This window comes from Pollicipes pollicipes, unplaced genomic scaffold, assembly GCF_011947565.3.
Source record: "Pollicipes pollicipes isolate AB1234 unplaced genomic scaffold, Ppol_2.1 Scaffold_7261;HRSCAF=8764_pilon_pilon_pilon, whole genome shotgun sequence".
In the NCBI taxonomy this organism is placed as follows: Eukaryota; Metazoa; Arthropoda; class Thecostraca; order Pollicipedomorpha; family Pollicipedidae; genus Pollicipes; species Pollicipes pollicipes.
The window spans coordinates 1,186,875-1,301,834 of record NW_023597054.1 but is presented as its reverse complement, the minus strand read 5'-3'; the positions used below and the strand labels follow the sequence as shown (position 1 = coordinate 1,301,834).

At 57.2% G+C, this 114,960-nt stretch overlaps 1 protein-coding gene across 1 annotated transcript; it reads left to right on the top strand.

The window, feature by feature from the left end:
• The first annotated feature begins 14,952 nt into the window (after positions 1–14,952).
• LOC119112373 (tyrosine-protein phosphatase Lar-like) lies at positions 14,953–80,472 on the top strand. Its single transcript, XM_037236533.1, is given in 35 exon segments — positions 14,953–15,035; positions 19,751–19,815; positions 27,285–27,323; positions 28,028–28,306; positions 31,613–31,804; positions 37,021–37,131; positions 39,189–39,313; positions 39,673–39,823; positions 46,960–47,099; positions 47,691–47,832; positions 50,129–50,223; positions 50,860–51,067; positions 52,422–52,555; positions 56,067–56,177; positions 58,024–58,174; positions 62,033–62,172; positions 63,860–63,964; positions 64,423–64,520; positions 64,900–65,075; positions 65,649–65,775; positions 67,610–67,644; positions 67,647–67,753; positions 68,085–68,303; positions 72,595–72,732; positions 73,238–73,616; positions 74,133–74,299; positions 74,557–74,751; positions 75,251–75,420; positions 76,142–76,379; positions 76,786–76,986; positions 77,561–77,779; positions 78,081–78,256; positions 78,547–78,667; positions 78,996–79,142; positions 79,869–80,472. Coding segments are annotated over 34 exon segments (5,313 nt in total). The 5' UTR covers positions 14,953–15,035; positions 19,751–19,757; the 3' UTR covers positions 80,088–80,472.
• Positions 80,473–114,960: the final 34,488 nt, after the last annotated feature.

Below are 114,960 nucleotides of genomic sequence, written 5' to 3'. Positions count from 1 at the left end.
GAGAGGAATATCGAGATCCAGGCAGGGCCGTGCCGGCCAAGCGGCGCAGTGTGACAGCGGACAAGGCGTGCAAGCGGGCTCACCTCATGAAACACTGACTGAGCTGAAAACTGTCCAGCCCGTCCAGACTCATACAGTCATACTGTCCAGACTGTCAGTCTCTCCGCGAATAGGACGTTCCGCCACCTGATCGTAGGTGTCCATCAAATCCCTTTTTTCCTTTGTTTCTTAGTGGTCTGGCTCATGCAAGGACGAAAAAAAAGTATATATCTACGAACAAGAACTCCTGCACTGAACACTGCCCCCTGACCCCATCCCTACCAACAACGAAAGTCCCGCGCGAAACCACCGCTCCGGTCCTTCCCTCCCACCGAAAGTTCTCGCTCCACAGGACACCTGTTTTGTTTTGTCGTTGTTGCAAGCACACTATATACCCCTGGCGATGGACATCCATTGACCGCTGCCGTCTGACCCATCTATCGACGAATCTCGGTCCGTGGAGCGGAGCCCGCGACCCCACCCTTCGCGCCAAGGCTCGTTTTAACAGCACGCGGCCACCTTCACACAGGAGCGGTTTGGGGGTAAGGCATGATGAACAGGGTTGAGCCGGTCATCACGTCTTACTCTACACGCTCTCTCTCTCTCTCTCTCTCTCTCTCTCTCTCTCTCTCTCTCTCTCTCTCTCTCTCTCTCTCTCTCTCTCTCTCTCTCTCTCTCTCTCTCTCTCTCTCTCTCTCTCTCTCTCTCTCTCTCTCTCTCTCTCTCTCTCTCTCTTTCTTTTTTTCTCTCTCTCTTTCTCTCTCTCTAGACTTTAGTTCATAACAGGAGCCCACTGGTTCATAACGGGGTGTCCTAGTTTGTAATGGGAAGCTCTGGCCATATTCACCGACATATTCACCAGGTCATGGAGAAGCCACCTATCATAGTGGTGGCTTCCCGAAACAGAAAAGGGCCTCCTTATCATAAAATTGGGCCCCCTGATCTGGATCATCGGAAACCTTATTCATAAAGGCAATGTCATGATCCAGAACACAGACCTATTGATGCGGGACAGTCTTCTGAGCATGATTTAGCATCCTGTAGCACAGCTATCGGGGCGTGCTGGCTCTAAATTTGGATAATCCGCGTGAGCTACAAAGCCTTTTTAGGCCCCTTTGGAGCAAAAAGGACCTCTCAAACTTTAATGAGAGGGCAAAAACAGAGCCTAGTCTCCCCTGCTTGCCGACTGGAGGCAACCACCCTCTCCGTCCCACCCTAGGATGGCTTGGGGTTAGAGTACCTACTAAGCCATAGGCGTAGGAACGTTTCAGAAAGTTGGGGGTGGGCAAAGCTCAGGGCGGGCTTTAGGAACTTTTTCTGGAAAGCAAGCCTGATAACGAGGGGGTCAGAGATGGAGGTTGTTATCGTTCTTTACTCAAATGGCATGACTGTTTTGCTAGATATGCACCTAGTTCCTAGTAGAGTTCCTCACTGGTGCATAATCTTGCCTGTTCGACTCGTCTATCTCATTGCTAAATTAGGCTGTCCGGCTCCCCAGAATTATTCGTCCACTTCAACATTGTCTTTCCTGAGGAGGCGAAATTCCACGCGGGTAGGCATTTTGGGTCATTTAGGAGGCATCTGCCTCCACGGGGTAAATGCCAAAATACGGCTGGACATAGGTTGGTAAGAAGTTTGAAAGTGAATCGATGGTTCGCAGTGCGACAAGTGTATGCGCCCTCATTTCGCTGGCTGATTTTCAAAAGATAAAACTGGGTACAGCATGTTAGACGGAAGCAAATTGGGAAGCTTGAATCTGTCAAAAACGATGTCACAAAAGCCATACATCTGGAAATTCTCCTTCAAAAGCCAAGTCACAAAACGAAGACCCTTCTGTCATATATCCCTTACCTGGGCCCTGCTACCGTCCGCCGACGGCGGCCACTGCCCTGGGCCGGCTGTCTCTCGCATGACTGACTGCGAAATGATCGTATGGGTGCTTTGTTGCATATTTCTGGATCAGCATTACCATTCCATTCCACTTATTGGTCGGTGAAACATATCTAAAACACCTGCAACAGCATCGTTTTCCGAATTATCTTCCACTACACCACACCATCGCCGAAATATCATTGGGGAATCTGCTTGTCTTAGGTATGAGTCGGCCAAACGGATATTTTGTTGCCCATCACTCGACGTGGACGCCCTGATCTGCTTTTGTGTGTAGGCAGTGGCGTAGCCGGAGCCTGGCCGGGGAGGAACGCGGTGTTGAAAAAAGTCCTTATTATATTATATCTTACCTCCTTCCTCCCCCTAAAATATCCCCGGATACAGCTCACTTCTTTACAAGGGACTCGGTTTTCTTCGTTGTATTGCTACTTATGCTTTGCAACCAGAACAAAAAACAGAAGCCACCGTGAGATCAATTCAGTTTGTATTTTGAAGTAAACTGCAAAAGTCAGACGTTAGTTTACAATGACTTTGTAGACTCTCTGAAACGATAAAATTCAGAAGCTTTGTCAGAAATTTTTATCTGGGCTCTACAGAGACTAAGAACATTGTGAAAGGACATTGTAGATCGATATGTGTGATCTAAATTTAAAAATGAAAATTCAGTTGTGGATTGAGTGGTAAACAAGGTGTATTAACATGACCCCAGCCATAATTGGATGGAAATGTTCAACATTCAGTCAGAATCGATTGGTGATGCAATTCATATAACGGGGTTTTTTAACATGCACGCTCGCAAATCTTAGCAACAAAAACCTCCACATCACGCGTTGCAGTCTCCATGGTCAGCGGAGCGTTAGCCCAGTGGCTAACTTTTAGCCGTGGCCCATCGGTGGACGAAAATGATGACAGTTCTGAAATAATTACCTTCAGACACTTGCATCGAAGAGTGATACGGGTTCTGTGACATAATTTTGAGCATGCGCACGCGCAAATTTTCGCAACAAAAACCTCGACGCCAGTCGTTGCAGTCCGCCGAGGCCGCGCAGCGTCGGCCCAACAGTCAATACCAAGCTGTGGCCAACGGGTATTCGAAAATGATGACGCCTCTGAAAGAAGTACCTTTGAACGCTTCAGGACATCAAATCTTATTTTTAGAAGACAGTCTGCGTTCATATTTCACGTGCACTATTTTTAGACTGATGATAAGAACGGATCGACCCTTAAAGCGCCGCAAAGTGACTCTGAAATCTTGTAGGGGAATTGGAAAAGTAAGGCTAGAGTCTCTCTTTGACGTGTTTCTGTAATTATCAATCTGTCCAGAAGACAGATTACCACGGCGCCCGCCGTCTGGTGACACTTGCAGTGGCCGACGCCGTTCGGTTTTACGATTGTAACATGGTTTGAACATGCGCGCTCGCAAATCATAGCAACAACATCCTCGATACCCGGTGTTGCAGTCTCCATAGGCTGCGCGGTGCCGACTCTGCGGCTGTAACACTTGGTGGTGGCTTTTGAGAACTGAAAAAGATGACGCATCTTGGGGAAGATGGCTGGTGGATTAGGTAAATCGGCACATATGTTTGATGTAGTGCAAAAGTAAGCCAAACAGCCTTAATCTGAAAAGTGGGGGAGGGGGCAGCTTACACTGCTGCCCCCCCCCCCCCCCCTGAGAGGTGGGGAACATGGGCCCCTGCCACCCCACCCCCTTTTTCCTACGCCCATGTGCTAAGCAAAGCCTGTGTGCCCTGAACTCACCACACAAGTCGTGCCGCCATTTCGACGAATAATTCTACTTCCGTGCTTGCGTCAGACTGGAATGCGGGCGTTTTTACGTGCCGCGCCATGCTGCGGCACGGCTGCCCGGACCTGGCTTGGCCCCCGTTGGTCAATTGCCAGCTTACCTTTCCATTCCAGTCAGGTCAGGCAATGTGCTCTGGGGCACGTACCCAGAACCACCGCATTACTAGTATTGGATCTCTCCCCCAGACCGCGGAGACGGCACTTGTCTCCTTCATATGGGCGGGAAGAAAGGCGTTGATGGAGCGTAGCCGAAGCGTGACAGAGGACAGGCGGCCTTGAGAGCAGTGCATCGTTACGCTCAGGTGTGATTGCAAATCATGCAAAAGTCTTTTAAAAAGTTGAAAATGCCATTGGCTTCCTCTCATGACAAGCCACACGCCCATCTTTCTTTCGCATCTCTTACCTTTGGGAAGCCAAAAGATGGCTTTCTTTTTGGGACGTTACGGTTAACACGGCGCAACCAAAGGTAGGAAGATCGTCTAGTGCGAAGAAATGCGATGCTAAGTTTTCTATACGAATAAATGCGATACGCAGCTAAGTACAGGAGCCGGACTACCCCATCTAAGGCATGAGCACGTGTTCCGGGCCCGTTCCTGAACGTCCGGTGCGGCAGCTGGGCTCCCTTGCAGCGCGCCGCCAGCCGCCTCACCTGAGCGACCGCTGCTGACACCTGCCGGCCACTTGAGGAGACTCGCTACCCAAACTACGGCGCTGAGAAGGCGAGCATGTGTCGGCGCTTCTGTGGCGAATCGGTCGACAACTTTGACTACCTGCGCAGTGGAGGAGTGTGGCGCGCGGATGTGACAGCGTCCGCACGCAGCGACGGGGAAACGTAAGGTTCGTTTCGGGCGCTGCCCTCCCGCTCCTTCCACAGCGCCTGTCGTCCATGGCCTGGCGTGCTCTCCTCGTGTGGACTATCCCAGCGGAGTCTGCACTGACCGCGGCCGACTCGGCCGGAGCGTCCATCTACACGAGAGTGGTGCGTGAGTCATGGAGTCCGTCTGCCGACCGGCAGTCGGTCGAGTCGCGTGACGCGGGGCGGCACCACGGGGGCGCGCCCCGACCGCCCCTCCCGGGATGATGTCAGGGGCGTACTTAAGAATCATACAACGCAGGAGGGGCTCAGTTGTGAGCTGCAGTCTTATTGCCTGCCGTATGTGCTCGCAGCGAGTACGAGGGACGTAGTGTTCGAAGAGGCCGCAGTCAGAGACGCGTCCAGGACGGGAGCCTGCGGTGCACCCAGCCGCAGTCAGAGGCGCGTCCAGGACAGGAGCCAGCGGTGCACCCAGCCGCCGTCGGAGCCGCTCCACATCCGCATGCAGCACAGGCGCTTCCGTAATCCGTATCATTTGGCACGGGTTGGGAACGGCGCATTATGGAAGTAAGGGATGTCTGGCGCGTGGTGTTCGCAATGTAATTGGAGAGTACGAAGCCAGGACCTGTGGTTCAGGAGCGTTGAGGCTGCAGCGACGCTGGTGGTCTCGTTTAGTGGCTAGCGAAGATAGGCGGAGAGGGGAGGGGCCTTTGGGGCGATGCCCCTACACCATGGAGATAACTAGACCTAAAGCCGAAAGGCCGGTCCAGGGTTGATGTGATGGTCCGTTCCGGCAATGCGACACCTGCAGGGCTTCTAAACGTTTAAGTAGGACCGGGGTATTGAATATGCGACGAAGAGGCCCTTGAATGGAAGTGCCTCCCTATGACATGAGTTGGCCCCCTAGTGCCTCCCCTATGACATGCGTTGGCCCCTTGCCCAGACCACCTGCCGCTCATTCAGGTCGTCCCGCTGCGGGGTTGGGACCGTTTTATCCGGAGCGCCTCGCCAGCTGGCATCCAGGGGTGCCGGGAGGTCCAGGAGGCTCGCTGTACAGCGTCCGTTAGTGCCGGGAGGTCCAGGAGGCTCGCTGTACAGCGTCCGTTAGTGCCGGGAGGTCCAGGAGGCTCGCTGTACAGCGTCCGTTAGTGCCGGGAGGTCCAGGAGGCTCGCTGTACAGCGTCCGTTAGTGCCGGGAGGTCCAGGAGGCTCGCTGTACAGCGTCCATTAGTGCCGGAGGTGGCGCTCACTGTACAGCGTCCGTTAGTGCCGGGAGGTGGCGCTCGCTGTACAGCGTCCATTAGTGCCAGGAGGTGGCGCTCGCTGTACAGCGTCCGTTTGACGTTCGTCAATCTAGCAGCAGACTGATATCCAGCTGCCAGTTAGACATTCCGGGGCGTCGTAATCGCCTCAAAATTTGGTATGCATGACCTTCTCGACACGCTGATTCGGAAAATCACTGTCTTTGGTATGGGATTTTACGTAACTTCCGAGTTATACGACGCCTAACACCCTAGTTGGATATGGCGAGGCGACTCGATTGCCTCCAAATTTGGTGTGCAGGGCCTTCTCAACACGCTGATGCGGAAAGTCACTTTTTGGGGTGGGATTTCGCGTAAGCTCCGAGTTACAAGGCGCGTAACATCGCCAGATTGACGATGCGAGGCGCCTCGTTTCCCTCCAAATTTGGTGTGCAGGGCGTTCGCGTCAGTTATAGCGCATCCTATCATGCAATGGTGCAGGTTTGGCAGCGGTCGGTTCAGTACGTCCTAATGAATCAGTTAGCTGCAAGCAGGGAGTTTGGAAGTCGGAAACTTAATGGCTTTTGACTTGACCTAGGGTCACCAACCTTTTTATTGAAAGAAATCAGGTATGGCACATTTAATGAGGAAAGTTTAGCAGCGATCGCTTCGGCTGTTTCTGAGAGCTGAGCTGATTGCAGGCAATGAGTTTCAAGCTGTGAAATTTGATGACTTTTGACCTGCTCTACGGTCACTCAATGTCAATTGAAAGTTGGAATGACGTACGGCGCATCCAATGGTGAAAGTTATGGAGCAATTGGTGCGGTAAGTTTTAGTTCTGAGTCGACTGCTTTGCATGTTAAGTTTTCTCTTCACGCTTTTGAGGTGCTTTTCTTCACGTCAGATGTTGACAGCCAACCCATGACTCGCCTAATTACATTAAATCGATTGGTGAAGGTTTCAAGGTGATCGGACTGGCCGTTTCGTAGAACGAGCGTGTCTGCTTCATATGTCCGTTTTTTAGACCCTGCCATTTGAAATTGCTCATCCGGCTATACTTTGTCGGTCGTTGTAAATGGACGGTGAGAGTGGCATTGGTTCCGGCAGGTAGGTGCTTGGTTCAGACAAATTAACTGATGGCAAATCATGCGAGTTTGACGCCGATCTAAGTTGTATTCCAGTTAAAGGCCGGATTTAACCTTCGCTCTGATGCGGGAGAAGTTAGTGAAGTTGAACCGTTAAGGTTATTGGAGTAATAGTCCGACGGTAGTCACCGCCGTTGTTTGTCCTGACTAAACACTGACCAGGTGTCGCTGGTGACCAGACCAATCGTGCTCCACCGCTAGAGCCTGAAGATTTGGATGACGAAACCGTCTGTCTTATCTCTCAATGACGCTGGTGACGCTGGTGGAGCAGCGCATGCTACTTGTTCATGCAATGCCCATGTTGCTGGCCGGCCACATCAGCCCGCTGCTGCTGACCGTGGTGGAGATGCCGCACTACGCGAGCCGGCCGGACGGCGGCGTCGACACACCGGTGGTCAGGGGGCCCGAACAGCTGATAGCCGGCCGGACGGCGGCATCGACGCACCGGTGGTCAGGGGGCCCGCCAGCTGATAGCCGGCCGTACGGCGGCGTCGACACACCGGTGGTCATGGGGCCCGCCAGCTGATAGCCGGCCGGACGGCGGCATCGACGCACCGGTGGTCAGGGGGCTCGAACAGCTGATAGCCGGCCGGACGGCGGCGTCGACACACCGGTGGTCAGGGGGCTCGAACAGCTGATAGCCGGCCGGACGGCGGCGTCGACGCACCGGTAGTCAGGGGGCTCGAACAGCTGATAGCCGACTGCTTGCCGAAGCATGAGACGGCACACGACGCGCGGCGCCGGGCGCTGATTGCCACTGACCCCGTCCTTACCCAGGTGCTGACGGTAACCAGCCTCGTCCCCACGCGTCATTGAGGGATTTTGTTGCCCGCATCCCGCACTGTTTCACACAGTGGATCAGACTGGGGATGGAAACGAACTGGGGCTGCGATCATGTACCGGTGATGAGTCTCTTCTTCCGTGAAGTGACGTTTTTACTGACATTGCCTGTCGCGTAGTCGTACTCCTGTGATGGCCGTCGTTCGAGATGGCTGGCTGACTGGCGGCGGAAGATGTGTGGCAGGATTAGCGTGCTACAGTGAAGCAAATGTTGACGGGAGCGTGGCGTGTGTGATCACAAGAATAACAAGAATGATTAGTGCAAAGAAAGCAGGTGATTGGTGATTGCCAAACTTGATTCAAATCTCAAATTATTCGGCTTTTCACGGACTCACGAATGGGCTCTAGTACTATCATAAGAATCCAAAGCAGCGGCAGCGAGAACAATCACTTTACATTGGTGTAAAAGCAGGGTGGTATCTGCAGGCCAGACGGTCTTCCGGAAAGGATTGTCCAAAGTCCAATGGAAAGCACATGGACGGATCCACTGTCCGTCCAAAAGTGTCCAAAAATCAGATTGTCCCAAAAAGTTCATGTATAAAACACAACTGCTCATTACAGTAATAGCTACAGATTCTCACTACTCACGTGACTGCACTTCCTCATCCAAACCAAACTTTGGAAGCAAAGCAGAATGATCGTGAGCAAGCAAGGATAATCACGGACTTTGGGAAAATCGATATCCGGCAGGTTTCACTGCCAATGAGGTTGCAATATGAAACTGGCGCACTGCACACCTTGAACTGGGACACTACGCAAAATTCTAACCCAATGATAATGATTTTCGGAATCAGCGTGTTAAGAAGGCCCTGCACTTACAGGCAATCGAGATGCCCCGCAATATCCAACTCGGGTTTTAGGCGTCGTATAACTCGGAAATGACACAAAATTCCACCCCAAAGACAGTGATTTTCGGAATCAGCGTGTTGGGGAGGCCCTGTACGCCAAATTTGGAGGCAATCGAGACGCCCCGCAACGTCGATCTGGCGATGTTACGCGCCTTGTATCTTCAAAGTTACGCAAAATCCCGCCCCAAAGACAGTGATTTTCCGAATCATTGCGTGGAACAGGTCATGCACACCCAATTTTGAGGCGATCGTGTCGCTCGGAAAATCCAACTAGCCGCTGGATATCACTCTGGTGCTAGATTGACGGGCGTGTCCGTTCGTTCGCGGCGGTGGGCGGCGCGGCTTCGGCGGCGCACGTCAGTTGGCGCCCGGATAGGGCGGTGTGGCGGGGTCGGCGGTCCCGGGAGTCGAACCAGAGACCAGAGAGAGTGAGTGGCAAGGTTACGCGTGATCGGGTGGCGCCCCCCGGCTTGCGCCCCGCCCCCGCCCCGGAGCCCCGTGATCCTGCCGGCCCGCTCATGACGGCCGTCGGAGATTTGAGTCGGCGGTCGGTAGCGGCTGCGATTTGAATCGCTCGCGGAGTTGGAGCCGTCGCCCTCAGCACAGGCAGGCAGCACGCGCTCTTGCAGCCCTCTCGGCTCAGCGCAGTCGGGCGCCTGTCATCGGTGTTGGGTAGGTGATTAGCGCTCAGCCAACCCGAAGCAGGTCTTCTTGACAATGGCTTTTAACGCCGGTAGGTTAACGATTTATCATCGATGATTGCTTTGCGCGGGTGGCCACTGTTGGCGGCACTGGAAATGTCCGAACTGGGCGTGAATCATGCGGGTAATGGCGCTGAATGCATATCCAGCCGCTGAAAGTCGGCTGCGGCTGTCCGCTGGGGGGGGGGGGGGGGGGCAACTGTCGTTGTCTTCAATTGATCAGACCGAACAGCACTGGAGGCTGTTTTAGGGGTTTTCCACATGGAAGTGAGTGCAAATGGTTTTTAAGTTGGGCAAGCCGCAAATTGTTAGTAGCAATAACAGAGAACACTGCAGGGTTCATTCCATCATTGACTTCATTGGTAACGATCACAGGAACTAGCCCGTTTTCAGAATTGTTGTGACTGAAACCAGTATTTCGGCAAAGATATTGCCCAAACTTTTCTCGACCTGACAAAGCCGGCCGCAGACCTGCTCAACCAACTACATTTAAAGAGCCATCAAAAGAGGATAGAATGCTGACTCATCTGGCAGCATTTGTTCGCTCGTCAAACTCAGACATTGCCGGCGTAAATCCGTCCGGGTTATTTTGAGTGCGTCTACGCTGTTCCGATGCTGCCGTGTGGAGGATACCGTTCCGTTGTCATCGGGCGAAGTAAACACCCCACTTCGTAAAAAGCCGACCGGGCAGCGCCGGGCTGCTTGAGCTAACCGTGGCCACACTACCAGCGCGGCACGTGCTGAGCGCGGACGCAGTGTTTCGATCGCGTGCCGCCGGCAGCTGACAGCGGACGGCCGCAGCCAGCCGGTCGCCAGCCTCCGCCCGTCTGGCCGCGGCCTGTGCTGCAAGCACGGCTGACGTGCGGCGGCCGGAGACACGGTGGCAGCGGCGTGACCGCCCCACAGCCGGCGTACGAGGAGCGTGCCGGTGCCGGCGGGGTGCTCCTGCCACAGGCGGTCCGAGGCCGCCACCCCCGCACCTCCTGAGGCGTGCGCCCCGGGCGGCCCGTCGGCCCCTCCCCTCCCCCGCGCCAGGATGCAGCGGTGCCGGCGGCCGGCGCGGGTCGTGCGCACAGCGTGCGCGGTGTCCGGTGTCCGGTGTCCGGTGGCGCTCCTTCCGGGCTGCTGTATCGTGGTGACGTCACGCGCCCAGCCGGCTCGGCGGCCCCTGGGGCTGGCAGGCGGCCGCTCCCAGGCGCTCGCCCATGGGTGGAGGACGCCGCCGTCGCTCTTCTATCTTCTGCTCCGAGGACGGGCATGGCACGGCTCGAGGGCGGAGTGTCTCCAGTTCTGCGACCGGCGGAGCGCAGGGGCCTGCCTTGTTCTGGCAGCGAGACATCCGCGGTCTCTGGGAGCGACCTCCGGCGTCGGCCGGCTCGGCCGATCCCGTCTGTCCCAGTCTGTCTCGCCGGCATTCATCCGTCATCCGCTGGCCGTCTGTCATCCGTAGTCGCAAATCAGTCATGCACCATCTAGCAGACGTCAAGCGACGACATCATCGGCGGATGTCATGTGTCATCAGAAGTTATCTGTCATCCGCCATGTGCCACATGACATGAAACAGACGTCATCATGCGGCATCAACTCGTACGTCTAGTTCCGATCTCCACTCGTTGGCGATAGTGGCAGAACCGAACCGCGTTCCCCGTTAGTGGTCTCCAGCCATCTGTCGTGTGGGCCGAAGGTCAGCTGTGCTGTGAATCGGCCTGCCCCCCAGGGCGACCTCGTCTCGTTGCGGGCCTCGTCGGTCAGTACGGTGCCGGCCAGTTAGCAGCAGTCATTCGGGGACACCACGTGACGTCACCAACCGATCGGCCCAGACTGATGACGTCAGCGCGGGCCGGCCTGGTGCGGCCTCAGTGTAGCGTTCACATAGCTCGGCTCCGGAGGACAGGGACCTCGGATAATCTGTGGAGGTCATGCGAGGGGCTTGGTGGCTTGCTCAAACGACGATCGTGCGCTGGCACAGAGCGCTGGCACAGTGGCGGTGATCGGGGCACGGCTGTGTCACCGACTGGCAGACGCCCTGAGCTGGTGACTCATGCTCCGATGATATCACCAAGTGTCGGCGCGGTTTAAAACTGAAGAGCATCTTCTGCTCTAAACCAGGCCACTGCTGGCCTCGCATGTCAAACCTGATCAAAATAAACGCCGTCCTCTTGGTGCTGGCAGCCTTGCGGGGCGGTCCGCGATGAAAGGGTTCATTTCGGCGCCGCCCACCGACCAGTCTCAAAAGCTCGCGCCGACAGGTGCCCTGCTTACCAGTCAGCATCTCGCCTCTTCCAGCCATCCTGTAACATTTCCCCGGAGCGACCAGAGACCATCTTGCGGGGCTGAGCGCTGGCCGCGGCCGAGAGCTTACACAAGGTCGACGCCGCCGCTCGGGGACTAGAGCGCCGGCTGCCGACGGCGCTCCTCGGCCCGCGGCCGGCGCCGCGTCCGGGCCGCGGCGGCTGACGGCCCCGCGGCCGTGGGAGCGTCCAGCGGCCGATGCACGTCATTATCGGCAGCGTGTGCCGGCCGCCGCTCGCCGCCGCTGGTGAGGCGCGCGCGCTCGTAACCGCGGCGCGTCATTGCCCGTCCCATCTGGCGACCGTCTGGGGTGGCCGTCTGGGTCTGGTCGAGGTGCCACGCCGGACTCGCAGACAGCCGGCCGTGTCCACCACTCAGGCCATGTGCTCCACTCCTCGGATTGCTGAAGCCGTCCGGCACACACCTCCGCCTCGAAGGCTCGTCGCCAGACTCGGCTAGTTGTGACGTCACGGCGGTCTGCTGGCCCGGGCTCGCCCGCCGGTACAGACGCGGACATGCTGCCGGACGATAGCTGGATATTCGCGAACAAATGCCGCTGCTCAAGGCGTATCTGCAGCCGTGAAAACAGGACTGCAGGCCGGCCGCAATTACAGGGCGTCCGGCCGTGAATAAGACACTGACGCGGGATCTGATGTGCGGGGCGCCGCCGCGGCCGGCGGCCGCTTCTACGTCTCGTCTATCCGTCTCCGCCGGCACGGCGCCAACTGCGCCGCCAACGAGCGGGAGCCCCGCCCATCCGGCGGAGGCGCGTCCACCGGGGCAGCGGCCCACGCTGGTCTAGAAGTCGGCAGTATCTGCCTCTGGGGAGCTCTCTCGTGGTTGCTCCACAGCTGCGCCTTCCATACGGGGACTGGCGTTGTGGTCCGTGTCAGTAGACAGGTCTGATGCGCCGGTTTGGCATTCTGTGGTACGTTTTTGCAACACGTGCTAGCACCAAGCACGCATCCATAGGACATGACATGCGCCACACGTGCTGTCTGTCAGGACCCCGTGCTCTGCGCGTGTTTGCGTGCACCCGTGCGCGTGGCGCAAGTTGCGTACGTCTCGTGTCGTGTTCCACGCGTCACGTGCGCGCGCGCGAGGCGGCGCGCCGGCGGCCCACCCGATTGGCCGGGGCTGGCGCAGCCTCAGGGGATCTTGGGCAGTGTGCTGGCCAACTGGGCAGCGGCGGCAGCAGCAGCCCGTCCAGGTGCATCCGCCATCGCCCGGCCGCGCCGGCCATCACCAACATACGCCCCGCCCCCCGGCCGTGACGTCACGCCGCCTGAATGGCCGAGCCGCCGCCGCTGCCGCCGCCACCGCCGCCGCCGGAGACGGAGACGGAGGACGACGGCGGGCGGACGCGGGGCGTGCCTGTGGCCGACCGACGCTGAGGCGTGCGCGTCACGTGGCCGACTGGGACCCCGTGTGCCGCGGTCGCTCGGTCACACGTGACCCCCGGCCACCGGCCCACTCTGCAGGGGCACTATGACCGCGTGCTTCCCGTCCCCGTCGGCCATGGTGGGAGACCACAGGGAGCGTCACGCCAGCAGCCACACGTCGCCGCCCAAGCTCGAGGTGATCCAGGACCTGGACCTCTACTACATCCATCAGCTGGCGCGCAACAGCAAGGTACTGGCGCCGCTGCGCTGTGGCGTGTTTGCATGTCGTGACACGCAGTCACGAGCGGCGTGTTCATCTATGGCGGCGGTTGTCCGCACGCCGTCGTAAGGAGTCATGAGGGGCAGGGACTTTCGAGTGTCAACCAGCGCCGGTGGCGAACAGCTGCTGGAATGACGGTGGAAGCACGCTTGTTGTGGTGGGAGGCAGTCGCATATTATTCATGCCGAACGACTGGGGGTGCGTCAGTCGGACTTGTGACTGATATCGGGGTGGCAGGCTTCGATTACGAAATGTACTGCAGGTTACTATAGCAAGGTAAAACGCCTACGTGGTGTTCTTTCACTCATTGCGGGTTATGTCCTGCGCTGAAACCCAGGACTTGCCTAAAACGGGGCCTAAACATGACAACGTGCCAAAAGATGAACACATCTTGGCCACGATGTTGCGTAGAAAGACCTGGCGCAAAAATGTTACTCACCTCATTTTTGAACAAATTTCGTTACTTCTCCCTCCTGCCACTCCGACAGGGCACATTGTCTATGGCACCAGTCAGTCATCACTTCATGGTGCCCCCGATGCAGACCAGGTCCAGTGAGGCCCGAACTGGCCTGGCGCTGTCCGCCACCTGCAGTGTGCCACACTTCTGTCCCCGTCTGTAACTATCTGGTTGGCTGGCTGTCCGGGCGCCGGCGGGCCTGTCTGGTTGGCTGTCCGGGCGCCGGCGGGCCTGTCTGGCTGGCTGTCCGGGCACCGGCGGGCCTGTCTGGATGACTGTCCGGGCGCCGGCAGGCCTGTCTGGCTGGCTGTCCGGGCGCCGGCGGGCCTGTCTGGCTGGCTGTCCGGGCACCGGCGGGCCTGTCTGGCCAACTCCCCGGACGCCTCATGTGGGTACATTTACATTGCTACATTACATGTCTATTCTCTCCTCATGTGGGTAGCATAAATACATTTACAAGAGTACATTTAGGTTACTATGTCTTGATGTTTTCCTTTAATACCTGAGGACTGTGTGGCAAAAGGGAATTAAAAATTGAGAATGAATTTCAAGATATTGCATCTTCCATGATCCTTCAAGGAGGCCTGCATTCCGCGGGATTTGCATAAGCATGACGTGCTATCTTGTAGGGATCCATGTCTTTACAGCAGAGTAAGATGGAGATGGAAGAAGGAGAAGGGGGGGGGGGGGGGGGGGGTCGTAAGCTTGTGGGCTCAGCTGCGGTTTGTCCGCGTTCCGAGAAATCGAGACCCTCAACGAAATGCGATCTTGAGGCCCTGGGCCTTGATCGATTTTATGACCATTGGACGGCTCTGTTGACGACCAAGCTACTTACAGAAAATGCATAGAAACAACAGAGAGAAGGAACCGCAAAATGTTTGTGGACGTTTCGCTTCATTTCCATCACTTTCATGCAATATCTGCTCGACGATGTATGTTTTAGTGGCCTGAGCTTTGCTGCTCCAAAACATTGTTTCTCCTTGTTCTTGAAAGGTAGTTGGAGAACTACAGAAACTATACATGTATATACAAAATTATATTATCAATCTATTTCTCATCATTCCTGATATTTTGTTCTATGAAATATTTTTGCCAGAATATCAATAGCTAGGTTATTTCGGTCAACAATATTACAAACACCGCTGACAGCGGTTGCTAGGCAACGCATGCGCAAAACAATATGCCGCCTGTTCACATTCGCTTTGTGCCGTTGCGCGGGGCTCTGCAGGGTTGACGAGCGTGCTATGTTTGTTGTCCGGTCACATTCCTCGGATTGATTTAGAAATATCCTCCAAGAACAACGGTGAGTTCGATTGAAGGTGCTGCATGTGATTTTGAATGGCAATGCGGCATCGCAAAGCAAAAATAATTTCAAAACCTATCAATACGGGCATACCAGTCCTGTTCTGCCCGTGTTCGGTGATTCGTCCCCTTTTAGTGTGATTGTGCATATACATGGGTGGTGCCACTGGTTGATGGTCAAGGATAGCAGAGTATGTTTGCAGGGAATGGATGATGCTGGGGTTGTGTGCATCATTAGTTATAATTTCGGCGAAGGAATGTTTTTTCTTCTTAACCTTGCCTGATATATCATCCTATAAGTTATATTTCATTTCAAAGAGTACAAAGCATGTGCCAAAAGTAGCCATTAACCCTGCTGTTATCTGCATAGATATTGAGATGTTTGGCTCCAGGGGCCTGCAACAGTGTATTGTTTTATTCTTTACCACATAATAAGAGTGCTCTCCCTCTTGTTTCGGACACTTTTCAGGCCATTTTTGAAGCAGCATTATTGAGAAAAGAAAAGGAAAACAGTGGCGTGAACTCCCATGAGAAACTTTGTGTTCAGGCTACATATACAATTCATGTCAAATCAGGATTGAGTATTGCATTATTTCAAAGAAATCTGACTAACCTAGGTAAACCTAGTGTTGTTTATCAGTTGCTGCTGCTGGTGAAGCTTGAGTAGTTTGGTTTTGTTTTGTTTGTGGGTTGCGAGCACGCCTGCATGCAATAGTGGCACTGGGCGGCGTTCCTTACCTTCCCGACGACAATGTTTGCGGAGGGAAGAGCGTCGGCTTAGGTCTGTAATGAGGACCGGCCAAGGCTATCTAACGAGGTAGAACCGTCCGGTCCGAAAAAGTGGCAAAATAGAGCTTGCTTGAGAAAAGAGGTAGTTTGGAAGCAAAACCTGCATGACGTCAAGTATACCATGTTTGATGACGTCAGTGGCACGGAGCCCTGTCACTTAGCCAGCTGACTGTTACACAACCCATTAATTTGAATAGTGGGCATGTCTCGGTGGCGTGCGGCTGGCGGTTACCCGTTGGACTGAGAAGAAATTATCCGTCATTTCGCTATTCGCACACATTTCTGGAATGAGCAGTGAGTCATGGAACAGTTAAGCCTCATCAGAATTTACGATTTTTGCATGTATGATGATATAACACGGGATTATATGCCATGCGGCGTTTGTGGCGCATTGCATTCCATGACCAGGCATGTCGTTAGATAGCCGTAGGCTTGTCCATGCCGTTTGTGCCTGGTGGCAGAGTTGAACAGCTCAGCTTGCATAATTTACTTCGCCCATAGGTATGGTTATATGAACATTTGCAATCTTGATTTGTAATAGCTCTCGCTCTTCTTATCAGTGATGTGAGTGCAGTAAGGTAAGTACAGTAAAACCCTATGATATTGGCTTTATGATGCTGCTGTCAAGTGTTTCCTTATATCAGGGTTTGTACACATATGCATAATAAAATGTTCACAGACTGATCATTTTAAATGCTACCAATTGTTCAAGACAAACTGCTCACGAGATCTCTCGTACAAGGCGTAGTCATGGCAACTGGCCACAACCCACTGATATAAGGCGCCAATCAACTGCGACACGCGATGCGCTACAAACGCCGCATGACGTTTTACCCTAGTTATGTACAACCCACGGAAGAATATAAAATTGTGATGAGGTCGAACTATTCCGAGATTCAATCTCCCTTCCAGAATTGTGTTTGCATGAAAAAACCGTGGACCACTCATTCAGAGTCCAACCGGGAAGCGCCAGCCGCACGCCCCCAAAACATACTCACCATTCAAACTAGTGGGTTGTGTAACAGTCAGCTGGCTAATTGGGAGGCTTCCGTGCCACTGACGTCATCAAATATGGTATACCTGACGTCATGCAGGCTTTGCTGCCAAACTACCTGTATTCTCACGCAAGCTCGATGTTGCCACTTTTTGATAGTGTTAACCGATACGGATGACACCCCCCTGGGACCGGCCGATCAGCCGACGAAACGTCGCTGCCAGGCTGGATAAATCATCCCAGTGACAAGTTTTGTGCCCCTCATGACGTCACTGGTAGAAATGTGAAACATGGATTTCTTTTACTTCTCACAGTATCACAAGGATTTACAAGCCACTTATGATGACAATATTGAAAAGCAAGCAGGTTTTCGTAATAACACGTGTCCTGCATCCCACTGATGACGTCACTGGACGAATGAATCGGTCATCAGTTGAAAAAGTTTCAGTGGGACACGTCTTTCGGGCTGTGTTTTGCCGCTGCTCACGACGTTCCGGGGGACTGTTACGGTGTACGTGCATGTACCTACGTGCTCGCGGTTTACATTCTCATGGTGATGCCGTTTGAGAAAATGAAGTTAAAAAGTGAACTGCAATTTACCTGCTGCTCGTAAGGTCCAAGTGATCCATGAACAAACCGCATTTAGACATGTCCACACTAAGTTGCCAGTGGGGCCGGAGAAAGGCGTGAACTGACTCAACGTTTTCGGCTACCGGCATCGTCTGTCTCTAACAAACATTCCAAAATAGTGTCCATCGGTGCAACCGTTGGCGGACACCATTTTCACACGATTTAGACGGCAATGGCTTCTCCTAGACTTGAAGCGCGAGTTCCGTAATTGTTATGGCACCCTCACCATTACACACTTTCTGAGAATGTGTGTAGAGCATTAACGTTATGACAATGGATGGGAAGAATCGACTACAATATGACTATGAGCTCCCTTATTTTCTGAGACGTTCCTCCGTCTACGTTTCGGGTGCCAACGCCAGACCTCGCATGACATTTGCAGCCCAACTCTTCAACTTACCTTCCGGCCGTCCGCCATGAACTGTCTAATTTCAATGCGTGACGTTGCTGTGCTGCGTTTGGAAACGACTGCAGGGTGTTTGAAATTATTCCTGAACAAAATGCCTCTTAGGTTAATCCACTTCGAGTCAATGATATGGCCGTTGATGCGCTAATCGTAATTATTATCTTTCGGCCGTCAGCGTTATACACCTATTTCAAACGTGCTAAATTACTTTCAATCGATGCAACTATCAACAACACCATTTTAAGAAAGTGTTTGATAAGGACAGGCCATGCTGTCGGCCAATACGTAAAGAGCTGTATTTTAAGCCTATCACCGGCCCTGTTGGTAACTCTTGTTCTTTTGTGTGCTTGCTGGGATAAGTATTGCTTTTCCACATGTCATATGCGATTGTTGGACTTGATTTTTCAGGTGAACATACCTTTGATGGTGTATACATTTAGCCACATCCATACCGTGTCTCACGCTCGAAGGCTCGTGTGGGTATTGCGTGGGCCTTAGCGCACGCTCTGGTTATGTGCCCTGGAGGCCGCGTTACTGCCCGTGACAGGCTAACCGGGGCTAGAATATTTCAGATGCTGTTTGAACAGCTTTAGAATTATGTCCACTAGTCGTCACTCCGATAGAAACCACATTAACACGTTTCAAATGGACAAATGATACTGGCGGCCGAAACGTAAAGAATCCGCCCATACCTGTCACCGGCCCTGCTGTCAACTCTGCTTCTCTGTTGCGCTCGTTGGGATGTATGCTGCTTTTCCGCGTGTCATATGTGAACGTTGGACTTGATTCTTCAGGTAAACGTACCTCTCATGGTATACACATTTAGCCGCCTGCACACCGTGTTTCGCTCGCAGGCGGGTGGGTATTGTTTGGGCCTTAACGCCAGGGACGTCATGTGAGGTCATGAGAAGCACAAAACTTGATGACCATTGCGACGCGGCAAAGTCATGTGTTTTTGTTAACCTCCCAGCGCGACACCGTCCACCTGGTAAGCGTCGTTCTAGTGAACGTTGGCCAAATAAGACCGGGTGTCAACACTTCAGAAGCTTTTCTAAGAAGACGATGCTTGCAGGACCTTGTCATCATCGCGGTAATAGCTCTTCGCCTCGTGTTCTGATGGCTTTTGTGGTTGGTTTTGCAGTTAGGCCAACAACGCATTGCAAGTTATGCGTGACAATTATTTTCTGCAGTCTCCTGTGTGTGGTAGAACGTGAGTAATCAAACTATTGGTGGGTCTGTCCGTCTAAGACGTTTTTCGGTTAGAGTTCACACATTTAATACGGAGTTCAAGGAAAAGATCCTGTGTGATTGTGAACAAGACGGTTTTCCATGGGTGCCACTTTAAGAGACCATCACGAAAGCCGTCTGCAACATTGTGCGAGACTGCTTGCCCCTGTTATTCCACCAAATCGTGCGTTTGTGGCGCACGCAAGAGTGAGTGAATATAGCTAATAAAATATCAACAGTATGAAAGCCCGTCATAACTGCAAACACGGCTATTCTAGTTGAAGTATGGCCTCCAGCACAAACGACCTGGCTTGTGGGTAATCGCGGAATAGGTTTTTCAAAGACCTTAGCAAATCCAATGCAATTATTTAAGGCCATGCTGGGATTGAAGTGGGCGTTACCGGCGGCGCGCGTCCGCATGGACGGCGGGGCGGCAGGGGCCCCGCCGCGCTCGCTGCCCGGCCGGCCGCCGCAACAGCCCGTTCGGCGACGGCGACGCTCCTGAAGCCGGCGCCGGCCGCGCCCGCCCGCGCGCGCGCTCCTGCTGCGGCCCGCTGTGGGGCCAGGCGGTAGAGTAACCCGCTTCCCCGCCCGCTCCGGCTCCCATTCCCAGCCGTGCGGTGCGCTCGGCTCGGTCGCCGTGGCTGACCGTGGCGCCTGTTGTCCGTAGGGAGAGGATGGCCTTGGCGGCTTACGTGCTTCTGGTCCACGCCCTGCCGTTCGCCGCCGCCGTCGGTAAGTAGCTGCCTGTCTCTGTGTTTTTGTCTCTGGGTTCCCGTCATGCCACTGCTCGCAGCCCGCGTCGCGAGCGGCGAGCGCGTCTTCCAGGACGGGCCGGGCGCTGGCCGTTGGTGCGAGCGTGTTTCTTTCATGCTGGGAATGAGCAGTGGTGACCCTCGTGACCCGCCGCCGGCCCGATGGTGCGCAGAATTGCCCCGGCCCGTCGCGTGCCGCCTATCAAAACATGGCTGCTCTTGTTTGTCATTCTGACGGCGGCGGTTGGTCTCACATCTGGCTGAGCCAGCGTCTTAACAACGCCAGATTTGATATTGCTTCATGTTTTTGTGTCGGCGGACTTATTTGCTTATTTGCGAAGTTTGAACCTGATAACGGCTGGTTTACTGGCTCGTATTGTGGCATAATGCGGTGGCGGTGCGGCGTTGTGCCGCGCTGCGTTCGGTGCGGCGTGGTGCACTGCAATCCTGTGTGGTGCTGTGCTGTGCCGCGCTGTGCCGCGTTGTTCCGCGCTGTGCTGCGGGACAACGCGGTACACCTGTGGGCCACGACCCGGCCGGACAGGCGCCACCCCCGCAGCCGGGATCAAGGTGGCGCACCTGTGGGCCACCACCCGGCTGAATAGGCGCCACCCCCGCAGCCGGGACAAGGCGGCGCACCTGTGGACCACCACCCGGCTGGATAGGCGCCACCCCCGCAGCCGGGACAAGGCGGCGCACCTGTGGGTCACGACCCGGCCGGACAGGCGCCACCCACGCAGACGGGGCGCGCCGGCAGACTTGTAGCGGCGCGCGGCAAACTCGATTATTTCTGTTGGGTGACGTGCCGCGCTCTGTGGCTGGCACTGTCCCATCTAAATAGATTATGCAGGCATTGTGCTACTTGAAAGAGCCATGATTACCCGATGATTTTGGAACGGCACAATGGGTCTGCCGCAGGAGGCGCCTGAGCTACGAATCCATGAGGTGCTGATATGCGGGATTGAGCTGAATTTTGTGCGCAAGGGTACGGTATGGTGCCCCGACTACTTTGAGTCGCAGTCAGAGCAAAGCAGTACGTGTTCTCGTTGGGGTAGGGCGTCAATCCCCACATTGCGTTGTCTGCTTTGACCCAGACAAAGCAGGAAACGAATTCGGCAAAACCAGGACGTCTTGGCTCGCCAATTATTATTTTCCAGATATTTAGATGTGCCCTTCACCCCGATCGTTATGTTATCGTTCCCCATTCCAATCGGCCACTTTTGACGCTACATTACCGTTGCACAGCTCTTATTCGTGAACAGGGTCGTGTAGATGCGTGGCATACGTGTGGCATGCGTCTGGTTCGGCAGTGCTGCCACCGGCGTGCTGGGATGCCGGACCGGAAGTCCTCGGCGTCTAATGATCGAGCGGCACGGCTGCCCGATGCCGACGTGTTGGGGTGCCGAACCGAAAGTCCTCGGCGTCTGATAATTGAGCGGCACGTCTGCCCGATGCCGGCGTGTTCCCTCACAGCAGCCAACGGTTTAGTCGGTCACAATGTGACCCACAAATCAGTGTTGCCTTCCCCTGCCCTCCCTAGGTTATCAATTTGCCCCCTCCCCCCCCCCCCTGAGTGGCGCTCGCCTGGGTCCTCTAAACGCTTGCATATATGCCGCCCGGCAAACAAAGGCAGGCCGTCGGCTCGCTCCAGGCGTCAAATCCCAGTGACGCACCCTTTTGTAAGATGTGATCAGCAAGCTCCGTTAACAGGGGTGTGGGCCGACTCCACTTTAGCGAGCCTTTGATGCGACAAGCTCATTGACAAAAGCGTGGAAGAATGCACACATGTCGAAGCGGATTTCCAGTGGTAGTCTCAGTCATCATCACTGAATGCTCGTGATGCCCAAATATGGTTAAGGTTTTGGAAATAGCCAGTGCCCAGATGGGGCCATTCCAGCAAACTTAGCACATCCAAGAAACGATTAAGCTTGATCTGAAAGCCTTGGCGATCAATTGAATATAACTTGGCTTTAAAACGTTGGTGGAACTAGCCCCCTTTTAAACCAGCTTTAGAAGCGAGCTTTGATCTCGGAGTACTTAAGAATGCGGCATTGACGTCCCGGGCCAATGAAATTTGTTTGAAGCTACTTATATCAAAGTTAGTGCGACTTGATGCGGCATTTTCATTGCACTGGCTTGGTTGAAATCCTAACGTAAGACAGTGCATTTCGTTGAAGCTCATCATCACATTCTAATGTGCATATTTTATATGTTATTTTCTGTCTGCCCTTCTCAAAGCAGCCTTGACTGTTTCCATTACCTGCTACAACATCCAAATGAAAACGGATGCCAACTGTGAACGCTGCGCAGCCAGCAGCTGTTCTAACGGTGCGGTGGGCGGTACGCTGAGCCAGCCTCGGCCGGGCAGACCGTCCGGCGCCGCCGGCGGACAGCCAGCGGCCGGTCTCAGACTCGGCTGCCGGTGCCGCTGACACCACCCGCCAGTTCCCTGTTTCGGGCCGTGCCGGGACCGCCTGGCGCCGGTACGTCTGTCGGGCCGCGCGTCGCGTTTGCCCAATATTGACGAGCGATAGCATCGATCGCACATCGTTGCGTGATGGTGTTCCTGCCCGGCTGGTGTCTGGCGATGGCTGTGTAATTGCGAGTGCTGCGCTTTCGCCTTGCTGTCGAGGAATGCTGCGTGCCTGCCATTTCCGAATCATGGTTGATCAATTTCCGTGAGGTTCCTGTCCCTCGCTGAACAAAAATATATGTTTGGTTCCAGGATATCTAATACCGTCGTTGCCGAGGCGTCGTAAACTACGCCACGCACATCACCGCTGATTAGGTACACATATTGCGGATACCGACGGCTGTTATGTCACAGATGGTCGAACGACGAAAACACTCACGGTGCTCAGATCGTAGGCTGTCCTACCCTCCCCGCAGGCCACTGGGATGTAAAAACAAGTGAAGCATGCAGCGGTGTGATGCGCTATGTTATGGTCTGGCTCTGGGCTGCAGACGCTAGACAACCGTTGTGCGCCCCGTGTCTTCGCCGCGTGAATGTCAACAAAGAATGTTGGCTCCAAATTAATGAGGTGCGCCATTTTGCATTCGTTTTGCATCGAACCGAGTACAATTTCAAGGCAATTAGCCTCCCGCATACTGTGGGATGTATTCTTTTAACCCGTTATGTGCAACCCGCTTACGACGTTCGTCTCAAGAGTCGTTGAAATTGCTTGCATATGACGAAAAACGGAATTTCTTGACTTCCACTTCGCAAGTCCAATTCACCTAAAACGCATTTGGCTGCTCCAGGTCGTTTGTCGCCAGGAATGGCGGCAGAGAGAGAGAGAGAGAGAGAGAGAGAGAGAGAGAGAGAGAGAGAGAGGAGAGAGAGAGAGAGAGAGGAGAGAGAGAGAGAGAGGGAGAGAGAGAGAGAGAGAGGGAGAGAGAGAGGAGAGAGAGAGAGAGAGAGAGAGAGAGAGAGAGAGAGAAGAGAAGATAAGAGGAGAAGAGAAGAGACAGAGACAGAGACAGAGGACAGAGACAGAGACAGAGACAGAGACAGAGACAGAGACAGAGACAGAGACAGAGACAGAGACAGAGACAGAGACAGAGACAGAGACAGAGACAGAGACAGAGACAGAGACAGAGACAGAAGAGACAGAGACAGAGACAGAGGACAGAGACAGAGACAGAGACAGAGACAGAGACAGAGACAGAGACAGAGACAGAGACAGAGACAGAGACAGAGACAGAGACAGAGACAGAGACAGAGACAGAGACAGAGACAGAGACAGAGACAGAGACAGAGACAGAGACAGAGACAGAGACAGAGACAGAGACAGAGAGAGAGAGAGAGAGAGAGAGAGAGAGAGAGAGAGAGGGAGAGAGAGAGAGAGACAGGACGCACACGAGGGAGCCAGCTGGGATTTTGGGTATGTCCAGCTGCTTTGATCACATTTGTATGCGGTTTCTGGTCCGCTGGATGAAGACACAGCGCTTGCAAAACGCTTGGTGCCGGGTCTGTCAGTGCCACTAGCAAAGTCGGTCTTGTTCCCAGGAGTCCATCAATCCTGGCCCTATTGCACAGGGTCAGGCCAAGATGCACGAGATGCTCGCCTCAGCGGCCACTTTGGCCGAGTCTGTGACGTCAAGTGCCGTGGTCGTGACGCGCGTGGGCTCTGTGGTAACGCCCCCGACCTGGGCGACATCAGGCCCCGCACCGCTCGGCGACACCTGGCCCACCCGTGGTCCGGGTTGGCCGATTATCGACGCCCGCGCCGGTAAGCGCGTTTTTGGTGAGCCGGCGGACTCCCCCGGTGTGTCAGTAGTTGTGTCGCTCCCGACGCTGCGTTAACGCGGCTTTGTGACCATCATCTGAAACAGACGGCCGCCGCTCTATTGATTGCATTTGAGAAATGGGGACGGGCTGTTCGCCGAACGTGTCCGCCCTACGCCGGGGGGAGGGAGGAGGGGGCGGTCGGCGGGCCACACCGGCACGCTTGCAAGTCGCACCCAATTGTACGAAACGTCGTAACGTGTCCTTTTGTTGAAACAGACGACCCGCAGTGCGGAGAGTCATTGGCGCCGACCGTGCCGACGTGCATCTGGGGAAGCGTCAGCGACGTTAAAAATAGCTGGTGTCGCCTCGTCCCAGTGCGCGTTGAAGTGTTCTCCTAGCTTGGATTCTCAGATGTCGCCTTGTTCGGGTTGTCTGCAGCCTGGTTCCGATTGGGTTAGACATGGGTTTGGTTTTGGTTATTCCTCGAATTTCGTTGACCATTGTCGAGCTTTCTTAGCTGCCCACCGACTGTGTGACATGGCCTCCAGATGTTTAGATTTCCACTCCTATATGGCACGCGTGATGCAAGTGCAGTGGTATGCTAACCCGCAATGCTCGCCGTTGGTTTGTCGCCGGTGGGTACAGCCACCGCACGCTGCCTGAGTGGCAGGCTGACCCGCATCGCTGGCGGTTGGTCGCCGATAGGTCGGCCGCCACGCGCTGCCCCGCGTGGCACGCTGTGGTGCCATGTCTGCGCCGCTGGCCGCATACCTCCGTGCGACGCGTCTTCGGCCAAGCTTGCTTTCAGAGGCATCCGACACTTCTTGCCCCACGATATGGAGGTCAAGTACAGATAAGTTGGGACGGCAGTCGGTATGGGCTCGAGAGAGAACTGAAGCGGTCCTGGACATCATCGATATCCTAGAGCTGCGAAACCCTAACGCAGTCTTGTGGTAAAAGCAAAGACTGAACCAATGCCAGCGCAAATAAACGCATGCCCTGGATCCGAATGGGCGTGAGCGTGTCGTGCTGGGACGCGGTGCTCCTTCCACCCAGCGGGTGAAGCGGAAGTTGCAGTGGACTGTGAACTATGCATTCAGAGGCGTGCCATGAGTCTCCGTTACCGTACGCAGAGACGTACGTTCTCTGTTTTTGCATGAAGCAAATTCCGTCATATTTTACATGAAGCAAATTCCGTCATATTTTACATGAAGCAAAAGTAGTGATATTTTTAACACATCGTTTCGACGCCTGACCCATTGTTCTTTGCCGACGTCACTGAACACAGGGTTTGTGGCGTCCTTTGGCGAGACGTGCGGAGCTTTGCACACGGTACGCGGAGATATTGTGCCCTCGGCGGTACTAGTCTGTAACATGGCCAGGATCCAGCCACGTCGTGTATGCGTGCAGAACACAGCACATACGGGGATAGGTGGCCGCACAGCCAGGGGGCGTGGCTGAAGGCCCACTGCCGTTCTCAGGGTGCATGCAGAATGGGAGCGGGAGGCTGGCATCTTGATGGCACAATGCATTTGTATGCCCGGGTCAGTTACTGCTAAATGGCTGTATTTATCTATATGTTCTATGAAGCTGCCAAGCCCAAGTAAGTTTTGGCAAGTTAAGATTATTTGACTAATTTGGATTAGTTGACGCTGCCAGTGCTGCTATCGAAGATCTCCATTTGTGGAAGACCATGGGAGAATACGATGTCGTCTATGCATACGGTAATGTCGAAGCACAAAACAGCTGCGCAGTGGCCACCGTGCTCCAGACGCGTGACCGGCATCTCTGCTTTCTATGAGGGCGAGCAGCGCGACATCTGCGCGGACGTCAGCCGAGCGCTGACAGCTGGTGCGCTGGCGACTGATACAGAGGCGAATGTCAGCAGCACCTCCAGCTTCGAGACAGCGTGGCAATGCCACTGGAATGAACGCTGGGTCATGTCTACTCGAATGCTGGTGATGCCGATCTCTCGCCAACGCCTGCGCATGCCACCGACCGGCTTAAGCTTTGTTATTGAGAGGAGCCAGGCGAGCTGCGCGTGTCTGGCTTGGGTGTGTGCTGAGCGCAAATACAGTCGGCTCGTGGCGGCGTCTGAATTTTTCATCCATCCGAGCCGCTCTGTCCGCGATGTTGTCAACAATGCCCTGATAGAGCTGTCTGTTTGGCGGGCCTCTCTCACCGTTTGGTCTTATTACTTGCGCCATCATCTTCGCCCATTAGTTAGCAGCGTGATTTATGGCGTGTGTGTTGGACGGCGGGCGGCAAAAACACGCGCGGTGTGGTGTGATTCGACGCCAGGTCTGATAATGCTCTGGTAATGCTCTGGTAAGCTGTTCAGGCGATGAATGTCGTGCCACTCGCGAAAGGCGCTGTGCCCCGATAGAGCGCACGGCGAGTGGCTTCCGCGCCGCGCCGCTGTGACCAGAGCAGGCGGCTTATAAGTGTCGCTGAGGTGGCCAACGCCTCCACTTAGCCGGGTTGTTCCCGCTCGTCGGGTAATGGCTCGCGGTGGTGGCGTGGCGTGTACACTTCCCGCTCGTCGGGTAATGGCTCGCGACGGTGGTGTGACGCGTACGCTCCCCGCTCGTCGGGTAATAGTCCGCGACGGTGGTGTGACGTGTACGCTTCCCGCTCGTCGGGTAATGGCTCGCGACGGTGGTGTGACATGTACACTTCCCGCTCGTCGGGTAATAGTCCGCGACGGTAGCGTGACGTGTACACTTCGATTAATTGTTTAAATGGCAAACGCAGATTGTAGCAGTTGAGATGTTTGCGAATGTAAAACCAGAATACAGCGGAGTAACATGTAAGCGTGTCGACGAAAGTGTAACATTGGAGTGTGCATGGCATATTGGGGTTCTGAAGATATGGGGTTGGACAAGCACACCTTGTTGGGCTTTATAATCATGGTTCTTTTGCGTCGAACAATGATGATGCTGCGCAAGTATTTGTGCTTTTTTGAACGACCTCTTCCTCCTGCTGCCAGCTAAGTGAAAATCTTTTTGTAACAACTTTGGCTGTTGATGGCTAGAATAAAACATACCGGGCCAGTGCCTATGATCGGCTTCCTTAGCGACCAGCTTCGGAGCTCGCTGATGCAGTCGCTGCCCCTACCCCCTGTCAAAGCACAGCACAGGTGACGGGTGAAGCAGGCACGCGTGCCACCGCGCCCGCTAGACGCAGCCGCTGAATTTGGCGATGCCATCCGGTTGCAGGTTCAAACATTACTGGACTTCACATCCGGTATTTGACACGTGAGTGGTGCCGGGGTCGGCGCCGCGGCGGTGGTGGCTGTCGGGGCGTCGCCGGCCGCCGTTATCCTTGTCAGGTTGGGCGATCGACCGACCTGAGGATCGCCAGCGCCGCGACGCCGCGTCGTTTTCACCTGTACGGGCGGACCTCGGCGCTCTGGTCGCTGCCGGGGTTCTGTTTGCGAACACGACTGCGCCCTCCGCGCTCCTCCGTTTGGCCGCTGCCGGGGACTGTTTGCGGACACGGCTGCGCCAGATGGGCCAGTGGGGCCACCAGGCTCCGTCGGTATCGAGCCGCCGCATTAGCCCGTCACCCGTGGCCGCTGTGTGGCGATGTTCCTTACAGCGTCGCAATATGTGGACGGACGGACGCCGAGCGGTTCGTCTTGTTGAACGGAGGCAGCGGTGAACGGTGGCACGGCTGCTGCGAGTCGTCCACGACTTCCTTGGTCGGATGGGAATGGGGCCGCTTCATTCTTTCAAGGCGCATTCTTTGGGGATGCGGTCGCGCCTCGGGCGGTTCCTGGCCTTCGCGGAGAGGAAGACTCGGCCGCCTGGGATAGACGGCCTCGCCCCAATCGGCCGTCGAGTGAGGCCGCGCATTCGTCGTCGTTGAGCGTGCCGCTCTCAGCGGCCTGGGCGCGCCGCCGGCCGTATAAGGGCCGTGGCCAGCCGCGCCGTATAGTGACCGCCCCTCCTCTCGGCAGATCCGCCCGAGTTCATCGAGCGTCCGCGCGACCAGAAGGTGCCGTACAGCGAGGCGGCAGCCTTCTTTTGCCGGGCGCGCGGCGATCCTCCGCCGCTCATCAAGTGGTGGCACAACGGCAAGCCGCTGCTGCCCTACTTGCTGGTGGAGTTTCCGCAGGGCAACGGCTTCTGGGTGGAGCCTGTACGCACCATCGCCGACGAGGGCGACTACGAGTGCGTGGCCGAGAACGGCGTCGGCGATCCGGTGCGCGCCAAGGCCACGCTGACCGTGATTGGAGGTGAGTGCGCCGGCTGACCGTCCGTGATTGGAGGTGAGTGTGCCGGCTGACCGACCGTGATTGGAGGTGAGTGTGCCGGCTGACCGGCCGTGATTGGAGGTGAGTGTGCCGGCTGACCGTCCGTGATTGGAGGTGAGTGTGCCGGCTGACCGGCCGTGATTGGAGGTGAGTGTGCCGGCTGACCGTCCGTGATTGGAGGTGAGTGTGCCGGCTGACCGGCCGTGATTGGAGGTGAGTGTGCCGGCTGACCTGCTGGGGCTGGGCTGAACGAATCGAGGTGGGTACGACGGCTGTTTGCCCGCGGCTGGGCGGTAGTGTGACCGTTGTCGCTCATAGGGGGGCGTCGTTTACGTGCAAGCGTCATGTTCCACGAGGGGTTTGCATGCGCGTTTTTTTTTTTGAATGCGCGTTTTTTAGCCCATTGGCTTAGCACGGGCGGGGCGAAAAAGCGACCTCAACAAAATCGGCGCGCGGCCTTTCGAAGCCGCGGCCGCATCTCGGTAACTGCCGGTCGGAGCAACGCGAAATCAACACCCTTCGACGGAGCGTTCAACGGGGAATCGCGTGATGTCACGCTTGGCATTGCACGTGCAACGTGCGCAACGGCGGGGAAGACAGATTTTCCCCGTTTTCGATTGTGTTTCACGTTTTACGCCACCGCTCGGTGACGGAAGACGCTGGAGGCGTGAATCCGGTTTCAAAGCGTCCACCCGTGTACCGGCTACAATTCGCGTGCCCAACACGAGAATGTGCGACGCACCGTTGCGTCGGTAGTCGGCGTGCAAGCCGGACATGTCGGGATTCGGAAAAACGAGGCCAAATGCAACACGCTGGCGTCGAATCCGGCACCACGATCGCGGCGAAATTTACCGCACCGCACGCACGAAGGTATTGGCTCCAATCACCACCCATTTTTTAATCGCCATATGTACTTTTTCGCTTAAACATCCACTTTACCTAAAGAGCCACAATATCGCCCTTTACGCGACGTCGAAATGCCGCCGATCGATCGTCCGGTCTCCGCCCCCGAGTAATTCAAGTAAAACGCTGGAAGACGCATGTGCGTATTCGTCTGCCGTTCATTCACTTGGCGCGGGCGGAGTAATTGAAATTCCGCGCCGTGATGGCCGAAAGTCTGCGGTATTCCATTCATTCCCCGTTCATGGCTTCGGTGGGGGCGGGAGGGTCGGAAGAGGATCTGAGCAGGGGTCGCTCCGCAGATGGAGGGCGGCGCAGAAAGAGGGCAGGAGGAGGAGCCACACCGCAGCTAGAGGATTGATCAGGAGAAAGAGCAGCAGTGGCCAGAGACGGCGTGCCATCACGGGTTTCGTGCCGGCGAGATCGGCGTGTGGCGCGCGTTGGGAAGCTGTTAGGGCCAAAGGATGTCTCGGGTCGCTGGCCAAAGGACGACAGGTCTTGCTTGTCTATGATACTGTTTGTGTAGGGTGCGTCTGTCTGTCTCTGTATGTCTGTTTGTGGGTCGTCTTTTTACGTTGACGAGGGTGGAGGTCAAACGGCGGGTCGCTTATAGGTGAAATTTTGACACGATGCACGTGCGCACGTGACGACGTGTTGAGACGACTTTCGTAACGGTGGGGTGGACGGATCGCGCGTGGCACATGTTGCAAGGGGCATTTCTGGTCCATTGGTTTAGCGTGGGCGGCGCGAAAAAGCGACCCTGCTAGAAACCGGCAACGGCCGTTCGAAACCATCGCCGCATCTCGGCAACTGCCGGTCGGAGCGACGCGTAATCACTACCCTTGGACGGAGCGTTCCACAGGGACTTGCTTGACGTGACGTGTGACACTGCACGTGCCATGTGTCACGTGCACGGTGGCTGTAAAAACGGAATTTCCCGTTTTTGAACGTTTTTCACGTTTTTACGCCACCGCTCGGCAACCAGAGCCGGTGGAGACGCGAATCCAGTTTCAGGGCGTCGACCCGCGTACCGGCTATATTTCAGGTGATCAACAAGAAATTGTGCGACGCACCGTGGCACCGGAATTCGTCGTGCAAGCCTGACATGTCGGGATTTGTAAAAACGGTCCAAATACAGCACGTAGTCGTCGAAATCGTCGCCACGATCCCGGCGGAATTTACATCACCGCACACACTGATTCTTTGACTCTAATTACCACCCATTTTGAAACCACAATATGCACGTTTTCGCTTAAATATCAACTTTACCTAAAATACTACAATATGTTTTTTGCGACGTGGAAACGCCACCGATTGATCACCCAGTCGCCGCCGCCGAGGAATTCAAGTAAAACGCAGGTAAACACACGAACGTATTCGTCTGCCGTTCATTCACTTGGCGCGGGCGGAGGACTGGAAATCGTAGTGTTGCAGTGGCCGACGGTCAGCGATATTTCGCTCATTTTCAGTTGGTTCTTGCGGTGCGGGCGGAAAGGTCGAAAGAGGATGCTGTGTGGGGGTCGCCCCGCAGATGGAGGACGGCGCGGGAAGAGGGACAGGAGGAGCCGCACCGCAGCTAGAGGATGGGTCATTAGAGAGAACAGCAGTGGCGACAGACGGCGTGCCATCACGGGTTTCGTGCCGGCGGGTCAGGCGGTGACGCGTGTAGGGGAGCTGATGGTTGGGGTTGAATGCGAATGCGGCCAAAGGCCGACAGGTCTTACTTGTTTGCTAACTATTTGGGTGGTTGACGCATCAAGCCGTGCAGCGGTTCAGCGCAAAACTTTTTGAGGTGTGGCTCTGACATGGAGGCACATTGGTGGCGAATACCCGTTTACATCCCTTGAGTGCCCGTTCGTGAGCACACGTTTGCACGTGTCTCTTGACCTGTGTGTATATGTGTGTGTGTGTGTGTGTGTGTGTGTGTGTGCGTGCGTGCGTGCGTGCGTGCGTGCGTGCGTGCGTGCGTGCGTGCGTGCGTGCGTGTGTGTGTGCGTGTGCGTGTGTGTGTATGTGTGTGTGTGCGTGTGTGTATGTGTTCGTGCGTGCGTGCGTGCGTGCGTGCGTGCGTGCGTGCGCGCGTGCGTGGGTGTGGGTGGGTGTTTTTTTAACGTGCTGAAGCTGGCGTTGCGAGGCGAAGCCCGGCCCGCAGCGGTGTCCGGCCATGTCGTGTCAACGCAGAGGTCAGCATCGGTGTCGGCGGTGGTGACAGCGCCGATGTCATCGTCGGTGTCGTTGTCGGGACGTTAGTCTCAACACCATTGTCGGTGTCGGCACGAGTGTCGGCACCAGGATCGGTGTCCGCGTCGGTGCCAACGCCGACGCCCCGGCCGGCCGCGTGACACTCGCAGCGGCGGCGCGTCTGACCGCGCGGCCCCGCTCCTCCAGCCGCGCATCGTCCGCCCGGCTTTCCGCGCATCATCCAGCATCCGACGCCGCAGCTGGTGGAGAAGGGTCACGACTTTGTCGTCAACTGCAGGGCCACCGGCGACCCGGAGCCGACCGTGCGCTGGTTCATGAACAGCGTGCCTGTCAACATGTCCAGCGGCCGCTTCGTGCTCCGCGACCGGCCCAACAGAGGTGAGTTCGCTGCCGCCGGCGGCCGGGCGACCGATCTTGGCTGTCTCCACCAACAGCGGAATGTCGTGTACCGAGCCTGGCTGCAGGCGTTCAGCCGATCGGCATCCTGGAATGCACTTCTGGCCGGCCCATGACGCCATCCATGGCACTCGCGCTGGGTACCGCTTGATGCGCGGTCCACTATTTCCGAATATTGATCGGCGCGGGGATATAGGTTGTGGGGGCTTTAATCCCTATTTAGGTATAGTGCTTCCATAAATTAACTTCTCCCGTAACGAGACAACCCGCCAGCTTGTGAATGGCCGTGACAGGTTTTGGTTGCATGGTTGGCTGCAATAATGCGAATCCATGCTTCACGTACTAATGCTTTGACAGTTATTCTGTTAATGGCTGTGATGATTTGGTGAATGGCCCCTCAACGCGCGATGTGTATGTTGCGGCTGCGCACGCCCGGTCGGGCCGCATGCGGGCAGCGTTCACACCAAATGTCCGATGTACATACGTGTACAGACACACACGCACGCACGCACGCACGCACGCACGCACGCACGCACGCACGCACGCACGCACGCACGCACGCACGCACGCACGCACGCACGCACGCACGCACGCACGCACACACACACACACCACACACACACACACACACACACACACACACACACACACACACACACACACACACACACACACACATACCCCAGAGCGCGGGGACAGACAGCACGCGGACTGTGCTGGCGGCGGCGACGCCGGGCCGACGGCCACGCGGCCCACTCAACTTGTGTTCGCTCCGGCCTGCCTCAGCGGCGAGGGCGGAGGGGGTGACTGTGAACCGGTGTCACACGTGCTGCGCGGTCGCAGGCACCTCGGCCGCTGCCGTGACGGGATGGGAGGGGGGGGGGGGGGGCGCAGGCGCCTCCGGCCGGCGGTGACGCGGTCCCAGCCGGCTGCACCAGTGTGGCCGGCGGGATCAATAGGCCGCGCGCCTTATACTTGTCGGCGACTCGCCGTCATAACGGATACGAACTATGGGCGGCGGCTGCCAGGTGCGGGCACCGGGGGAGGGGGGGGGGGAGGGGCGCCGCCCTGTCAGCCCCTGGCTGTCGTCGCCGAGAGACGGCGTGCCCCTCCGAGAGGGCCGGACGCGGCACATTGGCAAGACGGAGCAGTTGGCCAGACAACAGGTCTGGCCGCTCCGAAGTGAGATCAGATCCTCTGCTGAGGAAGATGGGCACTGCCGTTCGCCTGTCACCAGCTCAGAAAGCCTGAAAGCCGGTGTCGTTTCGGCGAATAAAAAGCAGATTCGGACCGTCAATATTACTCACCAACCACATACAATTACGAGTCGAACAGGTGGCTATCCTCTTGTCGTTGTGGTTAAGTGGTGCCATCAATATGGCCATTCAAGCGAGCCGCCGTAACTCGTGCCAGTGTTCCAGCCCGAAATGTATGGCATCGCCCCTGACAGGCTCTTTTGAATGCTGATTGGGTTGCATGGGACGTTAAGTTCGTGGATACCTTGGCTTGAGCTTCCCAACTTTGGCATGCGAGCTGGCAGTAAAAGGTTAGCACCAGGCCGTTATGTCTACCTTTGTTCCGGCTGAGAGCTGGGTAGCCTCACTGAGGATGTTTCAGGCCGTTATGTCTACCTTTGTTCCGGCTGAGAGCTGGGTAGCCTCACTGCGGATGTTTCAGGCCGTTACGTCTACCTTTGTTCCGGCTGAGAGCTGGGTAGCCTCACTGCGGATGTTTCAGGCCGTTACGTCTACCTTTGTTCCGGCTGAGAGCTGGGTAGCCTCACTGCGGATGTTTCAGGCCGTTATGTCTACCTTTGTTCCGGCTGAGAGCTGGGTAGCCTCACTGCGGATGTTTCAGGCCGTTATGTCTACCTTTGTTCCGGCTGAGAGTTGGGTAGCCTCACTGCGGATGTTTCAGGCCGTTATGTCTACCTTTGTCTCGGCCGAGAGCTGGGTAGCCTCACTGCGGATGTTTCAGGCCGTTACGTCTACCTTTGTTCCGGCGGAGAGCTGGGTAGCCTCACTGCGGATGTTTCAGGCCGTTACGTCTATCTTTGTTTCGGCGGAGAGCTGGGTGGCTTCACTGCGGATGTTTCAGGCCGTTATGTCTTCCTCGTTCCGGCGGAGAGCTGGATAGCTTCATTGCGGATGCTGGGTCAAATATTTTTGGTCTGGTGTCGTAGTTCCAAAAGAACCTTTTGCTTTTTTCTATTCTGCGTATGCAGAAAGCGTGTCAGATTCAATGTTTAGATGAGCCGTCGGTTAACACGCGCCCGGGTGGCCGGCTAGATACCCTTCGCGCGGGTGGGAGGTCAATTTGACCCCCCCCCCCTCCCTGAGAGCTCGGAAACAAAGAAAGCTAGGAACACCAAATTTATAGGGTGTATTGACCTATACGTGAGCTCACTTAGGTCGAGGTTTCAGGTTCCTAGGTCATGATCTTCGGGTCCAAATGGTCAAACAAGATCAAGTTCCAGGTTGGTCTCCAAAGTGCCCCAGAGTCTAGATAACCGTTTCTCTGCAAAAGGCCACATACTCATTCAAGGTCAGTGACCTTGTTTGATCTTTTGAAGGTCAGGGTAACAAAAATAATACCAGATTGTTTTGAGTTTTGCATTTGACTAAGCGACAAATATTACGCTAGGCAGTATGTTCCTAAAACAAAATGTTGACCCGTGTCATGTTAGGTCAGTGACCTATTCTGACCTCTAAGAAGTCCATGGGAGATGTATAATGCGGTTCCTGCTATCAATATATTCGAAAAGAGCACCAGAAACTATCTCATACAGCAAGCCCTAGGGTAACAAAACAGGTTGGTTTTGACCTTGGTGTGACCTTCATACCTGACCTGGGGTCAGTGTAATCTGCTCATTCAACCGTTGTGTTGCCCAAGTTTATTATTGTAAGCAAGTTGTGACATCTAAATTTTTGATGGCAAACGATTCGCTATTCAATTTTTTACAGCTCTGCAATATTTGGCGCGGCTACGCCGCGCCGTTTGGAAACCATTCTGGAAAAACCTTCGGAGGGAGAGGTCAATTTGACCCCCATCCCCACCCGAGCGCGTGTTAACGGGGATTCGTTTTGCCAAAGGCAACCCATCTTGCAGCAGTGCAGAGCGAGAGCTATGCTTTTGCATATGTCGTTTTTCTTAGTACTGCGCCTGTGATTGCGTACATAAAAATTTGTCGCTTCTTATGTCTTGCCAACGCGCTACCACTGATATGGGTCATAGCACCGAAAAAGCTCCCTAAAGGTTTGCGTATTTTTGTGTTTCACTGACCTCAAATGTGTCATTAGTTATTGCACAATGGCGTCTGCTGATAAAACAGCAGGGAACAGTTTGCATGGAGTTCCGTACATGAAGTGGTACGCTTTTGCAGTGCGCATCCGTTGGAAACAGTTGCATGTAGCATGGCAGTCGGCATTTGGTACTGAGCCCAGCTCCAACGACTTGCGCAGTGCATGACGTCATCGAGGCGCCATTATCCTGGCCACATTTCATAGTCGTAATTGAAAGATCATTTTATTGCAGATAAACCTGACTTTATGGTTTGACGGAGTAATTGGCGGCCTGGCCACATTGATGATGACAAAACGGAATGCCGCGCAAACGGGCAAAATAGCTAGCTGTTGTGGTAATCTGTCTATTTTGTTTGTTGATGTTGTACTTGGTGCCTGCCAACGTGGCATAAATTTTCCAGCCCACGCAATAGATTGAAATCCGCAGTAAAAATGCTTCTAATTATTCCAGCATCATGCTGATGACCCTGACGGAGCCTCCGTCATCGTATGCTGACATGTTGGCGTGCTTGTGGTATTGGGCTAAATGGAGCAGCGCCGTTTTAGCATGATCATCTGGTGTTAAATCGGTCAAATACCAACAGGCTTTTGATTTTTCTGAAAAAAACCCGAGACCCCAAGAACAGAAACGAGTGGCATGTGAGGCAACAGGCGAGTCCATGCGCACCACGCGCCACACGTGATACGGTCGGGTGCGCGTCAGTCGCAAACGGTATCAGCAGTCCAGTCCACTGAGTCCGGCGGTCGGACACTAGGCTCGGTCGGGCAGTCGTCCTTTGTAAGGGACTCGCAACAGGAGCACAGCCAGCCAGCCGGTGTTTGTAGAGCCCGGCGGCCGGCCAGCTCCAGGCGCAGCAGGCCTCCGGCGGGGCGGCCGACCAGCCGGAGGCCTGGCCCGTATTTGCAACGTGAAATGGAAAAGAGCCGCTCCCGAAACTTCGACAGAGTCGCGTGCCGCACGCGCCGTAAGTAGCCGAGCTACACTGCTCGCGTGTTTCAGCCGGATATTTTCATCATATCGGCCACGACCTTTGCTTTCAATGCACTCAGTGCCCAGGTCCACTGCCGCTCACCAGCACACGTTTAACCCAGCCACCGCCCACCAACGACACTCCCGTGTTCTGACACACAACAATCAACAGCAATAGCCTCGCCTGACGGAGTGGATAGCCAGGGGGAGCGGAGAAAACAGAGAGCATCTCGTATGCGTTACGATTTAAGGTTTTTGAATGGCACGCCAAAATTGTTGGAACACAAGAAAAATTAAATGAAAATGCATGATGACATACTTACATACACAGATCCATATAACGTAAATTGATCAAATATTGGTGGCAGAAAATAAGCTCTATTTCCTTTTTAACGTTACATTCGTTAAATTTCCATTTGAAACTATGACGATGAAGATTGTACAATGGGTATAACACTGACATCAAACACCATCCTAAACACTCCCCTGGGCACGCGGAAATCCACGGCTCCGCAAGTCTCCGGTAGCTTTGGAGAGAAGGCGTATTTTCCACCAAGAAACCCGAGCTGAATGCGGCATGAAAACGCGCGAAAGGGTCATTAGATTAAAGTATGCAATTCTTTCTACCAATCTACAGAGGGTCGCTACCAAATCACGGTGGGGGTGTTAAGCTAAGCAGGGTCTTTGGTTAGCCGTTGGATAGTTGTTCTGGTTTTGTATCAAAATAAGTACTTGTGCTTTTTGACATCTACCTTTTGTACAACTTTTGGTCATACAACAACAATGTTATCTACTTTGAAATGTTGTGTTGCGGCACTGTTGCAAGCTCCGCACGCCAACCCGTCCCCCTCTTCTTCAAGCAGGGTGTGCCGGCTCGGCGCCAGAGGGCAGCGATTGGCCCTGCTCATGTGCGCCGCCTCTTCCAGGCGACATGGTCATCAAGGACTCGGTGACGTCTGACGAGGGCAAGTACCGCTGCGCCGCCGAGAACGGCGAGGGCACCGTCTACTCGAACGACGCCATCGTCTACATCAGTGGTGAACACGGATGTGCAGCGACGCATGAGTGTCGCTCTTACACGGATGTATGACGGATGGGCGTCACTGATGACCCACCGTGTGCGCGTCTTGTGCGTGTATGCGTTTCTCGGCCGTGTCCCACAGTCGGGCTGAGATAAATCAGTTTGGCACGTCTGTCTGTCTCTCGGGATATACCTCTCATTATTGTCTATCTCGGGATGACCTTCTCTATATTATCTATCTCGGGATGACCTTTTCCAGATTACCTACCTCGGGATGACCTTTTCCATATTATCTATCTCGGGATGACCTTCTCCTTATCTATCTCGGGACGAACCCCTTATTATCTATCTCGGGATGACCTCCTCATTATCTATCTCGGGGTGATCTTCTTCTTATTATCTATCTCGGGATGACCTTCTCCTTATCTATCTCGGGATGACCCCCTTATTATCTATCTCGTGATGACCTCCTCATTATCTAACTCGGGGTGATCTTCTCCCTATTATCTATCTCGAGATGACGTTCTCCTTATTTATCTCGGGATGACCTTCTCCTTATTATCTATCTCGGGATGACCTTCTCCTTATATATCTCGGGATGACCTCCTTATTATCTATCTCGGGGTGACCTTCTCCTTATTATCTGTCTCGGGATGACCTTCTCCTTATTATATAGGGTCGTCTTACAGTTGACCTTCTTCTTATTATCGAGGGAGGGTCGTCCTACAGTTCTGGATGTCATTTGCCCTGTGGGTACTTCCCGGACATCTGGGGCATGACCCCACATCCGGTTGTCTGGACGCCTGAGGAAGGGAGGGGAGGGGTGGGGGTAGGGGGAAGCGAGGGGAGGGGGTGCTGTCCGGCCGCGCAGCACCGGCCCTCTTTAGTCGTCTGGCCGGCCGCGGCCATCTCATAACGTCTTATGAGGACATGTTCGGAATGTGGCGCCACCACCGCAGCAATGGCAGCGCATGCACCGTGGCAGCGCATACCGTTTGCACCGTGTGCGGGTGGGCGGTGTGTGGGGCACACCGTGGGACGGCGCGTCGCGTCTCCGAACCGGACGGCTTCGGCGCGCTGTGAGTCCCCGCCCGTCGGCGCGCCCTCCTCAGGCCGGTGGCTGGCACCTCGCTGCTCCGCTCGCTCCGGATCCACTGGAACATAAATGGCCAAGGGTGGCGCGTCAACTGGCCGCGCGCCGCCGCCGGGCGGGATAATGCGCTGCAAGTTTAGCGAGCGCATGCCGGGCTCGGTGAGCCACCCCGGCCAGGTGTGGTGCCTACCTTTCGGGGCGTATTTGTCACGGCCGCAGCGGCCGAGTGCCGACTCGGTCACCGGGCCCGCTGATGGAAGGCCGGCTCGGTCACCGGGCCCGCTGATGGAAGGCCGACTCGGTCACCGGGCCCGCTGATGGAAGGCCGGCTCGGTCACCGGGCCCGCTGATGGAAGGCCGGCTCGGTCACCGGGCCCACTGATGGAAGGCCGGCTCGGTCACCGGGCCCACTGATGGAAGGCCGGCTCGGTCACCGGGCCCACTGATGGAAGGCCGGCTCGGTCACCGGGCCCACTGATGGAAGGCCGACTCGGTCACCGGGCCCGCTGATGGAAGGCCGGCTCGGTCACCGGGCCCGCTGATGGAAGGCTGCTCGGTCACCGGGCCCACTGATGGAAGGCCGGCGAGCGGCCTGGTGTGGGTCGCGGCCGTGGTGATCGGGTGTCAAGTGGGTTTCCGTTCGCGCAGTACACGCGCTGAGCTGGTGTCGACGCGTCGTGCTGGGCGCGTTTTTGTTTTGCGACGCGCCAACTTGCCACTTGATGGTTTGATTACAAATATTTCTCGGGCACAGCTAGCCGTCACCAATGTGGGGCACATGGATAAGTCGCCAGCTATTCGCCGGCTCTCCCCCGATGCTCATTTCCGTTTTCCTTTGCCCTGCCGTGTCCCTGTGACCGCTCTCCGTCCGTGGGGCACGGTCCTGCCTGGCCTGCCATGTCGCTGTGACCGGTGTGTCCGCACAGCTGCCTTCGGTTGTGCCCGTTGTCCTCCACTGACCTGTGTTTCCGCGCCGCCAGTGCGCCGCGCGGAGCCGACGTTCACCATACTGCCGGACGCGGTGTACAAAGTGCTGCCCGGCGAGGACCTGAACCTTACCTGCGTGGCCGTCGGCTCGCCCGTGCCCCACATCCGGTGGCACAAGGTAAGTGCCGACCGATCGTTCGCCCCCTCCCGCCGGGTCCGGGCAGTGCGGACGCGGGCCGGGCTTCTGGCCACCGGCACCGCCCGGAGACTGGCCGACGCCGACGCACCAGAGGGCGGCTGGCGACGATCGCGTCGGCCGGATCAGGCGGGTGGGCCGGGGCGGGGCAGACTGAGACCATCGAACTGGCCCGGGGGGCCGCCACCGATGCAGCGTAGGGTGGAAGCAGCCAGCGACGGGCTGCGGTGGCCTGGCACTGTTCGCTGGCCGCTGTTATGCATCACACTATACTGAGTGCGCCGCGCGGCGCTGGCCGCGCCGCCCTGCCGTCGCTGACGTGGGGATGTCCGCTGCACCAGGAGCCGGGCATCGAGCTGAGGCCGCAGGAGCCGGCCCCGATCGGCCGCTCGGTCCTCGTGCTCAGCAACGTGCGTCAGTCCAACAACTACACGTGCGTGGCCACTAACGAGCTCGGCTCGGTGGCCAGCATGACGCAGGTCAACGTGCAAGGTGAGCGTCAGTGGCCGGCCGGCGGCGCCGCGCCCGGCCGAGAGATGACATCACCGAGCCAGTGGGATGTCCACCCGCGCCCGGTGCTGGAAGGGTATTTTTGCGAGGTCGCGCCGCCAGCGACAGTGCCAGTGTTTGCACTAGGTGGCTGCAGAGGTCAAGACTGCGTCAGGTAATACTAGTGGGATGGAGGGGCGGAAGAGGCAGGGGGAGGGCTCGGGTAGATTGCCAACCAGTCTGCCACGCCCAGGGGAACAGGGTGAAATATGTGGTTGGAATGTGATGGATGATGTATGCAGTTCAAGTCATGCTGTTGCTGTTCCTTCCTGTCGCGGTGCCTATCTTGCGCCGCACTGGCCGACTGGTTCCCGTTCCATGCCTGAGCTGCATCCCGTTTGTATTTCCTGTTGTTGCTTTCGTTTGCTTCTCATTGATGTCTGACCATTCAGGCGCCTCGCTCTGCTTCCGGGAGTTCCGGCCATGGTGTGTTTCCCCGCCGACCATCTCAGTTTTTGTAAACAAGTTAGCCAACGTAAGCCCCTCCGTCGGCATGCCAAGAGCCGTCCAGAAGAGTGGGCCTCATCAGAAGACTACCATGCACGGGGTGCTCGTCAGCGGACAGACAGCAGACGCCCGGCAAGAGTAGCAGGATGACTGGGATCGTCCGCATGTCGTGGGTGCGGGGTCGGATCTAGCAGGCTGGAGGAACCCCACATCACGGCTGAGCAGCAGTGGTCGGCGGTAGTTCCCGAGCCGGGAGCCTACGTTCCCACCGGTGGGAGGGGGCCAAGGGTGGGTGATGGAGGAGGGGGGGGGGGGAGGACGGCCAACCTCAGCAGTGGAACTCCGTCCTCTCGTGATGCCGTGGCGGGAGCTGACTCCTTGGGCCTCTCTCCCAGCGGGAGCCCCGCCCCCCTACCAGCGGAAGCTGGTAGGGGCCGGGGGCGGACGGAAGCAGTTCGTCTCATCAGCAGATCTCCGCTGTTTGGCGGGTGTCCTGTGACGCCCTGACTGGTGACATGGGCGGCCGTCTGGGCCGGCCGCTTCTCGCCCGCTAACAGGCGGAAAACGGGTGGGAGACGGATGGGCCCGGCCCGTGGCCCGCTCTGCGCTTTTCACAGGCCAACCCGCTGCCGCCGACACGAGTCAGAGTCGCACCACCTCTCGCAGAAGTGGGCTAATTATAAATAAGTCGCGAGCGGAAGCACGCCGGGGCCTGTAAAAAGTGGCGACGGTGGTACGACAGCGTATATTGATTGTCAGTGACCACGCGACTGTGTCGGTGCCGGTCGGCCGGCATGCTGGCTGACGGACCAGTCGGAGCTCTGGACATACGGCAGCAGTCGGACCCTGACAGGCGGCAGGCTGCCACGTCTGTGCCGCCCGGCTCGCGCCCTGGGCACTGACGTCCGACTCACGCAGGCTGACGTCTGGACGTCTCCCCCAACCAGCCTCAGACTGGGAGTGGTGCCGGGTAGCACCGTAGGTGCGCGCTCGGATAGCTGTACGCCTGCTCAACGGGGCCGGCCTCGCTCGCTGACGCCCAGCACTCGCTGCCTCCTGGGCTGCGGGCAGGGCTTCAATGTCTGGCGCATTTGACTTCTGCCTTGAGCTGAACTACCTGGCCGAGCGCGCGCTCGCAGCCATCCTGCGGCCAACACGGCCGCCAGCTCGGTCCCGTGCTCAGCGGGCCGGACGCGGCCTTCGAGTGCCGGCGGCCGCTAGAAACCATCCGCAGCGTGTTTTTTTTTTTTTTGGAAAATTGCTCCGACATCCGTGGCGGGTCATTATATTTGGCCGGTCCGGCTCCACGGTCGTATTTTATTGGCGTTCGTCGGCGCTGTTTACCAGGGCAGTCACGCCACGGGACAGCCGTTTGCGGACAGGCCGGCTCGGCCGTACTTTGACAAGCTGGTCAGTTGTGCGGGGCCCCATTGTTAGTCCTGCCTGTGAGCGCCTTTTTCTGTTTGTACTGAAACGAGCTGGTCAGGGCCGCTGAGCCGGGTGCCGTGTTCAGCTGCGACCATTTCTATGGACGGATTCGAAGAGATGTATCAAGTGACCGCCGCCAAGTGTGACTTGCTACGAGCCGCGTCTCCAGTCAAGGAAGCTGTGCCTCGTACGTTGCAGCACTTCCGACACCTTGCACATTCACTCCGTCGCTACAGTTCATGCGTGGTGAGCGCTCGGCGGTGTCGCGACAACCTGGGCGGCATAATGCTGGCCTTGGCTTCGCCTCCATGGCAGAGCACGCCCATCCCGCCAGAGTCCAAAGGGATAGTGTCGGCTGCGTACTCCAACAAGCGACAGTGGGCAGTGTGGTGCCGCTTTTCGGCCGGCTCCGCGGGCTCGGCCGCGCTGTCTGTCACACTCAGTCTTCGTCGACTGTGTCACACCCGCTGGCAGTGCCGCTGGGGCACAGCGCCGCTAAAATGCTCCAGCCATTTCTCCCCGGCAAAAATGGTCGGCCACTGAATTCTAGCACTGTTGACGGGTGGGCGGCGCGGGGCAAGCTCGGTTTCGTTTGGCGCGACTCCGCGGCGTCCGCCAGCCGGCGCTGACGACGCTTTTGTCAGCGGCAGCGCCGGAGGAGGGCGTCGTGGCTGGCCCGCTGCGGTACCTCACCAGACACCTCGGTCACTCTCCGAGGGCTCTCCGACGTGACTTGACCTGACCTGTGGCACAGAGTTCCGCGGAACAGAGTGCCGAGTACTGGCGTGGGTCACCGCTGTCGGGCGGTCTCGCTATCGTTCTGGCGATGTGTGCCGCGCTCTTTCTCTTTTCATGGAAGCCGGACGAACCGCGCGAAGTGTCAAATGCAACGAGATGAAAGGCTTAGCGCGCTGCTGACGCAAGTTGTTGAGGGAACGACCAGAGCCGGTGACGGTCATGATTCATTCCGTGCTCAGACCATGCGGAATCGGGTGAGGACGTTTCTGCAGATCTAACGACGTGGGAAGCCTCTGAGATATGTGATAATAACTGGCCTGCCCGCCATCTCGCCAGGCGCGGTAAGTGCTGGCAGGTCAGCACGGTGCGCTGCTGATGTTCTGCGTGGAGAGAGGCGGCGCTGGAAGGCATGGCAATGCACGGCGTCCTGCCTATCACGTGACTGATTAGCGGCTGGTGACGCCCGCTGATTGGCCGGCCCTGCCAGTTGCCTCGGCAACGCGGCTGCACAGAGTGCCTCCCTGCTCTTGCCCGAGCGCTGACGTCGGCTCCCGCATGAAGATCTCGGGTAGGCGCTATATTTTCATTTCGTTACACACGCAGTGACCGTGTCGCTGCTCATGCTGCTTACCGACATGTTAGGTGTCCAGGAACAATTGTCCGTTGTGTCAGGTCTAATTGCAGATAAATTTCAGCTGCTTTACATTGGCAGACGACTGCCCCCATGTGAGCCGTATTGTTCTACGTCGGCATTGAAACTCTGACCAGGCGCTGCCTCGATGTCCATGTGAGATGGCGATTGCTGATGGGTCGGTCGGCTGTTCTTTTGTGTCTGGTGCCGGCTTAGCTGCGTCTGGTGTCGGCCTGGCTGTATTTGTTGTCACGCTCACGATTTGAGTCACCATCCCCGAGGCCGATGTCTCGCTTCCCACATCCGACACGTATCGGCAGCGCAAGAGACGGCCATATCCGGCGCATGCTGGTGCCTGCAAACGTAACGATAACGAACTAGCCGATTAATCTGCTCAGAGAGTCGCCATAATTAATACAAATGGCGGCAGGATAATGCGATCCCCGTCTGTGCCAATGTAGTATTAATGGTGCCGAGGTGACAGGCGTGCTGGGCCGAAAGCCCTGAAGACCGTTAGAGGAACACCTCCCCTCCCCCCTTCCCTCCGCGCCCAGGTGCGCCTCGGGCGCCTGGGTGGACGGTGGGCGCGTGTTTTGGTGCCGGTGTGACCTCTGCCAGTGCCATCGACCCGTGTCCGGTGCAAATGTCGCGGCGTCACGCACCCCGTGGCAGGCATGGACCGGCGTCGGCGGCCAATGACGGTGACGTTGCCACGGCGTTTGTCGATGGCGCGCCGCCGCTGTGACCACCGCCCCGCCCCTCTCACGCCCCCGCACGCCCCTGCACGCCCCTGCACCTGCGCGCACGCCTGGTCGCCTAACGCACCGGGTCCAAACACGACACGGCCCGGCCGGCCGGCGTGGTCCGCGCGCGCGCGCACCTCGTGCCACGGCCGTGTCGTGTACGCGCTGGCCGATGGGCCGGTGGCAGGCGAGCTGAAGCCCCTCCATGCCGTCCGCGCCGACAGTGCTCGTCGTATTTTTAGTCGGAGCGCGCTTGACAGAGGCTCAAACGGTAACTAGTCTAAGCGTCTGTCGTCAAGCGGGTGGTGCGTGCCCGTCCGTGCCCACCTCCATCAGTAATTTTGAGCTCCATGGTGCCGGGTGCATGTGGGCGGGGTGTAATTGGCATGCAGACGTGCACATGGCGTTGCAGCGTGTCCGTGACACGAGCTGCGTGGCAGTCGGTCGTTCTGCCGTAGAGCGCCGTGGCATGCAGAGTGCTGCGACGTCATCGCGCCGGCCGGGCCAATAGCTGACCGTAACCTAGCCCGACACCATGCATGTGCCATCAGACGGGCCAAACGGGTGCCCGGCAGGGCCCGTCCGATTCCGAGAACGGACTTGAGCACCGCTGCGACCGGACGCGGGGTGCCCAGAGTGTCCACTGGTGACGTAGTCCTACGATACGCGGCTCTTTTCGCCGCTGGCCGCTATGGTAGTCTGAGGGCGGCGGAGTTCAAATCGGGGGTACAAACTGTCGTCTTGGAGCGCTCGCCGACTGGGCGGACCGGACACCAGGTGCGTCGCCGGCAACTAACTTTGCATTGTCCCGCACCCCAAGGGAATAATTCGCCTTAGCGTTGGTGGGTGGCGAGTGCCGCGCGCCCGGTGCGGGGCCTCGAACGTCACTGGTCCGCGGGAGCATGCCGTCGCACGTGGCCGCTCCGGCCGGCTGACTACAGTACAGACTAATTCGTCTACAGACCGGCCGGCTGACACCGCGGCCGCCCGGTGCCCGGGCGGCGGCTGTATGACCCAGCTGCGGTCGGTGTCGCGGCCTCAGTCGACACGGACGCAGAGATGCGACGGCGCCGGCTCGGCCCCCGGTCCGGCTGCCGGCGCCGCCGCTCTGCCGGCATCCTGTCACGCCCGCCCGAGACGAGCGCCGGCCGACTCTCCGCACCGGCTGAGGAGGGGCGTGACGTCCGCTGCCGGCGGCGCGCGCCACTCTCACCTCGCCGGAGAGGTCGCTGCACCGGCGCCCGTCGCCTGCCCGCCCCGCTCCATACGGTCTAAGTAGCGCGCTGTCGGTGCTGCTGCCGCACGACGCGAACGTCACATTTCGTCGCGCGACTCCTGTCCAGATGCGGCACATTTCCTGGTGGTGGCCGGTTGGAATAACGGCTGGGTAGGGTAGCGGCTTGACCATCTTGCTCATGATCAAATATACGAAGGCATTGTTATGCTGCCTATTTGTAACGGTTTTACCGCAGCAGCCGACAGAAGAGATGATAAAACATCCCATATTAGATAGAAGAACAACACCTGTCGTAAATATGAAGTTCCAAACCGTTGTAAGTCATCAAAATTTCAGCAAATATACATGAATGAGCAAAAGTACAGGACAATGAAACATACTTGTATATAAAATATTTGGTTGTTCAGTGCAGCTGTGAGCAACATTTCTCATGCATGAAATAGTTTTTTGGGTCTTCTTCCTCGTTGAACCATGCCTAAAGGAGGTGTAGTGATAACAGTATCAATATTACGTGTGTATAATATTAATGCTGCTTATCAATACACCTTTATTTTTCATCTAACCCTTCAATTACGACTGAGACCCATAGTATTGCTCTCGTGTAAAGCTGCATAACCGAGCACGTTGATGTTCGTGCCTCGGAAGGGAAATAACTGTGAAATGGCCTGCTACGGTCTTCCACCATAACTGTCTAGGTAGATGTACTATTTATTGCCCTTCATTTTCCGACCATTGCGCGCAGCACAGTTGTCCAAGCTACGGCGTGTATGTCGGAGTATCTGGATAGCCGCTCACGCCCCGGGGCTTTAGCTCCTGACGGACAGGTGCGACTGTGCTCACGACCTTCGTGCGGCTATATGAGGCCGGCCGTGGCTGTTTTACCGCACTGGACGCCCGGCAGCCCCAACTAGACTTCTCCTCTTCTGCAACGGGGTCCGTTATGGGATGTTTTGTGCGTAACGGGCCGCTCCATCCACGCTGTGACGTTTGCGCCGGTTGCCTGCTGCTGTGCTGGCTTTCGGTCGCCTTGCTTTCGCTGATCAACGGTCCCGCACTGTGCACGTTTGCTGTCGTGTCCGCCGCGCTGGACCTGAGCGGTCACGCAGCCCAGCCCGGCAGCGTGCCGCTGCCGGGCTGGGCTGACAGGATTCCCTGGCCGCCACGCGCCGGCTGGCGGCAGTGAACTCATCGGGCGTAAATCCGCCGAGACGCCCCCCAGAGCCCCGCTGACAGCACGGCAAGACCTCGCCGACGGCCGGCGCTGACACCTGCCCCCGGGCTGGGTCAGGCCGACTCGCTGACGGGCCCAGGAGCCTGGCAGGGGGAGGGGCGTCGCAGGAGCACGGGCACGGCACGAGCCGGGGATGGGTACCACAGGAACCGAGAGAAGGGCGCAGCAGCAGCAGGTGGAGGGCGGATACCGGAGAAACTGGGAGATGGGTGCCATAGAAACCGGAGGACACCATTGGAGCTCAGGAGCGTATCGCATGAGCCAGGAGATGGGTACACCAGGAGCCGCGAGGGGCGCTGAGGAGCCGCTGGAGTGTGACGAGGAATTCAGGAGAGGGTCGCCGCAGCACCCTTCATTTGACGTTGCATGATCTCCTCATGGCGGGACGTGAGGTACGAACCAGAGAGACCGCCGATCACTGAGACCCAGAAATCGCCTCAAGTTCGGGCGCGGTCTCGCAGGCGTGCGACGCGTGACGCGCTGCAGGCAGGCGAAGATAGGAGGGCCGCGGGTGCCGCGCCGCGCTGGCCGGCGGCGAGCGCTACGCCGAGGCGATGTGTGAGCGCGGACCAGACGGCCCCGCTGTGACCAGTGTCGGTGACGTCGCCTGAATGTGGCCCGCAGGGCTGCCGCGGCCGCCGACAAACCTGCGCGTGTTGGACGTGACCTCAGAGGCGGTGCGCCTCTCGTGGTCGTATGACCTGGACCAGGAGACCATCAAGTACTACGTCATCCAGTACAGCCAAAAGTACGGTGTGCAGCAGGTGAGGCCGGCGCCCGGACGGGGCGGAGCGGCTGTGGCGCTTGTCCAATCGGCAGCAGGTGAGGCCGGCGCGCGGACGGGGCGGGGCATGAGGCCGGGCTGTGCCGCACGTTCAGTCAGTCGGCGGGCGGTCAGCGTGTTGTTCATGCCGACTGGCACAGGCATCGCGTTTGGCGTTCGTAAACCACCGGCTGCTAGTGACGTTATCCAGTGTATTAAGCGTGCATTTATCATACAACAAAAGCGTTTTATTTTCTCCGCACATGGGCTGGCACTTAGATGCAAGGTGCTTGTCGTAGTGGTGCGTTCTCCACGGTAAACAGTTCATAAAGTGACAACATCTGCTTGCAGCTATTCGTTAAGGAGCGTTTGCAAAATTCCCGAGCACTGACATGAGTGGGTTTGACTCCTTTGACGCGACTGACAGTTCCCAGCTTGGTAATGTCAGTATTTGTGTGCGCTCAACACGCTCGACATGGCGCCGGTGGTGACGTCCAGAGTGTCTGCGCCCATACTGCGCCATGGCGACATGGCGCCGGTGTGTGGCGCCCGCGCGCCGCTTCCGTTGATGACGCCGGTGTCTCGGCCGCAGGAGATCAACGGCGTGATATCGCTCCACTACGCGGTGCCCAACCTGGCGCCGTTCACCGAGTACGAGTTCCGCGTGATCGCTGTCAACAACTTGGGCCGCGGCCGGCCCAGCGCGCCCGTCCAGGTCACCACGGGCCTGACAGGTGAGCCTCGGGCGGGCTCCGTCGGCCGGCCGAGTACGGCGCACGCGCGCCGTCAACCCCGGCGGTGGACGGTCGGCGCCGGCCGGCGCTGCGCTGCTGGGAACGTCCGCCGCTCCCTGCGGCCTGCCGGAGGAAGGGAGGGGAAGGAGGCAGGTGGGACGTGTAGCCGTGAGGGCGCGTGTGGGATGGCTGGCTTGACGCGCCTCCGGACCGCTCACGCCGGTGGGCGGGGAGAGTCTCGACACCGACGACGGCCGCCTGGTTTACGACATTCGAGTCGGGAACAGCTAACACTGCACGTGCCGCCCGTCCGTCGGGTGTTGGAAGCGAGGGAGGGGGAGGGGAAGGGGCACCTGGGCTGGCCCACACACCTGTTGGAGCGGCCACAGAGTCGACGAGCTGCTCGGAAACGCGTGTTAGTGGGTACCGGTGGTGCCTTGGTGGACCCGTTTCCGTGACCTCATTATGGACAGGCTGGACCGCCGTCGTCTCGTCAGGGCGTCCATTAACCTGTTCCTCGGAATCATGACTCGTAGCCCTAGGTTTCAGGGTGGCGGATTTGTGACAGAGACTCAGCGGTGTTTGAAAACGCTGTAATGTGTCGGGTTGTTTATGGACGCATGTGTGCAACCGGCGAGGTGTCGCGTCTGGATGGCGGCTGGGCGGCCGGAGCGCGCCCGGCTGGAGACGACACCGCCGACCCGGCCGGCCGCCAGGCGTGGCTTAGTCGGGGGCCGATTACGGCCACCGGCGCGTGGCATCAGCAGGCGGCCACTGTCAGCGCGAGCCGCGGCGCGTCGCCTTATTTGCGGTCGGCGGGCTGGCGGCGGCGCGGCCGGGAGCGTGTTCCCTCCCCACTGTCCCCCGAGAGCGAGAGAGCGAGAGAGCGAGAGCAGTGTACCTGTGACCCGCCGCCGCCCTGCCACCTGATGTGTTACTCATGCGCGCCACGCAAACGCGTCTGGCTTTGATCGGCACCGGCCGCCGATCAGGCTCTAATGTCATTGCCTTCTCTTCCGCGTCACACCGGTAACCTTCAGAGGCTCCCGTAAGTTGATTTGTGTTTTCTCAGGTCTTCGGTTTCTGTTTTCTTTGCTCTGTCTGGTCCACTCGGCGCTGCCGACGAATTATTGAGTGCTGGTCGGGTTTTTCACTGAAATGCGTTTCCCACACTTCGAAGCATCGTTTCTGTGTCGATTGCGTGTAATGTCCGCACTTGTGTTGCTGCGCACTTAACATCTGTACTGTTTGTCAGCCGCTTTTATTCACGCTGCTTTCCTGGTATCTATGGACTGCATGAATTTGAAACGGACGAAAGAGCGCCGTTGCCGGCGTTTGTCTGTGCTGGAAGCGTGCAACATTATCGCACACCTGTGGGAGCGTAGCTGTGATTTTGGATAGCGCGCGTTTGTTTGTTTTAGCTTCCGTTGCCGCCGTGACTTGGAAGCGAACAGCGCCGTGTGATAGCGGTTTCTCAGGGCGCACCACGAAGCGAACCTGTTGCGCCGTTGAAAGTGAACCCGCTGTGCTGTTTTAACGGCGGGTGTTTAGGCGATGGGCAGTATCATACCGAAGCTTCGAACCCTCGTGAGGCGCGTGTAATCCGAGCCTGCGCCGTGGCCGTCTGCGGCTCTCGGTGCCGTGGCCGTCTGCGGCTCTCGGAGCCGTGGCCAGCTGCAGCTCTCAGTGCCGTGGCCAGCTGCAGCTCTCAGTGCCGTGGCCAGCTGCGGCTCTCGGTGCCGTGGCCAGCTGCGGCTCTCGGTGCCGTGGCCAGCTGCGGCTCTCGGTGCCGTGGCCGGCTGCGGCTCTCAGTGCCGTGGCCAGCTGAGGCTCTCGGTGCCGTGGCCAGCCGCGGCTCTCGGTGCCGTGGCCAGCTGCGGCCCTCGGTGCCGTGGCCAGCTGCGGCTCTCGGTGCCGTGGCCGGCTACTTGGCCGGTGACCGGAGCCGCCGTCCCGTGAGGCGGCCAGCGGACGGCAGGCCGGGCACGCGCCCGCCTGAAAGGACACGTGTGCGCCGCTGCTGTCCGGTTTCCGGACGGCGTGCTTGAAATGGCGGCGGCGCCGACTGGCCGGCGTGACGGGCGCACCTGGCGGCGGTCAAGACGGGCCCGCCGGCCGGCCTTGGCGCCGCCCGGTGACTGTGCCTGCCTGCGTGCGCGGCAGACTAGGAGTCCCAGCGGCAGTCTGGCTCGGCTCGGCGAGCTGCCGTCAGCTGTGACGCGCGTGATCCGCCGCTGGGTCGTCGTCGTCCGCTTAGGCTCGGTGTGTGATGGGTGCGTCTGTCCGCCTGTTGTAGAGCCCGGCTCGGCGCCCAAGAACGTGCACGTGCGGCCGCTGGGCTCCAGCACGCTGGTTGTCATGTGGGACAGCCCCGACCAGCCTGTCGTCCAGGTGAGAGGCCGGCGGCCGCGGCCGCGCAGGCGCCACCGACTGGTCACCGGCTGGCCACAGGCTGGTCACCGGCTGGCCACCGGCTGGCTACCGGCAGGCCACCGGCTGGCTACCGGCTGGCTACCGGCAGGCCACCGGCTGGCCACCGGCAGGCCACCGGCTGGTCACCGGCTGGTCACCGGCTGGTCACCTGCTGGTCACCGGCTGGCCACCGGCTGGTCACCGGCTGGCTACCAGCTGGTCACCGGCTGGTCGCCGGCTGGCCACCGGCTGGCCACCGGCTGGCCACCGGCTGCCGGCTGAGCCGCCTACAGTGTGCCGTTCCGGGTGCTCTATGCCGTGCGCTGTCCCCGTCCCCAGTGCCTCTCGGCTCTCCAAGATACCGAGGCTTCCGGGACGGCGGAGACGAAAAGGGCGAGTCCCGTGCTCTGGTGAGACGTAGGCCTTCCCTGGCTTTGCTCCTCTCTGCCTGCAAGCCGCCGTTCCCAGCGAGTGAGCAGGGAGCGCTGTCAGCTGACCCGTGTCAGCGCTGTTATCGTGATGTGTTGTTCGAATTTGGGATAGCGATCTGCGTGGTCGCTCCTGCTCCTGCATCATCATGGGTGCGGTGTCATGACGCTGCCAACTGCCGTGCAGATCACCAGCTACAAGGTCTACTTCACGATGACGCCCGACCTGCCGCTGAAGCAGTGGGAGTCGGAGGTGGTGTACGCCGGCGGCGGCACACTCATCACCCTCTCCGGCCTGGTCCCGCACGAGATCTACACGCTCCGTGTACAGGCCGAGACGCTGGCCGGGCCCGGGCCCATTTCGGTGCCGGTACGCGCCAAGACGCAACAGGGCGGTAAGTGATGCACCGGCCGCTGTCGGCTCCAAGGCCGTCTGTGGGCTCTCTCCCTCCAGCCTGTCGTGCAGGCCTGCGTGCGGGCCTGCGTGCGGACAGGACAGGGCTGGCCGGGTGCTGTGGACTCGTGGCCGGTGCTCCGTGTGTGACAACAGATCACCAATTACGAGGGCACGGTAGGGCTGGCCGGGTGCTGTGGACTCGTGGCCGGTGCTCCGTGTGTGACAACAGATCACCCATCACGAGGGCAGGACAGGGCTGGCCGGGTGCTGTGGACTCGTGGCCGGTGCTCCGTGTGTGACAACAGATCACCCATCACGAGGGCAGGACAGGGCTGGCCGGGTGCTGTGGACTCGTGGCCGGTGCTTCATGTGTGGCAGCAGATCACCAGTCGCGATATTGAAGCTCAGATGTGTGGTGCGTGTTGTCGGCATTGTGTCAGGTTGTGCGTTGTATCGACGAGGGAAAATGGCACGGCGAGAAGCATTGGACCCGTGGAAAACGCGCATGTGTCAAATTACGGCGATGCCCTTTTGCCTCGAGCCTTCCACAGTTCTACATGCTTTTACGATTGTCCAAATCTGTCGGAAAGGCCCGCAGGGTATTTCAAAGTCTGGATCTTCGGCGTCGATTTTTTATAGTCGCTGATGACTTTCAGCGAGCTAACGAAAGCTGAAGCTCGGCCGGCTGTCTGAGCGGAACCAGTGCTCCAGAAGAAGCCATATTTGATTACATGAAATATGAGATTGAGTACCTCTTGGATCTTCCTGAACTGTGTCAATTAAAGTTGACAGAAACCTCTTCGTCACTTAATAGCCTCATTTGGCAGTGCGTGTTAAGCTTAGCTCCGGGTCTCCACTGGCTGCGAAGGCTGGTCCGACTGCCGGCTACTTCCACACCTGGGTCCGCCGGCGGCGGCGGCGGGGCTGGCCGGCGGCGGCGGCGCCGACAGAGTCGCCGGGGATCAGGCCCTTGTTGCTGGTTACGGCCGCGACAATGGCGTGTGTACGGGTGTAATGGCTGGCGTCTGCCGCCCCGGGAGGGGGCCGTGACACCGGCCGGGTGGAGCGCTGACATGGCACCTCGTCACCTGGCGAACCTGTGGCCCGCTGCCAGGCGGAGAGGGCGGGCGTCGGCCGGTGCGACTTCAGACAATGGGCAGTTGTGAGTTGTCTGACATGCCACACGTCTGTGGGGCTGACGCTGCTTCCGAGTGGGCCGCCGTGGACGGGCTGGTCCGCTGTGTGGGTGACCATGGCGACCACCTGGCCCAGTGCTGGCCGCTGTGTCGGTCGCGGGGTCGGGCGTGGGCGGCGTGTGCGGCGCGGCTGACCAGACGCGCTCACCGCCGCAGTGCCCAGCCAGCTGAACGGCCTGGACGTGGTGGAGAAGGGCGCCACAACGGCCGTCCTCAGCTGGGAGCGGCCCGTGCACTCCAGGGGGGGCATCATCAACTACGTCGTGTACTACAACAACACATACGAGAAGGTGAGCGACCGGACCTGCGGACGCGCGCTCATGGCCGGCGCGCTCCGCCCGCCCGGCGCGCCCCGAGGCCTCCGCAGAGGGCGGCCAGGCACTGCCCGGCGTCGGCGACAGCGGCTCCCGACAGCGACCGCGATCGAATGACAGACGGGCCAGCGATCTGTGGGCCACTTTACGGTCATCCCGTGACGTCCCAGAGAGGAGCCCGTCCAGAGCGTGGCTGTCGGTGCACCAACGGACAGTCGGCTCTGCTCACTGGAGCAGCCGGGCCGTGCTGTAGCGTGACCAGGCCGGCTGTATCGGCAGGCCGGCTGTGTCGGCTCGCCCGCCTGCCGGCAACATGTTATCACGTCGCAACATGTTGCGTGTTCTCAGATAAGCATATAATTGGTGAGGAAAACACTCTCAAACGCTGTGTCTGCTGCCAGACGAACATTGACGTTCAGTTTTTGTTGTTCGGGCTTCCGGAAGTTCATTCGCTTATCAGTCAGTGCTGTGGGATCTGTTTGTCATTGGCTTCTGCTGCCACACGACAGCTGCTTTACGGTGATTTCGATTCCCCGATCTTCCCTTATGGACGGCTGTCTCACTGGTGTACACACACAATGTAAATGGCATGGTATGTGGGGACGTGCCAAATATGGGCATGAGTAATGTACCCATAGGCCAAATTTTTCACACCATCTCTAAATCTCTGTTGTTTCAATACACGCTGTTTAGATTGTGGTATATTTGCGGGCTAAGCCCGAATTAGGCCTTAATCAGTTCTAATGGGGCGTTTCAGGGTTAAACTGTACTAATTATAGGCCCGTTTTGGTGGTGTACCCACAAACAAGGTCCAGCACACATGTCCCAACAAAACAGAATGGCGTGAATAGGTTGGTGTGTGTATGTGTGTGTGTGTGTGTGCGTGTGTGTGGCGCGCGCGCGTGCGTGCGTGTGTGTGTGCGTGCATACGTATACCGGTATCTCGGTCCCGTGTGTGTCTTTGTCGCTGTTCGGTCGAGGCCGGTGTGTCGGTGCTGCTGTGTGATGGGTACCGGTATCTCGGTCCCGTCTGTGTCTTTGTCGCTGTTCGGCCGAGGCCGGTGTGTCGGTGCTGCTGTGTGATGGGTACCGGTATCTCGGTCCCGTCTGTGTCTTTGTCGCTGTTCGGCCGAGGCCGGTGTGTCGGTGCTGCTATGTAATGGGTGCCGGTATCTCGGTCCCGTCTGTGTCTGTGTCGGTTTTGGTGTATGTGTCAGTGCTTCCGTACCCTCTGTGTCAAATGCTGCTGTCTCGTCTGTGCCGGTGTCATCCTCTTCTGTGTTAATGATGCTGTCCCGTATCTATCTCTGCAGCGTGTGTTTATGTGGCTGGCTGACTGGCTGGCTGGCGAGCGAGACAACATCAACTTCTCTGTCCATACTGCTGTCTCGCCTGTGTCCGTGCCGCTGTGTACTTGTGTCCCGACGCCGCCGCCCGGTCGGCCGTCGCCCACCTCTGCCGCGGAGTGGCTGCTGCCGCTCGGCCGCGCTCGTGGCCCGGCGCCGTCCGTCACGGGCCGGCCGTGTATTGGCGGCAAGCGGGCCGCGGCGGCGTGGTGCGGCCCGCCTGCGGCGCCCTCCGGCTCAGACGGCTCGGCTCCGGCGCATCAGCGGCGTCTCCTCTCGCCGCCGCTTTAGTTTACGGTGACGACGCTCATCCGGTAATGCGGCGGGGCCTCGCTTTGAGCCGCCGCCGCCTCGCCGGACCGCCGTCGGTCCACCGGCGCCGCGCACGGACGCCGTTTGAGTTGGTGCCAGTTGGTCGGCGTTCCTGTGTCAGCTTTGCGAGCGCGGCTCGGCTGTCCGGGTCCTAAGTTTGCGGCCGATGGCGTGCCGTGATCGGTCTGATTGAAGGCGATAGGCGTGTTTTGCCTCCGGCTGCGTCGCGCCGGTGCCGACGGGAGCCGACCGCCCGGGTGGGTCGGTTGAAGAGGCGGTCGAGTTCGGCCTGACGGCAGTGTTTTCCGGAGCGCCGGGAACTCCCGGGAGGGGCGGAGCGACGCCGGGAGCGCCGGAGGCAGGCTGCTCCCTCAGCTGAGCAACTGGGCTCGACGACTCGCGTTCTTGGCCACTGGGCCCGCCGCTCGGCCGACCAACTTTGGCAGAAGTCCGGCGGAGGCAGCTGCTCATTTGTTGACGGGGTCGGCCGACAACGGCCTGAAAATCAGTCATAGCCACTCCTCACTCTTCCATGCCGCTGATAGCACAAATTCTGATTAATCCGTTTTGCCTCATAAACATTCCATTGCAGGCGTCAACATGTGACCAGAAATACTTTAGGGGATCTAGCACGAGGAAACAGTTGGGAAAGAATCAACCTGTTTTAAGGCGGTTTTTCCACGTGATGCCAGAGACGTGGCGTGTTTGTCAAAAGCCACGGAGGTGTTTGCCCGCCTCCGCTCTATCATACGACGAAACCCGTGTGTGACCCGCGTAAGAGATATTCAGGTACTGTCTGGGGATAGATGATAACCCACGACCGTCTGGAGGTGCGCATTGGAGCATTAGCGCATGATCCGTTAGTTGTGTCGGATAAATTAGCTGCTTGGCTGCTTGTAGAAGCGCAGCCAGCCATGTAAACCTTAGCTTTTGTCATGTCTCACTGGCCCGACATAGCAGCAGCATCAACATTCTGCTGAAGCGTGTCCAGCTGATGTTTGGCGTGCGTTGAAAAGTTGGTGGACCCATCTGGAACAGTTTTTTAGTTGTTTCTGGAAATGGCATGGAATGCCTTCACTCCACCGGTGGCCATGCGTTCAAAAGCTTCTTTCAAGCATATTTGAAAGTTTAGCGTTGTGTTACGTACTTGGCGAGTTATTTTTCCATCGTGGAACGCTGAGATGCACAGACCCAGCGCATGTGCGCTTTTTGGCGAATGCTGTCACTCTGTGATCGGAGGCGCGGTGGACCGAGCTCTTCGGCCCGTCCTTTCGGCGCCTCCGCGGAGCTTGGAGTTGTGCAGGCTTTCGGCTGGCATCGTAACGTTCTCATTGCACGCTCTGCTCGCCGTGTGTTGGAAGCGCGGTGCTGGATGGCGCGCGCCACGTTTTCTCCCGGGCGTGGTCCCGGGCACTTGGCGCTGTCGACCGGCCGCCTAGCGGTGGAGTGCGGCGACGACGACACGCCGGCGAGGGCGAGCACCCTCTGGGTCAGCTGGGCGCGACAGGACGGCTCTCGAGAGGTGGTGACACGGACGGCAGGACGGGCGGCAGTGACGCACGCGCCGGCGCGCCGGCGACGGCCACCGCCGCCCGCCGCCGGCCCGGCCGGGCAGCTGTCGCTCGACGCCGTCGTCGCTGGCACGCTCTGGTGATGGCGTGCTCCAGTGATGGTACGCTCCGGTGATGGCACGCTCCTGTGATGGTACGCTCCGATGATGGCATGCTCCTGTGATGGTACGCTCCGATGATGGCACGCTCCGGTGATAGCGCGGAGCTGGGTGCCGCACGGCCATCGCGTCCATACGTCCTTCATTTGTGCACTACAAGATCTGTGGAAAGTTCCGAACATGCTCTGGACAGAGATGCGAAATGTTTCTCAAACGATCGGTGAACATCACATATGAAGACAGAAGAAAAATCGCATATGCCAGTCTTTTGGTGAGCATAGGTCAGTTCATTCTAAATCAAATAAGTTGCGGCAAAAGCTTATTCGTGACGTCATCGTGTGTATTCACTCTAAGCTCACATATGAAGGCAGAAAAATATCACAAACGCCAATTTTATTTGTTTTGGAAGTCTTGCGATCAGCCGTTTGGGGCGGGGGAGGGGGGATTCTCTCTCGTTTCTTTGGCGCGCGTTGCGCATCAATACAGGCGTGCTGCGCGTTATTGCACTTGTGTTTATTGCTCTGGTGGGCTGGGCCGGCCCAGTGCCGGCTGACACAGCGGGAGCTGGAGATGACTGGCGAAGGATGTGACAGCACGGCCAGGCGGGATAGCCCAGGTGGACGGGGAGCCCAGACCCGCCTCATCACATGTATCGAGGCGGACGTAGCTCCGGTTTCCGATTTTCCCGGAAGCCAAACTGGGAGGGAGTTGCTGCGATCTTGCGGTCGTTCCCTTCCACTAGATTCGCCGTGAGCGACATCAGGGCGTGTAATCGGTCCCTCCGTGCTGCTGCTGCCCGGACAGGGCAGCACCTGTGAGCTGCACAGATCTGTGTGTTTATTTGAATCACGTCACCGCGATATGGTGTCGTCACATTTAAATCCCAGACCGCCGGATGCCAGCAGTGATCAGCTGGAGCCGGTGCTCTGTCCGCATCAGCTCACATTACCAGCAGTGCTCAGCTGGAGCCGGTGCTATGTCGGCATCAGCTCACATTACCAGCAGTGCCCAGCTGGAGCCGGTGCTATGTCGGCATCAGCTCACATTACCAGCAGTGCTCAGCTGGAGCCGGTGCTATGTCCGCATCAGCTCACATTACCAGCAGTGCTCAGCTGGAGCCGGTGCTATGTCCGCATCAGCTCACGTCATCAGCAGTTGCTGGGCATCTTCACGCGTGGTTTCACGTCATTCGTCGTCATTCAGCGGAGGCGATCGATTGACATAAGTTAGGGTCATTGTTTTATTGTCTTTGTTTTATGGTGAGATATTGCACAGTATCGTTCTCTGTGACCAGTTTTGATGCGGACTGGAGCTCCTGCTCTGGGACTGGAGGGTAACGTCGAGGGTTATCCGGGCGGCCACAAGCTCCCCGCTACGGCCATGGTCGCCGGCGGGGCTGAAGCGTGCAGCCTGCTGAGGCTATAGCGCACCTCTCTGTTTCAGTCCGAATGGCGATGCTAGCGGTCCGTCTTTGCGACAGGCTTGTTCGTATGCGTGCGGATGTGGTTTGTGCGCATCACTGAGTAGCTCCTGTAGACGCTCGGTCACGGCGGCTTTTCCCAGACGACAAATGAGTCGGGTGTGGATTCTAAGCGGACTGGCTCTGGCAGCGAGCGATCCCCACATCATCAGCTGACTGACTGGCGGCGGGTCCCGACGGCGGCGCGTCTTGTGCGCGTGGCGCGGGTGACTCAGTGTTCGGGCTTTGGACGCCGCCGTGCCCGCCGCTCTGCACCGATCAAAGCCTGGCTCCGTACTGCTCGCGATCGACACGGTGCCGGACCGCCGCCTGGGGGTCCCTGCAGGCAAACTGCCGCCGACGCCCGGCCGCATTCCTGAGCCGATTGGCGCTGTTGGCGCAATGGCGCCCGTAATTAGCCCGAACCCGCGAAGCCCCGCGGCTACGTCGGCGGCGGCGGCGGCCGGGCCGGTAGCCGGCGGCGCCAGGGAGAGGACCGGGGTGACGCGGCGCCACCCTCCGCTCGCGGCTGGCTGGGCTCGGCGCAGCCACTCGCGCTACCAGTGGTGGCAGCCGCATGGGGTCTGGTGGCGCCGCCCGGCCGCGACGGCCGGCGGCCGGCCACCGAGCCTCACCTCGTTTGACCCGATCTCCGCAGGTGGAGCGGCGCATGGTGGTGCCACTGCACGAGCGCTATGAGATGAAGGACCTGTACCCGAACACGCTGTACTACGTGTGGGTGGCGGCCGTCTCTGGCAGAGGCGAGGGTGCTGCCACGCCGGCCATCCCGTTCCGCACCGAGGAGCATGGTAATTGTCTGGGCCGGTACTTTGGCTTTGTATTCGAGCACCGCGGAATGATCAGCACCGTGCACTCACACCATGTTGTTGTTTTGCGTGCACAGTAGTCTCACTTTATACTCCACTTATATATATATATATATATATATATATATATATATATATATATATATATATATATATATATACATCGGACCTCACATCGTGCCTGGCACTGACGGGCGTCCGATCGCCGTCTCACGTACAGTTCTGGCTGCTTTCCGTACGGATGTTTGGCTGGCGTGCTCCGGCTGCGCCGGCTCGCGGCCTCCACCGGCCGGGCCGGCTGGTACGGGGTTCGGGGGGGGGGGGGGGGGGGCGCAGGCCGCTGCAGCCTGAATCACATCCGCTTCATTGATGAGCTGGGAGCTGGTCGGGTGGTCGTGGCGTCGACTCAAAATTGATCGGGGAGATTTTCCGAAAGCGTCTTGATATCGCCCGGCATCGTTTCGTTCCTTTATTGATATCCCATCTTAAGAAATCTCCTGCACTAAAGCTTCGTTGGGCCAAAGTATCTTGCGCTTTTGGAGCCCGGTTTCGTGTGTGTGGGGGGGGGGGGGGAAGCAACCACTGAAAACCGTCTGAAACCACTAGAACTAGCTACTAACACCAGCCACCAGGATGACATTCCTGTTTTTGCGGGCGCTTTGGAGCATTTCGGGAAACGTGCAGCCGTACCTCAGGATGTTGCGAAAAGGATTTCTGCGTCCCTGTCCGTACCGGTCCCCCCACTGTCAGACGCCAGGAAACATTGCTCATGGCTAAAAGCACCAAACTCACCCAGTGCTACGCAGGGGAAGGTCTGGAGCTCTATTATATATCCAGGCGGCTTTAAAGGAAATATGATATGTACTGTGTTGGGAATGAACCGCTGGCATTTGGTCAAACTGCGTTTAAGACGGTATGTCGCCATAAACCTTTCTATGTAGCATCACGGATCCGGGTGCGGACTGAGATGCCTTTCTTTCTCGCTCTTTTTGGTGTTTTGTCTCTTTATCTGTCACTAGCAACTCTTTGTGACCTAGCGCACAGTTTTATTGCACATTTCCAGCGCGCAAGCATACGCAATCGTAAATAGGTACCCTTTCCAGCCGAGGAGTGGGCTGGGAGGGGTTAGAGCACGCGCACTGGGCAAGACGTCAAATTAACTCATGAGGACGGTCGGGGTCGTTTTTAGCTTCAGACACGCCAAAAAAAGCCGGCTCCGGTCAGGTGAAGGTGAACCAAAAGGTACTGCTCGAAACAGCAGACCCCCTCAAAACTGAGATGAAAACGTGGCACCCGTTTTGCGGGGGCTAGAGATTCCTCATTCATAACACTTCATGGTGTGTGTGCCGGGAACACTCGGCTTGTCACCTAGCGATACATTGCGTTGGGCTGGCCGATGCGGACGTGTTCACACCCCAGAATCGCCACCGCTTGATTCCAGGCGGCCGTGGCCGTCTGCGCTTGGTCGGCCTGACCGGCTAGAATGCCAACTTCCGTGCTGCCAACTATCATTTCTGACGCGGCGCCGTCGGGCGCTGTGGCCAGTCCAAGCCATGGCAGACAGGGTTTGCTACCGCTGCTGTTTGCCGAGAAAATGTATCCATGGGCCGTGCCATGGTGCTTGGGGGCCTGCTGAACACGAGGCGGCCGGGATAACTGGCTGTGCGTTCTGTGTGGCGGACGCCTCCCCATGCTTCGTCACGCAGAAGAGCCCCGGAATTGAGACAGTGCCCAAAGGTGTGCGGTGTGTGATTTGGGCGCTGTCAGAAGTGTTACCAAGCATTAGCCGTCTTCAAGAAGGGTTATGGGCTGTAGCAAAGGTGTAGAGTGTTCAGGCGGGGGTCACTTAGATCATAGAGACGTGAAGGAAGCCTCATGAAGCATGCGATAAGGGCCGAAACGGCCGTTCTAACGACATCAATTGATTTGTGCATCAGCAGCGCGCTTGCGCTCTGGTTGACGTATCTGGAGGGGTTTGCTCTGTTTCTTCAGTAGGCCTGTCGTAGGCATCACTTGACACTCCTTGCGCATGGTCTTCTTTCACAGGGCCTTCTGGTCTGTAGCTCTCAGTCGTCACCAATTTTGACATCCCGCCACTATTTTAGGGCACCGATGCGCCCCCCGACCCATTGTGCGCGCATCGAGGGCCGGGTAACTTTTGCTTGTCGTTTGTTTTTGGTCAACATGGTGTGCGGTGATTTGATATCTGGCCTCTCTTTCTCTGTTTCTCTCTCCCCTCCTCCCGTGACTGTGCGTGGTCCTCCATCTCTGAAAGGCCGGCAGTGAGTACTGAAGACTCTGTGGCCGCCAGCTCGGCCAGTCCGGACATGAATGCCGCCAGATTCGGCCGCCAACCGTTGTCGTTAGCCGTTTGCATGGCCGAGCTCGGCCCTGGACGTTTTCCCTCATCACCTTGCGTAGGTGGTAGCGGTTCGATGTGGTGTCCATGGATGCCGTGAAGCAGACCCTTGGCGCTGGTAACAGTTTCCCTACGTTCGTCAAGTTGGCACCACGTCCACATTCAGATTCAGGTCCATATTCGGGATTCAGCGGACTCCTCAAATTGCCCCGAAACTTTGCACGCAGATGCAGGTGGATCTCCTGAACACAATGAGCACAAAATCTCGGACCGCTACGCCCTATTACCGGAGATAGATCAATATCAAAGATCACGATAAAAAGGTGGACCCCTTCAATTCTTTCTAAACTCCGCGTGCTACTAGATATTGACCTACTGATTACGATAAACACAAAATCTGGGACCGGTACGCTGTATCAAAAAAGTTATAGCTGTTATGATGTCAAGGTCGTGAATGCGGCACGTATTGCACTTTATCATGCTTAACTCAGTTTCATATTCGAAATTCAGCGGGCTCCTCAAATTGGCCTGAAACTTTGCACACAGATGCAGTTGGATCTCCTGAACACAATGAGCACAAAATCTCGGACCGGAACGCCCTATTACCGGAGATATCACAGTATGAAAGATCACAATAAAAAAATGCGGACTCCTTCAATCCTTTCCGAAATCCGTGTGTGGGTACATATTAGCCCTCTACGATAAACACAAAATTTGGGACCGGTACGCTGTATCAAAAAAGTTATAGCTTTTCAAATGCCGAGCTGCCTAGGTATGACGAATATGAGGCGTGGAACCCATTCTCTTCATCCTTGACTCAATCTTTGATATTGATATATCTCCGGTAACAGGGCGTACCGGTCCGAGATTTTGTGCTCATTGTGTTCAGGAGGTTAAACTGCATCTGTGTGCAAAGTTTCAGGGTAATTTGAGGAGCCAGCTGGATCGCGAATATGGACCTGAATCTGAATGTGAATGTGGTGCCAACTTGACGGACGTAGTTTCCCTCTACCGTCTCCGAGGAGGGGTCGGGGCCTGGGGGAGGAGCGGTGGAGAATGGGGCGAGCACACAAGTCAGCGGAGTCGCGGTTAGCCCACGTCAACAGGTCACCGCGCCGGCTGTCAATTCTCAATACCCACTTGGCATGCTCTATGTCCCTCTATTTGTCTCTGTTCAAACAATGACTCGAGCGCGTCTGTCGCCATATAGATAGCTGGGTGTCGTGTCGCGTTTGCCATGGCGTTCTTCTCATAACCCAGGCGGGCTAGTCCTCGGCCAGTGAGCCGCGCTGTACAGACACTGATCCCTGCTAACGTAACGTCGGCTCCCATCTCCTCTGCTTGTGAGTGATTAGGCAGGCGCCGTGTGCGGCGGCGCTGTGGCAGCGCTTGGTTAGCGGCAGTGGCCGCGTGGCCGGTGTTGGGCGTGCTGTGTGTGTGCGGGGCTGGCGGCCGGACTGAGCTGAGCGCCGCTCCTACAGTGCCGGGCAAGCCGCGCAACCTGACCGCCCGCGTGCTGAACTCGACGGCCGTCCGGCTCACCTGGTCACTACCCACGGACCGTGAGCGCAACGACCTGATCCTCGGGTACCAGGTCCTCGTGCAAGAGCTAGGCACGGAGGTGAGGCGGTCCGACCGACGCCAGCCTCGTGCAGCCGGCCTGGTCTAGCACCGGCGCCAGTCACCGGCCGGCTAGGGCCCAGGCCCGGGCCAGCGGTGGAAGTGGGGCCGCACCCAAGTGCGGCCGAGTGCTTTGATATTGGACTTAAGATTATGCTTTATGCGCTTCACTCTGTAAAATGCGCACGTTTATATGGTAGTTCAAGTTATATACTGTGACAAAATTAGAGGTTCAGAACAAATACACCAGACTAACAAATACGTGGTCAACGACATTGAACGAAGATGGGCGCGGTGTTATCTCCAGCAGCAAACACCTTCACGACTCAAGAAATGTGCCCGGAGAGCGAGTGAACATCGGCAAGCTCGCCTTAGAAATTAAATATCCTAGACATGGGTTTTTCTCTCTGCGTGTCGCGTAAACAACACTATGCCAGAACTAGTTACACTACACAGGAATGAAAAATTAGACTAGCATTAGCCTTATTCCTCGGAAAAAAACAGGAGAATAGAGATATAGTTAGGTTGATATTTCGGCAATATGCCTTTATTGAAACAATACCAGACATTAATTAGAATTGCCTGCTGATGCTCTACTCGATTTTTCAGTTGTTTTTTTTTGGAAAGAGCAAGCCACAGTTTTTACTGGACACCAACATTCAGAGGATTAAACAAAGAGCGATTGGCAGCCATTACCAAGATACCGTGCCTACCTGAGAAGTAGAAAGCCCGAACATACGTGTACATGCAAGCGACTTCAAGCAAATAGACATCACGCATCACGTTTCATTCGAACATATAAGCAAGTTGAAGCAAACAGGCATCACACATCGCGCAACAGTTATGCGTGCAAACGATTCAATTGAACAGGCAGCGCGCGTCGCGCGACAGGCATCACTTACACATGTAAACGATTTTAAGCTAGCACACATCACACATAAAGGCACAGTATCACACTCGCATATCGGCCATGGTGGGCCCTGCATGTTAGGATTTGGTCGCCGACTTTTATAAAAATAAATTCACTCATTTTCATGTATGGGTGGTCCTGTGTTCTGTGGATGACTTTGAGCTTTAGAAGAGGGATAGGATCCATACTTCCCTCGATTTCAGCCTAAGCGTGTTTTGCCAGAAAGTAGTCATCGAAACGGGTATTCCCTGTTTTGTTTTTAAGCGCCTCGCAAGGTGTTCTTTATATCTCAAACGAATAGGGCGCATGGACTCCCCGGCATACAGTATGTCCCTCCCATGTTTTTTTCACAAAGTGCACACTTGATTTCGTAAACCACGTTTTTTGCGTGCAAACCCCTCGGAACCCAGAACTGCCTAAATGACATCTGTTGCCACCCGGCCACTTTGGCTTCGAGATGGAAGGATTTTCACCACAGACTTTAAGCTGGTTGTCGTTTTTTCCAAGCTATGCGCACGCCCAGTTTTGATTTTAACCAACGTTTTCCTGTTTTTTTTCGGGGGAGCAAGGCTAATGCTGCTGTATTGTCTATGTGGCTAATGATCCTCTGTGATGCACTGAAGAACTTACGGAATGAAAAAGAATTTGGAGCGTTTTGCGTGATCTGAGGATGTGGCAGGGATGACGTCACCGATCACGTCACCGTGTGCCAGCCTGGTCCTGCTGGGCGGCCGTCCGCCTGGCGCCCGCCTGACGCCTGTGCCGCGCCGCTCGGCAGGGCAACGGCCGCTCGTCCCGGCCGCGACGCTACGAGATCCGCGACGGCGAGGCGGCCGACTACACGGCGGCCGACCTGCAGCCCAGCACCTCCTACCTGTTCCGGGTGGGTGGACGCGCCGGCCGCCGGGCTCTGCCCACGCCTCTGTTCGCCCCGGGCCTTGGTCGGCTGGTGGGAGAGGTGGCGGCGAGAGACATGAGATATCGCCGGGAGAAGGGGTGGATGCTCCGGCGGCTGTTGGGTGGGCGTGGTGTTTGGGTGGGCTGTTGGGTGGGGTGGCGTGGTCGTGCGGTGTCATGCGAGCGCACGCGGGGTTGTCGGTGTCGGTGTTGACGTGGTGCGCAGACAGCGCTGCTGGCCTTGCAACGAAAGCAAGCTGCATGCGCTGCCTGGGTCGTCGCAGTCTACTCTGTAAGCTGGCCACCAGTTGGGGTGATGGCCGACCGGTGCCTGTGGCGTGCTCTGGTCGCTCGGTGCGGTGCTCTCCTTGGGCGCGGCCGACCATCGTCTGACGCCTGCGGCCGTGTCGGCGAGCCTGAGCTGTGTCGATGCGCCGCCGCCAGGTGTCGGCACTCACTCGCAAGGGGGACGGCTCGCGCAGCGACGCGGCGCGCGCCACCACACAGGGCAGCGTGCCCAGCCAGCCCGACGTGCACATCAAGTGAGTGGCTGCGGTGCGAGCGGCGCCCGCAGTGTGCGCTGCACTGGACCGGCTCTTGGCGGCGGCGAGACGTCCCTGGCTGAAATCGTGCGCTTGACCACGGTTGATGAGTACTGCAATGAGTGCTGTCCTGATGGGTATTGTAATGAGTACTGTGTTGGTGAGTACTGTAATGAGTACTGTGTTGATGAGTACTGTAATGAGTACTGTGTTGATGAGTACTGTAATGAATGATGTGTTGGGTGAGTACTGTAATGAGCACTGTGTTGATGAGTACTGTGGTCGTGGTGCTTCAGGGAAATGCTGAAGGCCGGAAGAGTGTGGACCGACAGTGGGCGCCAGCTCGTCAGGGACTGACCGATGCGCACGTGTCCGGCAGAGTGATCAAGGAGGAGGAGCGGGTGACGCTGGACGTGGAGTGGTCTCGCCCGACCGAGACGCACGGTGTGTTACTCGGCTACCGGCTGCGCTACGGCCGGACGGGCGACGCCGCCAGGCTCAGGGAGGTCACCATCGCCGGAAACACGACCCAGTACAAACGGCTCAGCGACCTGGGTTAGTCGGGCCCCCGAGAGGCCAATTCGCGTGTCTCCTCTCCGCCCCGACCCGCCAATCCCCTCGTGGGTGGGTGTGTGAGTGTGGGTGTGAGTTGAGTGTGAGGTGAGTTTGGTGTGGGTGTTGGTGGGGTGCGTGTGTCCGCGTACGCACGCACACACGCGTGCACGCGCGCGCTTCCAGTGGCGTGGCTGGCAACGCGCTGTCGTGCGCCCTACTCCACCGCCGTGTACCGGACACGTGCCCGCCGAGTCCTGAGTCCGCCGTAAGTACTGTCGTGGTTCCTGTAGTGAGTCCTGTCATGAATCCCGCCGTAAGTACTGTCGTGGTTCCTGTAGTGAGTCCTGTCATGAGTCCCGCCGTAAGTACTGTCGTGGTTCCTGTAGTGAGTCCTGTCATGATCCCGCCGTAAGCACCGTCGTGGCTCTTACAGTGAGTCCTGTCATGAGTCCCCCGTAACACCGCCGTGGCTCCTGCAGTGAGTCCTGTCATGAGTCCGGCCGTAATTCCTGCCGTGAGTCAGACCTGAGTCGGCTGGCTGGCCCGGGCTGAGCCGTCGCGGCCGGCCGGCAGAACGTGGCGTCGAGTACGAGTTTCGCGTGAGCGGCCGGAACGACGTCGGCCACGGCCAGGAGCAGATCATCACGTACAACGCGAGCGAGGGCGCGCCGTCCGGCCCCGTCACCAACGTCACGTTCAGGTGGGTGGCGGCCGGGCGGGGCGCCGCTGCCGACGCGCCAGCAGTGGCGACTCAGGACCTGGCCAGCTTAGCCGCCAGGAAACATGGTATGTGGGCTGTGGGGGAGGAAGGGCAGGAAATAAACAAATTTGCCCTTTAAATGACCGAATTTGACCAAATGACCAATACATTTTGAAATGGGCACAAAATGACCACTTGCAGGTCGGCGCGTCCTAAAACACCAAGACACAAGCAGTAGCACCCTGTAATTTCTCTCGTTTCATAGCATTTGTATATTGTAATCAATCGAACCTATTAATGTCTTACGATTGTTTTCTCGGGCCTTTGCGAAGAATCGTACTCCTTAACATTCTGGATGCCTTTTTAGGCCATGTATTGCATGCTTTTGCTACAAAACTACAGGATGTCAGCGATAATTGTTCAGAGATGATACAATCCATTCCTACATAAATCATTTTTTTATTCCGCGGCATTACTCGGTTTGGGGGCATTTCGGACGATTGTGTGCTTTTGACTTCAAAACGCGCCTAATTTGCCAGCGTACCAGCGTTGTTGGCGCCAGCGGATTTTGCGCTTCGTGAGGAATGTAGTGCGATCTTGGTATCTTGTCTCGTGTGATCTTCCGCGCAGTAATGATATACTCGAGTCGCTTCCGCTCTCGCTATTGACCCTTGGCTGGGATGACTTGCGGTCGGTGGTAGCGGCCGCCCAAGGTCACATGAGGCTATAGGGCGCAGTGGACTGTGCCGAGGATTACGACACGCCAAACTTCCGCACAGAATTCTGCCTTTGATCTGAAACTGTACGATCGCCTGGTGGGATTGAGGTTCACAGAACATGGGCTGTTTAGCGTGAACTTACCGACACCGGAAACCCATGCCACCTAAATGCTCCGATCAAATGAAAAAATGAGATAAAAGCATAATAAAACATCACATAAAAGGGTAAAGCAGGCTCACAGGTTCACAGGTTTACAAACAGACAAAACAGGTTTAGGCCACATTTGCATTGGGCGAACAGATCGCTGCAGGTATTGCGGCTAGAATGGGAGCGGGGCTTTGCTGTGACGTGTCCACGTAATTAAAAGCTTATCCTGGCGGCCTCCACTCGGACCTCTCGACGTGCCTGATCCGTTGTCACGCACGGGGGAGCACGCGGCTGTCGGCCATAAGTAAAACCGGGACACGGGTTTGCGGATAACGACGCGTTTGCCACAGGTGCTGCTGGTGCTAGTTTTTCGGCGGGTGATGTCGGACTGACCGTGCCCTCCTGCGGGTGATGTCGTGCCCTCCGGCGGGCGATGTCGGACTGACCGTGCCCTCCGGCGGGTGATATCGGGCCCTCCGGCGGGTGATATCGGGCCCTCCGGCGGGTGATGTCGAACTGACCGTGCCCTCCGACGGGCGATGTGCCTCCGGCGGATGATGTCGGGCCCTTGGGCGGGCGATGTCGGGCCCTCCGGCGGGTGATGTGCCCTCCGGCGGGTGATGTCGGGCCCTCCGACGGGCGATGTCGGACTGACTGTGCCCTCCGGCGGGTGATGTCGGACTGGGCTGTGCCCTCCGGCGGGTGGTTGTCGGGACTGACCGTGCCCTCCGACGGATGATGTCGGGCCCTCCGGCGGGCGATGTCGGACTGACCGTGCCCTCCGACGGGTGATGTCGGGGCCCTCCGACGGGCGATGTCGGACTGGCTGTGCCCTCCGACGGGCGATGTCGGACTGACTGTGCTTTCCGACGGGTGATGTCGGGCCCTCCGACGCGCGATGTCGGACTGACTGTGCCCTCCGGCGGGTGATGTCGGACTGACCGCGCCCCCCGCGGTGTGTCGCCAGATTCCAGGCGACCGATCGGGTGGCGTTCACCTGGATCCGCCACGATCAGACCAGCGAAACGGCAAGATCACCGGCTACAGTGTGCAGCTCCACAAGGAGGGCAACCTTGACCACGTGGAGCGGATGCACCCCAACGACACCAAGGTTTGCGACATCCGGTCCCGCACGTGCCTCCCATCTCTTCCCTGTCCTGACATAGCTGGCAGAGGCCGACGCATTAGGCCGACTCCGGCTGGTATAACAAACTGAACTTCAGTGCTTGAGAGCTAGTCCAGCACTGCTCTCACACTGTCAGATAAGTATGGACCCTTTTCGTGCGGGGCCTCGTTGGCGGCCGCGGTGATCAAAGAACGCCTTTGTTTTAATCGTCAGGTGTTCGGTGTACCGTGACGTACGGTAGCGTTTGCGAGCGATGGCGGCGCGCTCTCCTCGGCGCGCAGTCGTGCTGCCCGTCAGGCCGCCGTGTGCCGTGCAGGTGGTGTTCACCAAGCTGGAGGAGAGCACGGCGTACGTGTTCCGGGCGCGCGCCAACACGTCGGTGGGCGCCGGGCCGTGGAGTGCGCCCTTCTTGGTCAGCACCGAGAGTGACCTGGTGCGGCCGCCCATCAACCTGCGCGCCATGGCCACCAGCTTCTCAAGCGTCGAGGTGTGGTGGGAGCACGTGCACACCGCCACACAGATCGTCGGATACCAGGTCAGTGGGCGAGACCCGGGGCCGAGACGGCGCCACGCCGCGGCCGCCCAACCTGCGCGAACGTCATGTGGCGGGCGGGTATGTCTGTTGGTGGGGTGGGGCCGCGGCTCATCGCAAGCGTTGGCTTCGTCCCCGATGCCGTACGTTCTGTCCATCTCCTGTTTTCTGTCCGTAAAGGGAATATTCCACATTGGAAGATATGGAATCAAGCATCAGATTTGATGAAATAAGCTCATGTATTACTCTCGTTATGTTTTTAATTGGAAAAGATTGCTCTAGGCAACAAAGCTTCTTTTTTTTGTAAATATGCTCATCAATAGATCACCTTTTGATTACGTCATGAAACGCTTGTGTGACGGCACTCACTAGTTCTTCAATCCCCCGGCAGTTAGCCTCCCGGGTGGTGATGATGGCTGTGTGCTGAACCAAATATCGTTACGACGGGACTCGCGACATGACAAATAGCGTGCTCGTGTTTTGGCCCTTGCTGGTGTTCTGGCATATTGTTTTCCGTGATTCTAAGCTGTGTACTTTATTGACCTCTCGGCTATAGCGCTTTTCTCATGTTTGTCGATTACAGGCCTTTTTCCGCGCTAAATAGGCAGGATGCATGACTTCTTGTATTTCTCAGCACAAAACGTGATTCGTGAAGAATATCCGACCGACCATTTTATCGTCTTATCGTATTTCTTGCGTCATCTTGAATGCTCGCAATGCCCCGCTTGTCCGGGGCAGGGTGCATACATCAGTCGCGTGTTGGCCGAGTGGTCCCTGCAGGGTCCTCGACCTGGCTCTCCCTTACACAACATCAAGTGAGAGCCAGTTGACGGCCGTTTTTTCTGGCAAGCGCACTCACGAGCGTTACATGTGAATGGCTTGACAATTATATTTGCTTGACCTTGAACGCCGCGTGGCCAGTTGAATGGCAGGATTTGAATGGCATTGTGCCGCGAAGGATGGCTTGGCAATCTTGAAATAGTTGGCACGAAGTAGTATGTACATTGGGGTGTGTCATCAGTAACGAAACCAAGTGAGACAAAGAAGTTTTCGCGCAGGGGTCCAAAAGTACACGACGTAGCAAAAGTTATTCCCAAAAACTTAATTTCGTGACGCGCGAGACGATAAAGATATCGCCGTAAACCGATGCCTGGCGTTGCATTCACCCAGTGCTGGGCGGCGTTCGTCACCGCAGGTAACACTAAGCCGTGGCGGCAAGCGATACAAAATACCATTGCGTATGGAAACGATGCTACCGAGCGCTCCTTAGGCCGTCGTACGAGATTGTCCCGGTCTAAGGTCTAATATGCGGATCCGACATTGGCTGATTGGTTCACGTATGGCGGAACCTCTACGTGCTGTTGAGAATGAGCTCGCACGGGTATCTTGGTTAGTGCTGCTTTAGATTTTCACTTCTCTGAAACGACTCCCGTGATGCAAACAATACCATGCATAGCATATGACTCAGAATAAATTGTCTGGTGCACAACTTAATGCATATAGCAGCTTGTACCACGTGCGTAGAGAGGGGGAGGGGTAGGGTGCCCCCATGCACAGCTTGCTCGCGGCCGAGCCTGCCTGTTCGATGCACCGGCCCAAACAGCAACTGCTCACAGATTGGAAACCCAAAACGCCTGTTGGCAGAGATCGCGCGGTAGCAGAAATACCTTTGCAGTTGGGCCCCACATATTGCTGAAGCTCCAGCTCCGGCCGCGGACGTCTTCGGCAGTTCGTGCTCCTAATTCGGGGATAATGCTTTTTCATATTTACCTGACGTGGTTCCATGGTCCGATTCGCCGCTGGGCTGCCACGCTTCGGACAGAGCCGTTTTGAACGCAGGAGGCTAGAAGGTACAGCAGCTGCTAGTTGGTGCCGAGCTGCTGGATCAGGTCGACCGGCAGGTTTGGCACGTGCCCGGCATAGGCTTGAATGCCACAACGTCCCTCTCCCAGACCTCTCCGGCACAGGTCTTGCCGATGGGTTCAGAAAAGAATCGATCCCGCGGTCGTGCCGTCTAAGGTCAGCAGTGGGTGGAGGAGGTTCAGCTCGTTGCCGTGTAGCTGGCAGATGAACCGGTTTACGGGTGACTCGGTGGTCATCTCAAGCAACCGGAACACGATGCCTATCGTCTCGGTGTTGACAACCGTGCCTTCGCAGCTGAGCACATTGATGTGACCGTCGCGCTGCGGGCTCACGGAGCGTAGCTCGTTGAGCAGGTGCAGGGTGCGGGCCGAACTCGGACGTAAAATGAGTGTAGCAGCGGCTGCCAGGCTCAGGCAGGCATTTTAACGAGCCGTCTCCTATCTCGCCCTGCATCTTGCGCAGCAGATCTTACGATCTACGATATTATATTTCAAGTACCCAGTCCGTCTCTGCTGTCTCGTTGAAAGGCGATGATAGCAGCGACGACCCGTTGCGAGCCACCATAGCTGTCAACCGCCAGAGCGGTGTTAGATCGTTAACGTCATTATCTACAGTGGCAGCGGTCTCAACAGGAACGAACAATCGGTGTCGTCGCCACCTCCTACCATGTACGGAACCGTGTAAGAATCCGTGCTCTCAGCTGACACGCCAGCGCTGAGACCACTTGGTCCCGTAGCAGGCTTGGGGTCAGCACTAGCAGCCAGCGCTAGGTCAGCGGGCGGCATGGGCTCAGCAGTCGACGGGGAAGGCGACTCAGGTTCAGCAGCAGACACTGCCTCAATGGCGGCCGAGCCACAACGCCCCTGGAGTTGTCTGGCCATCCTCCGCGCCTCGCAAGCCTCCCTAGTCACAATCGTATCCCGGTCATATGACTCCAGGGTAAGCTTCCGGTACCTGCACTGGTCCTCCATGGCAACCTCCTCCTGATACACTGTGCAGGCAACTGGGCATGGAAAGCTGCACGTCGGCCTGCACTTGCATTTTGCGACATCAAGAAGCTTGTTGAATTTCGCGGTGGCGGCGTTGCTGTGTCACTCTCTTTCTTTCGTTGATTTCTTGCTGGTAGCTCTGTTGCGTTGATATAAATCCCTCTCGGTCAATTTTGTCACGTATTTTGGATCATGAACAGGGATCACTTCGTTGGTACACAGTACTCTGATTTCTATCGTCGCGGTCTTGAAGATGGTATTAGTGAGATTCCTCTTCGATTCGCTCAGTCACCTGATGTAGCTCAAGGCTTTCCCGTAGTCGGCAGCTGGTGGTGGGACAGTAGAGCCGGGTGGCCTATCACAAAATATTTTTGCGCGACCGTGTAGCCTTTGGCATGCTTATGCAAGTAATTGTTCGAAAAAATGTTTCTGTACCGGCAAAACTAAACGAATGAACTCATATCGCACACACAACAAGCAAATGAATTGCAAATCAACATCACAGTGATGCGTTAGCAACCGCAAACTGGAACATACCTCGGTCTGCTGGCGATGAATTTTTGGTTTCACCGAAAATTAATGTTCTTTAATGAAAAGTCAGCTTAAGATGTTTGGCAATTCTTTGCTGGTGCTCTTCATGATATTTGTTTCATGCTTAATCCAATAGGTACTAGTCGTGTAGAAGGTAGCAAGTTTCAGGCTTGTTGGAGCAAGATCCCAGTGCGTAAAACAGGTGACGCTAGTATCGAATACGACTTTCTTGGCCTATCAAAGAAAAACTGCTCTCGCATCACAGATATTAACATTGGTGCGGTGCAACAGAGCTGAAAGCGTATCATTAATCCGTGTGTCAAGGAAAAACTCTTGTTCCAGTTGGTTCCAAGAGACTCACCCCTCGATAACGCACCGTAATGTACATTTTCGCGGGCGGGCGTGTAGATCAGAAACTGGCGGGGTTTATGTCGTGAGAAGAACAGGGCTGTGAACTACACCGAATGCTCTCCAAGTATTTCCGTTCAAAACTCCATACAGAAGTGGAACAATCCCTCTAAGCATCCGCATCTGTATGTCGGTGAGGAGGCACGCCCGTTGTTACACTAGCCGGCGCCTCAGAATGCTGCAGTGCGGTCGGGTCCTCGGGCGGGGGCGGTCGGGTCCTCGGGCGGGGGCGGTCGGGTCCTCGGGCGGGGGCGGTCGGGTCCTCGGGCGGCAGTGGTCGGGTCCTCGGACGGCGGCAGCCGGGTCCTCGGGCGGGGGCGGTCGGGTCCTCGGGCGGGGGCGGTCGGGTCCTCGGGCGGGGGCGGTCGGGTCCTCGGGCGGCGGTGGTCGGGTCCTCGGGCGGGGGCGGTCGGGTCCTCGGGCGGGGGCGGTCGGGTCCTCGCTCGGCGGCGGTCGGCCGCCGTGGTCGCCCTGTGGACCGTGACAAGCCGGGCGGCCGCCAGGTGTTCTACGCCATGGCGCCCGGGACGGACCTAGACGCCTGGTCGTTCAAGAAGGTGCCGATCACCACGTCTGCTGAGCTGAAGAACCTGGACAAGCACGCCCAGTACGCCATCGTGGTGGCCGCGCGCAGCAAGTCGGTAAGCGACGGGTCGGGCGCGACTTAGAGGCGTCCGGGGCTGCCGGCCAGGTAGCTCTGGCCGGCCACCGGCTCCGTGTCCGGTCAGGGATGCGCTGGTGGTCTATGTGGTGCCACTTCATTTTGTTTCGGTGTTAAACACAGAACCCATAGTGTGTGGGGCGTGTTTTGCCAGGAAGGCATGCTGTCTTCGTTCCGTTGTACGAAACCGAATATTACATGCGCGCCAGAATGTCCGTGAGCAGCAGTCTCACCAATGTCTGATGTGGCCGTGTCGACACGATTGCTGTTGGACTGTATTGAAAATTACACCACTTTTGAAATAAAAAGCCTTGGCTGTTCCTCGAACCTGACCCTCTCCCTGGACATGACCCGCTCCTTAGACCTGGCTAGCGACTCAGACCTGACCCGGTCCTTGGACCTCACTCGTCTTGGACCTGGTCCGCGGCGTCTGCCCCCAGGGTCTGGGCCGTCTCTCGGACCTGACCCGCGGTGTCTGCCGCCAGGGTCTGGGCCGTCTCTCGGACCTGATCTGCGTGCGCGTGAAGCCAATCGACGTACCGCTGAACCTGCACGCGCTCAGCGTGCACGCGCACGGCGTATCGCTGACGTGGCGCCGGCCGGCGCACCTTGACCCGCGCAACTACCGCATCCGCTACGACGCTGTCAAGGAGTTCCTCGACGCCGAGGGCGTAACACAGTCGCATCGCATCGAGCCGCGCTCGCTGATCCTGGACGCCAAGTGGTGCGAAAAGAGGAGCATCTGCCGCAAGCAGATCGAGGACCTGGAGCCGTTCACCACGTACACGGTGAACGTGACGGCCGTGCCCGACGACAACGGCTACCGCGCGCCGGCCAAGATCCGCGTCACAACTCAGATGGCCGGTAGGTCAGGCGCCAGCAGCGGCGGCGGCGGCGACGCTGCGCGTCTGACTGAGTGGGAGGAGTGAGGGGACTCTGCGCGGCAGACGGACGGCGGGAGGCGTTCTAGAGCGCGAGAATCGGCCCCAGGTGACAGATCGTCCGGGGCTGAGGCGCTTGTACGTTATGGCCCTCATTGTGAGATGGGAAGCCTAGTCAGCTGCTTTCACGAGCCTTTTCTGACTGTGTTGTGGCGCTGGCGTGATCGGGAGGCTTGTTCATGTCACTGTCGTTGGCGATAGACGACCAACAACCGCTCAATCGTGCTCACGTGGAATCGGTACGTCGCTAGGTCAGCCCGATGGTCAGAGGGACGTGACCTGCACATGTGACCGCCGTTCGGTGACCGGCCTCCCTGCACAGCCAAACGACTGTATCGCTGTCAGCGTGGACTGTGTCTGACGCGCACGCCTTCCGCTGTCCTTGCCGTGATTGGTCTGTTGTACGGCCGGCCTGAGTGCCGTCTGCGCGTCTCTGCAGCGCCGCAGCCGATGGCGAAGCCCGACCCGTTCGGCGTGCGCAACCAGAAGGTGACGGTGACCCTGCCGTGCGTCTCGGAAGAGTACGGCCCCATCTCGCACTACTTTGTCGTGGTGGTGCCCGAACACGACGTCAGGGAGCATCCGGACTCGCACAGCACAAAGAAGGTGAGCGGCGGCGGCGCGGCGGGCGCTGCCTCGCTGCAGCGCCCGCCGCGCAGAGCTCACAGCCGGCAGCGCGGCTCGAGCAGGCCCAGCTCGCGGCTGAAGGGTCGAGCCGGGCCGACGTCCGCCCTCGCGCTGCTCTCGCTAGCAGCCACAGGCCGAGCGCAGGCGGCCGACCGGAAGCGCGCATGTGGCAGGCGCCGCGCGGTCGGCACCCTGCCGTCGACGCCGGTCGGTCACTCGGCCTCTCCCGCCGCCAGATGGTGGAGGGGAAGCGCTCCGAGCTGATGCCCAACTACCGGCCGTACATCACCGCCATGTTCCACCAGCGCAACATCCCGTACACCTTCGCGCTCGGGGACGGTCGCAAGTACGACGGCTTCGTCAACAAGCCGCTGGAGAAGGGCAAGAAGTACCGCATCTTCGTGCATGCCGTCGTGGACATGCCGGCGCAGGTCAGTGGGGGGGGGGGGGGGGGCGGCTCACGTGGCTGAGGCAGCTGAAGCAGGCGGCGGCGGGTGCCACTCCTCATTGGCGACTACGGCGCCGTGGCCAAGACACTGTCCGGCTCGGATACGTCTCTTGGCTTTGGCCGGAAGAGGTAACCGACGGTTTGTTGCGTGGTCTTGGGCGCCGGTTTTACACGGCTGTTGAGCCGGCATATGCAGCGGTGCCGTCTGTGTCAGGTCTGTGGGGGACTGTGCGGCTGGGTTCCGTCTGTCGGCCTCTGTAGCGGCCGGGCATCTCATCCTGCCCACTGTGCTGTTGTCAATCTGACGTGACTTCCTCCGGCCTTTGGTAGCCGTCCGCGTCCAGTCCGTACTCAGAACTGCCCTGTCCACACTCCATGTGACCTGACCGGAGCCGTCGCCTCGTGCAGGAGCTGTTCACGTCCAGTCCGTACTGCCCTGTCCACACTTCACGTGACCTGACCGGAGCCGTCACCTCGTGCAGGACCTGTTCACGTCCAGTCCGTACTCAGAACTGCTCAGTCTGGACATGAAGCGGCCGCGGGCGGGCGCGTCGTACTCCTCGTCCAGCCTGGTCTGGGTGGTGGGTCCGACGGCCGTCGGTCTGTTGCTGCTCATCATCCTGGTGCCGTACATCGTCATCGCCGCTGGGAGGTGAGCGGGCCGAGCGTCGCCGCTCCGCTGCCGCGCGTGATTCGGTGGGACGGGAAGCCGGACGCCCCGGAGCCCAAGGGGGCGCGGCGTGACGACTGCAGGCTGAGGCGCAGGCGGGGTCGTGATGAGCGGCTTGAGTTGGTGGCACGGCCTGCTGCCAGCGGTATTGGCGATCTGCGACTAGATATAGATCATACTAACCTGAAGCAGGGGCAACGGAAGTAGCCTTGACCATTCAATGACCTACGTTTTGTACTGGCCTCTGGTCGTGCTTCCCGGTATGACCAGAGCACAGCAGCTGTGCTCAGCCTTGGCTTAGGTCTGCCCTGGTTGTCTGGTTAACATGATCGTGACCTGTCCAATGTCGAGCTCTCTAACGTTCTCTTCACCGGACCAGATGGTGACCTGTCCAATGACGAGCTCTCTGACGATCTCTCCACCGGACCAGATGGTGACCTGTCCATTGATGAGCTCTCTGACGTTCTCTTCACTGGACCAGATGGTGACCTGTCCATTGATGAGCTCTCTGACGTTCTCTTCACCGGACCAGATCGCACCGTGGCCGTTCCGGCCTCTGCTTCGGGTCAGACCGGCCTGCGCGGCCAAGATCAGCTGCATCTGGCACCGAGCGCGGACTGACGTAGTCTCAGCCCACTTGACCACGCCCGCTCTGACTGACCGTGCCTGAGCTGGCGTGGTCTGACGTCCCCTTCCGCGCCAGGTGCGGCAGGCGGCGCCAGTTGCAGAGATCGCCAGAGCCAGCCACCGTGATGAAGCCGCCGATGTGCGACATGGCGGCGCCGGCCAGCCACGCGCAGACCGACCCGGCCGAGGTCCGGCGCCAGAACCTCCAGACGCCCGGCATGATATCGCACCCACCCGTACACGTTAGCCAGCTGGCCGACCACGTGGAAGCGCTCAAGGCCAACGACAACAGCAAGTTCTCGCAGGAGTACGGGGTGCACCCCCGGGGGACTCGGGGTTGCACGGTTTGCACGGCTCGCACGGCGAGGGAGTTGGGGCGGGTGGACGCGTTGGGGTGATCTGAGCGGCTCATGTCGGTATGGGGGTCATGCTGAGGCGGCACGCTGTTGTCTGACTGAAGTGCGGTATGTGGTCCCTCCGCCGGCGCAGCTCCTGGACTCCGTCCGAGAGTGCGTCCCCAGGTCACCTGCAGATGTCGCTGCCGCTCAGCGACGGACAGTCTAGCTGCCCGTCCGAACGTCACCGACCTGTGACACGCCGCCTCCCGCCGCGTGGGCGAACGTCACCGACCTTTGACACGTCGCCTCCCGCCGCGTGGGCGAACGTCGCATTCTGTCCGGAGTCCCACTGACTGCGCCACTCCCATCGCTCTGTCGGCAGTCGATCGAGCCGGGCCAGCAGTTCACCTGGTTCAACTCCAACCTGGACGTGGATCAGCCCAAGAACCGATATGCCCACATCTTAGCGTACGACCACTCGCGCGTGGTGCTGCAGTCGGAGGAGGGGCTGGCGGGCAGCGACTACATCAATGCCAACTTCTCCGACGGCTACCTCAAGCACAACGCCTACATCGCCACCCAGGTGCGTCTCGGCCGCCGGAGGAGAGGGGACATCGGCTTCAGCGAGGTTGTATGGCAGCATTTCACCGCTCTGGGCGTTCTGTTTATGATGGGAACTGTAGATGTACTGTATGGAACTGTAGGGAACATGATGGGACCCATGATGGGAACTGTAGTGAGTGCTGAGTCGTTCAAACGCATTTGTGTCGTCCCTTGTGAGGCTGGTATGCACTGTTGCCGTCAGCCACTGCTGGGATGGGGTCTGGATGTTTTCTAGGTGAGGCTTGTACGTCCTGTCGCCGTCAGCCGCTGCTGGGCTGGGGTCTGTGTGTTTTTGAGATGAGGCTTTATGTACTGGCGCCGTCAGCCACTGCTGGGCTGGGATCTGGGTGCTTTCGAGACCACCAGTGGCTGAGGGCTGCTTTGTTTGAACCCCGCCGTACCTGAACCCGGTCGTGTCTACACCCCACCGTGTCTGACCCCTCTGTGTCTGAACCCCACCATGTTTGAACCCCGCCATGTATGAGCCCTGCCGTGTTTGACCTGGTTGTGTATGAACCCCGCGGTGTTTGACCGCACCACGGCCGGTGCCGCAGGGCCCGCTGCCCGAAACGCTCTCCGACTTCTGGCGCATGGTGTGGGAGCAGCGCAGCTTCACTATCGTCATGATAACGCGCCTGGAGGAGCGGGCGCGCATCAAGTGCGATCAGTACTGGCCCACCAAGGGCACGAAGTCGTACTGGCCCATCCACGTGACGCTCACAGACAGTCAGGAGCTGGCCAGCTACGTGGTCCGCACCTTTCAGCTGCAGCGGGTACGTGCCGTCCCGTCCCGCTCCTCCCCAGTCCTCGCGACCCGCCCCTGGACTCTGCTGGTCTTGGTATCCCCCCGTCGTGATAGCAATCATGTCTCTTTGTCACCTCGCTCGTTCCGCACCGCAAAAGGCGTGTGGCTTGGTTGCTTGTGTGGGTGGCCAGTCATCGTGTGAAGTGGCATGGACCGTGTGCCGCATCCAGGCCCGTCACGCGGACCCTGTTTACGCTGTCCCTGCTGCTGGTGTAACCCGCGTGTGACTGGCGCCGCGTGAGCCCGCGTGTAACTGGCGTGATCGGCAGGCCGACTCGCTGGAGCGGCGCGAGGTGCGCCAGTTCCAGTTCACGGTATGGCCCGACCACGGCGTGCCCGACCACCCGACGCCGTTCCTGCTGTTCCTGCACCACGTCAAGGCGCTGAACCCGGCCGACGCCGGGCCGATGGTGACGCACTGCTCGGCCGGTGTGGGCCGCACCGGGTCAGTGGGCGGCCCGCTGAGCCACCGGCAGCCCCGCGACGGCGCCAAGCCGGCCACGGTGGGCCTCATCGCTCCGGCAGAGGCTCGGGTCGCGTTGCGGGCCGTGTTGCTTGTAGGGCTGCCCTTATGTTAGCCGTGACATCTTATTCACAAGTTGTTGGCGGGGAGTGGCGGCGCTCGCAAGTCTGGGGTTCAGTGACGCGCCGCCGCCGCTTGTCGGGCGGCAGGTGTGCGGCGACGCGCGCGTCCACGCAGGAGTCACGGCGCTGACGGCCGCCTCCGGACGGCAGGTGCTTCATCGCCATCGACAGCATGCTGGAGCGCATCCGCTCCGAGGCCACGGTTGACGTCTACGGTCACGTGACTTGCCTGCGAGCCCAGCGCAACTACATGGTGCAGACCGAGGACCAGGTGCGCGCCGGCTGAGGACACGGCCGCGCTCCGTCTCAGAGCGCGGCGCTCTGAGACGGACACTGCGGGTGTGGCAGAACTCCTAGGTTAACGCGGAACTCTTCGTCTGGAATGTGTTGGCCGTGTTCCGATGTGGTGGTGGGTCATGCCAGCGGTTGGCTGCCCAGTGAAAGTTCCGTTCGAACTGCGTCACCAGCATCTTCCCCGGCTGGTCTGCTCGCCAACCCAGGTCTGTCCTGATGCTGATGCTGGTGCAGGCTGTCACGTGCTGTGCTGGGCGCCGGCTCGGCCGGCCCCCCGCTGACGTCAGCCACGGCCCTGCCGCCAGTACATTTTCATCCACGACGCGCTGCTGGAGTCGCTGGTGGCCGGCAACACGGAGGTACCGGCACGCAACCTGCAGGCCTTCACATCGCAGCTGCTTCCGCCGACCGGACCCGGCGACAACATCACCGGCATGGAGCTCGAGTTCCAGGTGCGTGCGGCGCGCGCCGAGCGGCGGCGGCTCCGTCTCCGGCCGGCCGGGCCGTCCTGGCTCCGGTCAGGCATGGTACCGGCTCCAAACTTGCTTTCATACGTCACGCGCAGTGAGCGCCCCGTGCCTTGCGTCCGTATATTTCTGAGCGTGTCTTTGACACTGGTTCCGGTGCTGATCACACCTGGTTCCCTAAAGCCGTGTTTATCACGTCATCACAATAGTGCGAGTATAAGTATATATAGATGCACCAGTAGGTCCATAGCAGAATGACCCGATACACCTGAGCCGGGCAAAACAGTGAACATAAAACGCGCTGACCGTGGCGGTAGAACAGAGAGGCAACAGACGTATGCTCTTTCTACTGCACCTGAAGCTAAACCGCAATCAGCACGCTGGAGCCGTGGATACCGGTCCCTCGGTGCGTCCGGAGAACGGACTGGGCCTTGGCGGCTGAGAGGAGTTCTAACTTCTCGGTGAATCACATGCGTGGACGCGCTGTCACTTGGACGCATTGTCACTTGTTGCCCGTCGTGTGGTTCCATAGCAGGTGCAACGGCGCGCCCCGCCCCGCAGGATCAGCACTGGACTGGTCCCGCTTCGCAGGATGAGCACTGGACTGGTCCCGCCCCGCAGGATCAGCACTGGACTGGTCCCGCCCGGCAGGATCAGCACTGGACTGGTCCCGCCCCGCAGGATCAGCACTGAACTGGCCCCGCCCCGCAGGACCAGCATGTACCGACGGCGTTCGCGTACCGAGCGGTGTCCGAGTACCTCATCGCGCTCGACCACGTCGAGCGTGGGCCGCCGCGACGATTGAGCGAGCGAGCCTGCCGGCCGGGCGCCTGCGACGGTGCCGACATATCAGGGCGGCGCGGCCGACTGCAGCAGCACCGCCGCCAAGGCCCACATTTCCCCTGCCCGCGACCGCCATACGTGACGTGATACGGCGGGCGGCCGGGCTCGGCCATGCGCACAAGGTGCTGTACACAAGGCCGCTGTACATACGCCCGTTGGCATAACGAGAGGTAACGTGCCGCGCCGCGGTGCGGTGCGCCAAACATGTGTAGGATGTTGTGGCGGCGTGCCCGTCGCACATACCAGTGACGCCCGCCTGATGCATGTTCGCTAGCCGCGTCCCGGGCTCCGCTGCCGAGTCGACAGCCGGAGCACGATCCTGATCTTTCTTCTGCGTTTTAGATTATCTGTACGCTGCATTTTGTCGGCGAGACGGTTCGAAGGGATTTTATTTGCACATGGTGTTCGTCTCCTCGTGACGTGTCGGCGGCTGGCGTCACGGCGACGGTGGCGGCGCCGCCAGGCCCTGCGTGCCGGGGGCCGCTCGTGCGGCCCGTGTGGTCGGGCGCCGAGACCTACATTGTATTTTTGAAGAAGGCGTCGTCTTCTGAGAACGCGTTGCTTGGAATTCAGGAATGTATTTCTGACTGATTGGCGTGATCCAGCAGGCAGTGCAAGACACACTGCAACAACACGAACGGAGCGGCACGAGTTTGCTGGCGGTGTTTCTCTCTCGGTTAGAGCACACCGACTGCGCGCGCTGTCGGTGTGCTCTAACCGACTCTCGACTATGGTGATCTGCGCGAGTTAGTCCGGTCGCACAGATGTGGGGATGCTAACGAAGCACGGTGGCGCCTGGAAATTTTCACATCTTGTTCTTGAACTTGGAGTTTTGTGCAGGAAGGCATTTGGCGCACGCAAAGGAACAAAGTGAGCCATTCGAGGAGCATACGGATCGAACCACATAGTGACTGAGCTGCATTCGACATCTTGCGAAATAAAAGATGAACACGTTAACTCATTGTGCCGATTAAGCCAGTGCCATGTAGACCTTCTACACGAGTACGGGATGCGTGAAGCGCCACTCCGAACGAGCTCTGCATCTGAAGCACACAAACAGCGTGATTCTGAAAAAAACAAGCGAACTTTCCGGCGAGAAAATGTTCTCAGCCAACTTGTGCTAACTCATACAGACCTCCTGAATGATAAACAAAATGCGATGTTGGATTAAGCTGGCTACGCTCAACATTCTCATGCGCAGCATCCAGAAACAGTGCCTACCAAATAAATGACAGAGTTATCAAACAGCTATATCAGCCATCGTTCCGGCCTGGCCGACGGCTGCCTTTGCTCTCTGACCATAGACTAGTCTTATCACATTGATACGGGGGAGGGACACGGCCTCTCTGCGGCGCCGATGTGCGTGGCCTCGGGACACCGGACGCGTGCCAACCAGCTGCAGCAGCATCTCCACCAGCGCCAGCGCCGCACGGGCCACCAACAACGAGCCAGCCGGCGCCGAGGCTTCAGCACAGGCTCGAACATCAACCAGCGTCTGCGGACAGTGGACGGGGCGCGGCGACTGCTCCGGACGTGGGGCGGCGTGACTGCGGTCGGCCCGTCCCGCCTGGCTCCTGCCCGGCTCGCCCACGTCCGCGTTCGGCGGCGGCGGCGCGCTGCCCGTCGCCCGTCCGTCGGACTGCATTGGCAGCGGCGCCTCATCGGGACAGGATCACGCTCACCACCAGGATCACCCAGTTGGCGATCTTGTGGCAAAGCGGGCAGTCCGAGCCTGTGACGGGGAGGCCGTGATCGGCCCGGCAGCCGTGACGGGTGACGTCCAGCACGCCCAGGACGTTCGGGGGACAGAATTAACATAAAACATGTTTTCATTGTTGTGATGATAACGTCCAAATGCCGAAGGTGCTGGGCGTCATTGCTGTTACGTTTGTGATCACAACATAGCTCGTAACAATCACACCGCTTCACCAACGTGCATCGAAATCAATGGTATAGTATCTCAATGACCCAGCACGCACTATTCCCCATAGACCCGAGCTTTGGCTGTTCCGATGGCTTTCTGCAACACAATTTCTCAGACCACATCAGCTCGAACGCCCTCGATGTGTCTAATGACACCAATGCGCACTGGGACTCGAAGACAAGTGACAGGTGATACCCGGCAGCGACACGCACTTCAGCTAAATGTCCCCCTAGAGACGCCGTTCCCAGCAAAATGCGGCCCAGCTAAGCCGAAATTGAACCGAGAAGCGTTTGCGTCTCGCCATCTAAAAACCACGCCGAAAATTCGCTCAGAGTTCCGGCAATCAACGCAGCTATGAAGGGCGCGCCGCATGCAGTGGCAGGTGGCAGCGGGCAGGCCGGCCGGCGGCGGCTCCTTCCGGGGGCACACGGGTCTAGCGGCGACGGAGCACGCGCTTACTGGCGGCAATAGCGCCGACGACAGGGCGCGTGGCACGAACGATGGCAATATGCGCTGACAATGCCGACAGATGATGGCGATTATCTGGCGCTAATCTGGTGACACGAGCCGTTCGCACACATCCGACAGTGGTGTGAGCGGCACGATCAAAGAGAAAGAAGAGACGCCGACAAAATCACTCCACAAACGGCCTTCGCTATAATGCAACAGTTCGAACCACACGTGAAAATATTTCGCTGAACGGTTGGCGTGGTGCGTTTGCTGTAATTAAGAATCTTAGACAAATAAATGCGAGCACTAGAATTATGCAAGCTCGCTAGGCGAAGAAACGCGGACCGATGCCTGATTTCCTGTCATGCGGGCAAGTGATATTCATCCTGGATGCCTCCCAACATAGTCAGTCTGCAGAACACATATCGTGGACAGAGTGCAATGGTTCTGTATCTGTCGACGTCCGCCGAAAACCAGGGCGAAACCTTGGCAGTCATGCGACCACGACATCGCCAGCTGCCATCAGCCGCTGCAGATCCGGGCCAACCGAAGCTGACCCGCACGCGCGGAGGATCAATTCAGCGTCCTGGCTACAACTGAGGCAAGCAAAACCCTCCTCAGCGTCATACACACGCATTAGGCTCATTCATTCACGTGCGACGGTGACCTGTGAAGTATAACCTGTACGCTGTGGCCGATGCCCGCCTACGCCGGCTGGTGCGAGTAGCGCGCTCGACAAAGACGGCACGCCGTGTCTGTGACCACCGAAGCATCCCCAGCTCCTCTGCACATAAGTGGAACGCTCGTCTGCCTAAGCCGGCTCGCGACCCGCTGCGGCCATTTTCGACGCTGAAGCCCTGCTCGCGCCACAATGACGGCGGCCGAGCCGGGCGCCCGGTACACGGTTCCACGCAGTGCACCGCGTCTCTTGAGACAGTTTTTCGGTCAGCGCTGGATGAGCCGTCCTCGACGCACTGCCTCCGCAACACCATCAGCGAGTATGAATACAGAGCGCCGGGCGGTGACTCCGGCAGATTGAAATGTGTGGCGGCTACGAGCGCCTGGCGTGCGTCGCCGGCGCCCTCTGTGGACTATTGTTTTTGTCGCTGTTTTCACGGCGGCAAAAACGCCGGCCACGTCTCGTCGGCGAGGGGCACAGCTGTTGACAGGCGGCACACGACCTTGTGTCAACCTTCGAATGGGACGGCCGCTTTATTGGCAATACGCAGCCGTGCCGTGAGAAAAACGACCTCCTTTGAGAAGCCATGAAAGCCGAATTGTGAGGATAACTCATAATTCAGCGGTTTCGCCGCGGCCCCTGGCTGTCGATCTGGCGGGAGGTGGGCGGGAGGGAGACGTCCCGGTGACCAGATGCTCGGAGCGGGGGAGACGCCGTGGAGCCTGTGCGGTACACCGAGCGTTGCCGGCCACCTGCCGACGACAAGGTCCTTCCCCTGACCCATGCCTGCCGTCAGCGAGGAGGCACCCCTGGCGTGGATGGGGCACAGCACAGTTTTTGCGGCGTGCGACTGTTTGGTGGGGCTGGTGTGACGCTATTGGACAAACCGGACTGCACGGGCATGGTAACAGTCTCGACGAGGGACTACCATTACCGCACTTCATTGATCATCAATGTCTGGGATCACCAGCAGGATCCAATTTTGCCTGCCGGCCACAAACAGCGGAAGGCGCCGGGCGCCACAGAACACCGGCGGCGGTGGGCGTGGAGGCGGCCGGAAGTCTTACTTTTCCGGTTGGTGGTGGTGCTGTCGAGCACATGCGACACCTCTGGCGGCCGGTCGCCGACGGCGCTGGCCTCGCGACTCTGCCAGTACGGCGGCTGCGCCAGGTCGATCTGTGCCGTGCACTTGAGCTTCATGGTGCCGCACTGGAAGTGGTGTGGCCGCACCCGGAAGTGGAGGCCGGCCGTCACCGACTCAAGACCGCCCTTGTGGATGGTGAGCGGCCACAGCTTCAGGTGCTCCAGCGCCGCCTGGACGACAGACGAGCACGGATCAAAACGACGCCCTATTGTCTCCAGGACGTAGGGGGGGGGGACAAGGGGAGGAGAGGTGGCTCAGAGCGATGTCCGACGGCAGGCACGGCTGCCTCTCCAGGACGTAGGGGGGGGGGGAGGACAAGGGGAGGAGAGGTGGCTCAGAGCGATGTCCGACGGCAGGCACGGCCGCCTCTCCAGGACGTGGGGGGGGGGGGAGGAGGAGAGGCGGGCCCACAGAGACAGCGGAGCACTCATAGTCAATAGCACGGTAGCGGCCGACCGGTCAGTGAGCATCTCCGCCCCCGCTCCCGTGAGCCCCGCGAGCCTGGCACTCGAGCTCCCCGGGCATCGGCGCCCGCGCTGCCGAGACTAAACACAGACAGCAGCGCCATCTCTGGGCTCAGATCTGAAACTCGGGCTCACCAGCGCGCCACCCGGAGCCGACATCTGCAAGGTCGAATCCACCACACGACAGAAAGCGCATTAAACAAATACACTTGTGAATTGCACTGTCGTGCGCAGTTGGCTTTCTAACATCGTGGTTCGTAGGACACCAAGGATTTCAGCCAAAAATATTTTCCCGAAAAATTAGAAAAACTTTGAGATAATTGATGCTTACATATTTCATCTAAAGCTTGGCGATCATTTTTTTTTATTATGGCCAGCGAATCTAATCAGACGGAACGCATCGTAGATTGCAGCATATGCCCTGCCAATTTTTCGATCGTGTTGTCTGTCTTCGTGTTGTCCGTGAGCAAGGCAAGGCACAAAGGCACAGGCAAGCAAGAGGACAGGCAAGGAAGACGCGCAGTAAGGCACCCTAACGACGAAACTAGACGCTTGCTCTGCGTGGCTGGGTGGGCATCACTGGCGGCGTTCTGGCGATCACAGAAGACCATTTGGAGACCTGGCTTCATCGCTAATGAGTCGGGGCTTATAGGATATCCAGGATTTTTAATTTTTCGAGGGTGTGTTGGTCTTCTACGTTTCCAGCCTCATTTTGGAAGCTCAGTGCGTAGCCCCTCCCCAAAATGGAGTGGCGTAACCGCCGTCCGTTTTGTAGTGTGCGTACACACGGCCATAGGGAGAGGAGGGGAGGGATTAGGCCGCCACTTTGGGCGTGGGCTGGCCACCTGAACCGCAAATGGCATCTGAATTTGCGATCGACGTTGGCTCGGGAAAGGGCCCAACGCTGGCAGCGTGAGCTGTGACCACGTGTTCTTGTGCCTGATATGCCAAGTTATTGATAGCTCTGCTCGTAATTTAAGGTAAGCCACTCTGAAAACCTCGTGCTAGTTACATCATTGAAAAAATTGAAAATGTGTTAAATGAGTATGTGAATAGCGTGACGAGCTGCACAAGCCGATGGCTTCCCCGGGCTCGTTGAGTAGATTGCGTGATTTGCACGCCTACGGCATCGCCGTAAACGGAGGACAGGCAAGGAAGACAAATCATTCAGGCATTGTTGCGCGAGCGCGCCACGTGGGCTTTCCTCGCTTCCGCCACTTGGCTTGGCAACCATTCGCTGTTCGTTCACCGACTTTTGGAGGCGGAGACGGGCGAGGGCGAGTGAATTCTCAAGGGTTACAGGGTAGCCACTTGATATGTTAAGAGTTCTAAGGCTTGGCAGCTTGACGGGGGCTAGTAGTCACTTCTGAGTCGGATCGTTGCAGTAACCGCGGACTGGTGCCGGCTGCGTCTGTGTTACAGCAGTTGTAATTGGTGTTCCGGCCGCCGTGGCCAGCGCGGCCATACAGCGCCTGTGTAGCGGCTCAGTCCGGGGCCGGTGTTCACGGCACCGGATGCCTGCTCCCCGCGACTCAAGACCGAGATATGGATCGCCTGATCCCCGCTCTAACGTGTTGATGTGCGTGCTGACGCTAGTTGAGGGAACCGTCGGAGACCTGGCGTCAGCTTCGGCCGTCTTTAATTGTGATTTGATTGTGATTTGTGACGCGTCCCTTTATATTGACTGAGCGCCGTCGCATTCGTCTGTCTTGCTATGTCTGTGTTAAACTGTAGGTAACGTCGGTCCTCGCCCGTGGTACCGATGCTGCGGGCGGTGTCCGGCCCGCGTCCTGTACTGGCTCGCGCCTCTGACGGCGCGCTCTTTCAGATGACGAACGCCGCTTTCGTTGTCACCGTAGGACCGGGCATGGTCTCGATCTCACATGGACACGTCCGTCTGCCGCAGTACTACAGCACCGTGTACATGGCGGGGCCGCATGGCTACGTCTCAAGGTCAGAGCTTTAGTTCCTGGACCGCAGACTGCTAGAACAGGGTGTAGGATTATTCACCAATTCACCAGACGTATAGGAGGTGCATGTCTGCGTATGCGTGCATTTCCAGAGAAGCTTTCAATAGATACGTTAAATTACAAAATATGCATGCTGCTTTAAAACACCCAAATTTATTACGTAAACGACCTCAACTCAACGTATTCCCAGAGGCGCCATATGACCAACGTAGTCTGTGCGCCCCAAAACCCAAATCATCATCATCGTTAGCATTATCATCATCAGCAGCATCATCATCATCAACGCATCCCCAGAAAATACCTGGGCACCAACTCAATGCGACGAGATGTTATACGCCAGCATCTTCCACGTGCGCACAGCTCACATGACACTTCTTGATGTGCGTAGATTCGATTCAGCGTGGGCGCGATGTCACGCTGGCGTCCAGTAGCTGTGAATGGATGGGTTCAGCTGTTACTGCTCGCTGGTAATGACCTCAAACAAACGGTGAAGTTCATCAGAACTTGCGGTGGAGTACGTTTGAGAGCAAAACTATCCGTGCTGTCGGGTTGACTTTTAGAGAAAGTCTCCCAGCATCACAAAATCTGGAAAAGCAACCAGGCATTTGGACTTGTCGGATGGCGGTGACTGGTGCCGAGGCGTTCGGCATGCTGATTTGGCGCCACCGCGCAGCGTGTACCCGGACGGCGCCCCACCGTCAGCGCCGCTGCTGCCGCCGATGCTGCCGTCCGCGCCGCTGCTGCCGACGTCGATGCCGTTGCTGCTGGCGCACCCGCCGCCGCAGACGTCGCTGCCGTCTGTGCCGCCGCCGCAGCAGCAGACGCTGCCGCTGCTGCCGCTGCCGGCGTCACCTTCGCCGCCGTTGTATCTGTTGACGCCGCCACTGGCCCCGGAGCCGGTGACCTGGGTCAAGCCTCGACTGGGCCGGGTCCACGTGGCCGACCCGCGCAAGTTGGCTGAGGTGCACGCATACGGCACGGTGCAGCCCTGGACCAAGGCCCTCTCTCTTGGTGAGTACCGAGTACGGGATGGAGAAAGAGAGAGGGGTCCTGTTAATCGCTGTTGCGTTCTGCGGTGAGGTGGTGGAACGAACCCGCTGTGTTACGAGTACATTTAACCAATGCGAAATAACGTTGATTTTAATTCCTGTCGGAGGAATGATCTGGGTGGCACGTAAAAGTATTGGACGAATGGTTTGGGACTCCAGGCGCATGTATGTCTGCCAGCGTTTTAAACGTCCCGTTACAATTGTGGGAGTGACTAAACACGTTAAATGGTTTGCGCCTTCGGCACAGAATGAGCGTTATGTGTAGACTCTTCGCCGACCGTCTGCCAGCGAGCGCGAAAATCGGTCTGGCTGGTCATAGGCTCGGTAATAGTGTTGGAAATCAAAAAACAATAAAAAAAACTGGTAGCAGAGTGCAAATTTTCTGAAGTGGAGTACAAAAATATCCGATTGCCGTCGGTCATTACAATTTTATTTATATTATATTTGAGAAATAGCACTACAATGGGTGGTGCTCACCAAAAGCACAACTTTTCATATACAGCAATTCATGTAAAAGCACTTAAGATGAAAGGAAACATCAGTGCTAAACATGGTACACTGAAACAACATGGTCTCATGCTCTGTACTAGGAAACACAGCTGCATATATATATATATATATATATATATATATATATATATATATATATATATATAATATAATATAATATAATATATATGGGTTTGCAATTTATGACAGGCTGTGTGTGGTAACCGCCCTCTAAAACGGTGGGTGGTTACACACCGGGCTTCAACACCCTTCAACATGGAGGGTGACTACGATACGCACAGCCAGAGAGAAATGGTACACAAAAAATGCGACTGAACGTGCCCCAGACGGCCATCTACTTACACTCAACCACGATCACGCTACTCACGCTCCACCACGGTCACGCTACTCACGCTCCACCAGCTAACTGGTTTTAAAAGCGGCTAAACATTCATGTCCTCCACCTTCCTAACACATGAGGCCAGCACGTCACAGCCGAATAATAGAAACAGGCAGCAAGCACTCTTAACCGATTTACCGAGCCAGGGCTAGTGCAACGCCTGACAGACCCGTCCAGGTCGACCAAAAGGGATCGGAGTCAGTCACTCCACTGACCCGGCGAATAAAACAATGTATTCATGGATTTTGATGTGCTGCAACCCATATCACTGCGAAATATGATAATCTATGTTGCAATTCATTGATGGTTCTGTCCTAATAAACCCTTCTTAATTTGCCGGGCCAAAGATATGGATGCATGTCATTCTGGTGTCCTGGTGTTTTTGATGGGGTGAGATGGCTGTCTCCGAACGTTTTTTTGACCATTTACAGCAACGGTTTTCGACTTAAAAGTATATTTTTTAAAGCCTGAAATACCGGCGTTTAATTCACATCCTGAAAGTGACAAATTTAACTTGACTTAAATCCCCAGCTGCCATTAGATTTTGTGTACTCCGAATACCAGGAAGCGGCCAAAAATCCAACCACAGGACGGTTCTGCATGAATTCTAATAAGCCCTTCGTGATGATCGTGATGCCCATCTCTATACAGCTTCCTCCAACTGTTAACAAATCTGTTGAAGGGCATGAGCGCGAGCAGAATATGCTCTTCACAACATCAAAATTGACGACAGGCACGAGGAGGCGATGAGGCGAATTTCAGTCACGTCACGAGGAGGTCACGGGGAGGCGAATCATTAAAACCAATTGGAGAGTTTTGCCATGTTCAACCTCCAAGCTGAGGTGGGAGGCGGGCGCAAACCGCTGAATAGTTGATACGTTTCCGACGCCGAAGTGCGAATGGTTCTCTTATTTGCATTGCCACGACTCAGTGGTGGCGCGTGAGTAAGCGGGCCGTTTGTGGTAGGTGCTTCGTTGTGTGGTTTTCTATGACCGTTCGTTGCATCCTTGGCAATTAATGCGGTTCGTCGTCAATGGAAGGTTAAGTTTGTTCGAGTTTTTCGCATTTCCATACATTATTTATCGTATACGTAGGTGGCAACACGGGCTGCTTGCTATTGGGCATCTTAGTCTGGTAGGTGCAAGATTTGTGCTCTGGCAGATATCAATGCATTGCTCATGATTGCTCTAACTAAAAAGTCTAACATTGCTCTAACTAAATCGGAAAGTACGTCTGTGAGTCGAAGGAAAGCCGTTTACGTTGTAGTGTGTCAGTTGGTAACGTGTTGTTCTGTCATATTCTTGAAGTATGTACCCTGCTGACATGGGTAGCCGAGGGTAATTCGAATTAAGATCGGAACGGATCATGCGACGTTAGACCTGTCGCCGGGGTGCGTTTACATGGGCGAGACCGGATTTACGTCTAATTAACGGTCGATATTTCGATCTCGCTTAGTTCGTTTCACGGATGTTTGGTGAATGTGTTTGGCGAATGGGCGAAAACTGTGCTTTTGAGGCAAACTGAATAAAAAAGCCGGTACTCTGCGTATGGATGGCGAATGACAAGAGCCATGGTGGGCGGGAGACGGCTTTGAGGGCGATGGGGAAGATGGACTCTTCTGGAAAAACGGTCTGTGCGGGTCTCAGGCTTTATAGCTACAGCACAAGTCATCACTTAAAACACAAGAGTTGCGTGTTCAGCACTGCCAAATCTGTCCCGTAGTTAGTGCTATATGAAAATGTTACTAGGGGACATGAGACATGTTAACATTTTGCATTGCAAGGAGCACGATCACCGAAATTTGCACAAAACAGGAAAACTGATAAACACATATTCCAGTGTATATTTCTGCTAGAGACGGTTTCTTTGATCACAGGTATTCAATCAAGAATGACAAGAAATTGAACTGGTAAATGAAACTATAAGCTGCTTCATGGCAATGACAGAGATGATGTTCAATTAACATATGTTAGGCCATCCATTCATGACAGTAGCTGCAAAAAGTGCTAGCAAGGCTACTGCTTCCCATTCTGCAATGTGCACCATGGCTTGCTGTTCTGTCGAACATTATTCAGGATGACATTTAAGATACACCTGGAGCCTGTGACACCGAAATATTTGCTGCCATGCAATGGCTAGCAGGAAATCAGCATTGTCTTGTATTGGCCAGTTGCACTCACAAACTAGCCACAGCCTGATCAGGTGGGCCACCCAGCATCATGTCATCTACTTTGTGCAGCCCAAGAAACATATTGCCTACTCCCACACTAATCCATTTATGAGCAGCTTGCAACAGTGAGCTAAGCTACGGAAATAACTCATGAATGCTACACAGTTAGTGGCAAAGCAGGGCATACCTGAGGGCCGCATTGCCATTCAAACTTGGCATGGACTGGCGAGTCAGAATGCAGCTACTTATAGTTATGGGCGCAAAATGACCACCACAGTCGACGCAACCGAAAACCAATGAACAACAATGCAGCTATTTGCCTTTTTGACATACCAGGGTTGAAATGGTGCTTTGATATCCTTGCAGTCAACAGCATTGGGCTGACATGGACTGATGGTAGGTCACACAAACAGCTGTGCTTGCACAGTCCAAAGATAATAATATGTGAACCAGCCCGAGAGCTGTGTCATGACGAAAGCAATCTTAGCTCAAAACCCATAACAAAGTATTCATTATGACAACAGTTGAAGGTGTCCGCTCCTTAACGACTCAAAGAAATAAATGCGTGCGAAGTTCTTGCCATTTGTTTCTTTCTGTTTCTTTGAGAAATTGAGACGGGGGGGATACCGATGTAAATGGAGCTTGAGCGTGCCAGCGGAGGCTTGGGAGTGGCGTGGCGGTACCACCGGCACGCACGCTCGTCAACGAGCCGGCCGGGCCCCGGGGCGTCGCTAGCGCCGCTCTGACAGGCGGCCGTGATTCACGACGGGCGGCCGCTGATACGGCACAACGGCGCGCTCCGGTGTCACCGCCGAACGAGAGGCCGGTCGCGGCTCGTGTGGCCTCCGGAGCCCCTCTGCCATCGCCCACCGTCAGCCTGCCCTCTCCCCGGGGCCGCTAGCAGCGACGCGACGGAGCGTAGCGTGACGGCCGGTGCCGGAGCTCCAGGCCGCCCTCGGGCCGGACACTGGTCCCAGTGGTTGATGCTAGCGTTTGTCTCCGGTTCTACGCACGGGTTGCCGCTCACTCTGCGTGTGGTGTCTGTCAGCGGCCGGCGTAGTTTCGCTCCCCTCACCCTGCGATCGAGGGGACCGCTTTGGTCGGTCCAGATAGTCCAGCAGGCACTCGCGCATGGACGGTGCTCTTGCGCTTATGCAGTCTGCGCTTGCATAGAAGGAAGACAGTTAATCGGCTCACACGCTTGCTCCTGGGTTGTCGCGGGCGGGGAGTCAAGCGCTTCAGGTCAGGTCATCAAACACGAGTTGGGGAAGATACGGGTGGGATCCCTTGCCGTTCCGTTGGACGCGGTGAAAATGGCGAGGTGCCTCCCCGTGGTGCCCACCGTTTCTGCCAGTGTGAGAGGCGGGCGACGCCATATAGCCCCAGCAGCTGTGTGCGTCGTGAAACTTCAATGACACAAATCGCAAGGGCAGAGATCTAGCTACCGATTCGGTTGTATGGATGGGGTGAGGGGAGGGGGGGGAGAAGGTCCAGTCCCCGAGTTTAAGAGGAAAGTTACGTCAAATGTGGGCTTAAACACGTTTGTCGCATGTCTTGAAGGTAGTTGTTGCCATTTTTCGTTTCTCAGCCCCACCTCAACCTATTTGGCATAACTAGACGCCTGAACGAGGGTTGACGAGCCCTGGTACCCAGCGTAACAGCTCGTCAGCAAAACGTAGTTTGTTTTCGCTGAGCCCGCTGGGGTATGGTGTGTTAGAGCACTCATGGTGTTTCATAACAATGCTTTCCGTCGTCGGCCGCTGCCAACCGGTCGATTCAGGCACAAGATCCATTTGTCGGCACCGTGGAACCCTGGCACTGTCACCAGCGCGTCATTTTCAGTGTCGTGCTGCGTCTCGGGGGTCGTGTCACCAGCGCGTCATTTTCAGTGTCGTGCTGCGTCTCGGGGGTCGTGTCAGTGTCACCAGCGCGTCATTTTCAGTATCGTGCTGCGTCTCGGGGGTCGTGTCACCAGCGCGTCATGTTCAGTGTCGTGTCGCGTCTCGGGGGTCGTGCCGTGGAGGCGGTCACCATAAGCGAGCGGGGGTTCGCGGTGCAGGATGCACCATGTTCCGTGGTGCGGCGGCGGGTTGGTCCCAGTCCTCAGCATCGCCCCGTTTCTCCGCTACGTCTTCCGGTCGTAACTGCGTCGCCCTATACGCAATCGTCTTGTCAGGGTGCTGTTCGCCTCAGGCGTGCCGCCCCATCTTTGGCAAGGGCAGTTGGAACAGATGTACGAGGGTAGTAGGCTGTTAGGATTAGGGCCCCTTTCGGCCAGCCATAGCCATTTCAGGGACATGGGGTGAAGGATAGTGGATGCCGTTGGGGCAAAGCTATATGCACCTAGGGTCCCCTCCGCCAAACGTAAGCCTTCACAGGGACCCCTGTGCAGAATATGTGCTGGGCGCTCGAACGGGGCTCTCACCATGGCGGGCACTTACGCCCACTCGTAACTGGTGCACGCCTCAGTGGACCAGCTCGCTCGTTGCGGAGCCTGGTCGGATTAACGGGAGTGTCGCGAGGGTTCAGAATGAAGGAAGAGTGAGGATAATTGGGCGGTGACGAGGGGTAGCAGGTTGCAGGTACGCCGCTATGTTGTACGTATACGCCGAGAAGGGGGCCGTATGAGGACTGCACATTCGGGGTAATTTGCCACGCGCTCGGGTGACCAGTTAAATACCCGCCGCTCGGGTGGGCGGAAGTCAGTTTGACCCTCTCCTGAGATTTCAGAAAATAAGAGAGCTGGAGACACCAAATTCACTGGGTGTGTTGACCTGTATGCAAACTCACTTTTGTCAGAATTCGAGGTCTCTAGATCATGACATTCTGGTTAAATCAGGTCAAGCATGGCCCATCTTCAGGTTGGTGTCCAAAGGTCCCCCAGAACCTAGTCACCTGTTCTGAGCAAAAGGCCACGCGCTCATTTGAGGTCGGTGACCTTGTTTGGCCTTTTCAGGTAATGATCAAAATCATGCAAGAGTGTTCTGATTCTTGCGTTGAATAGGCGTTCAGGATTACGCTGGACAGCATGTTCCTTAAAAACAAAAGGCTGCTCCGGGTCATTTTAAGTCAGTGGCCTATTACGACGTTTCAGAAGTTCATGAAAAATTCATTGTTCGGTTCCTGTTGATAAATTCAAAATGAGTATAAAAAACTACGCCGCATGGCTAAACCCTATGGTAGCAAAGCAGGTTGGTTTTAACCTTGGTCTGACCTTCATACCCGGACGCTGGTCACTGGGATTTCTCCGTTCAATTGTTGTATTGCCTTAGAAGCGATCTCAGAGATGTGCGGCTTCGTCTAACATTCTGTTGTTGCATCAGATGGAACGATTCCCTAGAAATTGTCTTTGCTGAATCCATGGCCTGACTGACCTGCCATAGGTCAGCGACCTGACAAGATGCTTCCAAATTTTGGACACCAAACGATCCGCTATCCAGTTGTCTATGGCCATGACAAATTTGGCGCGGTTACGCTGCGCCGTTCGTAAACCATTCCGGATAACCTTCGGTGGGTCATATTGACCCTCCCATCCACCCGGACGCGCGTTTATATATCTGTGGTCTGTTATCCCTCACTGGATGCTTCCTGTACCCGCCAGTCCACATTGCACCCGTTTGTTCATCGAAAATAGTCGTTTTCCGCCAGGGGCCCGCCGACCCCTGTGGCGGCCGGCTGGTGCCGCCCCGCGCTGTCCGCTGGCTAACAGGAGCGCCCTCGCCTCCCGAGGCCGGTGTGGCAAGCGCCCGGTGCACGGTAATCGAGGCGGGCCGCTCGCTAACAGGAGCGCCCTCGCCTCCCGAAGCCGGTGTGGCAGCGCCCGGTGCACGGTAATCGAGGCGGGCCGCTTGCTAACAGGAGCGCCCTCGCCTCCCGAAGCCGGTGTGGCAGCGCCCGGTGCACGGTAATCGAGGCGGGCCGCTCGCTAACAGGAGCGCCCTCGCCTCCCGAAGCCGGTGTGGCAGCGCCCGGTGCACGGTAATCGAGGCGGGCCGCTCGCTAACAGGAGCACCCTCGCCTCCCGAGGCCGGTGTGGCAGCGCCCGGTGCATGGTAACCGTGGCGGACCGGACGGCCGTCTGCCTTCGGCTCGTGTTGACAGTGCGCTCTCGTGTCGGGCACCCCGGAGGACGGCGCAGGCCATAAATTATCGGCGACTAATTGCGCGCGAAGGGGACGCCCTGGCCGGCCGGGCGCGCCTGGTCTCCCCTAATGTCCCGCCATTCCTGCCGTGTCGCCGCGGCCGAGTACTGGACGCCTGGTCGGGGTCCCTCAGTGGGGGTGGGTCCTGCAGTGTTTAAGAGTGGAAAGGAACGCTGTGAGCGGATGACCGGGAAACTTTACACCCTCCCCCATGTTTCAGCTGCGCCATTTGTAACAGGCGGTGTCAGGGACTGTAACGCACGTCCAGCCAGCGTTGGATAACAGGATCAGAGGCCCTGATGGTTATGAGGCTCATGTTGTAACGATTGCTCCTTGAATCAAGCGCTGATCGCTAGCGGTTGATTTCTGGTGTTAATTGAATTCCCAGAGCCTGCAATCAAGTTCCTAGTATGGGAATCGGTGCCCCTGCGAAGACTAGGGCGCACACAAGCCATATATATCGAGGAGCTTGCCAACGCGCGTCGAGCATAGCTACCAGTCTTGTGCTTACGCACTTATGTAGTGATTTAGCTGTCATGGGCGTAAAATGAGCTAAGTAGTCGGCTCGCCCTGAAATCCCAATCAACAATATCAATCAACAACGGTCAGCTCCTTGCGGCGTAGCGGTATCAGGCTCCGGAATGCTTTGTCGGCCGAATATGAGAGCAGAACTCCAGGGGTTCGCGCGGTCAGGGCAGCGCGCCCGGGGCCAGCTGGGACCCGGCCTCGCTCAGGCGAACACCGGTGAGGGTGAGTCGAGTAAAAAATCGTAGACCACACAACTCCCATCCACGTACTGAAATGATCCTCTTTATCCCATACCTGGTTCCAGCGTTCGTAGGGTGGGACGAGTTTTTGGGGCTTCCACGCGCCTCTGCGGGCGCCTGGAAACAGAACACGCCCTCAGAAGTCGGCACCGCCTGTGTGATTCGAGCGCGTGAGCGGCAGGCGGCGGGCGGAGCCGCTCGGATCCTGCGGCTGGTCTCAGCCCGATCTTGTCGACGCCGAGACTGTCCGGGGGAGAGTCCGGTGCCGACACCGCCCCGGGGGTCGGGCACCTTGCCCCGAGGCTGCTTCCCAAGTTAGCCGAGTCTCAATCGCCGTTGTAAAGAAAGCAAATATCACGGCACATTACGACTTGCTAACGTAATCAAACACTGCACAATAAATTCCTGCCCCCTGGGAACGTACCGTTTCGAGCAACGGCGAATTTTGTCGTTACCGTTATATACCTACCTTACCTTATATACCCATTGGATAGTCGAATAGGCTCGTCAGTCAACAGATCACGGTCTATCCTGAGGCGTACACTGCCACAGCTCGCACGGTAGGCAGCCTGCGGACTGGAGTCCTCAGTCGGGTGACAGTGATCGGCCGCTGCAGAGCTGCGTTTGCTGCGTTGTGCGTTGCTGCGCAGCTGCGTTGTGGGCGGAAACCAGGTCGCATATCGTAATGTGCCGTGATATTTGCTTTCTTTACATGGGCGGTTGTGATTCGGCTTAACTTGGGAGCCAGCCTCGGGGCGGGATGGGCCTTGTAGCGCTCAGGAGGTGGCCGCGGCCGGCAGCGGCGTGCTGACCGGCAGCGAGCTGACCGGTGACCGGTGGCCGGCGGCGGCTCGTGGCGCCGCCCCGTCTGCCGCCTCTGCCAGGCCCAGGTGCTGCGCAGATGGTCTGCGGCCCGGCTCGGCCCGGCCCGGTCCGGGACGTGCCACGTGGCTGTATCCCAGCACCAAGCGGCCGGTGGCCGTGAGGCGCCGGGCGGCGATCAGACGCGCGGACGACCCCACTCTAGAGCAGGGGCGGTGCCAGCCGGGACCCGACCGCGCGTGGAACGGGCGCCGCGAATTGCGATCGGCGCTGTCGCCCGTCACTTCGTTCCCATTGCGACATGCAAAGCGATGCGGTCCGAGTGGGATACAGTCCGACGACACGCGGCGTGAAACCTGGCCTGTTTCTGACCTGTTGCGCGACTAGAACGGCTGGTTCAGCCCACTTCGTTGGGTTTACGGCAGACAAGCCAGTTGTAAGCGAATGCTCCCATTCGGCGGGGTGGGGTGGGGGTAGGGAGGTCTGTCTGGAGCGAGCGTTCGGCGTCGGGTCACGCCGGCGGAACATGACGCTGTCCTGTAAGCGGTCCTCTCGTATGGCTATTGGGCTCTCAGTTGGCGAGGACGGGCGGGCGGCTGTCGACTCCGCGTGGGAACCCGATGCCTGCCGGCCGCGGTGCTGCGCCGTGACACGAAATGTGGTCTGGAGGAGAGCTGCGCTGGAGTTGGCGTGGAGACGATGTCAGCTCCGGAATGTTACATGATGGGGGAAGATGGATTGAATGAATTTCGGAGACAAAGGTGTGGATATTAAGTGACCGCCGCATTCGACACCCCCGAAAACCCCGATACTACTACGCCCGGTACACGCCATCCTGTGTACCCCCGCCCTGGAGATGTGGAAGTGACCAAAATGGCCACTTCTACCAGATTTGATGAATCACAAGCAAAATAAACACTTCATCACCGATCGGATTAGTCAATACAGTGGTTCTCACCACCGATTTTACGAAGTCGCTCACTACAATACCTACTTACGTCACCAATACACCAAGGAAATGCCTAGAAAGAAAAGCTCACCAGAGTGGCTGAGCCTCCACCAAATGGGTGAAGCAACCACCAAGATATAGTGGGAAATCAAGAATTTGCACCAGAGTATAGGAAATTCAGCCCACCAGTTAAAAAACAACCGCATGTTAAACCAAACAGGCATCACATTAGGAATGGTTTGGGACACAGACGTCATTATCACCTTGGAGTTGCGATGTAAGAGCGACTCGCTGACTAGCATTGAGTTTCGTACTTACCTACACATCCAGGGGCGTAACCAGCTGGTGGGTCGGGGGCGGGGCGGGGGGGGGGGGGGGGGGCGCAGGGCACATCTTCCGCTAGGCCTTGAGCGACCTTCGGGATTATCACGGGCCCGATTGGAGGACCCTGAGGGCTGGCCGAGGAACGACCCGGGGCGGAGGCCGTGCCCTCAAAGGTCAGCCAAAGGGACTCGTCGCGCATGTGAGAGGGTCCCCCTAACGACAAAGGTGTCTTCTAAATCCGAGACCACCGATGCTGAGCGGTTGGCTCTTAGTCGGCTTGAACACTGGAGTTCCATTTACGGAGCAGTGACGTGGCCAGTGTCCGCATTTGTTACTGAAGGCCTCCTGCGTTGACCGGGACCCCTGGAACAGGTGACTCGCTGTATCAAGGCTCAAAGTGATTTACAGGGGAGCCTGTGTCGGCAAGGGGCTCCTAGTCGACCAGAGACACATTTACTGAAAAAGAACAGGACGGGAACGGGGAAGTGAGATAGCCATTTGCGTTGGGTCGAGTTCCTCGTTGCCTGGCATGGAATGGAAATGTTCTCGGTGAAATGGTCCACAATGAGACAAAAAGAAGGGTCTGGCCAGTCATGAACTTTACGACCGGACGGGGGCTGCCCCTTCAGGGCCTCTGAATTTAGTCAATTGTGGTGGATTGTTGCCTTGCCCATGTCCCTGCCTTTGCCCTCGCCATTGCCCTTGCCGTTGCCGTTGCCGTTGCCGTTGCCGTTGCCCTCGCCACTGCCCTTACCCTGCCGTTGCCGTTGCCGTTGCCCTCGCCACTGCCCTTACCTTGCCGTTGCCGTTGCCGTTGCCCTCGCCACTGCCCTTACCCTTGCCGTTGCCGTTGCCCTTGCCCTTGCACCGATTGTCCGTGCCCTTGTCCTTGTCCTTGTCATTGCCCTTCCGCCCGTATCGGTGGTTGTAGCCCCCATGTCTGGTCGGTTTACTATAGCAGATTTTAACTGGCACCAATGGTGACGACTCAGCCTTTTGGTGATGAACTGGCCTTTCCGGCTGGCTTCTTCAGTTGATGATCAGGGTGTGATCAGGGTGTGTAATGGAATTGACCGTCCTGGTTGTCAAATTAATTTTGTTTCTGTTATAATCAGAGCTATTCATTGCTTCTGCTTAAATTCTAACTGGGACTTTCACTCGCTCGGCCTCCTGACGTACAGACATAGGTAAATTAAAATTGATTGGGAAGCGAGATAGAGAAGCGAGCGTAAAAGTAATGACCGCCTTTCGTTTCGACCTGGACAAGCCCTTGAACGCAGCATGCGAAGGCAGCACCGCCAGGGCAACTTATGTTAAATTTGAGGAAGACGCTGGCGGTGGCATTGTCTCAGTGCCGTGCTCTGTTGACGTTGGTGTTGGCGAGGATCAGAGTACAGGGTCAGAGAGCAGCCAAACTGTTGTGGCCTGATATGTGCGGCAGGTGTACTCGCACCTAAATAACATGCATATGTTCTCCGAAGGACAGCACGTCAACACGTGCTCAGTTCGCCACGATCTTGGTAAATGGAGGGTGCGGCCCAAGGGTGATGTGCTACCTGTCCAAGGTGGTTTGGTTGCTTTAAGTAGGTGACCATCTTTGGACCAGCCATGATGTCACCTAACTACTAGCAAACGAACGTCAATTGTGATAATCAAGCTTTCTTTGTGCGTAACAACGATGACAATATTGGGCCGATCAATTACACGCCGCTTAAAAAGCGTTTGCTATTTTGTCTCTACTGTGCGTCGTGGGTTTTCCTTCAACACTGGTGTCTAGTCTTATGCTTCAAAAACATGAAGTATAGCTTTTGCACTTGCTGTGGTGATGCTGAAATGTTTCTGCGGTGGAACGAATAGTGGTTGGCTTTTGACGTTTCTTGGAAATCGGTGTATGCTCGTAGATAACGTTTCCACAATAGACCATTTCGCCTCGGCCCGATTCCGTCCACGCACCTTCCGACCTTTCGCAGTACACGCAGTGCCTCTTGCAGGCAATACATTTTCCAATCGAGTCGCCGAAGCAACGAACGTTCATTACACTACCCCTTATTGTGGCCGGCGTGCCTGTGACCTTGATTCGTCCCTTTCAGACAACGGCTTGGTGGCTGTGCACGTGCGGCACGAGTCCTATACGGTGGAGCCCGCCTTCCCAGGCCCGATATGCGTGCTCTATGTGAAGGACCCCGCCGGCGTGCTGCACGTCTGTGTACCCATCCAGGAGTTCGGCTCCCAGGTGGAATAGTAAGTGCTGCCACCTATATGGCCGCCAGTGCTGCACCAATATGGCGGGTCATGTAGTCTCACGGGCGGCGGGGTTCCTGACAAAACTATGTAGACCATGTTGGTATGAGTTTGTGGTATAGATTTAGCATGTCTCAAGTTCGTCGGGTTGAATGAACGAAGGTCTTAATTACTAAGGTAAAGGATGCATGGGTTGAAGGCGGCATGGTGAAATGTTCGTCGGGAAATACTCAATAATGAAAATGTGTGCGTGCGCAAAAGTTCTAAATGGGGAAAGTCACAAAAGTTTCGTATGACGGGAGCCCGTACGAAAAGGTCTGTTGGCCGATATAATATACAAGTACCCTAAGTTCTCGCACAAATGCTCGGCAGAGGTAAATGTGTGATAAAAGCATGTACGTGCGCAAAAGTTTGTATGCAGATGCACAATGTAAGTTCGCATATAGATCGTCCTTTGCATGGGGCCTCGGATGAAGTGTCACTGCGGGCCCGCGATACCGGAGGGCGGGGGTATGGGGGGGGGGGGGAGGGGCGTGCGACCTTCCTCTGGCTGCGATCTTCCTCCTGTGGCTGTTCATCCGTGGTCGTTTGCGAATCGGGCCATGCGCCCGAATTTGACTCTCAAAGGATTTTTGGCGAATACGGTTCCTTCACGTATGTACCAAATATCATGTGCAAAGATTTGCTCACGAAGTTACGTTCATTGTGAATTCAGCCGTGGGTGTCAATATAATTTTTAAAACCCTTTGCTTAAACGACTTCTCCATGCGCTCCGTAAACCGATGCGAACATTTGCCCGTACAACGTTTAGGATGAGATTTTGCGTCTGTTTCGACACGTAACGAACTATTTAAAACATTCGCGTGCCAACAATTGCATTTTACGTATGCACGGTCTTTCCATATGAACATGCGGCGTGCTGTGTGCTGCCGCATGGGGCTGGACGTGCGTGTGCTGCCATCTAGTGACGCGCTCTGCGATGTTCCCAGGTGGCGGCATCCGTCCGTGTCAAATTTTGGATTCCTCTTTCTACGCCCTCGACGGACAGTTTGCTTCGAATGGCAGGATGTTGGGGTTTCTTGTTTCGAAACAGGGTGATTTCTGGGCATCACAGGCAGTGGAGTAGGCATGGGCACAGGAGCCCCCCCCCCCCCTAATTCCTTAGATCCTGAGGTGCCCGAAGGGCCGCTCGCGACCAGCGAGGAAGTGCCCGATTTGAGAGCCCGGGGCCCGGGAGACCAAGGGCCACGCAGGAGCCGTGTTCCGGTTTTTTTTTTTAGCTGAGCGGGGCTTTCAAATGTCAATGAGAAGGCTCTTTGCGCCGATCCGGGGCCCTTTGAGTCGAAGAGGGCTGCTTTAACGGTAACGTATCTCTAGCACCGAACAGTCGGCTCCGTATCGGTCCGAGCCTGAGGGCCCTGTTTCGAACGGGCACTGAACGGGCCCCCGTTTCGGTTGGTGTTCACAGTTCCTAACAGCGGCCCCGAGTCGGCCAGGGGAATATTTGCTGAACAGGATCGGGGACGGGACCCCAAATGCTAGAGGGCCTGTCGCGTTGGTCGGCACCCTCGGACAATGCGAGGGAATTAAAGAACGTACAGCGAGAGTCCACAATGAGACGATGGAATTGCCTGGTATCAAGGTCTCTAGTACCGAAGTGCAGTACTCTTCATCCAATCTCAGCCAGCGGCTCGGAAAGCCGAACTGGAGTCTTTTTGCTTATCACTGGACTGCACAGCTTCGAACAAATAATATTTTTGCCTCAAGAAAACCCTTACGTTCATCCGGAGCCAGTGGCTCGGATCAGAGGGCCTCCCGAGCCAGGGAGTTGCCCGATGCGCGGCTGATTCCTCTAAGGGCTTCTAGATCGACCAGGTGACCCCGCATCGCCAGCATGGCAGCCAGTTAGCGTCCTGCGTGGGGACAGAACGGTCCTTCAGCCCCTGGCTGCGAAAGCTTATGTGTTCCCTAGTGCTTTTCAGGGCGCCGCTTGCCCGCAAAATGTATGGGGTTCCATAGTGTTCAGTGAGATCAAAATGAGGTCAAATGAAAAAGGGTCAACTCATATTGCAGGGGTACGTCTAGCCTTTTTTCAGAATCAAGATGAGAAACAAATCACGTTTTGTGCCAGCGCACTCGCAATCAGAGGGGGGGGGGGGGGGTAAGGACACCGGTGACCGGGGCTGTGGTTTCCAACAAACCGAGCGGCGTTGGCCGCTGCATTGGACTGCGGTTGGCGCCGAGCGCGCGAGGACGGCCGTCGTGGAATAATGATTCCGAAAGTCGTTAAGCATCAATTCGCACCATTCAAAGATAAGCTGGATAAGCTGGGCGCCATTCGATCATTGCAGTCAGCGCGCCTCAAAGCCCGAATCATCATTATCATCCAAAGATAAGGCTAGGACGTGTATTTCACCTATACGATTTTGGGGTTTTCCTCTCAACAGATCGACAGTTTCAGCAGCACGAAAATAGAGACTCCGCCTTTACTTGATGATAGTGGCCGGGCCGACGCTGCGCGGCCGATGGCTGCAGCACGGGACGTCAAGGTTTTGCTCATGTATACGAGCGCGCGTCGTCAGACCCATATTGCACAATTTTTCCCTACCCATTCTGAAGGCAGGTTGATCATTCCTGGACGATAATGAATAGGCCATGTTAATAAAAATGTGTGACTACAACTCCATCTACATTCGGTGCCTTTACGGCTTTCTCAATACCGCTGTATTGGGCGCCAAATGACCCCGGCGGTCGGAGCGCGGGAATACGCCAATACAACAACACAAATATCGCTGCATGTTCCAGAAAAGTGCCGTCGAAGCCCCTGAGTGACATGTCCCCTGCTGAGATGAGTCGGCCGAACCGTTGTGAAGTGAAAAGCACCTCCGGGTTGCTGTCGGCCTGGTTCCGTCAGTTAATGATTGCAAACTGAAAAAGATTAACATCTTCCGGCGTCCTTTTGCTTCTGTTTCAGTGAGCGAAAAATAGTTTTAAAAAATCGAGTCATGCCCTCTTGAAATCCAGTGCGTTATCCAGTGTTCTTGTGTTCGTGGCGGGGGGTGGGGGGTGGGGGCGAAGGCGGATCGAGAATGTCTTTCACCAGCAGGGCCTTTTGTCAACCCTGTACGCCTCCCCTCCCTCCCCCGGCTGCGGCCCCTTCACCAAGACTGACCGCGCCCCTGATCATATGACTTCGCGTTTCAAGCAAAGTTCCCGGGGTTGGAACTGAAAAGTGCAAATGCCGCCGCTCCTGTAATGGAAGTGGTTCAGTAACGGACACAAACGTAAGCGGAACACATGGGGCTACCCATAACATGCACTACTGGCGAAAGTAAGCCGATGTAAGCAGAACTAGAGCTAAAGAAGCGGCGAGATGATTAGATAAACGTAGCGTCTGTTGAGCGGTTCCACGGACAGCTGCCGTGTCATCGCGGAACTCTGTAACTGGGTTGGGGAAGGTTAGCTTGTGTGGGAGGCCCGGCGATGATACAATCTAATGCGATCGCCACCCTGACCGCAGCCTTTTCTAGGCGTTGTGCCATCGTTAAGTAGATATGTCAGAGCTAGTGGTGCCGCCGTTTGGGAAAACCGGCCGCCCGAAGACAGCGAGTCACGTTTGGCCAGGGAATCGTCAAGCGGGAGTGCCACCGCGTGCCTCACCCCGAGCGCGCCGAAGGATCTCGAGCGCTCCTATTTGCATATTTTGACGCACAGTGCGATGTCTCATCCTCGGTATCTTCCGGTATCCTCACTTCTGTTTTTTTCCCTTTTCACACGAAGCCATTTGGCCATATGAACGAGGAAGTAGGAAGCGGCGATATGTATGCAGAGTAAACTGACTGGATGTTGAATGCGAGGGCCGCCCGAGAGCAAAACGGGGGAAGGGGAAGAGCAAATGCTTCGTGATATTTTTCCAGCATAAGCTATTTATTGCCATCTTCCATCGTCCTTTGCGGACTTTGGGGTTGATTTGGACGTTGCAGCAAAGGGGCCTAGAATGACGTCGGGAAAGTGGCCAAGGCCCTCTAAGGAGATACCGAAAATCGTTGACCATCAGAGCTAGTACAGAGTAGTTTTGTTCAAAACTGCCATTACCTCACTCGTTTGAGGGCCCAAATAACACCAATTTTACGAGTGCCTGTGAAGGGTCATGCCGTACGCTGTGATAAGTTGTGATAAACTTTGTGGTAAAATGACGTGGTCGTTTTGAAAGGTGTGCCAAAGTCCATTTAAGTGATTTTTCAAAAAGCAGTTATCGAATGAATGAACGATGGCTGTAATGGATGAGCGAATGATGCATGGCTCTGAATGCTTTCCTTTACTGTTTCATGTTGCGAGGAATAATGCAGTCATGGCCATCTTGTAATTGTGCTTATCTAAAGGGGTGCATTGTTCAAAGTACTTCCACCTTGCGTTACTTCCTTCCGTTGCGTGTCGCGCCGTGGCTTTCCCGCGCGGAGCTGGAGGGAGAGGGGGCTCGGGCCCGCTGTGGTTTACCGTGGTGTCGCAGGCCGCGGGTACACATCGGTACATATGTCCAGTCGGGTCCAGTCGGGTCCGAGCTGGAGATGGCATCCGCCTACAGTTCTTCGTTGTCATCGTCATTTCAGACTGTCCCAAGCGTAGCAGTTGATCTGACTGTCCCGGACGCCATACTGCCATACTCGTATCAGTTGACCTGACTGTCCCGGAAGCCATACCCGTATCAACTTGATTGCCCCGGACGCCATACACGTATCAGCTGACCTGACTGTCCCGGACGGCATACTCGTATCAACATGATCGCCCCGGACGCTGCACACGTATCAGATGGCCCGATTGCCCCGGACGCTACACACGTATCAGATTGCCTGGTTGCCCCGGACGCCATACTCGTTTCAGCTGACCTGACTGTCCCAGACACCATACTCGTATCAGTTAGCATGATTGCCCCGGACGCTATACACGTATGAGATGGCCTGATCGTACCGGACGCCACACTCGTATCAACCTGATTGCCCCGGACGCTACGCACGTATCAGATGGCCCGATTGCCCCGGACGCCACACTCGTATCAACCTGATTGTCGCGGACACCGTACTCGTATCAGTTAGCCTGATTGCCCCGGACACCATACTCGTATCAGCCTGATATTCGCGGACGCCGTACTCGTATCAGCTAACTTGATTGTCCCGGACGCCATACTCGTGTATCAGTTACCAGATTGTCCCGGACGCCATACTCGTGTATCAGTTACCTGATTGTCCCGGACGCCATACTCGGTCTTCAGCGCAGTGCGGTTGAACTAATTTATGGCTCGGAAGCTTCCGTCCTTAATCACGGCGGGCAGAAAGTGACGTCGGACTTGTTTTACATTTCCACGTATAAATTGACTGGGAAGGCTCATCATCATAGGTGCTTTGTTTTGGACTGGTCTGCGTACTTATAACGTACCCGTACTTGTTGTGTACTTGTAACGTTATGCAGCGGGGAGAAGGCGACCCCATCTTCGTTTTCAGCTCGCTGCTCGGATCAGAGTAAGCGGGTAGGTCCCACATGAGAAGCGCAGAAGTAATGCCAGTTGGAGTACTGGCGTGTGTGTCGTGATGAATATCCTCTTGAGACTCGCGGTATCGCCTACGTCGCGATGGTGGCATAGGTGGTCCAGGTTTACAGCCCTCGTTCCCGAGGTTTCGAAATCAGTCATCCTCTCTGCCAAAGAAAGCTTCCTCCGTTTCGGACTCTCCCTTTAACCGCGCGAATTCATGCTGTCATGGATGCAAAATCACCCAGCTATATTCGCCGTCCGAAGGCGCATGGCCGAGGCGGTATTTTATGCTTGCTTGCTTTATGCGATGCTTTTTGGCCTCTGAACGGCAGATATTTGCAGAGTAAGACCCTACTTCGTCACGGACCACTGCTCTGGGAGCTACGGAGTCCTGGCGATGTCGCGCATCCACTCATGAGATCAGGGGACGCCGCATCCATGCCTGGCCAATTAACATAGCCGTGGGTGAGGACATGCGGCACCTGGACGGCAGCCCGCGACGACTGGACAGCTCTGGGACCTCACGCGACTAGATACACGGCCTGATTAATGAGAACGCTGAAAACGGTGTGGTGCGGGCCGGTCGGGGGCCCGCAGTGGACGCCGCGTGTCCGGCCCCCCGCCGGTCCGGTTACCGATGGGGGGGGAGGGGGGGGGGGGCAGGCGCGGCCTTTTTTTTGGCCAGAGCTTAATTGACGCCTTTTCCCGCGAATAGATGTCCGACCGTGGGAAAACTGCAGACCGGACCATTGTGAAAGCGGTCCCAGTCATGCAAGCGATTCCCAGTGTTGAGTGGCGCGTCAGTTCTGGGTGTTGTGTGCCACACCGGTTCTGCGACGACTGGATTTCTGGGTCTTGAGCTGGCGAACAGGCATTTCACCGAAGCTCTTGGAAGGGCCAGAGTTTAAATCGCGATTAGGATATTTATTGCGTCGCTGGATTTTTTTCTGGCTTACTTGTCTTTTCGTGTGATGTCGCACACCAATCGGGAAAGGGAGCACGCATTTTTCGGTTGCGATGGGAAGGGGAAACATTGCTGTCATGGTGCTGGAAGTTTTGTTTTTAGTTGGCCTGTTGTAACGAGTACCTGTGTGTATATATTGCTGGAACGCCAGTGTTTCTCGTTTTAGAAACCACGGAGCTGGAAATGTTCTCGGAAAGACCAACCGCCATATTCCTTTTGCCTGTGGCACTGGCATGCCTAGGAGAGGGCCGGGCATGGGTGGCATTCTCGCATAGCCGCTTTGTGCTAAGGTCCGATTGTACCTCAGGCTTCGGAGTGTGTTTGTGCCGTTTGAAGAGCTCTGAAACCTGACGACTACCAGCACATCTGTTTAAAATATAGGTCAAATAACCTAGCGCGGTTGGAGGCGGCGGAGGTCTCATGTGCTCCAAGGTACTGTAAGCTTGGCTTTGTAATTCGCGTGCTGTTTGTAAACCTGGTTTGCTGAAATCGACAATATCTTGGTACTAGAGGCACAACCTTTACGACCGTAATGTTTATTTTGTCAGTTCTTAAAGGGGGGATCTCATTGCACGGCCCGCTCACCACTAAGGAAGTGATGTTTTTCATTTGCCTGCCTTTTTCCAACGTGTGTGTTCTTAAGTTAGCTTTACACTTATTCATCTCCCTGTCGACTTGTAGTCCCGAGTTTTTGTATTCGATTTTGTTGACGATTCGACTTTTATCTCTGTCCTTATGTTGTCCCTTGACTTTTTCCGATTCGACTTTTGCGATCGACTTTGAAGTGTTTAGTTGGCATCCGTGTTCACTTAATCAATTTTGGCTTTATCTTTCGACGTTTTACGATTCGTCTTTTATCTCAGCTTTTTCTGATTCGACTTCTGCAGCCGACTTATGCTGTTCGACTTTTTCATCCGACGTTTTCCATTAGACTGTCTGGACCCCACTTAAAGTCCGCAGGCTCGCACGTGCGAGTTAAAATAGCTCAGCGGTTCCCCCAGTACTTATGACCTGACAACGGCCCTCGTCAGATATCGTCGTCATGACGACGGCAGGCACGACAACTGCGATTGTCCGCAGAATGAGGCGGCGCTTTGGGGCTACCAAATAGACTGAATACAGTCCGGGCGTGAAGTGGCGTTTGCAGCCGCCACCTTCGAAAAGACAAAACAAAAATAAGCGGCGTTCCTTAACTGGAGTGTTCCACACTTGAATGTATTGACGCAATTATTTTATATGATATAAGCTCACTATCGGTAAACTTATTAATGAAAAGGGCTGCTCCAGATGACAATTTCTATTTTGAGTAAATATGCTCTTCAATGCGTCATTACTTACGTCGTCATACCGTGCACACTATTGACCGACAGCCAAGTGTTGGCCATTATATCTGGAAGTCGTGCTCTCGAACGCCAGATATGAATGACTGGACAATTGTATTTGCCTCGGCCTTGGTCGCCGCTCGGCTCATGGAATGATAGAAGTTGAACGACTTAGGCTGAAAGGCCTAGGGATTCAGAAGGGCAGGGCTTTCCGTTCGCTCTTTCAATGTCCCCATTACATATTGCTGGTGCTGCGGGGACACTACCCAGTGTGTTTATTACACGTAATGAGTCCTTAGGTTTCACCAATGTATGTTTTTGAAGCATGCCGCAAAAGGTGGGACACTGCTCTTTTGCTAACACAAGTAATGATGTTCAGATAACGGGCACCAAACTGTCCTGACATTGGCATTTCTATGATACCAAAATAGATCTTAAGCGCGGTGATGCCGGTTTCCAACTAAAGTTAAGAAGAAAGAGCCAGACAGTGTGTCATGTTAAACATTTGTTTGGCCGCCCGAGATGATGGCGTGGCGGTCGATGCGTACACAGCGATTGCATAGTAATCGTTGTGTAAACATTGGCTTACGTGGACCAGTTTCCCGCGTCTCGAATGGCATGTCACGCGGACGCGGTCTCAGCCACGTCATGAGGGGCACACTGAAGTCGTTGGTGGACGCCGGTGCCAGAAACCCATGTCTCCATACGGAGACGGACGTGCTTACCTCGGCCACCAGTGCGCACGACCGGTCACAGTAGGCCGCCATACCATACCGCAGGATGGGTCAGCTGCAGGCCGCCATACCATAAAGGATAGGTCGGCAACAGACCGCCGCCATACCATACGATAGGCTGGCTACAGCCAGGTGGCATAGCAACAGCGTACCCAAGCGGCAAGAAAGTCACCACCCAACAAAGCCAATTACCGCGAAAAGAAACTGGAAATGTGATCCGACGATATTGTGTCAATCGGTGCGTCCATTACGTAACCGTTTTTAACAGCGCCGCCGCCAATCCGTCCAGGGGAACGGCTTAACTAAGCCGGCAAAGGCCGCAATCAAGAACGTTATTTCTTGCCGCGCTGCCACCGCGTTAAGGCATGCGGGCGTGGCTAGCGTTGTGCGGGACTGTGAGCCAAGCGTGGAGGATGTGCTTGGATTTGACGCAGGTGCGAGGTAGCACGTTAGCGGGCGATTGAAGGCGTCAGGCGCAAGACGAAAGATCCGGGCGCGACGCCGCTGCAGGACATTGGCGAACCCGTTCTACACAAAGGGGTGACGCTTTTGCCCCGTCAAGATAACATGTCGCTTTTGTAGTCGCGTGGTATATTGCGTTGTTGGGCGGGGGGGGGGGGGGGAGGGCTTTACGACTTGGCCTTACGGAGTTCTTTACTTGCTTTAAGTAGTCCTAGATCTTATAAAATAGCCGGACTTACTTCATGTACTCAGCCGTTCAGAGTACGACTCGAGCTCTTATCTAACTCGAGAAGCGTGGTGAACAGCACGCTTCGCGCGTAACACTCGTAAGCACCGAGTACATAGAGAATATGTGACACTTAAGGGGCCATAAAATTACCGCTAGTAGAAGTGGCCGAAAGCCCAAATATCATAATCGTCTTAACGACGCAACCAGCAACTGAGGCATGGCGTGGCCTGTTTCTCAGCCTGGCAGGAAGGGCAGGCACCACGAGAAATCGAACCCCGTACGTCTTGTTTCCCTGACGCACACCGTGACCACGGGCATCTTTCCTGTGGTACATTGGTCATTACCTATGCTATCGCATGGTTTTGGCTTGATCAACGCCGTCTGGCGTTATCAACCCCTGGCTTAAAATATAACGTAATTTGTATGGTGGAAATAGCCGACCTTCAGGACACCAGAAGGCACTTTTCAAGACGAGATATCAAGCAATCATCGCGTGATCTATAAAGTACTAGTGCTTCCAGCGGTGTTCATGGCAGACAGCTAAGCCGAAAGGTTCCGAACGTACATGGTGCATGACCTGCGGTGAGCCCCCCCCCCCCCCCCCTCCCTCCGCCGGATGATATGTTCCGAGGTCATGGTAGGTTCTCAGTCTTAGTCCTGGGCTTAATACTTCCAACGTCGTCATGGTCGTGATTCTAGCAGCCTGCACGACAACATAAGCGCGGAGCAAACTTGCTGTTTGGTAATTTGAACGCCGATGTCCTTTAGAAAGCGAAAGGCACGAGATGACTGCGCAGCCGACGCGTCGGAAAGCCCTAATGCCAGCCAGCCGTCGGTAAGTTAGTTTGCAGCCCCACACTCGAACTTATCCGTTTGTGTTGCAGACAGCCCTCAGCACAGCACTGTAACCAGGGTTGGAATGTGGCAGCTTGAATGATAGCATTGGTGTCCTTGGTACCGTGGTTTCCAGCCTCGTGCCCGGTGCGGGTCAGCGGGGCCTTTCGGGCTTAGCGGCCGGTGTTCCTAGCAGTCTGTGGCATACATACGGTATGTTCGGTGCTTGGATATGGGTGTCTGAAGGATTGGTCATCTCACTGTCTCTGTGTTTCTAGAAGCTTATGCATAGATGCTTATGCTGTGGTAGTTAGTGTGGCAGTTCGATTGGCTAATCATTTGTTTTTCATAATAGTTGAACAGCTTCGGAATATGTTGCGTTCAACCCGCCGTGCGTTTTGGGTTTAGATGTTTTTGGTCAGTGTTCGCTCATTGCCATCAGCGCTACGGAAACATCGAATATTTCATCTAATGTATCATTGATTGCTCTGATCTTTGCTTAGCCAGTGTGTGTGAAGATGTTGTCGGCTATTTTCCGCATTCGAACCCCGTGCTACGATTGCAATGCCGTGAACATAGACCTTTGCCTCTGCGGCGGTGAGGTTTTGGAAGAATATTTTGTTATGTTTGGATGCTCGCAGATATGTTACGTAAGATTTAGCGGAGCACCCGATTTCTTAAAAGTTATTCCAGTGCCGGTTCGTTCCCCGAGTGCACCGGACCAGCTGACGCTACGCCCTTTCTTGAGAGATGTCCTCTCTGTAGATGACACGCTCCTGATGATGTCGGCTCCGAAGCTTCCAGCGCCGCGCTAGGATTGCGGCTGCTGAATCGAGGGCTATGTCTTCTGACCCAATCAACCAGTCCTCCGACATCTGGCCCAAACCAGCCTATGTCCCCTGATCCAACCAACCAGTTGCCCGGTACCAGACGGAACCCAGCTTAGGTCCCCTGCCGCAGCCAGTCAGCCCTCTGGCACCTGACCCGACCATCCCAGCAAGGCTACCGAGTCTCCGCCGCTTCTGTGGGCCTGTCGCGACTGTGCCGGCCGGGTCGGGACGGGTCGGGCCAGGCCGGAGCGCCGGAGCGCCGGCGAAACCGGTCCCCGGTCCGCACACGCCCGGCCGGCCCGCCGCGTGCGCCGCCGGCGCTGTGCCATCCGCTCCCGAGCCTCGCCTTGCCGGCTGTCGCGCGCTCGTTATCTTTAGTGGTTGGGGCAGCCGTCTTGGCATGGGAGTTCTGCGAGCCGGTGGGCGGCCGACGGCACGGAGATGTTATCGTTCCGGTCCTGGCCGTATTTACGCTATTGCTGACCGAGTCCTGCGGTCGTGTCGGGGCTTAGTGAGGCGCGTAGCAACAGGCCGCCACAGCGTCGGCCGCGCCGGCCGATGTCGGCCAGACGCCGCTGGTGGGTGCGGAGCCTGTACGCCATGTGGGGATGCCCGCGCTGCTGCCGGTCGCCGCCGCCGGACGTGAGGCAGGCTGCAGGGCCTCGTATATGTGACACAGCTCAAAGGAATGGCCTGCGGATCCGCGTGTCGGCGTAGCCCTGAGGGCTGTGACCAATTGGTGGGCGCCAGGCTGGCAGGCGTCTCGAGGGCGCCTAGTGCGGCCCCAGGCAGTGGCTGTGTGTGTCTCCTGGACGCGCCGGTGCCTTTGGCCTGGCACCCGGCGCGTCCGCTGCTGGAGGCCATCCGGGCAGGCGACACTCGAGCGGGTAACAATGGATAACGACGGAGCTGATCGTCGAGGCGAACCGGGCACGGGTACCGGGACTGGCAGAATCGAGACACTTAATGTGGCGACACAGTGTTTTGGGCGGTGTTGGTGTTCTTTGGCGCGCGTTGTGCTGGTGCAGGGATGTGAACAATTGGTGCGCGGGCTTAGCAGACCCCTTTGCTCATCGACGGGTGGGTTAGCTCGTCTACGCGTGGTTTGCTGCCGTCTCACCGTGCCGTGCTATGACAATGTTGCTGAGCATCTCGTCGCAGAGTTGTGCCTGTACCAGCTGACCGCTTGTTGTGGTGGTCTGATGGGTTTAGCGACTAGCAGCGCCGGCGTGAGCGATTCAGGCTCGTTTATTGAAAAGTTGTTTGTTCAGTTACTCATTTTCATCGACCTTTAACAGCTCCGTTGTGATTCGGCAAACACCCTGGGAACGATGTATTTGTTAATGCGTCATGCCCTCGCGAGCTAGATGGGGTGCGATCCCCAATACCGCACACGCTGAGAAGTGAGCCATGCATTCGCGTCTCGGCTGGCATGCCACATGCTGGGCACTGCAGTGCGGCCTGGCATTCCTCCCGGTGCTCCACCCGTAATCTCCGTCCTTCGCTGTGACGACGCCCATTAATCGCCCGGTTCGTTGGTGTCCGGGTGCTGCTTCTCTAAGCATCTACCCGCCGCTAGGACCCCTTACTTACCGAGCGGTGTCGCCGCATGCCTCGCCATGCCGGCGCACGCCTCGTCGCCTCGTTGCTGTTGCCTCGCTGTCTGGACGTCTATGTGACGCTCTCGGCACGTTGCACCGCGTCTGGAGGGCACCGGAGGAGCGAGCGTCACCGGCGCACGCAGCGGCGGGGCATGGTGACCAGCCGCCATGTGCGGTCGCGCAGCCGGCGCTCAGTGCAGACCGCATTGTCGTGACTTGTTAGCGGAGCTAGCGGCGCCGGCGCATGACGGGCGGCCTGGCGGACGTAAACTGATGAGCGCCCGCAGGCCGGCCGCCCTCCGCCCTCCGCCGTCGGCGGCCGGCGTGGTGCGACCGGAAGGCGTGATGCGGTAGCGACGGCCAGGGCATGTCCGGCCGGAGCCGGAGCGGAGCCCGCGCACCGGTCACGGACGGCCAGCTGGGGACGCTCCTCACCGGCCGCGGCCGCCCGTGTCGGCACTTGGCTGATGATCAATGCGGCCTGCGGTGAGCGCGATCGCCTTTCCGGCGGCCGGTGCTGCGGTTCTTGCGGTTTTGTCCGCGATCGGCGCGGGGTCGCGGCGGTCGCCTCGCTGATTGAGGCGTTCGTGTCGGCGACAGCTGCGGCGTCCGCCACGCTAACGGCCGGATAACAGGCGGCTTCCGGCGCCGTCCGCACCTGATGGCCGCCGGGCGACGGCAGAGTTCTGCGGTCGGTCTGATCGTGCAGAGCGGTTCGACGCCGGCCGATTTTGCGGTCGAGGGGCACCGCGGAGGCGCCCCGTGAGCGACGCGACCGATCGGGCCCGTGGTTGAGCCGGCTGGTCGCCGGGCGCGCGGCACGCTCCCCGTAGATTGCATTGGTAATTCGTGTGACGTAGCGCGCGTGACGTCACACGCTGTGACGTCATCTTGCCAACGAGCGATTGGTCAGCAATGGACCGACAGGCCGGGAGGTCCGTCACCTTGATGGCTCGCTACGAATGCTATACACTCAGCTTAAGGAAGATTCATCGGATACGTGACAACGAAAAATTCCTACCAAATCCACTGCACGTCCCGGTGCGGGGCCAGTCGCGCCGCCCACGTTGGAAACCGTTCGCACGTCGTATATTACATGTCCGGACATCCGGCGCCGTGGACATTAATCTATAACCGTGAAAATATGACTCCGCGGATCACGCGTGTGTGAGAGGTGAACAGTGGTGTGCGCCGACTTGCTTAAGCGCATCCGGAACACTTGCAACCACTGATGAGCTCGATACGTCCTGCCGTGTTGGCATTTGTCGGATTTTGCACTCCGAAAGCAAACACATGCTGGCTTATTCCGGAATCAAGATGAATCCAGCTCCGGGATCGGCCATGAAAAAGCAAATATCGAGCCGTTCGCCGGATCCGTATCCTTCCTATCTGACCTTTTCGTCGGCTCTCTGCCGTGATGGCGTGACTGACAACGTGTTTGTACCGTTTTCCAGTGGCATGTATGTGTGTGGGTGACCAGTTTCGCCGAGCTCTTCAACCAGACGGGCCATCACTGGGCGCTGGTGCCGCAGCCGCCGTCCACCGCCGAAGCCCGACCGCATCTGGCGGTGCTACAGCACGTCCGCCAAGATCCGATTCCGCTGTGTGAGTGTGCCTGTCGGCGCGAGGCCGCGCTGGAGGCCCGGCTCCGCGTGGGCCTGTGGCGCGGGCTGCAGGCGCAGCGCGGCGCGGCCTTCGATGTGCAACGAAGACGCGCGGCTGGTCTTGTATGCTGAGGCGGGATCATGCGTGAGAGGGCGTATTGACGGTGCTGCACGCAGACGGGAATCCCAGAGTGTGCGACTGTGCGCGATCTGTAATGTTCTGGAAGCGTGTTGCCACCTTCGCGCCATGGTGCCCTTTTGTCGTATGGGAGCGGTCGCAGCGTGGGCTCGTCTGATGCCGCCGTTTGTCCGCAGGACCGGTGCGGCAACGCATGGACGTCAATGCATGGCCAGGTGTCCTTCCAGTACTTTTTGCGCAAAGGACCGGGCGCGGGCACCGTCTTCTTTCAGCTGTTTGGCCAGAAGTGCTGCGTGTGCGTGCGCCAGCGGCTGCGCGAGCGCGTCTCTGCCACTGCCACCACCGCCGCCGGCCAGAGCGCGGCTACCGAGCCACATCCAGCCGCCACCGCCGCCGCCCCCGCCGCCGAGCCAGCGGGAGCTGCCGCAGCCGCCGCCGCGGGCGGCGAGGACGACGGCGTGGGCTACGCCAACCCGATGTGGTACCCGGACGAGGTCCGACGGGTGAGTGGGCGCGACCGTTGCGGCTGTCCCTGCGTCGGCGGCAGGCTTCCTGCCGGCCGCCCCCCGCGCCTCGTGCGATGGCCCTGCCGCCGCCAACCGCTCATCCCGGCCGCAGCCGGAACCGGCGGGGGCGGCGGCGGCAGCGGCGTCTCGCCGGCCGGTTCGTTGAACGGTGGCCGGTCGGCGCTGGTTTTCCCCACGTTGGAGCAGGTCAGCACACGGCGCCG